The sequence below is a fragment of the Diadema antillarum genome, unplaced genomic scaffold, assembly GCF_040938485.1.
Source record: "Diadema antillarum isolate AM-2024a unplaced genomic scaffold, OU_Dant_1.0 seq00000503_RagTag, whole genome shotgun sequence".
NCBI lineage: Eukaryota > Metazoa > Echinodermata > Echinoidea > Diadematoida > Diadematidae > Diadema > Diadema antillarum.
The window spans coordinates 1,250,626-1,373,558 of NW_027271460.1; the positions used below are offsets into that span (position 1 = coordinate 1,250,626).

Here is a 122,933-nt window from a genome sequence, read left to right on the forward strand (position 1 = left end):
TTCAAGCACCGATTTTCATCAGATAAACTTTGAATTCTTCTTAGAATGGTATGCTTTGAACTATTTCATAAGAGGTTTCATGGTATCTTGCAAAAAAAAAAAAAAAAAAAAGGTTAAAAGCCCAGTCCTCATCTCAACCAATAGAGAAGTCTTCCCGAAGTCGGCCCATCCGTCCTATCCGCACTGGCATCACAAACTTCAAGTTTTAGTTCCTGAAGTTGGATTACTAGTGCACATGCGCCGTCTGATGGCTAATGTTTGGGATGTAACACTGCACAAATTCCAAAGAGCGCGCTTCGGAGGCGCCTCCCGCAAACAGGTAATGGACTGCATGGTCACGTGAAAAATTCCGCATAAAGCTGCGAGCTTACAGACTGCCCAAACGCCGACAAGATCGAGGAGGTTGGTGGGGGTTGGGAAATTTCCCTAGTTTGAGAAGAAAGTTTCGCGTCAGTTATCGGTCACCTGGCAAAACTTCGCGAAGTTTTGTCAGTGTGACGGCGGATATTGTTTTCTAAATTGATTTTTCTGTGGTCGCCTGCCTTCTTCACGTCTCTCGTTTTTCGGCCGCATAGACAATAAAAATGTTATGAAGTCACTATAAAGCAACTTATCCTTCTGAATTGCATCACATTTTCACATCCTTGGTATTTTATGTTGTTATAATCATCTCAACAAACTGAGATCAATAACCCCAGCCTACTTTTGTATTAAGTTTTGGTCGTTTGTACTCTGCAAATGCACCTTCAGTCATTTGACCTTTACAAGGTGAGTGTTATATCATGATTTTATAGATAGTGCACGAAGTGATCATTATAAATTATAATGCCTGTATTTCCTCAGTGGCCGTGATTTATTGTTTGCAACAACCATGCACCATCCCTGAATAGATGCTGACTCAAAAGTCATTTATGTAGTTTTTCTTGCAGATGTTGCCTAATCAACAACACAGAGGATAAATGAATTTTATGTGGCTGTCCTGCATTTTTGACAGGAACTGACCCTTTAACGTAAACCTTGACATTCGAAATAACACATATTTATTCTGTTTCTAAATGCCAATATCAATCAAGAATGGTAGCTAGGAGAATCGTTTTTAAGATTATTAACATCTTCAAGTTCGACACCAAGAACGTTCCTCTTAGAACTTGAACAGCTTTGTCTATGACCGAGTAGATATGGGAGGAAATATACAGGTGATGATTCATAAACTAAGAGGGATGAATTTATAATTCATTGCCTTATGTATTCATTACCACTATTTCTCTCTCGCTTCTCCTTTCCTTCAGACATCTATTTTTTCTTCACAATCAACAAAGCGAGCAAGATCAAGTTGCAACAGAAATGATAACAAAAAAAGAAACTAAACTCGTATGGTCTCTGATATTAGTGCTTACGTTTGAAGGGAAAGTTTACAGCTGCACGAAAATGATATCTTAATCCTGAGATGGGGAGCCACTTTATCGGTTTCCAAGTATCACAACGTGTGCACTATTACATACGGTAAAACAAAAACAGCAAGAGTGAAGACATGAGTTAAAGAGACCGTGCAGTCTCCTGATTGGCAAAAAGTACACCCGGTGCGCGCGCCCCATGACTTTGATTGGCTGGTTCAGCGCGAAGAGATAAAAGGTGGAAAAGTTTGAAGCAGTTGTGGGAGGGGCTTGTACCTGGTCGGTACCGGCAACTTTCGAGGTCACCTGTCACGGTCTGACGTACGATAATCGAACTCCAGTTTCAGATGTTTGTTGACATGTCACACACACACACACTTTTTTTTCAATGATACTTTATTGATTTCATTCAATTCAAATCATTTATAAATCAACCCATTCTGGGTGTAACATGAACATAAAACAGTACACACACACACACACACTACACACAAACACACACACACACACACACACACACACACACACACACACACACACACACAGAGGCCTTTTGTCCTCTTTTGGGTGGTATTCCCATTCAAATGTTGAATGTACATATCATTATACATTTTTTAAACTGCAACAATCCAATGACATGAGAGACCGTGTCAATTTCCTGTGTAGACAAAGATGACAAATATAATGTGAACAGCAGAAATGTTAGCAAGTGACAGGCGTTTCCGACTTTTATATAGGTAATGTAAATATTGATAGAATACCAAAGTGATTACACACATTGGAGTTATTGTAGCATCATTGTGATATTTCCGACAAGCCAGTAATCAATCATTCGTCCTCGATTCAAATTGTAACTGTTTCTCAAGAGCGTCAATGAAATGACCAATGAAGAGGAAAAAGTAATGATTTTAGTGACTCATATCCTCTGGTTTTGTCCTCTATCTTTACTGATTTCTTTTACAGGATTTACTTTTTTTCGGTCACATCCGGAGCGGTGTTCCACGAGTTTGCCATTGCAACAAGATTGTCAAAAGGTGGCGTACTTCGACAAACTTGGACTTTGCAGCCGCGTGGCACCGTAGCAGTGCAGTGCAGCAGACACAGCGCCCATCCCAATTTGCCAGCTGGGTTTGTTTACATTGGTCCTTTTTTCCACTGCCAGTGCAGTGCTGATCGCTACACTACATACAACGAACGAACGGATAGGCGCAAGCTAGCATAGAGGTCTGAGTTGCCGAGGCCGCGCAGGACCCGTTCACTACATACACGTTACAACACTGCACACGTCGATTTTTGACTGCATTGTCTAGTGATATCGCGTAACCGCCGAACGCATCGTCGCGACAGCGGCTGGTTGTAGAGAGAGAGGATAACCATGGAGGCTACAAGTATACGGAAACCGAACAAAAATCTTCACTTTGTCCTGTACTATCTATTGGTCGTATCTTTCAGTGGAATTATACTCCTAACGGAACAGTGCTCAGGTAAGCGATTCTTGTCAATCAGTGCTACTTTCGTTCTTATCCCATGCAGTTTTTTTCGCCAGCCGCACGAGCACACCAGCGTACAATGAGTCACGCTAGCGGGGAAGGTCGGCACTGGCCACCCTTCCATGACCCGGGCGATGCGATGTGGGTGGTGTATGTAGGGTAGCGGACCAGCGGGAGGATTTCTCAGAATACGAGTGTGTCGTACCATGATGTGGTAGGCATCATAGGCATCCCTATCAATTGGAATGGAGGGTAAATCGTGTGCTTTTTGTAAAAAAATATGATTGTGCCAGTCATGTTTAGGTATAGGTACATAAGTATTACTACATTTATGAATATAAATGATAGCAATTGTTGATATGAATAGCACATACACACATAAATTTACACAAGTAAATTTTCGTATTGTGTGCTTTAAATGGGAGAAGTAAGTAAACATTTAGAGGAAGTAGTATAAACTGGTAAATGCTGCTGCTGAGTGAGCTGGTGAGTTGATGTGCCAACAAGCTTATTATACCCATGTGCAGGTTTCAGGGAATTTGTTATGTAACATCCTGGTAAGACTTAAAGAGGCCATTGTTACCGTGTTAAGTGTGGTGTAAATTGGTTCTGATTGATTGACACAAAAGAAGTTACTGTATCATCTAACTCAATGGAGCTTGAGGAGGAGGATATCTCAGTGTGTGCTGATGGTGGCTGTTGTTGTTGTAGTTAAGAGGTACATCATTCAGATTTGCATATTTGTCCTTTAATCTTCATCAATTTAGATACTTGCATCAAAACAATAAACCAAAAAACAGAACTTTGACAATTGATTTTCATGTGGGGAGCAGTTTGCTGTCATATAGTTGACTCAGATAGAAGCCCAGGGCATGATTAAAGGCAAAATCCAATAGCAACAGCCAATCAGGAAGCTGGATTCTTGTTGTTACCATGACAATTGACATTCCAGCAAGAGTTGCTATCATATCAACTCTTAATGAAATGGGGCCCAGGTAAACCCAGCTCATGTGTGTTTGATGAGGCTTCTCTTGTGCTGTCAGTCTTTGTACCAATAGTCAGTACTGCAGTCGTTAAAAAAAAAAAGAATAAATAAATAAAAAAATCAACCATGGACAAGTTGACTACTCTTTGCTTTGACTCGAATGAGGAAGGGGAACAAAAAAATCCTCTTTTCAGCTTTGTATGAAAACCTTAAATTCACTACTTCAAATAACAATTGATCTACTTAAAAAAAAAAAACCTATACGGTGCTGAATCATACAGGATTATTTCAATATGTTACCCGAGGACATACCATTATAGTTTGTCCTGCTTACATGTATACTGGATAAGTGGATTACATCTAAAATGAGGGTATATTGCAAGGTGAATTGAGTGTTTTTACAGAGACACTTCATCTGTTTGAAAATCCCTAATTAGTATAGAAATGAAATTTAACTTAATCTCTCAAATAAAATACTTTTGATGCCGAAACTACTTAAAGAAAATCTGTAATATTTACATTAATATGTGTACAACATAATTACACTAAAAGTGCATTTATATCAGAGCTTTGATCATCAACATGGGTAGTACATGTAAGTGCATACATGTACCTAAGTCAGTAGATGATATCTCTGGCTACCAGTATCCAATTAAAGGACAGAGTTTAAAATTCTGCTCCATACATGGAAAGCAGTATATTCTTCAGCTCCAAAATATTTGCAAAACCCTTTTTCAGAATATGTCCCTGACAGAAATCTCTGTTCATGTAATAGTAAACAATTAACAATTAAAAGAGCAATCTCGACTCTCGGAGAAAAAGCTTTTATTTCCCATCTCTCTGGAATGCTCTACCACTGAAGATCCCATCAGCAGAAACCACTGAATCATTAAAAAGCAGATGAAGTCATATGTTCACATCTTGCTTTGATTGGACATTTGTTGAATTGCTTACTGGGTATCTTCTATCTCTTGTTTTCAACTTTCATATTTTCATATATACAATGTACATTGTATGTTATTTTCTTTATACATTGTATGTCCCTCTGCGTCTCAGAATAGGCCACTAGATTGATGGCGCATTTCAAATGCTGGTCTTGTTATTATTATCTCATGTTTTTTGCATCATCATAATATTAATGTTCATGTTGTATGATATCCATTAAATTTTCCAACTGCGTTTCAGGAATCCCAAAATATATTGTAGTGTAAGAACACCAGTTTTTTTTTTTTTTGTTTTTGTTTTTGTTTTTGTTTTTGTTTTTTTTAATGGGTACACATTTGGATCAGAGTACCTCCATATTTCTTGTAATTTGATATTTACTGAAAATACAGAAATGAAACCAATTTATTACCTTATGATGCCAAAGAGTAGATTGTTTATAAGAACCTGGAAGAATATATTCAAAGTGATTGAATATGAATATGTCATAGGACGAGGGTCAAGATCATGTGAATAGCCATGCCAAGGCAACTCTGAAATGATATGGGATCATAAAAGAGTCTAAACTGAAGACAAGCATGCTACAAAACTCTACTACAGAAATGGATATTACATATGTAAGACTGATTATTTCCAACATGTGCAAAAACTTGTGATTCTGTATATAAGCAGGGAGGTGGGAAGAGACCTTCCTGATATAAGAGCCGAGATTATTCAAAGCATTTATAATTTCATGAGATTTCTTCCCCTATATAAAGAGCGTGATATACACTGTAATGGTTTCTCTTTAGTCTCAAAACATACTTTTGTTTTGTACAAACTTCAATATTGTTGGTCTCTATATTTAATAGTCTACTCAGGGAACAGAGTTAGCCCAGAAACCAGGTCACATGTGATGTTGTATGTGTCACTGACGTGGGTTGTGCCAGGTAGTTTTTTGTGTTGTAACTCTTAGCTAATATCACGCATGGCTGCCTGATGAGAATTGGCTGTTGATAACAATAGGGAAGTCCTTCAAATGGGTGACTATGGTTGGAGCCATAGCACAATCTGCTACAAGAGCATTTGTACTCTCACAATGCATGTGTGTTCGATGGGGATAAAAAGGATTGCTATAATGTGGATTATGGCAAAGAATGAATGAACAGTATGATTAAAGGACTGATTTAAATGCAAAATTACTCCGGTATAGTTTACAAATGTGTGCACACTTTAGTCATCAAAAAGAAACTTTTTCAACCCCACTTGTTGTTTTTTTTTAATGATCGAATTGATAACTCATACAGTAGAGTAATGAAAACCTTCATACAGGAGGGGATTCTGTTTGTTAAGATATCAAACTAAACATCTAATATTGCAACGATGTGGCAGTGATGTAGCCTTTCTCAAATATTTGTAAAATATCTGCATTGAACACTGACTCCTTTGAAATAGAGGTGGCAAGAGAACAGAATGGGGAAAATTTATTGTATCATACCTTATTCCTTCCCTTTTAGAAAGATAAGTGTCGAATAAATGAAATGGGAATGATATGAAATTCACTGTATATTTTAGGAATCAAACTTCCTTCATTGATACTGCAAAGTATAGAAAAGTCAGCCGATATACAGTGACTGAATGAGTAGAGTGGTGAGTGTGTCATTTTATTTAATGCTAGTATACTGTAAAAGTGGATATTTTTGTGCAAGTAATTTTTCACGCTCGGCTAGGTAAGATGGATTTCACGTGTTTTTAATTCCGTAGGTTTTTAATTCCGCAGAATCAAGACATAACTACTGGAACATATGGCAAGCAAAAATATTTGCGTGCTTTTATTTTTTGCACTAGTCTCCGGTTGTGCAAAATGTGTGAGAATTTCAGCACCATGAAAACTTCCACTTACTATGAGTCAATATGTTCCATTTTGATGGTCTTTTAAGTGTGGCTGAAGGCTCAAACTGCTAAATTTACTGCATCTAGACATGCATATATACAATGTATCTACAACGTAGTACCAGAAAATCATGTTTTTATGAAAGCTATATTGATGCAGTAGTCCATAATACTTCCAAGTAAATTGACACTGCACCAAAGAGGATTCAATATTACCAGGGAGGTTGTAGAGAGTATAGGGCTTTTTACACTTGCAAATTTTTGCTTAGTCCCGTACCAACGGTGGGGCTAAGGGGGGGCCTTAGCCCCACCGTTGGTACCGGACTTTCCTTAGCCCACTTTCTGTTTACACTTGTTTTTGCCAAAGTGGGCTAGCCCCTCCGATAGTCCCGTACTATCTGGCCCCGCAAAATAGCAGGGTTAGCACCGCAATTGCGGTGCTAACCCCGCAATTGCAGTGCCAAGCAAGCGAGTGTAAACAGAACGAAAAAATAATCCGGGGCTAAGCGACGGAGAAGAAGTCCAACCCCCACTGACCAATCAGAATCAAGTGCTGCCGGTGCGTGCGTGTACGTGTACAGTGCACAGCGTAATCATGAATATTCATGTGGTTTGGAAAGTATGGGACTAAGAAATACGAGTGTAAAAAGGTCAATTTTCTCCTTAGCCCTGAACAATAGCTTAGTACGGGACTTATTGGCGAGTGTAAAAAGCTGAAAAAATTGGTACGGGACTAACGATAGTCCTGGGTCAGAGAAAGTACGGGGTTAAGAAACACAAGTGTAAAAAGGGCTTAAGATTATTTGATTCGTCAGTGATACATCATATCAGCAAGTGCCAGTATGTACGGTTCTGATGTGCTTCACAACCCCAGCATCACTGATACAGACATTGTGCTTTGTTCCTTTATAAATTATACACTAAGTCTGGCATTGTGGTATAGACACTGGGTACTAACAACCCATCTGGATTACTTTGTTTGTAAAACATAATTTCCTTTATATTTATTTCAGATCATGCAGCACAGTGGTTCTTTCCATGGGAGGGGGTGTTTTCACAGTTCCATAGTGTATGTAATGTTATTTTCAGTTTTGTCAACGTAGTGTGTTTTCATGGTTTGGACTCACATTTTACCAGTAACAATTTAGTTTTGATGTCCATGAGTCTTCCATCATAAAAATAACAACAAAAACAACAAAAACAAAACAAAAATGTAGCAGAAAAGCTGTACAATGCTCAAACATGACTGTAGCTGTATCTTTTCAATAATGTGTGAAATTATGTATATTGCGGGCTGCCTGAGCCAAGCAAATTTGTATGCAATGAATGACAATTAACTGCAGTTGATTATGAGAATAATGAGAATATATCAATGCTAACTGACTCAGTCTTGTACTTATGATCATCATCATTCCATTGTATCATGCATTACATGTACAGTAAGCTGCCATTAAAAAGCAGGTTACAATGACAAGGGGATGTGAATGGAATGTTAACATATCACATTTTTTGGGGACATGTGTAGCATTTTTTTTTTCTCTGAAACTTAGCCACAGATGTAGCTTTACCAGACTAATACCACATTGATAATCACCACTCTGTTGTAACAGTGTACATCAGTCATACACAAAGCACAGAAAACGTATACATATTGGTCTTGTCATGTCTTTAACATTTGGTACTGTTAGCGATTTCTTCCTTTCTAGTCTGGATATGATACGAGTGGAGAGGTAGGCCCTGTATTAAAGGGATCGTATAGTTTTGGTTGAGACCTAATTTCAGGTTTCTGACATCTTTTGGTGAGATAATGAGAAACCTCTTATGAAATATGAAAGAGCATGTAATTCCATCAGGAATTCAATGTTTATTTGATGAAAATTGGTTTTGAAATGGCTGAGATATTGAAAACAGAGCGATTCTAATAAAATGTGGGACCCACACTTTTATTACAATCGCTTTGTTTTACTTTGTTTTTGGATGTTTCAGTCATTCCAAACCCGATTTTCAACACATAAACTTTGAATTCCTCTTAAAATGGTATGCTCTGTACGATTTCATAAGTGTTTCCTTGGTAGACATTGTATCTCGCAAAAAGTTAAAAGCCCAATTCTCATCTCCACTAATACTGTACCATCCCTTTAAGGTCCTCATCTATACATTGCAGAGAGATCTCTGTGAATTATTGACAAAGGACAATATCAAAATGTTATGTGAAGAGCATCTACAGTACCATTTCAGGGTATCCGGGGAGAGCAGAATTAAGAAAGGACAATCAGTAAATTGCCCTTGTCTTCTTTATGTGAATCTATACTGTGTTGTTTCTTTCTTAAAGAGGAAATCCAGTCCAAAAATAAGTTAGTCTGATAAAAAGAGTAAAATGGTAAGAGTTAAACAGTAAAAATTTGACTGAAATCGGATGAAGAATAAGGAAGCTATGACATTTTGAAGTTTTGCTAATTTCTGCAAAACAGTTCTTGTACAGTGGATATGAATAGGCAAATAAGTGAGCTAACCATACTAATTAATAACCTTACAATTTTCCATCGATTAGTAGAAAAAAAAATGACGAAAATTCAATGCTTCTGTTGTTGAAGTCTGAAATGAAATGTTTTTCCTGGTTGAATAACTTCAGAATAGTGATCTGTTAGATATATCAGGATTTGAGCCTTGGGCATACATGTAATTGCATTTGAATAAAAAAACAAACAAACAGAAATTTCAAAATTTTATACAAACTAAATGGCAACTTGTGAGGGGATGACATGCTCACTTTGACATTTGCAGTCATATTAGCCATTCAAGAAGTTCTGTTTTCTCATAAAATTAGCAAAACTTCAAAATGTCATAACTTCCTTATTTTTTACCCAATTTCGATCAAAATTGTACCGTTAAACTCATAATGTTTTACTCTTTCTTATCAGACTATTACTTGTATTTGGACTGGATTTCCCCTCTAATATCAATCATATTTGGGCCCCTCCCTTGAAGTGACTTGATCAACTTCCTTGACGTGCAATATTAGAATATGTTTGAAGGTATGATGTAGAATTATCTGGAGTTGTGAATCAGAGAACCACATTATACCCTTGAAAACTAGTCTCAGCATACTTGGGCAGGTGTCTAGTATGGGATACATACATGTACAATTGTACATATTGTATAGCAGAATCAACTCATCCTCAACAGTTTAAGAACTACGAATGCATGGAGACTTCTGCAGCACAGTGTAAGTAGGTTTGTAAGATTACCAACGCAGCTCCATGGTCCAGTGTAGACATGCGTACAGTATGCTTGGTACCTCTATCTCACGGCTAGATGATATGACTCCTCAATGGATTTTACAGATGTTTCCCCTAGGTGATTTTCAAACCCAAATCTTGATGAAGGGGCCCCTATTCAATCATTTTTCTCAAAACCTGGAAATAATGCATGAGAGGTCCTCTGGAAACTCTGTTTCATGTTCCAGATAATTCTGACTATTACAGAAAAAACAAACAAAAAGAAGAGTATTTTATTAGAAATGGTGGGGGAAAAGAAAAATACCATTGAATTTTAATTTTAACATGTTTTGCCAAGCAGTGATAGCTGTCACTATCATATTCAAACTATATTCGGGTGATAATTCTATAGAAGTTCTCAATCAACCTTCAAACAGGTCTAAACAGAATGTCCTCCTTCTTAATAAAAAAGAAGATTTGAAAGGAAAAAAATTATATTATATTGTATTATATTATGTTATATTATATTATTATATTATATTTTATTATATCATATCATATCATATTATATTATATTATATTATATTATATTATATTATATTATCCATATTATATTATATCATATCATATCATATTACATTATATTATATTATATTGTAACGGATTAACATCACTGACTGTTACGTGAGAGTTTTACTTGCCAGATTATACTGTAGAAAAAAGGGAATGGATTGATAGTGAGGATGTTAATGTTTGCTCAACTATTTACTGTAAAACCAGAAACAATTGTGGCATGATACGTGTGTACTTTCACGAATTTAATGGCCATTTTGACGGCATGAAACTTTTGTGAATTGCCACTGGCATTCAATGCATTTTGCAGATAAAACTTTCTTTTTGTCTTGACTCATCGTAAAATTCATGAAAGTTTCATGCACACAAAAAATGTCTGACTTTACAGTGTTGGTGATATATCTGCGATTCTAGATTACTTCTTTAGAAAGATACATCAGATTAAAGAAGATTAGTACAGGGCACTCAGGGTAAACCTGCTGAAAAATCAGTGTCTGAAAGGAGATGGAAGAGGGATGTGTGGCAAGGCAAGGGATTCATTCTCCTGAAGATATGACAGGGTTTGAATAAGTTTGGCCAGCAAAATTGTTCACCATTATTTGAGATGTTTACATTATTTAAAAAAAAAAGGGGGAAATAAGGTGAACGACCACACCCCTGTAGTCTCTTTTTTCAAAAAAAAAAAAAAAAATTCCTGTATGGATGTTTTTGTTGTATCTAGCTGAGGAGAATGAGAGGTTGACTGGAGAAAAATGATCTCTACTGCTGTTTTGGCAGGGTAAAATAAATGTAAGACAGCCTCAACCATGATGCTGAAGTTGCTTGGCTGCCTGAATGATGGCATTGGTCAGATTATCTGCTGATGACTGATTGGGTATGAGACACGTGGCAAGGTTTTTAATCACCCCCAACCATTATCCAATGACACTTCGAGGAGGGGTAGGTACAATAGTAGGGAGGGGGTAACAAATATCCCCTTCTTTAGGAGTGATGAATGCTGGAGGGGAATATTAACAGAGAAGACTGGGGAAGATAGCATGATGGATTGGAAAATCAGATAATTGAACAAATTTGGAGGGGCAGGAAAATGAATTACAGAGAACATTAACTGCATGAATCATCTTGAGGCTTGAAGAATGAAGTTCCCTGATTGTAATTGAGAATGAGAGGTAACGACTTTTACTGTATAGAGTGGAAAAAGAATATAACAATCACTATAAAGAGAGGAGAAAGGGGCTTTGAAGACTAATAAATTGAGGTTCAGTACCAGGTCATTTGCTGCTAAGATGAGGAAAGTAGTTGAGTAGCAAGCACTTCTACTTGTCGTTTTACTGTATAAGTACCAATCCTTGTTTTCCATTTTAGTGTCAGTTCAAGGAAAAGTGAAGAGCTCAACCAATCATACGTTGATTTAAATGCCAGATATCGAGTACGTTCTATGAAATTCAGAGTATGAAAATGATATGGCCAATGCAATAGCATTTTTTTTTTCATTTTCATCAGTATTTTGCTATCCAGTGCAACATACAAATGATTGTCACTTTGTTGATGATTTCTGTCAGTTTCAATATTACATCGGTAATGTTACTATGATAATCATTCTTTCAGCAGTTTCATTTCATGCATACTTTTGTGAAATAGAAATGATATATTGAGGTATTCCACATTCTATTGGAATAAGCATTTATCTTTATATCATGCATGATTTTTCTATCAATTTGTATGTGACACTGTGGGTATACATCAGCTCTTAAAGGACAAGTTCACCTTCATAAACATAAGGATTGAGAAAATGCAACAATATTAGTAGAACACATCAGTGAAAGTTTGAGGAAAATTGGACAATCGATGCAAAAGTTATGAATTTTTTAAATTTTTGTGTTGGAACCGCTGGATGAGGAGACTACTACAGCTTGTGAGTCATATGCGTACAACAGTATATAGAAAATATAAAAGAAAATTCAACATATTTTCACTTTTTTCGCATAATAAAAGACCAATTGACTTGCCTCTTTCTAAAGGCAGGGGGAATAATATTACCCATAACATTTATCGGTAACGAGTCAGGGGAATGTGTACTTTTTTCAAAAGATGGAATTTTGTGAAATTCTCTTTATATTTTCCTTATATTGTTGTACGCATGTGACATCTAAGTTATTCATACACTGCAGTAGTCTTCTCATCCAGCGGGTACTGCACAAAAACTTCAAAAATTCTTAACTTTTGAACGGATTGTCTGATTTTCCTCAAACTTTCAATGATGTGTTCTACTAATATTGCTACATTCTCTCTATCCTTATGTTTGTGAAGGTGAACTTGTCCTTTAACTGTCAGTAGAGTGTGGAGCAAGGATTTGTTGGTTGTCAAATGTCATATTCCTACAAATCCACCATTGTGCATTACAGTAAAACTAGTGAGAGTTGTAGAGACGTGAAATGTACAATGCACATTCATCTTTTTAACAAAATGGTGTCAAAATTTGATATTTTAGTCAATGAAATACTGCCTACAATGTTTACCAGTCATATCTTTGACTACATATTTGATCTGTAGGCATGTTAAAAAGCACTGTAGACCATTCATTCTATTTGTGCTGTTGCTTTTAAGTGGTATATATACATAGTATATCCAGGTCATGTTAAGGTCATGGTCTGTCAGGTTGCGTTACACAGAATCACTGTTTAGCCATACAACTGTACAATTATATTTTATCATTTTTAAAATGGTATATGATAAACCAAAGCAGGGGAATTTGTTTGTCTGAGTTTATGCCAAAAAAAAAAAAAAAAATTACTGTGAAAGGTACAATGTTAGGGTCAAAGTCTTAATATGTGTTTGTTGTCCTAATCCATAATACAGTATACCTGATGGAGGGAGTGTCATGAAATGAAATTAGTGTAAGTACAGTGCAATGGTGATGTTTTAATTGTAGAGTAAGATGCAGTAAAGGTCAGAGGTCACTAGTCGTGATCAAATTCTAACCTTGCAATATACATGAGATAGAACCAGGTGTTGGCATTTGATCATTTATTGGTCTTTAAACAAGGATAAACTATCATAAATTGATCAATACTGCTCCCTATCTCATGATGATGATCATGATAATTGATGTGGAAGGATAACATTGTGTTGTAGTATCAGTTCTGTTTCAGGTTATATGTAATTTGTGCCTCTTGTTGTTTGAAGTGTCAATTCAAGAAGAGTTGTTAAGAGTTGACAGTGGTCCTCTGGATGAAGATGGATAAAAACCAAGGAGAACGGAAGACGGAGTAAGGTGAATCAAGAAACTTAAGTCATTCTCCATCATGGCTTCATATCAAAAGCAAATTATGCCATGAGTGACCCAGATTTATACCCCTTTCTTCCCATGAGAGAGAAAGAGCAATCAAGTCAACTACATGTACCACCCCAAATAATGGAGTTGGTTATAAGAATTCCAGTCTTAGAATGTTCACCAGCAGTGAAAAAAGCATGACTGGAAGTACCTTTGTAGTATGCAGGCTACCCAAATCTCCGAAACCAGCAATCTCTCATCACCTTCAAAAAACATCTAAAAACTCACCTGTTTGTTGATAATCCACTGGTAAAGCGCATTTTAACATGTACGTTTATGGAAAATGCGCTATATAATTGCACTATTATCATTATTATTATTATAGGTTACTGTGCTAACTTCATCTCGACGTTGTAGAAACAGAAACAAAGTCTACAGAGTCTGTTTATGTTGTTTCTATGCCTCCTTCCCGTCCCTTTCTGTTGATTAGTTTCATATCCATATTTCTTTTCTGTAATTCTACAATGAGAACAGGAAACCTCATAGGAAGAGGATCTTGCTCGCGTGGTTTCCTTTAAGCCCTGTATACTTTTATGTTGTTATCCTGTGATAGCAATCTTTCATTCTATTAAAACACTTAACAAGCAGAGAAATACATGTAGCATACCCTTCTTGTGTGCCTCAACAGCTTCATTCCTCGACAGAATTTGCACTTGAGATAAACACTTTAGTAATGAGAAGTGGCACTGCTGTAGATCTGCACTGCTAGTTGACCTTGTAGCTATATTACAGTTTCTACACCCACTACTCAAAGCAAGATTCAACTCAGAGGGGTTGTTACCCACTACTTTCTCCAAATGCTGAACAGATTGTAACAAATTGACTAAACTAAATGAAATCTCTGCAGTTTGACTGAAGGCGACTTTAAGGTAATTTCTCTCTCTTTTTTTCTCTTCTTTTTTTGAGAGCTTCAGTAAATAGCCTTGAGCTAGGAATGTTGAATAGGGAAATCCTCTTCAGGTATAATTTTGCCAAAAAATCATGAAGGTTGGAATATTTTTGATATGTATACTCAAATCATCCTAGTATTATACTGTATTGAGATAACAAAGTTGTAATGATGGAAAACTATTCTGAAATTTCCCATCAGTATTTACTAAAAGAGGTATAATGCACAGATGAGCATGTATGCCCTAATCCCTCTAAACTCTGATTTCTTTGAATTCTTGCTCTAAATGGGGTTATGCTCCCTGTCCTGTGTTCTAATCTCAAGTTTCGTACCAGTACATCCACCATAGATCATATTGAAACTGAAATACATATTGTAAAACCAGAAAAAATTAGCGGCATGCAATTTTCTTGAATTGGAGCCAACAGCCTTTTTCATGGCATGTATTGTGAATTGCCACTGGCATTCAATACATTGTGTAGGCAAGAACTTTCATGTGCTATATCGCGAATCTCTTGAATCCTTGCAAAATTCATGAAAATTTAATGCACATGAACATTTCTGGTTTTAGTATACTGTTTCATTGTAAGTCTGTATGCTGCATGAAACCAGTAGTGTAGGAAAGAGAAGAGTTATGGGTTGGTATCTTGAGGGGAAAAAAAATAGAATCAAAACTTCCAAACTTGACCTTTCCTAGGCTTAGAGGACAATTACAGTATAGTTATGGACATCTGGATATCGTTAAGATCAGGCTATGCACAAGGAATGACAGGCCAAAGTGACAACAAAAAGAAATAGTAACTGCAGATTTTTTATGACATTGTTCTGAACATCAAGCATTCTGCATATTGTCAATAAAAGCATTTGTGTATTTCAGGTGAGCCCCCCCCCCCCCAAACGCATACACACACGCCAAGCTGCATGAGTCTGCCTGGTTGTAGCTTAGCATTATGTTTCTGCTGGAAGTTGTACGAAGATATGGTTGAAGATATATTCATGTTATTAATTTTTAATGTATGTCATGATGTATTCAAAAACAATGAAAGAAGCATGGATTTTTTTTTTTTTTTTTTTTTTGGGGGGGGGGGGGGGGTCCAGGGGGATGGAGTCAACAAATCATTCTAAATGCATAAATCTTTTTTTAACTTTGATGTGTTATGCATGGACTAATTCTGTCTGAGAAAATGTCACAGAATGAATAATCTCTGGACATGCTCTTTTTCCAGTTACTGAAACATTTACTTGCTTTTCACTCATAAATGCATAGACATACGTATAGCTTGTACAGGAGTATGAAAATCTACTTTATACCTCGTCTGCCTCAACTGCTAATGATCCACCGAACCATGCCAATATTAGTTTCACTCAGTGTTGTTAATGTGGGTCTATTTGAGTTCATTTTCAGTATGAGTTTTGTGCTCACAGTGGCAACATGCTGAGTAACTCAATATTGTTTCATTCTGTTGAACAACCATGCGCTGGCAGAACTTAGCACAAACAGACGCTGTCTTGAGCTTTGGTCATCCGATTCCCAATGCCAAATATTTGAAAGCGTTCTCAGATTTCAGGACATCAAGACTCGCCTCTTTGCTGCAAATGATAAAATGGGATTTCTGTGGATTTAAGACTCTTCAGCGAAGGATATCCGTAGATTCTTTTGTCTGTCTCCATTTTCTATTTCCAGCACTCTATGACCTTTGCATGATTTTTTTTTTAAATATTGAGATCTACATTGTGTGCTTGTTGGCAAGGTTTACATTATGTCTCTTGCTTGTGCTTTAATACAGTCATGTAAACCCGTTGAGGACCAGTCCTGAGTATACCGGGCCAAGTGTTTATGGGAAATGTGTGTTGTAGCAAAACAAGCCCGTCCTCAATGGGTTAAGTGTACACTGTCTGGGATTTAGGCCTAAGCAATGCTTTTTATAGATCTTCTATATGGTATACACCAGTTGCAGGGTTCTACCAACCCACTTGCCATGCAAGAAATCCTTTGTATGCTTTTGAGTGCCGATTGGCACAGTAAGCACTCTAGCATGTCACACATTGTCAAAGTCCCTGGCAGAGAAGGGGTTAAATCTCTCTGGGTGCATTTATCGACTCACTTCTGGTAGGCATTTTAGGTGATTTTTCAAAATGATATAAGGCCAGGAAAAATTAATGTAGAATGAAAGCCCTACTCTTCCCATTCACAAATCTTTTTGAATTTTTCAAATCGGTCAAGCGGTTGCAAAGATATAGGCGTTTTAATGTCACAAGACATGCCCATTTTTCAACCCGGGGTCAAAGGTCAATCTTTTGTTTTACTTTGTTTTAACAATGGCACCGCCTGAGCATGTACACAGACAACTAAATTGCCTATAATTCCTTTACTGTTTGAAGTATGACAATGAAACTTGCAGGATATGATGATGATAGATTGTGGCACAATTTTGCACTGTTTTTAAAGAAATATGATTCATATTTTGAAAAATATGAATATTAATATTTATAAAAATGCATATAAATACTTGTAACAGAGTGATGAATCACAATAACTCAACAAAATTTGCAGGATAGATTTGTAGAATATTTTCCCACAAGTCTACAATAATTTTTTCATGAACATTACATTAAAAATATTAATATCAATATTAAAAAGTAAAATATAATGTATGTTAATTGGTAATGGTTAACAATACCAGGAAAAAAATGCAGATTTGCTAAATGACATGTTTTGCCAGAATCCTGTCAGAAGGCCACATTAATATTATTCATACAAATATGAATACTGATATTCAGATGAAGATATGAATATTAATATTCATATTGGTCCATATATTTCTGGCCATAAATGTTCGCAATATCTGGGTGGAAGTTGCCTTTCATCTTCATATCACTTTCTGCCACAACTCTGCAATAGTATCAAATTCATATTTTTCATTTTTTGACAAATATGAATATCAATACTATACACACACACACACACACACACACACAATCACACAATTCATGGCACACATACATCTTTTGCAGTTCGCAGGTATAGAAACAAAGCACTACAAAACGCAAGTTCAATAAATCGTTGAGAAATGTATAGATGTATTCTGCCATGTGATTTCAAATTCACTTTATGTTCACTCTACTGGAGTTGCCTTCAAAGAAATACAGAGCAAAAACCTATATCAAGTCTCGGTCAGGTTTTAAATTTTGGGTTTGAAAAATGCATACTGATGCAGTACTGGGAACACATGGATAATCAGCACTATATCCAAACATTATAACAGTTCCACTTACATAACACATGTGGAAGCACACATTAAGTGTGAAGAACATGTGTGACTTATATATGTTATATATGACATCAAACACCAATGATCGGCCTCTATCAGGGAGCTGAATGTGAGTGGGGCAGCGATGAGCCTGCAGAGGATTCTTCTAGCAGCTGACTTGGCTGGACGGCAGAAAGGTTTGTTGGGCCTGTTACATGTCGTTGAGAGGATCCACTTCCAGCTTGGCCAGAGGGAAACACAGAGTCATGTTCTGTTATAAAGAAGTATAATCAATATTTGATTACTTTACATTGATTTTATTAGATTAAAAAAATAGTTCAGAGTCCTGGCTACATGTACAGTAATCACAGATTAACAATCTGTTTTGCAAAACGTTATCCAGATTATGAATTTATAAAGCCTGTGAAAATCTTGAGGCAAAATTTTAACAAATTTCTTAAACAAAAAACAACAACAACATATATAGAATTGCAGTCTGTAAAGTTCAAGTTTGAAGTGTCACAATTTTAGGATAAGACCTTGCTTATTTGTCTCGCCCTCACTGGCCTCAGATTGTGTGTGCATGCATGTACGTACATGTTCACATGAAAAACCAGAAATCTAAAAATAATAATAAAAATAAAATAAAATAAATGAGTCACAATTTTGGGGGTTAAAGATGGATATATATAACATAAGGAATGAACTTAAATTTTTCTAACCTGAACTTGGATTTTGTTTGCTGGCTACACCACTGCAGCCACCTTCAACATCCATGACAATAAGAAGGCACACATACCCGCCCAGTCACCTGAAAATAAAGTCGTAATCAAACTGACATGAATTACTCTAAGAATACGAAGATTGAAGGCTTCAGGCTACTCTGTAGGAAATACTAATGAATTGACAGTCAAGCGCTTAGTGTCTCATATAATCATCATCACTAGTCTGATCAATCTTGGTTCTTCTTCAAGCACACTGTCTAAATATCGAGCCAAGACTCATGAATGTTTCTGCTCAAAACTTGAGTTGAAACAAAACACGAAATATCAATTTATCAGTCACAGAAAATTATAAAAATGTAAATGGTGTAATTTCTGCTTTTTATATTTACGTAGGTTGACGTTAGTGACATAGCTAGGCCTATAGTGCCCTCTTTATTAGCACGAGCAGCACTAAGTGCTGATATTTGTCATACACTTAAAAAATTACGGTAATTTCCCCTTCCTCCCAGCTCAGTGGTGTTCAGTACGAAGAATCAGAGAATGAATTCTGTAATTACGTAAAATACTTCACAGTAATTTTACTCCTGTAATTTCACAAAATATAACTATACTTGGAATACCAGGTTACAAGTAAACTATTGTACTGAAATTTGAATTGTAGAAACTGAAGAAATTTTCCAAAAATTCTTGCAAGTTGCAAAGAAGTCTTTTCAAGTTGCTACTGTCTGTAAGTAACTCTAGCCCGACCAGACGCTAAAAAAAAAAAATCACCGGTGTTACTCCGGCCTCCAATCTGACTTGTATACTAGTACTGTAACTCAATCTGTCAAATGTTCATAGTTTTTAGGTCGTCCAGAGGGGATATTTGAGAGAGACACTTCATAACAACTAGGGATTTTGAAAGTTGCTGTCAAAATAATCCGATCGAATTTCGATCGAAGTACGAAGTGGAACAAAGCCTGCTCTGCTCTGCAGGTCAGGTGTACACAGTACAGTAGCTCACATACATAACGTGTATTATATCCCTCACAAAATGCATCTCGTCCTCTGATTGGTCGAGAGCACTGTAAACAACAAAACATAATTCTACCATACAAGTGCGCGAAAAAGACTATACTCCCTAGGGAAATGGTAAAAACTATACCACGCTGGTGATTTTCGCGCCTTTTTTGCTTCGCGTCGCGACGCGAAATATTTCACGTGTAAATGAATGGGTATCGCAGCACCTTCGCTTCGCGAGAGATTTCATGTACAAATGAATGGGTATCGCGGCGCCTTAGATCACTGCACTTCGCGAGAACCACTAAGGCACGCATACACTCAATGCGACACGGGTTACGTTAGAGAGACTCAGACTCAGACTCTTATAAAGCCCTCATTCTACGTTACAACAGAGTAGGCGATATCGTAGATCTATAATTAGACAACAATAAGCAAGCTAGGGTTCTTCGACGTACCGTAGGCCTTTAGGGAGTTCATGCTTCGCCGTTTGAAAGTTGGTCTCGCAGTTCACTATAAACTCGAGCGACCCACCCAAAAGATGTTGACAAACGAAACTGCAGTAGATAGTAGGCCTGCTCTAACGTTAGCGCTAGTTAAGCCTATACGTTAGTTCTACCTGTCTAACAGTAGGCCCTATTTCCCGTAATCTCATTCCTAATAATTATTTTTTAGAGTGTCTAACGAGTAAGTTAGAGTCTAACTTGTTCACTGTTTACGTTAGAACACCGTACAAACCACACAAATTTACAGTGGCACTCGATGCTTTAATTGCTAGAATTTTTCCAGTGCCTAATCTAACCTTATACGCTGTTACTGAATGCTACCCAAATTTACAATGTATACTTGCATTTTAACAGGAAATGATAGTCCGTATTCATGTACAGACAGCTAGGTAGAAAGACGACAGAAAACACAATCAACTGCAGCTCACAGTCACATCGTTGATCAGCTTGAGCACGCACATCACCGCACTGGCAACCGAACGTACTTGTTGACAGGTCGGATAGGCGTATTGCATGTATGAAGCGCGTAGTGAGTTTGCAGTTTGCGCATGTTTACCAGTACGTCACGTTGTACAGCAATGCACGTACCGAGTACACTTCAGCGGCTGAGCGCGCAGTTGTCTCTTCATAGTACGCGTACGCGCTGCCCTCGATCCTGCTGAGCTGCTTTTCCGAGCGTGAATGACTAGTCAATCTTCTTGAAAAGTAAAGCAAGATGCCCTTAAAAAAGAGGTAAATTACAGAATACCAGCAGTCGAATACTCTTAAATTCACTGGGAGGGATATAAAACAAATATACCAGGCCAATTTTTCGAGGCACCTGTTGAAACTATGTGCCTTCGGTGACTTCAGTAGCACTATTTTCTTCGGGGCTGCGCCCCTCAGAAAATAGTGCTACTGAAGTCACCTCATGCGCATAGTTTCAACCAGAGCCTCTCGGGCCTGGTATATTTGTATACTGTAGTATTGGCAAGTCAGTGTGCACGATCGTGACCACTACATTGATCAAAACATACGGTCGGTAACAAAAACCTGATCATAAATCTGACATTCAAACCCGAAATTTTCGTGAAGGATAGTATAAACTAAATATGGAAACAAATTAAGTCACTCTTGGGGGGTCGTGCCACGAGGGATTTTGATTAAAACATCGTCGATTCCTTCGTACCAACAGCAAGGGTTATCACACATCGCATTTGTTGTTTACCGTACTTGTTTACAACACATACCAAACGGAACGATCCATTCGCCATGCAGGTAAATGAACAGAATGAGGTAACTGAAAATGCAAACTTTGCCACAATGATGACCGCATATTTAATCGATTGGCATTAAGATTACTCTTCACTATTAATAAAAATGATCAGCAGGCCAGCATCGTCTTTTACAAAGCTATAAAAAGACCACACACACAAACATCGCAACACTACGATACCTGTCTGTAATGGATCGTTCACGTAAACAAATCACTGCTCGACATGCTCTCAGCTGTCGACAGCTGCGTGATTGCAGTAAAAACTCGCTTGGAAATTGAACGGACAGTGCTGCCTAAAAATCACTCTAGCATCAAAATGAAATCATTTTTCACCATTAAACTTCACATAAAGTTTTTTGAAACATGATATTATCTACTTACGTGTGAAATGGACGTATCTTGGCGCATCTGGATAATAAAATCTTCGAGCAAACTTTTCTTTTAGCTCAGACGTCATGAAGCTTCACAATAGGTAATCCATTTAACATATCATCGGAATTGTCAATGTTTACTCTGTCTGTTCGGATACTTTTGGAAATTCATCAACCAATCACATTGATGCTACGACCCTCGGAAGTTAGCGAGGTATTCCGAGCAATTTCGGAGAGTTTCTGAAAAGACGGTGCCGTCGACCCAAAACTCTTCTCGGCAGCGCTGCACACGCAAACCCTATGGAGTGACCTTCACGCCCCATAGACTCAGTGTGGGGCAGCGGAGCGGTTGAAAAAAAGTGTCACGTGACTGAAAGGCCTACTTCTGGCATAGAATTAAGGTTTCCTAACAACACTTTGAGGGAGATTTTGGCGTATGATAAATGCCAAGGTGTTTTGATTAAATGCCAGAAAAAGTGTGATCGCAAACATGTTTCTGTGGAGATGATAAACTCAAAGCTGTTTTGAAATGCATTTATAACTCATGCAACTTGCCTAAGCCAACCACTGCAAAGTACACATCTCTGCTCCCGCTCCAGTGGTGTGCTGTGGAGTCATTTGGCACAAGAAGGCTGCGGGCAATATTGCTGAATTCATCCCCACAATTTCAACCAATCAGAATTGAGGATTCATCAAATAAGTTATATTAGGAAATATCTTTTGCACTTAGAGTAATGCCCTGATTACTGTTGGATTGGAATGCTAGTGTGGAATGTAATTAGCAATTTGTGTTTTTGTAAGTAGTATACCATCTTAAATTATTTGTTCAGGTTTGTGCAAAGATTTATTCTTTGCAAACAAAGGATCATGATAGTATTTGATGATGTAAAAATTTACTTTTCCTGTATTATTCCAGACTAGGAGGTTATGGCCTCAGAGTGAAAAAAACAAAAAAACAAATTGGTTTTTTCCTCAACTTGAGCAAAGTTGTGCCAAAGGCTTTGTGGATGAGAATAGCCTTGTTCAGGGTTAGAATTAATAAGATGTAGATTCTGTTGAATACTTCAACAAGCACAAGAATAGACATGAAACAAGGTAGCAGTGCACTAAGTATTACGGTTCTTACCGCCAGCGAACACAGTTTATGTTGTGTTCTAACACCAACAGTGATTAGAGTTTTACAACGAAGGAAAAAAGGAAAAAGAAAGAGAGCAGTGTTGGCTACAGTACATGCACAAAAGGTACTTAATATTCAATTCTGAAATGGATAGTACTGCAATTCACCTCCACTTTTTGATACTTGATCTTTCAAGGGAAGTTGGGACCATGTCATTTAAGAATATAACCATATCAGAGTATTTGCAAAGAAAGTAGTACACCTTTAATAATACAGCAATTACAACCATTATTTTGAAAGTCTCATTTACAAGAAGAAGCAATTCAAACAAAAAATCCATGTTGACCCTAAAAGGGAATAAAAGTAGAGGTCGTAGTATATTCTGATTCCAGCCTGGTAGGTCTGCAAGACATATGTCGCAGTTCAGTAGCGTTCAGATCAGACATTGATATGTGATTTATTGAGATGAAATCTTTGTAAATCTCAAGAATCTGACTGTACGCTTGTCAGATAGAATGGGAATATCATCAGCAATGTGCAGTCACAATGAGAGTGGAAATGACTCATCTTTTCTTCATTTTAATTAGGAAGGAAGTTTACAGAATCTTTTGTCTGAAATGTTGTATCCTCTTGTTACTGCAATATGGTCAGTAAAAGGGAAATGATATAGGTAATTCATTTCAACTAGGAAGGAAGTTAACTGAATCTGTTGTCAAAAATGTTGTCTTCTCTTGTTACTGTAATATTGTCAGTGAAAGGGAAATTATGCGGATAATCTTTCTGAGAAGACCGTTCAGTAAAATAAACTGCATTGGGGCAATATTAGTAGTAGCAGGCTGTGTGATGCAGTATGTACCATCTGCCTCCCTTTCTGGGAAAGCAATTTACACTTTAACCCATTAAGGATGAACTAATTGTTGCTACAACAAGCATTTCCCATAAACCCCCGCCCGAGTATACACGGGACTTCGTCCTCAACGGTTGAGATTGAGTCCTGCTCTGAATATGTTGTATTCATGTTTTTAAAGGCGCATAGTCCCAGTAGTGTAGAGGGCGCTGTTGATGATACTATCAATCACCGTTAGCATTGATACGAAGAATGCCGAAGTTGAACTGTCATCAAGAGTAAAGCGCTTAGGTGTTGCTGGGTAACGTTGCCTTCGTTGTCTTCTCTGCGCATCACGCAGTCTGTAGTAATGCCAGGGTGCGTGCATATGTGCTTCTTATTATGACATCACAAAAGAAGTTTGCTATAGCTGTCATCCCCCTCAGCCGAATCATGAGCCAAACTGTAATCGGACCACTGACTACAGTGGATCGGACTTCTTCGGACTCGGGGAAATGGGTCACAGCGTAAGCGCTAAAGAGGAATTAATAGCGTAGGTCTCTGTAGGAAATTTGTGCTGTGCGCCCGCGTACGCATTCGACTACATGTAAACCACTGGGACCATGTGCCTTTAAGTCACTGGCTTAGAATAGTAAAGTAACAAACATGCAATCAGATAAACAAAGAACAGAACAAGTTCAGATTTCAGGAGAAGAAATACTCTGGGAAGTTGAATTTATGCCAGTTCTAGGACAGTAATTATCTATTTTTTCATTTTAAATATTTTTTATTTTCACTTTTAAAAAAAAAATTTGATATAAACACAGCAGCCATCTTATGCACAGGTGCCAATGCAGATTGTCAAGTTAAAATGTGGAATATTTAGTATATGCTTGGCAGGGAAAAAAGATTCTATGTATACAATGTAACAACATCCTGTAGTACACAAGTTTCAAATAACATCTCTACATTGTCTTTGTTTCATGTAATTTCCCTTCTGGTGTATATAAACCAAAAACATTGAAGGCTCTTTGCAATTTCACCAAATCTAGCCAAAATTTTGAGAGTCTTTGTTAAAATAGAAAAGAATTTCAACAAACTCTGTTTGGACTACAACAGCTATACCTTGTAGACTGCTAGTTAGGCTGTGTATAATGAACCGGGCATCTACATTAATTTTGTACATCAGTAAAAAGTTCAGCTGCCCGCTGGCCATGCCAAATCCTCTTCCTGTCCGAGTGGGTTTCCTGAAACTGGAGACGGAGTATTGATTTCTGCTAATTGCTATGTATGCTGGCCCCCCCTGTACCTGTCGATGCCGACATTTTAAAATGGGATAGAATCCCACTTGCCTCTCGCCTCACCTCAATCACTCACTTTCGGCGTGACTGTTTAAAGGGAACGCAAACCCAAAGAGCAATGTGGATTGAGTGAAAGCAGTAACGTTAGTAGAACACATTAGTGAAAGTTTGAGGAAAATCGGGCAATCGATGCAAAAGTTATGAATTTTTAAAGTTTTGGTGTTGGAACTGCTTTGTAAGGAGACTACTAGAGGTTTTGACGTATCAGTGGACTACAATATATAGAAAATATAAAATGAATTTAATAAAAATTCATTTTTCATGAAAATTACACATTCCATCAACTTGATACTGACATATGTTAGGGGTAGCACTTATTCCCCCTGCTTTCTGAAAGTGGTTAGTCAAGTACTCTTTCATTTTGCTAGAAAAGTGAATTTTTGTGGAATTCCTTTTATATTCTTTTTATATTGTTGTCCACTCATACGTCGTAACCTCTAGTAGTCTTCTCATCCAGCGGTTCCAACAGCAAACTTTAAAAATTCATAACTTTTGCATTGATTGTCCAATTTCCCTTAAACTTTCACTGGTGTGTTCTACTAATGTTTATGCTTTTACTCAATCCACATTGCTCTTTGGGTTTGGTTCCCTTTAAGGTGATAGCATGGCATTTTGATTTTTTTTTTTCTAAGGTGGACTATAATAGCCAGGGAGCAAGATAATGAGTGTAGCATTCTCTGTACGGTACTATGAAAATTTGAAAATCAGAGGAGAGATATGTAACACTTCTGCTCTAAGCAACTAAAATTAACGAGACATGAAAACTCGTCACATTGAGGACGAGTTAGGTGATACGCTTGTGGTCATGAGATGACAGTCATCTGTGATCGACAAAGAAAAGAATGTGATATAGGCACCTTGAAGTTATATTGAGCGTGCATGCGAAACCGTATCTGTAACCACTCGACCACGGGTCATCCACGGAAATGGTAAGACAAAAAAACAACAACAATGTATAGATATAACGGGGGGAAAGTCAATGCCCACTCAACTAACGTGGCCGTGTGAACATCTATTGCATTGCTAGACGGAAAAGCGGCCTTGTAACGACTGAGGTCGCTATGCCATTTCTGGCAACTTGGGAAAAATACGTCCCGCAGACATAAAACCTATAATCGGCTGGTTTTGATACCTTGCCTTTAATCACAATTTTCAGTGTAATGACGTCATCAAATTACAAAACAATGACATGGTCTTGAAAGAAAATTGTTCAAAGTACAACACCTCAGTCGTCGTCATTACATACTATGATCGGTTTGACAAAGTCAACCTGCAAAATGTTGCTGCAGTCGAAGCAATGTGGTCTCCAACACACAAAAAAGAGGGATATGGCGTGTGTGTGTGTCTGTGTGTGTGTATAGGTGCGTTTATATACGAACGTGATTTCTACATGGACGAATATGTAATACAAAATTGAAGAAAAAAAAACAGTAAAGTAGCTAATTATTTTGTTTCGTGATCTTGTGGGGTTCGAACCCGCAACCTCACGTCTCTGAGACGTCGCCTTTAACCACTCGGCGACACGTCTCGATGGGAAAATATGGGGAACGTTATGGACTTGAAAGACAGTTGTTCAATATATAACACATTCATCGTACGTTGTCAGTTTGCTATTGACATGACGATCTATCATTTGAATATGAGGCAGGCATTAGTACCTGTATGAAATTATTATAGGCATGGTTATCAAATTGCCCTAAAATATCCTTATAATTGCCTTATTTTTACACACAGTTACGCTATCCCTTTAAACTCGTCACAGTTTAATCAGAATCATTAACATCATACATTAGTACCATATTCAGTTCCATAGCTGATCACGTTTGCTAATCAATTAAGAGTAATTGTCTAGCATGTGTCATATGGCCAACCTGTATACACACGTATATACACACACACAATGCTAAATGTATGTATCAAACATCTGTAACACAGCTTTGAACTAACTATAGGAATTATCGCTGCACTTATCATCCATACTTTTTATCACTATCTGAAACTCCACAAAAACCACTAATTGACAAATAATCATCAATACAGAAGACTGAATACCTTTTTTACAATGTATAGCTTGTTACATGTATAAATCAGCACAAAGTAACCACGACTACATTGTGTTACTGAATTAATATGAACAAATTTCATATTGTGACAGTATACTATATCAGTTTGAAAAGCCCAACCTGCAAAACTATAATTTTGCAGCAGTCGAAGTAATGCAGTCTCCAACGCAAAACAAAGGTATACTGTGTGAGTGTGTGCGTATAGGTGTGTTTACATGCAAACGTGATTTCTACATGGACGAAGGTGTAGTACTCTATTGAAGAAAAAAAGTAAAAAAAATATATTATTTTCTTTCGTGCTCTTGTGAGGATCGAACCCGTACGTGTGCAACCTCACGTTTCTAAGACGACGCCTCTAACCACTCGACCATACGTCTCGACGAGAAAATTAGAGGAACGTAAGCTTATGTACGTGAAAGATGAATCAGGAATCGTTTGGTCCGCATTCCATTCTCATTTTCAGTTTTAAATTGCAAAATTGTCAACCTCATGAGGAGATTTCAAAGAATAAAATGCATGATTACTGCAGCTTATTGTCACAGCTACAACATAAATAAGTTTCAGAGGAAATGAAGCAAAATCAGCTGAGATAAAGGTGCTTAAACGTTGTCAAGTCAATGCATGGTTTCTAAAAAAATCACCTCCCATAGACATAACACGTAAACTTGTCCGATTTTGCGTCTTTACCTTTAAACACAATTTAAAGCATGATGACGTCATCAAATTTCAAAACCATGACATGGACTTGAAAGGCAAATGTTCAAAGTACAACATATCTGAATTTGGGATAATATTGAGCTTAAACAACAGAGATACGAGCAAATGAATGTCAGAAACAGTACCTCAAAAAAATTAATTCCACTTTTTTGATTTCAGATGACGATATGATGACGTCATAATGTAATTATGGAAATAATGATACTTGAAACGTCATGTCCAATTTATATGCTTTTGTAATATGCAATAAAAACATAGGGTCACCTGACGTTTTAAAGAGCTATGGCGAAATAAACAAAGACATGTTTTTTCACTATATTTGCACATAGACGCGCACGCGAAATTTGAACTTTGACGCAAGTGCATTGCTTTGTTATTTGTAGGAATCGATTAGAAATCAATGGATATTGTTGCTCAAAGTATCAGGAATCCAAATCTGTCAAAAAAAGTGTATTTTCATGTTGCTGACGCGCTGTGCGCGCGAAAATGCGCGGACGGACGCGCACGCGCAAAATTGTTTGAAAAGCATAAAATTGTCTGAAACTTCGAGATTTCCCATTGGAAAGTTGTTTTGAGCCTTTTAAAATTTTGACGCGCGCTTACGCGCACTTAATGATGTCCTAGGTAATTAGCATCAAAAGAAGTAAGATAGAACGTGACCTGAACTTTATGTCCACAAAAAATGATACAGAAATGACCTTTAGTTATGAAGTTATGATCGATCATGTAACATGGTCCAAAAATCACAAAATGGCGCCTAGACGACGTCATAGATATGTTACTGTCATGAAAACCTTATTGTGGCTAGATATTGTCATGAGACATGTTCCCTGAAAATGTCATGTTATTCCGTAATGTCATTCTTGAGATATTGATGACACAAAATTGTCCAGAAAGAAAGAAGAATAAAAAGAAATAAAGAGAGATTTTGACAATCACAATAGGTGATACGCTGATAGCGTATCACCTAATTATGCATATTTATTGCAAAGCATTTTGAGTGATATTTATGCAACCTTTGTAGATCAAGAGCCAAGTTTCAGTTATAACTTGGGTGTACACTTCTTGTATTTCCTACATTGAGTAACACTTTTAAGGATTGTATTTATTCCTTAAGGGAGGGGGGGGGGGGTGGGGGGATGGGGACATCTTGTATGTAACTGCCAAAGAGGACATTTTATAAACAAAATTGTGTTAAAAAGGAATGATGACAAGGCAGGTTTCTAGACATTTGATATGTATTGTAAGACAGTATACACGTGTAACCTCTGTGTTCATGGTGCCAACATGCCGGGTGCAATGTTTACTCCTAATATGGACCTTGGCCTCGACTTTGTTGTATCCTGTGATGACGTAATGATGGCACCAGAGCTCTTGGCTTGTTAGGCTTACACTCACAGGCATTTGGCACCAGATGTCAGGGGTGACTCAACACTCAGGTTACAGTAGCCCACGTTTTGAGAGAAATTAGAATTTGGTTTGGATTGTATCACTGCAATTTTCAACTAACATCTTTTACATCACTGCAATTTATATCCAAGTGGTAAATGATTCAGGGTAACTTGAGAAATCTCTTTACTATATTTGAGTTTTGTCATTGAATTCTAATTGCACCTTAATAGGATTTGTAGGGCTTTCGATACAAATGAGTAGGTGGTCTGACCAGTCCCCACTTCCCTGGTCTGACTAATGTTGAGGGGGTGTCGTGGCTGGGTGGTAAGACCACATAGATATGATTGCAGGCTTCCATGCACGTATACTTACATGTGGTTTGAGTCCCAGCCATTCAGTAGTACCCTTTGAGTATGGCAAGACATTTCATCTGTGTTGCCAAGTGTTTTGGAGATGACTTTAAAGGGATCATAGAGTTTGGTTGAGACCTATCTTAGGGTTTCTAACATTTTTTTGTGATATAATGAGAAACCTTTTATAAAATGTGAAAGAACATGTGATTTCAAGAGGAATTCAATGTTAATTTGTTTATTTGTTATATCCAAAACAGAACAGTCCTAATAAAAGGAGGGACCGGCCTTTAATTATGATCACTTTGTTTTACTTTGTTTTTAGATGTTTTTCCTATGAGTTGAAGGTGTGTGATACATTGTCAAAAACAAACAATCCAAACAAACAAACAGACAAAGAAACAAAAAGAAAAGAAGGGAAGACTTCATTGCCATGAGTATGATTATCATATATGGCAGAAATATATGCTACAATGCAGGATCTTATTTCTCTCTTAGTAATGAGAGTGATCATTTTATTGTGTTCGACACAATGAAGCCATCCAACACGATTCTTATCACAGCTCAAAGGATGTCATTCTCTAAGAATTACATCCAATTATTTACAGCTCAGCAAGCAAACTCATTAACCACTTGACATTAGTGAGGTAATCATGCATGTGCTGTGTTGTATTAAAAGTGCATTGGTTAGCATTGCTTAAATTATTTGGTGGCTTTGCACAGTTTACACGCAACCCTGTGAGATTCCTTCTGTTGCCATGGAGATTCCCACTAACAGCTGAGCAGCAGACATCTTGCACTGATCAATTACTTTGCACATATGCACTTAGAGGCCCAAAATATGCCTAAAATGTGGTGCTCAATTAGTATAATTGTGTATGAGGAAAATGTCATGGTTGATACACCGCAGATTGGACATAACCTGGTGTAGAATGCTGACACACTGAAGATACAAAACACATTTGTATAAATGGTATTTTATTGCTGAAATGTGTGATACACTATAATGTAGATTTGTGTAGTATCCCTTCTTGCATACCATTGGATTAGGTAGTTTTAAGTTCTGGACCCTTTTTATCGATTTTTTTTTCGCAAATTATACGCGTTAATCCGAGTGAGGGCGCGATCCCGAGAACTGCGCGACCGAGAAAACAGGTCGCACAGTTCTCTGGATCGCGCCCTCACTCGGATTAACGCGTATAATCGTCGAAAAAAGAATCGATAATAAGGGTCCAAAACTAGACTAGTGATTAGGTAGAACTGGTGTATCGACATTGGAATACTGAAGAGAAGTGATGATTTATTCATGAACATTTGAATGGGGTAGATATATGTGTATGATAGCAAGACATTATCTTCTTTGCCATGTTTTGTATCACTGTCACTACTGTATTTAAAACTATTCCATCTTCATTGCACTTTTTTTGATAGTTTGAAGCTGATTGATGCAATTTAAGGACCCTTGAATGTCTGAAAGCAAATTCTATGTACATATTTTTATGTAACAAGAAATTATCTTGAATCTTGAATGTTGAATTTCTCATTAGGAGATGATTTTTGATGCTATCCTGTTGATGACAGGCTAATTTTGCTTCAATGCGCAATTCCCACAGACAACTGTCCGAGTATGCTCAAGACCCATCTTCAACAGATTAAGAATGAATATTTCCACAAGCATTTTGCCAGTTCTGAGACTTGACATATTGATTCATTTATCAGTGTAAAGCAAATGTACATGTATTTGCAGAGTGGGACAAGTGACAAGCAATGGTCAATTCTTGTGCAGTGTCAAGACAAATAATTGTAATAAAAGTGTCCAATATTCCTCAAGTTGCCATCAAACACTGATATGTACATGTAGTGACAAAGGCAAGCACAGCAACGTGACTGCAATGCACCGATGCAGTCCTGGTAGTTGGGTATAGCGTGGATGGCCCCCTGGATCCATCATGCATTGTGATTTCACCTTGGTTTGATGGAGGCTGCATCATGGGTATTGATGAGCTCTAGTTTTTATTTGTAGGGCATGTAAAGTTCATCATTTTCTATGTGATGTGGTAGAGATTGAGAGAGATACAGTAAGATAGAGGTGGATGGAAAGATAGGTAGAGAAAGAGATGCATATATATAGAGAGATATATAGAAAGAAATACTGTATACGCCGAATATTTCGCGAGGTTTTTATTTTCGCGAATTTCGCGAGTCAGCTGCTATTCGCAAAATTAAAGACACGCGAAAATATTTACTCCAGAGCTACCAAGTCTCACGCATTGTGAGTGAGACTCAAGCATTTAGGGTCTGTCTCATGATCTTACGCATGGCACCCATTTTTCTCACGCATCGGGAGCATAGCTTAAAGGGTTAAAGTGAAAGTTGCAATTGAAGGCATATTTCCCTTATGTCTGTCAAAATAAGTAAAAAATGGTTACTTAAGTATGCACCAGCTTGCACCATTAAGAGCTAACAATTGAAAAAGCTCCCTACCGTGGGAGGGGGGACACCCCCCCCCACACACTCCCCTCGCTCAGTCGCTTCGCCCCCTCGCTCATGCACATGCGCGCTCGCCGAGACGCCGAGTCATGAAAATCTCACTCATAAATTTTTTTTGAACTTGGCATCTATGTGACTCTAATGCCGATATGAATGTGACGTATGCGTATACATTAATTTTCCATTCAGTGCATGACTCCATGATCGCAAATTTAACCACACACGAAATCGTCAGGAAGTCCCAATTCGCAAAAATTTAGACTCGCGAAATATATGGCGTACACAGTATATATAGATAGATAGAGAGAGATAGAGGTAGATAGGGAGATAAAGAAGTAGATAGGGAGATAAAGAAAAAGATAGGTAGAGAGAAAGATACATTTACAAAGAGGTAGATAGAGAGAGTTTAAGACCCCATTGTGGATGAGAGGAATATCCCTCATGAGATCTCATTATATTGTCATTCAAGCTCATTTCCAGTCCCAAATAGCCTGATAAAGGGATTTCACTCTGACTGCGACACTCACTTTTTTTCAGTGCAAATGCAGAGTATCTGGAGATGTGATGTAAATGTATTTTTATCCCGGGAGGTGGGAAGAGAGCCCATTCTCTTCCCACCTCCCTGGTCTATCATTGCGCTGGGCTCTCTGGATTGATGAATTTTTTACACTGAAGTAGTGGGAGATATGCAAGCATGTAAAACTTGCATTGATGCCAAGCTTGGCGAGACATAAGTTACATTCAGATGGCAGGCCCTAACCTCGAGGTTAGGAAACCTCGAGGTTTAGCTCTTGCCCCATAACTACGACGTGTGGACGTGTGTCCAGAATCTTAACCTCGAGGTTACGAAACCTCGAGGTTAACCTTCTGCCCCCCCCGTAATTACGAGTTGGTCCCACTCGATGTTAAAACCACAAAACCGGAAGTTTCAGCCCACACTGCTAACAAGGCGTCTATTTATTCTTTAGTCCAATCCTGTCGGACTCGCTTACAGGTACTCTTTTTCTCTGTCATGGTATGCAGAGATAGCATTGCACTGATGAGTTTATGCCTTTATGAAGATATTCGTCGAAAACATTTTATAGATGGGACAAGTCAATATCAGAGTAGCAGTTTACTCATGTCTTGACTAATGACTTTAAAGAACTAGATAAGTATCTGGAGGAAAATATGTGAATGGAACTGTATGGAACACAAATAGAATCACACAGTCAGATGAAGAAGGAAAAAATGTAAAAACAAAAAAAAAGAGAAAAAAATCAACAACAAATGAACTCTGTTTTCTGTGACGAGTAAACTGCCAGTGACGGAAGTACAATTGTATGGGTGTCACATATTTTATGTTTGGGGATGAAACATAACTTTGCCCTGAACTATGCTTAGCCATGGACCTGTTTATTCTCAGGGCAGACATTATTTCTGAGTCATTGACTACCGTCATTTTGTAACATCTGGCTGAGTTATCATGGGGGCCATTTTGGTGTCACGCCAGGTGAATAGATCAATATATAGTCTCAAAGTGACCATCAACACCGCAGGGGGGATTAGCATTTAACTGTCTTTTTTGAGATCTCTTACACATGGAAGACCTAGAAACCAACGAACCATTTTTATCTTCTAGTGTGAGTAACCTTCAATAGACGTGCAACCAGAATTTTCCGAGCCTTTTTCAAGACCCTTTCCCTGTTGTTTGTGCCAACAATCCGAGTGTAGAATGCCAAGTCCAAGTACATCACCTCAGGGCCTTTTTGAGATCCATGGATATGACCATTATTTGTGACATGGAGAAAGATAAACAGTCACACCACTCTTTATGAATGATTCAGCTGTTTCTTTGCTAGCTTTACCAGTTGCCCATCAGTGCAAAATGCATTCAATTTTTGAAACAGAACTTTGGTAATGTATTGTGATTTACACAATTTAAACTGTAGTAGCAAATTTAGTAATCCAAAGGTGTAAGCTAAAAATTTTGAATAGGCTTCCCAAAGGCAGTACTGTTGGCTTGACTCTTGTCGTTTGCTGTACTCTTCGTAATGGTGGATTCACACCAGTGGTTTGACTCTCACCCTTTACTTCACTCTTGCTGTTTACTTGACTCTTACTGTTTGCTTGACTCTCGCTGGTGGCTTGACTCTCACCCTTTGCTTGACTCTTGCCAGTGGCTTGACTCTCACCTGTGGCTTGACTCTAACCCATTGCTGACTCTCACCATTTACTTGACTCTTGCCAGTGGCGTGACTCTCATCTGTGGCTTGACTCTAACCCATTGCTTGACTCTTACCCTTTACTTGAGTCTTACAATTTGCTTGACTCTCACACGTTGCTTGATTCTCACCATTTGCTTGACTTTCACCAGTGGCTTGACTCTAACCCATTGCTTGACTCTCACAGGTGGCTTGACTCTAACCCATTGCTTGACTCTCACAGGTGGTTTGACTCTTGCTGTTAGCTTGACTCTCACTGGTGGCTTGTCTCTTGCTTGGGGCTTGACTCTTACCCTTTACTTGACTCTTGCCAGTGGCTTGACTCTTACCCATTGCTGACTCTCATCATTTACTTGACTCTTGCCAGTGGCTTGACTCTCACCTGTGGCTTGACTCTAACCCATTGCTTGAATCTCACCCTTTATTTGACTCTTGCCAGTGGCTTGACTCTCACCTGTGGCTTGACTCTAACCCATTGCTTGACTCTCACAAGTGGCTTGACTCAGTCTCTCGTGGTGACCCTCTTCTCACTTCTTGTGCAATTAAATATGTAGAGCAAGGGGGCTTTTACAAAGGCTAGACTTTTCCATGCTTGGGCATCCCCAAGGTAGTGGGTATCCATGGCAATGGAGGTTGTCTCTGTGTGTTTTCTATGTAGAGCAGCCAATTAGATTTTTTTTAAATTGACTTCATAAACTGTATAACGACCTCAACATCACCAACTTGTAAAGTAGTTTCTTTAAGGAAATCTCGCAAGGAATGTTACTGAACAGCACAAAGAACATCTTTGAAAATCGTTATTTCTAGTTCATCATTGAAAGAGTATCAAGTCTATTCTTTTATCTTCCTTTGTAGCCCCTTGAGAAATAAATAGCTAAAGAAATTAGCTGGACACCAAAAAATCATTGCCTTCTTTGAAAATGTCATGCATGACAAAGGCTCTTTGTTTTTTTTTTATATTGGTACAGATTACTATGTTTTCATCATAAAGAAGGGAAACATTATGTGGAATAGATGGCAACTAAAATATAATGTTCACTGAGATTGATAGGGTTAAATGAAACATTAAAATGTCCATAAAGAAAGGTCTCCTCATTTAAAGTATATCAATTGGGAATAGTGGTAGAGTGGTTTTAGTCATGTGATCAGTCAGCGTTTGAAAGGGCAAAAGGTTGAAAGATAATGCCTGCTCATCCACATGGGAGGCCTGATGTGAGGGGAGGAACAGAACTGAGCAAAAGGAAGGTGATGTATTTCATTTTCTCTGAAAAGGATGAGAAAATATGGCTCCTCACAAAATGTGTAGAACAAAGCCCCCCCCCCCCCCCCACCTTAGCCTACTGTAAAGCAAGTGTGATTTTTTTTTTGTGTGTGATTTAGAGCCAATGACTTTGTCTGCGGCATGAAATTTGTGCGGATTGCCACTGGCGTTCAATGCATACAGTGGAGACAAGAACTTTTTGAGTACATTTTAATCTCAAGTATCTTGGCTCTCATGAAATATGCTAAATTAAACTGCACACGAACATTTCTTGTTTTACAGTAACTAGATTCCTCAACGTGCTGAAAACTAGTCTGGCGTATACTTAGACCCCGTTTACAGTGCGAGGCTTGGCCGCGGCTCGGCCGCGGCCGTGCCCAGCCCCGCTTCAGTGTAAACGCGCAAAAGGCCAAATGCGAGGCCAAAATTGGCCTCGCATTTGGCCTCGCTCTGGAGGTGGTCTCGGCGGCGGCCGAGCCGCGGCCGAGCCCGGCCTTTTCTTGGTGTAAACGCAAACTGGACCAAATGCGCAGCCAATTGCGCGGCCAATTTTAGTCTGGCTTCCAAACCCTCTGCCTGTATCTTTTGCTATTCAGGATATTAACCCCCTCAACGTCGAAAACTAGTATAGTTTAAGGTGGTTTTGTCCTGCAAAGGATTTGTTCCTTCGGCAAAGGCCTTTGCCCGAACGGCGACTTCGTCGCCACGGAATTCATTTGGCAAAGGGTCTGAAAACCAGACAATACCAAATTGCGTTTGTTTACAAGTAGAGCGCCACTACGACAAAATATTTAGAGGTTTGAATCAAAAGCGCGGCCGAGCCCGGCAGTGTAAACGGACAAAATTGCGGGGCCCGGCCTCGCAATTGAGGCTGGGCTGGGCCGCGGCTGGGCCGCGGCTCGGCCCAGCCCCGCACTGTAAACGGGGTCTTAGGCATGTGTTTATGTGAAATGTGTGTTAAATCAAGATCAGCATGTCCTCAATGGTTCAAGAATTTTGTTCGTGTTTCAGGAGAAGATGGATTGCTTTAAATTCACATTTTCCAAACTTTTTATTATCTCTTGTGTCACTGCAAGAGCGCTTGCCATCTTCTTACTGTACATGTCACTGACATTCAGACTGATGCTTTATTATCCTTCTGCATATATACCTTGATGTAGCAAGATTGTCATGTTTGATATTATAATGTCGTTGAGATGTGAAGAATCATATGCCAAGGGATGTACAAGTTTTCTGAGTGCTATGCCAACATGGCTGATGAAACACATTGAAGATGAAATGGTGTTTGCTTGTTAGAAAATACTTGATAAGTACGTTCCATGTTGTTCCTGCTGCATCATGTTTCATTGTTCCTCAGCCTGGAAGCACAGTCATCACCAATAGGCGATAGGTTGTGGAGTGTTGTGCCAACATGGCCAGTTGATGTACCTCTAGAGGTGCCTCAGAGATTGAAGACTTTGTGATAAAAACACTTGATATGTCAAATGAAGTGATGCGTAATTAGGTGGTGATATTGCGATCGATAATTGCCATGGATCTACAGTGGACTTCCCCAATTCACATGTCAGATTCAAGAGGTACATTTGTAGATGTATTTGATGAGGCATTCTTGTTTTAACCCTGCGACTACCATGGTAATCTGTTTGCACACGTTCACTATCGAATTTCAAAATTGTGGTTCTGAGAGGATTAATTCTCTTCTAGTACAGGTGTGTGCCACTTGGGTCTCCTTTTTGTTGTGTTACCCTTTCTCCTTTCTTATGTACTTCTCTCTCTCTCTCTCTCTCTCTTCTTTAGGTGATCCGAGTATCCTCTCGGATCACCTTCTGTATCTGTACGGATTCTTTGTTCTTCTTCTTCTTCTTCTTTCTTTATTTCTGGACAAAAGTTGTGTATCTACGTACTCAGAAAGTACTCAGAGTATCAACTTCAAACTCATACCATATATGTATCATGTCCCAAAGACGACAAATCTAATGTATCATTTTGATTGGTCGATCGTGACGTCACTATGACGTCATTATATGAAAACACATTCTCAATCATATCTCATTAATGGAATAGAGTCTTTCAATGAAATTTACGTCACATATATTTCAACTGATGCGCATTCTACTCATGTTCTCAAAATTCAAATTTTCTCTTGAAACGTGCGCGTACGTGCGCGTTGAAATATTTGTATGCTCAAATCGAGCTCAAAAATTTTTTGCACACGTTTCAGACCATTTGGAGCATTTTTGGAAAAATTGAAAAAATCGGACGGACGCGTACGCGCGCGCACGTATACGCACGCACAGCTCATATGCAATAGAAATTTCCCGGTTTTTTACTTTGATCGGATACCTGAAATGTCAAGGAATATTTCTACCAAGTTTCAAGTCAATCCGACTCTACATGACGTCATACGGACCCGTCAAAGTTGAAAATCCGCGCGCGCGTCAATGGCGATATACAGTGCAACTATGCCAAAAAAACCGCCAATTTTAAATCCGATTTTACTCGTCAGGATGGACGGTGACCCCCCATTTTCTTTACACATTTTGAAAGCTGATGAGCTGTACATGTCATTTCATGGGGTGGCAATGCTGTCAAAGTGATCAAAAGATATCAAATTTCTTAATAAAGTAAAAAAAGTAAATTTTCAAAATGACGTCATCAAATTTCAAGTTTATTCAAGCGTATCTCACTAATCCTTTGTCAATTTTCACTTAGATTTCAGTATGTTGTAGCTTATTTAATGTTCTTTCAAACATAAAATAACAAAATTTTGATTAGATGACGGTATCACCTCGTAAAAATGGATTGAATGTAAACGTATCAAATTTGACCAGTTTACGTGTTATCTCTATGGGAGTGCAGTCTTTCTGGAAATGAAAATTGACACGACTATCTTTCTCGAGCACTAGCTCACTAACCCTTCGGTAAATTTCTCCCAGATTTTAATGTGTTATAGCTGAGACTTTACGCTACCGTAAGTGTGCCCTTTATTTTATCATACGATGTCGGGATTAGGTCAAAAATTTTGTTGGAAATTCAAGCTTATTTTAGATGTATTGAGATATTTCTTTCTTTCTGCAACTTTCTTTGCAATAACTCAAGAAAAACAGCCTTTATCACCCCCATATTTTGCACATGTTTAGTTCATGTCATGTACATTATTTCAGAAAATAACAACTACTTGATCAGACACCATCTTGGGTATGTAAATTAGGGTCAAAGGTCATAAATGTTTCATCCTGTATCTTGGTGAATATATGTCCTATCTTTTCCATATTTTACACACGTAAAGAACATGTTACAAGAATAATTTCACAAAATAACCACTATTTGTTCAGATGCCATCTTGTCTGTGCAAATTGGGATCAAAGGTCATATGTACATCTTTCTGTGTCTTCGCTATGACGTGTTATCTCTATGGGAGAGAATTTTTCTAGATGTGAAAATTGACGTGATATGTTTTTACCGAGCCCTAGCTCACTTAACCTTCGGTGAATTTCTCCCAGATTTTAATATGTTGTAGTTTAGACTTTGGGCTATCGTTAATGTGCCCTCCAGTTTTTTGATACGACGTCGGCATTACGTCAAAAAACTTGGTGGAAATGAAAGCTTATCTTCGATGTATTTTCATACTTCTTTCCTTTTTCAACTTTCTTTGCAATAACTCAAGAAAAACAGGTTTTATCACCCCCATCTTTGGCACATGTTTAGTTCATGTCACGTACATTATTTCATAAAATGACAACTACTTGATTTGACAACATCTTGGGTATGTAAATTAGGGTCAAAGTTCATAAATTTTTCATCTAGTATCTTGGTGAATACCTCTCCTATCTTTCCCATATTTTGCACACGTATAGACGATGTCGTAAGAATTATTTCACAAAATAACCACTTTTTCCTCAGATGCCATCTTGGGAGTGTAAAAGTGGGTCAAAGGTCATATGTATTTGTTGCTGTATCTTCGTTATCTAGTGTATACAGAATTTGGCACCAAAGATGGCAGATATGACTTCCTTTTCTAAATGAGAATCCAAACATCACACGGCCAATGTCTCTAAACACAGATGAAACCTGTATGGTCATCAGGATTCGAATCATTGATTTAAAAAAAAAAATCGGATCACCTTAATTTGTCAGTAATGACAAATTACAATCTCTAGTCTTCTTCTTCCTTTTCTTTAGTCACTGTATCTTTTATATCTTCTTTAATATTTTGATCAACATTTACTTCAAAAGGATTTTCCATCTAGTCAAATATGTATCCTTTCAACAAGTACTGTATACGCCATATATTTAGCGAGTCTAAATTTTCACGAATGGAAACTTCCAGACGATTTTGCGAGTGGTTAAATTCGAGATCGTGGAGTCCTGTACCGAAAAATGTATATGCGTACGTCACATTCATATAGTAGCTTGATCAGAGTCAACATTTTTGTGTGTCTTTAATTTCGCGAATAGCACCTGACTGACGAAATTCGTGAAAATAAAAAGCTTGCGAAATATCGGGCGTATACAGTATGACACTGTATTCCATTCTCTGTGTAGCTCTTTGTGCAGTCTGTCAGTTGTGCTGGGTATTGATCTTCAGTGAAACCAGTCCTCTTGAGGGGCCTCCATCAATACAAAATTCAGAATTTATCACAAACACCTAGCTGGCAGTGGCTAGTAGAACCGCTGAAGAGTGATGAAAGAATAGTTGAAACGTGGACTGACAAGTTTAGTCAATATTTGATCCACCAGGCCAGAAAAGAATTCAAGTGCCACTCCGGACAATGGTGGTATAGAAGAAGATTTCTCCATAAACCTGCTGACAACCGAAACTCAAATTCTACCTGTGATTCAATCTATGGTGCTTTATTTATCCAAGTGTTTCCAGTGAATAAAAGGCACTTGTCAACCTGTTGTCCTTAGTCTATTGTCAGGTGTATTGACTCACCTCTGAGAATCCCTGACTGACATTTTGCGCCTTTGTCTTCTCCAGGATGCGGAACTGTTGTGACAAGTTTCACTGTTTGTCTCCAAAATCAACTTTTAGGAAAAGCAGAGCATAGAGAAAGAATGGAAGGCATCTTGACTTGTTTTTGGACTGATTCTCTTTTTTATTTTACCCTTGATCTTGTTCTTTTTTGTGAGAGACGGGGGTAACAGGCAATAGATGCGAGATCAATGCAGACAGGTGAAGCGATGAGGTGGAGGAGTTGAAGGGGAAAAGATGAACCAATGGATCGATGAAGTGGGGAGCCTCTTTTACCACATGACTTGTTTACATGACATCCCCATCGGGGAAGATGTGCAGAAGACAGCAGAGCGACAGTAACAAGTGGCAAACTTAAAAGGCTTTCCTTACTTCAGGGAGATAAATGAGAAAATCTGCCTGTTAGTGTAAAGCTAGGCTCCCATTGGTGAGAAATGCAAAGGTAGTTGTTACCTTGAAGGCATGTAATGTATACAAGGGTTTACATGCAGTGCTCAATCCTTTGTTGTAAAACATTTGAATAAGATGCTTATCATTGACTGTAAGATCTGAACCTTGAATACTGATGAGAAACAGCAGTCGATATCAAGGCCTTGTGTTAACCCATTGAGGAAGAGTCCCAAGTATACTCGAGCAGGTGTCTATGGGAAATGCGTGTTGAAGCGAAATCAGTCCGTCCTCAATGGGTTAATGAGATCCAAACAGACTCGTCACAACTGACAGTGCTCATGTATCTCAAAGCATGTGACATCATTATTCCTGACTAAAATCATGACTTTTATGGGACATTAGTATGCAAATAATGACTGCTATGAGGGGCACAGTTAAAATTATGGGCCCAAGGTGATCATCACCGAGGGCCTACATAATTTTAACTGTGCCCTGAGTATCAAGCTGTCATTATTTGTTTTATATACCGAAAATATAGATTCCGAAAAATAGATACTGAAAATATAGATTCTAGTCTCTTTTACAGCACTCATAATCAACGCTGATCGACAGCACGGCGGTCGTATCATTGGTGCGTACATATGAGTGATCTATGTGTACGGGGTTGTGACTGTCTCCAAACCTATTTACAGGGCACAGTTGATTCTATGCCCCGGGCACAGTAAATCATGACGTCATTTTGAGCAAAAATGGGGCACAGCTATTTTCATGACTCCACTTTTAACCAATCAGATGAGAGGAATCTATATATGAGGTATATAATAGCCATTGAAACATGAAGTGTTGGAATATACACATAATTGATGAATTATTCTCAGCTAAAATCAAGAAAACCAAATCAAGTAAAATGTTTGATGTCTTGTTTGCAAAAATATCATTCTGTAGAGGAAGTTTGAAAGGATAAGGATCTTGTGGGGATAGAGAACCTTTAATATTTTCCCATTTCAAAGAATTTGAATGCTTTGGTTAAATGACATACATGTTACCATGGTGATGAGGACTACTAACTAAATGCAGTCTTGTGGTTTTTGTGTACTTTGAGGCAAAGAGATGTGATACCGCCAAAATGGCACCTAACATGGGATGCACCATCCAGTATCGACGCAAACTTACAACTTAATTCTGTCCTCCCTAATAGAAGCATGCTTCAATGCGCATCCTTTTTACTGTTGACATTTACAGCAGCACGAACACAATTTCTATTCAAACAGCTGCTTGTTTACCATTACTGTGGAGTGCCAGGTATATTAACCCAGTGGAGACAAGCTGGTTTGATAGAACATGTATTTCCCATTTCACCTAGCTGCCTGAGTATACTCCGGACTAGTTGTCAAAGGGTTAACCCCTTTCTTACTGTAGCAAGGTAACAAAGACCGGGGGCAATTTCACTATCAGAGGCAACAGGTGGATTCATTTTTCTCAAAGCCCATGTACATGCTTGCTTAAAAAACACTACCATTATAAAAACAGAAAATACCATTGAACTTCACTCATATTTTACAGTGTTAGAAAGGAAGTAAGGACAACTGCATTAATAATTACTATTGAGGAAAAAATGCTCATTAGGGGGTTTCCCACCGTCACAGAACTCATCTGTAAAAAATGAGAAACCTGTCTTATGCTCATTAGCTTTTTTATATATATTAAAGTGTGATAGCAAATTAGTATCACCGTTCCTTTAAATGCACGTGTTGTAAGCATATTGAGTTTTGTGTTTGATTTATAGGCCATGGAGTAAAGCATGCAACGTAATGGAATGGTGAAAAAACTCATCTCAAGTCTGAATAGCTCATAACTCTTTACATTATCACAAATATCTTTCACGGATGGTATTATGAACAAGTTCTTTGGACAGTTTTGAACTTCTTCTTCTTCTTCTTCTTCTTCTTCTTCTTCTTCTTCTTCTTCTTCTTCTTCTTGGGTCACTCCACTCCATCCACCCAGTACTCCACACACGTTCTGGCCTGGTTGTCATTTTGGTAACTTTAATAATATCTGAGTGCCATGGCCAAACTTTTGTAGTAAAATATTCCAAGAGGAAATGCATTTACTTTTATGTCATGTTGAACATTTATTTCTTTTTGTTTTTTCCATCTTAGGATATCGTGTACCAAGCGGGCGAGAGGAGCAGCTTGGGAGATTGACAAACTATGACATCATCACGCCACATCGCCTGGAAGGCAGGGAACGGAGGCAGGCTCAAACTCTGACCGAGGTGAGAAAAATCCCAGCACTGTAAAAGTCATTATTTTCACGTGTACACAGATATTTTTCGCAAATGAGGAGGTCACAGACATTTTAGTAAGATATTGTTTTCGCGATTTGATTCTGATGCTATTGTTCACTCCACCACTTCATTTTACAAAGCAATATTTTTGTGTGTTATCAAATTTGAGGCCCAACAGTGATTCGCAAAATTCATAAAAATTAAACCCTCGCTAATATAAAAACTTTTCCAGTAACTCATCCATCAGAATATCCTCAGGGACACTCTTGGATGTTTCTGAGAAATTTTGAGGTATTGTTAGAGCAAAAAAAAAAATCCATCATAAGATTGTTTCCTTTTGTCCTCACCCTTCTTTACCTTGGAAAGATTTTATCTTCAGGCACCAGTGATGTAGCTGTGTTATCCCCTTCTCATATTCTCACTTCATAATCCTTCATTGATATCAAATTCAGTCTAACACTTCACAATGTTGGTTTGTTTTTGTTTTTTTTCTCGTAAAATGGAAAAGTGATGATGGAACGAGAGCAAATTGAAGAAATCTGACATGAAGGAGGCTTAGAGAAATTGTTTTCGGGAATATTGATTTCGTGTCCCAAAGGCTGCATTGCCCTGGTTAGGGAACAAATGTCGGTAAACAAATTTGTGCAGTTGTATCATGCACAACCCAAGTACGCAAATGCGCAACAGGGCATTAGTTTCTATGGTGATTATTCTGTCTGTTAGCTCGCATCCCAGTGGTGACTAGGGGAATATTTCACACCCAACTACGGAATCACTCCTTTGAGCAAACTGTGTGTAGATTATCAATTTCATTCGGGTCTTGTCCTAATTTTTGTGGTGCCGCTCAATATCAAACTAGATTAGAGTGACCCTATTGACTCAAATCTCTTGGACAAGCAAAAAGAGAGTATGCACTGATATAGAATTTTTTTTTTGAATGGGATTTTGTAGGAATAGCATTAGATTTAAGGGCACTTCAATGATGACATTTACATGTAGATCCAAAAGAAAATGAAAAATAAAAAATAAAGAAAAATGGAAAAAAGATTATATTAACCAAAGAAAGGAATTCAAAGCATATTCGTAACTTTTGATTTTGTATATCATTATGATGGATACAGACAGACACATCGCTGTGGTTACTACAGTAAATCAAGATCTATATCAAGTTGGATTTCATAAAATTTTCACAAATTGGAGGCGACAGCCTTATTTTATGTATTTTTTTTTTTTTGCGGCATGAAAATTTCATGAATTGCCTCTGATATTCGATTCATGTAATGTAGACAAGAACTTTTGCATGCAGTTAATTTTTCAAATCTTGGCTCTCACAAAATTCATGAAATTACAATGGAAGGGAACATTTGTGGTTTTACAGTATGCAAGGAGCGCACGATGAATATTGTTTGGGTAGTCTGGCATTTCTCTTTGAACCTTTAGTGCTTGGGTTGGATTTCAGGAAGCATAATCAATTAATGGATTATGCAAACCTTTCTAGAGAATTCAGAAGTTTCTCATTGGGCAAATGGGGCTTGCTGTGGAGAACTGTTTACAGGCTGTTTGCTTAGGGTTTTCTTCCACTCTCTACGCACACTGACCAGCAAGCTTCCACCCATGGGATGTTTGCTTCCACTGATCCCATCGATGTTAGTGGTTTGCCGGAGGATAAAGAATTGATGTTCTACGCCTTCAGTGCGTCATGTGTGGATACCAGGCTCTTAAAGTCCCTTCTTTGGTTTGCGTGTCACTCAGTTATAAAACCTTAGAGGGATGGTACAGTATTGGTGGAGATGAGAATTGGGCTTTTAACTTTTTGTGAGATACCAAGAAAACACTTATGAAATAGTACAGAGCTAACCATTTTAAGAGGAATTCAAAGTTTAGTTGATGAAAATCGGGTTTAGAAGGACTGAAACACCAAAAAACAAAGTGAAACAAAGTGATCGTAATAAAGTGTGGGTCCAACACTTATTAGAAATTATAGAATTGCTCTGTTTTGGATATCTCAGCCATTTCAAAACCAATTTTCATCAAATAAATGTTGAATTCCTTGTGGAATTACATGCTCTTTCATATTTCATAAGAGGTTTCTCATTATCTCACCAAAAAATGTTAGAAACTTGAAATTAGGTCTCAACCAAAACTATATGATTCCTTTAATTTGGACAAATTGTGTCTGGTGGCAATTCTAATGTATCTGTCACATATAACTGTAAAAACGCAAACTGTAGCAGTGTATCATTCCCGTAACAATGTGTTGGCGACACTGTGCCATTTCACAGCGTGAATTCTATTTGATCATACACAAAAAAAAACCATGAAGTACTATCTCTATCTTCGAAATACCAAATTTATCAAAAATGTAGATTTTCTCAGCAGTTGTTATGTGTTGGTAAAAGACATAACATGTTGTAAACTGGGAAAATGCATTCAATCTATTGGAAGTGACACTATGTTTCAGTCATGATGAAAAGGGAAAAACTGGATAGAAATACTGAATCATGCTCTGTCCATGCCTGCTGCATAGTAACTCAGCATTACTAAAAGTGCACAAGTGAACACCAAAAGTGTGACCCCACTCAACCTATGTGTGTTGCGTGTATATGGGTAAGATCACCTCATTCATTTGCACATAGTGTAATGCCAGTGCATGGACCCAACAGCTAGCGATGAAATGTTTACATTTATAGGGAGAAATGCATTCACTGACACTTGCAATCAAGACCTCTTTCAGTAGAACCAATAGAGAAAAAGAAAAATCATGTTGGTAATGCTAGTATTTTGCCTTCTCTGGCATTTGATGCAGGAAGTGAAAGTTTGCTCTGTTAATATTTTGACACTCATTGTGCAAAGTTGAGAGAGAAAATAAATGAATTATCTGTACTATTTTACCCTTGAATATAATCCGATCTACGAAGCAGACAGCCATAGTGTCTCGACAGCTCTAATTTCAATGTAACAAATATCCTTAACCCGTTGAGGACAGACTGATTTTGCTATAATACACATTTTCCATAGACACCTGCCCGAGTATACTCGGGACTTATCCTCAATGGGTTAATACTATGGCATCATCACAAAGCTCATATCATCTAAAAGGAAAATGAACCCGGCTTAGCTGCTTTCTAAAACAAAAGTTCTGTCTCGGGTTTTGTTTTGTAACAATATCTCTGTATTCTTATAGAAACTGCACATTCATTGTAAAAGATGCAGTCAGTCATTGTGTAGAAATGTGTTTAGATGTAACATTTGTGAACGATCTGATTACATTGCACACAGATAGTTTCCTGGATGAGGGGATATGAGGCATTGTAAGTGATGACAGCTGGTAAACTTGAGCTCTGTTTTGTCTGGTTCATGTCTGTGTTACAGCATCAAACTCTTTTGTTTTCTTTTTGTCTGGTACTCAGCAGTTTTTCTGTTGTTAATCATCTGGGTTTGATAATGGATCAAATGCCCTAGATTTGGTGAGCTTCAACATTATCCCTGTGAGCTCTTTTGTGCCACAGTGTAAATTCCCTGTGTGCCACGCTATTCAAAGATCTCATTGCATGAGCACTCTTGGAAAACATATATATTTTTTTCTATAAGCCATGTACCTTTTTATAATAAGCATTTATGTCTGAATTGCATTACAACATGACAAAGCTATGGTTACGATCCGTTTAAAGGTAGGGGATACCTTTTACAGACCTCCCAAAATGCAGCAAAACATTAAATATGAACCTCAGGGGACTTGTTTAGGCCACTGCTGAGAAATTTGGAAGTCAACAGTTATCTACAATTTGAATAATGCACAAAACTCAACTACTCAGTAGTTCTGTGTGTCAGCCACACTTAAGCCTTTTTGTAGCAGTCTTCTGTATTTTTTATCTATAAACACAAATCTAAAAGTATAAGAGCTGATGTAATAACATATAGAGTGTGTGGCAAGAATGTATATAGAAATGTTTGTAAGTTTTGATGAACTTTCTTCACAAAATATACATGATGGACACACATGCAGTACATGGGTCTGCTAAGGTAGCCTAGTAATGTACTGGAATTTACGGTGAGCCCCGAAAAAAATTCAGTTCAAAATCTAACGGTCAATAAAAATGTACTAAAAGTTACCTTCCTCTTTCAATACTTTATGGGAGTTTCTAAAATGATACTCTCTTCAACATACCACTGTATTTATACAACTCTTCATTTAAGGCATGCAAATGGGATTCCCTACCTTTAAGGTACAGCAGCATATAGCGATTTATCAATTGGTTTGTGCAGGATTGTGCGTTTGAGCAAAACATGTGAAGTTGGCAAGCCGTCTACTGAGTAAAGCACACGAACGTGATACGCAAAGAGTTAATTGCAGCACTTTGTGTGATTAGTGTGTTTGTATGTGAGGGTGTACTGTATACGCCATATATTTTGTGAGTATAATTGTTCATGAATTGGGACTTCCAGATAATTTCTCAAGTGGTTATATGCAAGATTGTGGTGTACAGAAATGAAGGGAGAAATGTGTGCTTGCACGTCGCATTCATGTCAAGGTCAGACTTAATAATTTCTTGAGAGTAGTTAAATTTGCCAACAGCACCTGATTTGTCAATTTCGTGATAATTAAAACCTCATATGCTGTATACGGCCCATTCTCAGTAAAAGTGTGCAAATACGGAATTTTGGTGTCGCCGACATTCCATGACCGTTTGCGGTTCCCTGAAACCTATTAGATACTATTTAAATGTTTATAATATATCACGAGGACATTATTTGTTAAAAATAAACACGATCAAATGCGGTTGTCTGCCTTTTTGTATAAAATTTTGCTGTTAAACTTCGTTAAAACCCCCAAAACGCAGTGTCGCCGGCTATTTTAGAATTATGTTTTATTGCTCCTCTCCGTCCACAAACACACTTTCCAAATATCATTTGCATGGACGATAAGCAAATCATATGTGCTAATCACAATACTCGAAAAGTTCCAAAATTTTTATTGACTTCTTTTTTATAGCCTTTTGAAACCTGTCGCCAAATTCACCGCCAGATACGTTACCAGTTTCTTTAGTGTTACAGCATTGCGAAAATAAAAAGACTATGCACTGACTCTGAGTATATGAAACCCTGAGGATATACTTCATACATTGCAAGTACTTAGATTTTTTGTGCAACAGCTTTTTATTGAGAATACGGTACATTGTTTGAAATATTGGTTTTCTACATTTTTATTTGGACAGATACGTTACATACATTTCACGCCACCCACTGCGACAGATATTGCAATGTCAGACAAATTGTATATTATACAATACTCCTCGGAATGACGCATCGATTCAACATTAAAGTTTAGTACAAGTGAGAAATATTCGGTGATATCGCTCTCATAATATCATGATCGACCATATACGTTACCACAGATACGTTACCGCAGATACGTGACCGAATTTTGTTCATTGGTCTTGTGCTTCCAGGGGATCAAATCTGGTCAAAATTCATCCCTTCACATTACATGCTTCGTTTTGTTGGACCTCAGGATTATATTCTTACACCAAAAGGACAGGAAGTTGAAAAAGAGCAACACTTCCACATGATTTTTCTGTCTGCGTCAGTGTCTCACAACTTAATGCCAAGTTTTGTGACAGATACGTTACCACATAATCAAAATGCTGAAAAAAAATTGTACTTGTTTTGACAAACAAATCTTTGTGTGTTCACAAATTCCAAAGTTCCAATCTATAAAACCCAGCCACTTTCATATTCTATGCAACAACTTTTAACGTTTATTTTACAAGACGAAGCTATGATTCAGCATATCAGTTTTTTGCTTTTCAGATTTAGCAGATACGTTACGTATTATTCAGGGCACCCACGGTGACAAATAATGTTATGTAAAACAAAGTGTTCATAAAACAATTCTGCATAGAATGACGCTTCTATAAAAAATTAAAGTTATGTTCAAATGAAGAATATTCAGTAGATATTGCTCTGTAACTTCACCGACGGATTCATTTACGGTACGCCAGATACGTTACCTTACTTTGAAAGAGTAAAAACTAGTTTAAGAAAAGCTTCCGAGAAAAGTTTAGTGTTCTGTTGCATATTTATTCTAGTGTTTTTCAACATATGAAGAACTACTCAAGATTCATTGATAAGTTGAACAATTATTTATTCATTTTCATTAAAAGGGGTGAGCCAAATACGTTACCATAGATAAAACAACTTTTTAGTATATCGAGTTCATAGAGACTGTACCTACTTCCTTCTAAGTGCCTGCAAAAATATATTTTTTAAACCTTGTTTGCATTATCCATCAAAACTTAATGAATATTTATAGTCAGATGGATAAATACATTCAAACGTAAGATGAGAATATTCTGTGAATGAAGAACTCAGCTCTCATATTTAGGGCTCTTTTCCACTACGTTTCATAGTTTAAATATTACGTACAATGTTTACAATTGTTAATTTGGGCTTACATCATTCATTTTTACATCAATTCATAAAGCAAATTACTTAAAACAGGTGATATTTATTAATTCATACACAACTAAAATTATTAGTTATATTTTACCAGATACGTTACCGAAGGCAATTCGATGTTTTTCAATAGTTATTTCCCCAGGAAAGCAATTCATATTTGTTTCCTGTGCAAATTCCAGATCGGATCGTTCCCTTTGCATGATTTTTGGCATTCAAAACTTTATTTTAAGCGAAATTTGTTAAAAATACAAAGTGAATCTTAAGGTTATATTTTATTTCAGCAAAAAACATATTTCAACCTACCACACAGAAATAATTTCTACCAACTAGCAAGGGATGACAACGTCTTTACCTCTTGAAAAATCCCAATATCTTTAGGGGGGACAGATGTCTTTTCCTGAACAGAAATTGGATCAAAACAGTAAATTTAATTCAAAGTTAGGAGTCCATTACAACATGTAAATTTGCGGTAACGTATCTGATTGGTGATCAAAAATCATATATGATGCTCTATTTCAATTCATTTTTACTCAATGAATGGCCATCATGTAGAATGTTCCACTTTTTGTTTCGTATTTGACCGGTTTTGAAGTTACCAAAAACACATCTTTGAATGTATTACTTTGTGGTTGATTTTTCGGTTTTACTCACGTGGAATTGAACACTTAATCTGAGAATGGCCCATACAGTATATCTGATTGTGTGTGTAGGTGTACGCGTGTGTACACATGTATGAGGGTGTGTGGATAATGGTGTATGAGTGTGTATGCTCGGTGTGTGTGTGTACATGTAGGTGTATGTCTGTCGGTGAGGGTGTGTGTGTGTGTGTGTGTGTAGGTGTATGTCTGTCTACAAGGATGTGTGTATAATGGAGTGTATGTGTGTGTAAAGGGGAATAGTGTAAGGGACGGAGATGAGGGTGTAGAAAAAGGATTGGAGGAGGGGCATCCTCTATCGTCACTGCTATGATCATATTGCTGAGCCCACAGTTTTGAGGAGAAGTCTCCCTAATTTATTGCATCCTCACAGTCTAAAAACTGGATATTGCTGTGGAAAGATGTGATGGCAGTTCAGATTCTGAGATTGGGTGTGTGTGAGCATGCAGTGCTGTCGTGGGGCTGCTGGGAATTGAAAGTCTTAAAAGCCAAAAGTTGGATTCGTGGCATTTTTTTACTAGTTTGGAAACAGGTCATAAAATAATTTTGATATGAAACTTGAACAGAATAACTTTGGCCTATTCTTAGAAGTACATCATCCAATGCAATGCAATTCTTACTTGTAATCATTCAGACATTGAAAGTGATATAATGATGATGATGATGATGATGATAATGATGATGATAATAATATTAATAATAATAATGATGATGATGATGATGATGAAAATAATGATGATGACGATGATGATGATGATGATGATAATAATGATGTAAACACTTTTGATTATTCATAGATGGTCATGGTGCAGAGAAAGACAGATAGAAAATATGAAGAGAGATATGAAAAAAGGGATGAAGAAAATATTGATATAATGCTTGCCTAAATAACCAGATTTTTGAGAGGACTGATTAGGAATGAATGAGTTCAGTAAAAATCAGAGCGAATCTAAATATCTGGTTTCTCATAAGATTAATTGAACCATTAATTAATTTGTACGAAGGGGAAAATATACTGTCATGAATGATGAGAGGTTAAACAAAAGAACTTGGGCAGTTTGTATTTAAATGAAATAAGAGTACAGGACAGTTTTATCATGCATGTTATCTCAAAATAGAAGTATTTATGCCATCCATAATGCTAACCTAATAACATAAACTGGAATTTATCAATATCTACCTCTGGCAAGGATTTTGTTGCCCTTTCACAGTCTGGCAGAGAAAAGAAAATGCCTAGTTATAAAAGATGAGATACTGGATCATCCCCAAGGATCCAAATTACCACATATCTTCTGCCAAAATCTCACTCCAGTTTTTTAAACCTCCTAATTTTTACCTCACTCTCACTGCCATGGAAATCACACATCCACTTTGAAGGTTTCAATTCAATTCAGTTATTTATTTCCATCCAACAAAGGGGTGAAACAAAATTCAAAGCATACATTGCACAAATCATAATTGTTTTATCGATTTGTCAAAAGGAAAGGCATATACAATGTAGTGGATCATAGAGTATATCATGAAAACATATTGTATGTGCAATGAAGTAGAATTTTGAATTAAAAAAACAAAAACAATGCGTACTCTGTAAAAAAAGAAGAATGAAAGTCTTCATTCTTGAAGGAGTGAATAACAGAAAAGAGTGAGTTTCAAGTGAAATTGGAGTGAAAATGTTCATTTTCACTAATTTTGGAGTGACCTCAGGGATCACTCGAAGATTTTTTCGAGTGATCCCTGAGGTCACTCCAAAATTAGTGAAAATGTTCATTTTCACTCCAAATTTACTCCAATTTCACTCGAAACTCACTCTTTTCTGTTATTCACTCCTTCAAGAGTAAAAATTTTCACTCTTCTTTTTTTAGAGAGTACATACATGTAGTAAGGTTGACAGAAAAGTGCACAGTAAGTATGGCAATGGAAAAGAGTGGTCCACTGCTTGAGTGTGTTGATACTGAGTACAGTGTGAAAGGAGTAGAAATGAAATGAAAACAGGAGACAGACTGGGCTGAATCATGAATTGCCAATCCCTCAATACCAGACACTAATCTCTGAAATCAAGATTTTGTTTTCATTTGTTTTTTCCTTTTCCATGTTCTCCCCTTTGTGATGAAAGAAGAGGTCTGGTCAAAGAAAAGTGACAGAAATGCAGATAAATCCCCCCCCCCCCTTTGAAGTCAGATGAGAATGAGATAAAAGGTAAAATGTCATGCCTGAAGGCAAGTCATGTTTTTAGATGAAAACTAAGTAAGATCTCTCTCCAGAGGGCTTACTCCATTTGACCTGTCACACACCCACATCTAAAGAAAGCATTGTCCGAAGAGGATCTGTTTTTAGACATACAGTGTTCTCGCCATTTTCCCTGAAAAGGGGGTGTTATCTTTCTTTGTGTCACCATTTAGGGTCCAATTTCACAAAAATAGATGTTTGACGTTGATGACTACCATATGTAGTGTTGCGGATGACATGGAATCTGACATGATCTGTTTTGCATAATTTCTGTTATTGCATTCCTTTTTTAACTGATTCCTTGTATTCATTTTTTCACTGAGGTGTTAGGGAATATCATATTTCACTGAAGTGCAATGTTTTCCAACTAGTATATGAAGCAAAACTATTCAAAATGCGATTTGGGGTTATGTATTTTTGGTAACATAACACAATTCCCCATTTAGGATGAAGATGTTCCTGGTGATGCCTTGTTTGATATGCTTTGTAAAATGTGATGTTTTTTAAGGCTGCCAATGTCATGTGCTGTAATACACCATTTAGGGTCCATTCCTGGGGTGTTTGGATGGGACGAGGGAGCACATTTGTCTGACAGCAACCCCCCCCCCCCCCCCCCATCACCCACTTTCCTCATTGCTGAGCTGAAAAGGATTCTTATAGCACTCTTCGGATGTCTATGTGTTGGAAACGTGCTGAAAGTTACCGTACTGTAGAGGTGCTGTGATTTTCAGCCACAGCTGTCGATACAATGTAGGAATGGGTATTTGAATCCCTCACTGATTCTCAGGGTCATTATTGTTTAAAGGTCTGGGAAATGATCTACTTCCTTTCGTGTGATTGAGAGTAAAGAGCATAAAAGAAATTTGATCTTGGGAACATTGGCAAATGATATATTTTGGCCCAATTTGGCAGAATGTCTAATGACTCATCTATGAAAAACATTTTTTTTTTCCATCACCCTCTGAGACTATGAATATTTAGTATACTAAACTATCTAGTCAATATCTTTCTCACTATTCCTATGAACAAATTGTCTTGCTTTTGTAAGAGTTTATTCCCCTCAAATCATAATCATTGTGACTGTTATAAAATCACAGTAAACTTTTAACCGAGGTGTAATCCATACCGGAGGGAAGGGAGGGGGATGAGTTAGTGACTTGTGTGATGTGAAGAGATGACAATGTGCCTTGCTTAATCCTTTGGATGCTTTGAGTGGCAATTGGAACAGAAAACCCCATAGCATTATACACACTGTCCAAAGGCCCTGGCATGGAAAGGGTTAAACCATATACACATTTGGTATATCTTTGCTCCATTCACCTTCCCATGCATGTTCATTCTTCTTTGTCTCATTAGAGGATGATGGACTTGGGTTTGGTATTTCTAGGAAACACAGTCAGGACAAACATGTATCATATGAACATGGCTCCTGTTATCAATCCTTTCATTACTAAGGTTGATTTTTGGCTGCTATGAGCAAGGAGGTACTAGGCGACTCGCCTAGTACCTCCTTGCTATGAGCAGCGCGGGGGAAATAAACAAGGTGTAGGATAACAATGATGTATCATCATGTGTTGGAAAGAATCACTTTGAAGGCGACATGCTTCTACATTACAGTGGATGCATTCACACTTGAAGTACCATGGCATTAAATACCGTGGTAAATTCTTGGCATAGTTCTCATCGGCAAAATAACACAGTAATAGATATTGCGGTTATTCACTTTCTACCACTCTTGTTAACGAAATGTCGTGGTATTTCAGGTTATCATTGGGCATGTGCATATATCTCTACCAGGAAAAGACACAAAGTGTGCCAGGTCACTTAACCCGTTCCATACGGGAACCTGGTGTATTAAGTCTATGGAGATTTCAGAATTGAGAATGGAACAGACTAAGAAGTACACCAGTGTACAATCAGAGGTTTTTCGTGACACTTATTCATACTCAAATCTTGCATGCATATTTCATGTGAAGTTTAGATATTACCACCTGTAATACCATTTTGCTGTGTATTTTGTGATGTGTTTGTTTTAACATGACAAGATACTGTAAAAAAAAGGAATGTTCGTGTGCATTTTAATTTCACAAGAGCCAAGTTTCGCGAAATTAAAATGCACGCTGAAGATCTTGTGTGCACACTATATACATTGAATGTTAGAGGCAACTTGCCAAAATTTCATGCTGCGAATAAGGCTGTCGGCTCCCATTGTCATGCCGCGAAAATAACGTGTTTTACTGTACTGCTCAGAATACCATAGTATTTTGCCACCAATGTGAATGCGCTTTGTGATAACCTTTCACTGTCCAGTAGATATTGATCTGTGCATTCTCATCAACTCAGGCTGGTCAATGGTACTAAATTAGAAATACTGTACAGTGCATGTTGCATGAAGAGGTCCACTAAAAGTGAGTGTTGATAATTGAAGCAATTTAATTTACATCGATTAAATCCCAGCCTTTAGTCTCTCTTTGAGAAATTTACATCATTTGTGTAAAGTATGCATTTTGATAAGTGTTTAATGATGAACATTTTAAAACAATTAGTGATGTGATGCATATATGTAGGCCTAGTGCATACTTCTTTTTTTAGAGAGATACTGTAAACCCAGAAAATCAGAGTATTTAATTTCCTTCCATTTTTCCACCTCTTCCTTGTGAATTGAATCACTAGTATATTTGAATGTGAGCACTTTTTTTTTTCATTAAACCTGGGTATGAAGTAACAACTTTCCCTTTAACTCTTTATCTACCAACCACCCCCCCCCCCCATCTACACTAAATAAAAAGAAATAACTTTAATGTCATATTCTGTTTCTAAACACTCTTAAACACACAGTGAGACACAGGAATTGATGTCACGTAATATCAACACTGGTGTGTATAATGATAACTACATGTAGATGTTGTGCTGTTCAAACAGCCATGTTTGTGCAAAGTTACATCTAACCACACAGATAAGAAAGTTAAACTCTCACTCACTCTCCTATCGCAGCATTTTAATTGCCAGTCGAAAGCATGGTATGGCTGTCAGTACAGTCATATGGGCAAGACATGTTGTTATACAAGAGTAAATCATGTCAATTGAATACCTGATGGTGTCCCTCTGGTCATAACACACCTTCACTTTTCTCCCTTTCGCTGTGCATAGTACAGTGGACCCATATTATAACGAAGTCCTCGGGATTGGCATTTTTCTTTCGTATATTGAAATTTCGATATAACCAAACAAATAGATAATAAAAGTACATAAAGTGGATAAACTTGTGGCCTGAATTTTTACTTCGTTGTAAGCTGAATTTTGTTATAACTGTGTTCGTTATAACGGGAGTGCACTATAGTGATTATCTTTCTTTCCAAGGATTGTGAAACATTTTCCTCTGAAATGCCAAATCACCACGTCTAACATTTCTTCTAATGTTTCCAGTCCTCTCATGTGCACACTACCCTACAATGTGTCAGCCATATCATTTTAATGACTGTTTTATAATAATTTATAATAATTGGCAGGCCTTTCTCCCAACAAACTCTCCATTACACAGGGTGTTCAGATACAAAAAAAAAAAAATTATACTAGAACGGTAAAGCTGTACCAAAATGGTATAGCTATACTTTATTTTATACTTGTCATTATATACTTAATTTATACATCTGAATGCTGACTAACGAAACAACATATAATGAATCAAAGGTCAGAGTATTGTTTCAAAAGCGGGATTTTTGACGTGCATGAGTTGTGACTCTCTCACACACGGGACCTCCATTTTATATCCTATCCGAGGGACAGAGTGTTTTGCCTCTTGCCAGAGGGGACGGTATGATTACACACAACATTGCTCAGTCCAGGTTCGAACCCGGGTCCTTAGGATCGTGAGGCAGACGCGCTACTGACTGAGCGAACTCACCGCCCGAAATGATTCTTTATACATCGTTTCTTTATCTAAGTTTTGGTATAAACTGGCTTGCACGTGAACAGGAGGAAAGTGGCCTTCCAGTGGTACACGTAGTTGGTGATTTTGATAGTTTGTGGTTTGTTCATAAGGCTGGTGGAAACACCAGGCCTCATCCATTTCCTGCCATCAGCAGAGTTTGTCCTTAACCCTTTAGCTCTGAACGAGTTCCGGACACCATCATTAGTGGGATGATGTTTTCCGGTGTTCATCATCTCTGGGTTTGTGGGACTCAATGGAAATTATTGAAATTTGTGAGCAGCTTTCAGTGTGTGTGTATGTGTATGTGTGTGTATCTCTTTCTCTATGAAGTATGTGAGATTACATGTGCTTGTGTATTAGTGTCTGCATGCATTGTACATTGTAGCTTCATCCATGCAGAAATAATGATCTCATCACAGTAATGTCCAGTGGGATATTCGATTTAATGCTTTTATAAAATTTCTAATGACACATGGTTGTGATTAGGGAAGAATATTATGTTCTCGAATCATTATTGTTTTCCAAAGAAACTTTGCATGATACCAGATACTATAATTCTGGACTATTCAGACCCAAAGTTTTATATAGCCTACCATTTTATTGTGCCTTTGTCACTGTTAGTATTTACATATTTCAGTGATCCCTTTTCTGCGGGTTAAGTTTGGGCTATATGTAAACACTGTACATTTGTGCCTAGAGTAAAAAAATATCTGTATGCCCTAAATAACTGTGAGCATGGACACAAACTGGAAATACCAATTATGGATTTGGGGTATCTGTGGTCTTGGACTGTGCTGGAGATATTTGTGTAATAGGGTTTGATCTTTTGCCAATTTTGAATTGACATCAGAAGCGTCCTGGCAAAAATGGCATATTTATACCTATTTCCCCATCATTTGGCTTGAAGATGTGTTTTTTAGTGAATACCATCAGAATCCATTACCCCCTGCATGTTAATGTACACAGGAAAGGCAACATTAAACAGTAGTCCTATTTGGCATGATCACTTTCTAGAAGTAAACAAACAAACAGTTTTGACTAAACTGAAGAGCCAGAAATATTCACGGCATGAAATTTTGGTGAATTGCTACTGACATTCAGTGCATATAGTATAGACAAGAATTTTCGAGTGCATTTTGATTTTGCTGATCTTGGCTCCTGGCAAAATTCACAAAATTTCATGCACCCAGAAATTTGTGGTTTTACAGTATTTTCCACAAATTACTTGTATTTAACCAACTATTTGTTGTTTACAGGTGCAACATAATCTTTGCTCAAATTCATTAAAAGAAAAAGTTTTATCAGAGATGATGACTTTTCTGCAAAAGCTCTCACTGTGGTAGAATGCCGTCACATGATGCATAGTAACCAAGGGGTTAGAAATGTGAGGAATTTGGATTTTCAGTGATTTGGTTTGGTTTCTGTACCTCACCGCCTACTTGTGGCTTCCTGTCAAGAGAGATACTGGTTCGTTTGACCTGCATTGACCAGAGCCTAATCTTTGGCAGGAAAAAGACCTGGTGAATTCCTTGAGATACCTTTCTTAGGGGCCCTGTGTGTTACACTTTTGTTTGTGGAGTCCTTCACCTCACAAATGTGGTAAAAAAATGAGTCAGAGAGATGCTTTCACATTACAAAATGATTCCTGTGACCTCCAATGTCAGCCATAATTTGTAGCACTGAGTGGATAGTGTTGTGGGGCCCCCTCTGCTCTCGAGCCGTCTGTCTCTACCTGAGATGTGCTTTATGCTCTGACCGAGAGAACAAGACGAACAGTGCTACATTTGTTACATCAATTCGAGTTTGTGGTAGTGAATATTTTTGAGGTGTCATTCCCCTTTTTCTTCAGTTTATACTCTTCACAGTGTAAGAAAAGACACACTTGGCATTCCATAAAACAGAGCTATCAGTCATGAAATATCATTATCATTACTGCATGAAATATTATGTTGACTGTTTTTGAAGAGAAATCATAGCCATAGTTTACTAGTTTTATTTTGAGAACGGAAGAAATCAGTTTGAATGGCCTCCTTGGATCTCTTACTATGATTGTTGATAGTAGGATATATTGAGATAGAGCAAAAGGTTTTCATTCCCGATCCAATCAACTCTTGATTAATGAGTTAATGAATCAGTGATGAATGAGATATTTGATGTGGTATATATCTCTCTACATGTACCTGTTAATATGACGTTTATTGCTGAGGCAATAACCTAAGCCTCCTCCAAAAGCAATCATGCTTGAAAGTGTTTTGAAGAGGGCGTATTGGTTTTGATGTGATTGGTCTGTGTGGGACAGAAATAGACAAGACAGTAGCAATCGGCTGTAGACACCAAATTTACATTATAAAGAGAGAGATTTGCATTTTCTTCATCATCATTTTGTTTAGACAAAGCCATAACAGGCCAAGAGAAAACAAAAACATAGACATCAATAAAAGAAAAAAACCTAAACCAACAGATGTGAGGGAAAAGAATAAAATTTATACAATCCTTACCGGAGACTAGTTGAGTGTGCCCTGGTACATTCTGGCTGTGTGGATTGTTTATCTTGCTTTGACGTCAGTATTGCATAAATATGTATCCAGGACAAATAATTGAAATCTAATGCTAATGTCGCTTCATCGTGATATTGTTAGGGCACTTTATTGATTGATGCTCAGCCATTTGTCATCTCTTCCTTTCTTTCTTTTTCCCATGAGAAAATTGGCTCTGTGCTTGTATGAAGTTAGATGTCAGAAAAAGTTCACTTAGGCTTTTCACTGCTGTTGGTCCTTCATTTTTTTTTAAAAATTTGCCCACAGTAGATATCTTTCTGTGAAGCAGATCATATCATGAAAAGAGTTTCAGTTATTCAATTTTTGAACTTTTAGTTTGTAAGTATTTTTTAAGCCTTGCCCTCACTTGAAGATGTAAGTGTGATAATCTTAAAAATTATTGTGAGGAAAAAATACCCTTCAATAGTTTTGTGAAGCTATGATAGACTTTCAGTTAAGTGTGAGACTTTAAAGGACAAGTTCACCTTCATAGGCATGTGGGTTGAGTGAATGCAGCAATAGTAGTAGAACACATCAGTGAGAGTTTGAGCAAAATCGGACAATCCGTTAAAAAGTTATGAATTTTTGAAGTTTCTGCTCAGTCACGGCTGGATGAAAAGACTACTATAGCTTGTGATGTCACATGAGTACAACGATATAAAGAAAGAATAAAGAAAATTCAACATGTTTCCATTTTTCTCGCATAACAAAAGAACACTCGACTTCTCTCTTTCAGAAGGCAGGGGGAATAATATTACCCTTAACATACGTCAGTAGCATGTCGAAGAAATGTGCACATTATTCAAAAAGTAAAGTTTTGTGAAATTCTCTTTTTAGTTTCCTTATATAGTTGTACGCATGTGACATCATACACTCTAGTAGTCTTCTCTTCCAGCAGTGACTGCGCAGATACTTAAAATATTCGTAACTTTTGAACGGATTGTCCAATTTTCCTCAAACTTTCACTGATGTATTCTACTAATACTGCTGCATTCTCTCAATCCTTATGTATTTAAAGGTGGACTTGTCCTTTAAGAACAACAAGTGAGTATAACATAAAACAGATTAAACATTTCTGAGCTATGATTTTATTGAATGTCATATAAAAAGGGAAAACAGGGCAGACACAGAATGAATTATGTGAGACCAATAAGTCAAGTCGTTGTGGTCATACTTTGATTTTTTTTAACCTCAACACTATAACTGATTCACACTTCTAAGAAGAAAGGAAAAGAGAAATCTTGATGGCAGTTATTGTTTCTCCAACACTTTGTCCCCCATCCTGCAATCAGGGCCTACCAGAACCTGATAAGGAACCCCCAAAAATGTATTTTCTTGTCCAGGGTAATCAGACGATATTTCCTGCTCCGATAACTTGATTTTCAGCAGCATCCTGTCAAACCACCCCTCCTCCTCAAGCAGGGAAGAGATTTGATTGTCATACAGGTGGAAACTTTTGGGGGGAAAATGAATCAGGACCGACTTACACTCCAGGAGAGGGAAAGTGTTTGGAGTGTTTGACCATGTAGTTGAATGCTTTGGTACATACAGTGTACTGTATACGCCATATTTCTTATGAGGTCTTTATTTCATGAATTTTGCAAGTCAGGTGCTCTTTGCAAATTTAACAACATACTTGATTATCAACTCCGATCTAAATATGAATGCGACATGCACATGTTCATGTTTTGTACATTCCTGTACTCCACGATCACAAATTTTAGCACTAGAAATGGCATATACAGTTTGGCAGTACCGTACATACTGAACCAACAAAAAACAGTTATTTTTAGATTTATAATGTTTATGCTTTGAAAGGAATCCATGTAGCTATGACCTAGGCCTAAATGTCTGCTGTACTTCAAGTATTTCAGAGATTTCCAGGGGATAAAATCAGCTGCCACAGTCTGAGCATGAGATTAACTGACCTCGTGGAATGCACTCTTAGTCCCTCCCTTAAGTTTTGTTGTTAGCATGGCAAGACTGAAGTGCATTGGGAGCATTCATATGCAGCAGTTCACACAACCTTCTTTTATCAGCCAGACCAGATGTGGAAACTGCTTGTCCTTTCCATGAACCATAGCATAGAGCAGGTTACAACTCACTGTCTTCCCACTAGTGCAAGGTTGGTCCAGAGATGACATTACCAGAAACCTGGAAGTTTGTTCAGAATGTCAGCCATGAGTGAAAGGAAGATGATGAGTCTATGGAGGTCTAGACAGACTTGGCCTTGTCCTTTTACTCACTCTCCCTCGCTCTCTCGTTTTCTTCATGTCTTCCTCTGGACATTGATTGCTTTCCCAGTCCTTGGGGGTCACAATAATAGTGACCTCTAGATTTTGGCCCAGTGCCCTTTGCAGTGGACCAGTGAAGCTTGACAGGTGGAACCCATATTTCCATATAAATGAGTGCACACACATGACTGGCTTGGCACATTGGAGCTACCAGTGTCTTATGCCCTTTTGATCCATGTACTTTTTGTTTATGATCTAAGAATGTCAGACTTTGAATGTCATTGGTAAGACCAGCAATCATCAAGACATGGTTCTATGATGTATCCATACTCCATGTACAAATACTATCAACATGTAATTATTTCAAAATTTTTCTCTTTTGGGAGGAATTTTGAGCATGTAATTAGGTAAATTAATACTTAATCATGCTTATAATGCATAAGAATATAGACCTAATGTTATTATGGAATTGCACATTTTGACTCGGATATGCATGTATATGCAAGTCATATAAAGTATAATGGAAATATGAAAATAGTTTGCAACTGATGTGTTGGAATTTTTGCTCATGGGATATGGTTTTTGAAATGAGAAAAAGATATGAATGGAATTACAACAGGCCAAATACCCCCCCCCCCCCTCCCCCCCCCCCCAAAAAAAAAAAAAAAAAAAATGAGCTAAGCTTTTTTTTTTTCCACCCGGAAAGAGAATACTGTAGAAGCAGTGTACTGTTGACATGGTTTGATTGAGCAGAATCTCATGGGTGAGGAGCTGCCTCAGGGAAAAAAACAAATCACCGAAGAGTTACCATAAAAATTTGTCAGTCGTGAGATATGAACCTCACAGCTCAGAGCTATTAATCATGAACGAGGCAGATTTAGAGGTTGATATTTCATAGTTGTCACAGATAGTCATTGAAAGAAAACCTGCATTTTTCCTATGATTTTGTGTGTGTGTGTGTGTGTGTGTCTAAAGTTGCCAGTGAACAATATTAGAAGAGTGACTTCTCAGAATGACAAAATGCATTCTGCAATTTGTCCACTTTCACTTTGAAGTTTTCATTTCCAAGAAGCAGTTGGCTCGTGATTGTTTGAAATCATTATGAGAGCGTCAGAAATAATTTCAGAGGAAGTAAGCTTTTGCAATTTCCTTTTATTTTAACACACCAACATCTGTAATCAAAGATGTGTTTGAAATGAATATGAAAGTGAAGGAAATATTGCAGAGGATGTAAGCTTTGCACATTTCTGTTGGTATCCATCAATAACTTCTGTAATCAAGGATAGTTTCTTCCATCAAATGTAGTGGGCTTGTTTTTCATCTTCACTGGTTTGGGGATGTTCGCTTTCATGGGAGGTAAAACTTGGTACTTTTAACCTTTATCAACCATTCTTGGGTTACCTTGAGCTAGCCTAATGGCATGATAGCAATAACCAAGTACTTAATTACCAGCAGTGTCCCTCTTCAGGGCTGGTATTGTTTAAAAAATGCCATGTGAATTCATATCTGATTATCAATTCTCCTTGCTACATTATATCTTCATGTATTGTACATTATCTGTTGATGTGTGTAACCACTTCTCTTAGTCATTTCTTTTGCCAGTCTGTGAACACAACTCTAAATCTCACCACTGAATCAACCTCAGCCTTAAAAGTAGTAGTGAATAATATTTATTTAGGATGTATCCAGTTGAGTGATATAGCCTGGAAATAAGGCTTTGAGTTGATTCAACATCAAACATATGCTGTAAACCAGAAGTGTAAGCAGATATGTGTAGCAAAGAGAGCTATTCACTCGTCACAAATATGTTCATCAAGCTAGATTTGATTCTGCAAACACAGCACACGCTTTGCCAAGAAATCACTGACAGCAGAGAGAAAACAGCTTGTTCACTCACTTGGAAATGCCAAGCTATTTCTAGATGTGGAAGTGTAGGCCAGAGTGTTATCATGGGGTAGATGTTTCCTGTAGAAATATGATTTTTGACTCCCCTGGCACAGCAGTTTCCATGTTTTGTTAGTGGCAGGCAGTGAATATTTGCATGTACACCAAAAAGGTCCAGTGTGAGGACTTGAAGGGGGGGGGGGGGGGGGGGGGCTGTGATTCGTCATATCCGGAAGGTTCTAAGGCCATCGGTAGTGGCTTCTCCAAGACAGGCAGCCATTGTTGTCTCCAGGAAAGGTTACCGGAGGTCAAACTCCTCCTCCAGAGGATTTTTTTTTCCCTCCCTTGGAAGTTTGTTTCGTTTCTCAAAAGTCAACCCTTTGAACCACTTTGTGATGGTGAATTTAGTCCTGAAACGATGACACACAAATGATGAGAGGCAAATGTCTTCCACAGTCAGAAAAAGCGAGTTCTTGGGGTTAAGGTTATTCGTTGCAGCAAGGCTTAGTTCTGAAAGGTCTTAAAGGACAAGTTCACCTTCATATACATGTGGATTGGGTGAAGGCAACAATGTTAGTAGAACACATCAGTGAAAGTTTGGGGAAAATCCGACAATCCGTTCAAAAGTTATGAATTTTTAAAACGTCTATGCAATCACTGCTGGAGGAGAAGACTACTACAGTGTATGATGTCACATGCGTACAACGATATAAGGAAAATAAAAAGAGAATTTCACAAAACTTGACTTTTTGAATGAAGTGCACATTCCCTCGACTTGTTACTGACTTATGTTAGGGGTAATATTATTCCCCCTGACTTCTGAAAGAGAGAAGTCGAGTGTTCTTTTATTATGTGAGAAAAGTGAGAATATCTTGAATTTTCTTTATACTTTCTTTATATAGTTGTACTCATATGACATCACAAGCTATGGTAGTCTTCTCATCCAGCCATGACTGAGCAGAAACTTCAAAATGTCATAACTTTTGAACGGATTGTCCGATTTTCCTCAAACTCTCATTGATGTGTTCTACTAATATTGCTGCATTCACTCAACCCACATGTCTGTGAAGGTGAACTTGTCCTTTAAGTAGATACAGGAACAGCTCACATCATGCCAGTGTGAACAAAGCCATGCTTCTCACCATGGATACATGTAGGCCCTATTTCACTGACATCACTCTATGAGAGTACCCAGCTAGCTGGTACTTAAAGGACAAGTTCACCTTCATAAACATAAGGATTGAGAAAATGCAACAATATTAGTAGAACACATCAGTGAAAGTTTGAGGAAAATTGGACAATCGATGCAAAAGTTATGAATTTTTTTAATTTTTGTGTTGAAACCGCTGGATGAGGAGACTACTACAGCTTGTGAGTCATATGCGTACAACAGTATAAAGAAAATATAAAAGAAAATTCAACATATTTTCACTTTTTTCGCATTATAAAAGAGCAATTGACTTGCCTCTTTCTAAAGGCAGGGGGAATAATATTACCCATAACATTTATCGGTAACGAGTCAGGGGAATGTGTACTTTTTTCAAAAGATGGAATTTTGTGAAATTCTCTTTATATTTTCCTTATATTGTTGTACGCATGTGACATCTAAGTTATTCATACACTGCAGTAGTCTTCTCATCCAGCGGGTACTGCAAAAAAACTTCAAAAATTCATAACTTTTGAACTGATTGTCTGATTTTCCTCAAACTTTCAATGATGTGTTCTACTAATATTGCTACATTCTCTCAATCCTTATGTTTATGAAGGTGAACTTGTCCTTTAAACAGAAACCGCAGAAAATTGAATTGAGTATTGGGGAAAACCCAATTGTGTGCAACAAAAGTGAGGGAGGATGAATGCCTTATGTCAATAGGGAAATCACTGTAGGAGACTCCTTGGTCTCTAGAATGGTAGGAAGTCGTTTTCCAATTAATCCTGATGTTGTGCATGTGGGACTAAGGCACAAACAGGTGTTTGCAGATACATACTGCCACCATTGAGGGTGGAGGAAGGTTTGTATGTGACTTTGAATGATGATAGAGTCTGCCCCCTTTTTTTTCTTTTTCTTTTTTCTTTTTTGCTGTCCCGATCATGATTGGGAAGAGAGATCTGGGACACAACAGATAGCTAACTTCAAAGTTTCGGTCTCCAAATAGAAAGAGAAGTTGTCTCACAAAAAAAGAAGGGAAAATGTTCTGAATTAAAAAAGAAAAAAACCTACAGATCTTTGGTTCCTACATTTTTCAATAAATTGAAAGAATGAATGATTGAATGAATTTGATGAATGAATGGATGATTGATTGATTGATTGATTGATTGATTGATTGATTGATTGATGGAATGAATGAATGAATGAATGAATGAATGAATGAAAACCATTCCAACAGTAGGCTAGTCAACTATAGCCATTTTGCCACTAGGCACACAGAGTCTTGCAAGATATATTGATGTCATATCCCGGCACCATGTACTACCTCCGGCCAAGGTATTCCAGGGTTGTTAAAAACTCTCAAATAATGGCTCATCCATCTTTTTACAAGCATCTCTTTGACACTGGCTACGTGCAAAGTTGGTCCTTGGTAATGGTATGTGGCCATGGATTGGTTGAATAATGCCTAGCTGGGGAGCTAGTAACAAACTTGGTTCGATAGTGTTGGTGTTGGATTAGTGGGACTTTTTCACGTAAGTGTTGGGAAGTAAAGATGGCTTCAAAACTTTTTGCTTGCCCAATTAGGGCAAGCATTTTTATGCCTCCACAACGAAGTGGCCAGAGGCATTATGTTTTCGGGTCGTCCGTCCGTCCGTCCGTCCGTCCGTCCGTCCGTCCGTCCGTCCGTGCTAACGAGAGTATGCTTGTGTGGCTAGGAGAACAATAGTGCACAATAGATGGCCTTTATTCCGTCAGGCTTGTGTGGCTAAAATTTTTGCTTGTGTGTCTATTTTAACAAAAGGGAGAACAAAGGGGTAGACACACAAGTATATCACCGTGAGGTGTAGCGTCCGTACGTCCGTCCGTACGTCTGTCCGTCTCGTTTTGTTTTTGTCGATATCTCAAGAACTGTGTGGTGGTTTTACATCAAACTTGGTATGAGGGTATATCCTCAGGGGAAAATACTTTGTGTGGATTTTAGGGTCACAGGGTCAAAGGTCAAAGGTCACAGGTTATTTTGTGAAAAAAAAATTGAAATTTCATGTTTTTCTCCATATCTCGCAAATGGTTCAAGGTATCTTCATGGAACTTAGTATATATGCTTGTACCGATGGGCAGTGATTATCTAGGGAAGTTGGGGGTCATGGGTCAAAGGTCAGGGGGTCAAAGGTCAAGGTCAACTCCTCAAAATATCACTACTTTCCTTAAAATGCAATATGCCTGAAGGTTTTTTTTTTTAAACTTGATGTATGGCATGTATTACCCAATATATATTTTTGGGGAAGTTTCTTGCCAAAAGGTCAAAGGTCAAATGGTAAAAGGTCAAGTGAAAGTGCTAAATTGCACTTTTTCCTCCATATCTCGAAAGTAACTCAAGGTATCATCATGAAACTTACATATTTATGCATGGCCAACCTAACAGTGATTCTCTTTGGAACTGTGAGGTCAAAAGTCAAAGGCCAGGTTTAGATAATGCTATTTTCCCATTTGATACTGAAATTATACTTTTTCTCAATACCTTGAAAATTACTCAATGCATGAACTTATAAAAGGGTCAAAAGTCAAGTAAAAATCATCAGTTCCCCAAATACCTGCACTCTGACATTTTAATCATTCATCCAATTGAACCTAGTTCTAGAAAAGTGAACATTCAGCACATTTGTGTCAAACCTGTCATTTTATTATTTTGCCAATTGTGTGAAACTGTCATCACACATTGTCAAGACATTGTACTATAGACCTATTAGGAGAACCATGCATTATGGCGGAGGCATATCAGTAGCCGTAGCGATATATCTAGTTTTTCATTGTTCCAAAACACTTGCCGGACTTTGATTGTTATTTGCCCCGGGCAATCGGGCAAGTGCTAATGCTTATGCAGCAATCTGTTCATGTACATCTATGTCTGAATGTCTTGTTTAGCTCTACCTTATCGTAACATGATTTATTTTTTTTGTTAACATTTTACTTTCAGTTTCCCACTGATTTTATTTCTGCCTTTTTCTCTGAAAGTCATGCATTTACTAACAATACAATACATGTATCTGAACAAAGTGCAGGAATAAATTTGCAGTATAATAATCACAATTAATTTTAACTTATTCGAACAAATACAATGAAAACAAAGAAGTTAGTGATAATTATTTCAATTTTAAGAGGGAAAAATATGCAGGAGTACTTGATAGGTCATGGCAGCCTTAAAAAAAATTATATGATTTATGAAGATTGATATCACAAATATGATGTCATCTAGCCAAGGACCTTATACTTGCTGTACAGTTTTTGTTAATCCTTTCTGTACAGTGTGGAAGATCAAATATTGTTGATTTCTACGAACGATGTGATTTATTGTTTCCTTTTGGTGGAGGAGCTTCCTCTGGGTGATAGTTAAGGAGAGCATTGACCCAAGTTTGAGTCTTTCTGGATTTCTGGATGATACCACTGATGCCATCATCTCCCACCACAGAATGGAGTTGACTTCCACTTCCTGTCTCCACAGCCCCACCCCTTTTATGATTCAGGGATGTGTTGTAGCCTCATTAAAGGGATGGAGTAGTATTGATTGAGATGAGGATTCAGCTTTAAACTTTTGCAAGATACTTAGAAACCACTTCATGAAATATTAAAAAGCATGCAATTCTAAGAGGAATTCAAAGTTAATTTGATGAAAATCGGTTTTGAAATGGCTGAAATGTCCAAAAACAAAGAAAAACAAAGCAATCCTTATAAAAGGTGGGTCCCACCTTTTATTAGGATTGCTTTGTTTTGGATATCTCAGCCATTTCAAAACCAATTTTTATCAAATAAACATTGAATTCATCTTGAAATGATATACTATTTCATATGTTGTAAGAGGTTTCTCACTAGCTCATCTAAAAAAGTGAGAATCCTGAAGCCAGGTTTGAAACGAAACAATGCCATCCATTTAAGGTCTTTCTGCCGCTTAAAATGACAATATAAGAGTTTTATCGCAAAATGGGTTAAACATCATTCTAAAACATTTTACAGCAAGTTCATTATTAGACAGAGCAAAATTAAACCTTTTCAGTGATAGCTCTTGTGTTGCTTAATGATGAATATTTTTGAAGTTATCATTGAAAATATCCCATATTTTCTTACCATTTTCTCTGTTTTTTAAGCTGGTTTAATCACAAACAAAATGAACAAAAATGAAGTTGACTTGTTTTGCAATCAAATTATTCATATAAAGCTCTTGGGGGGAAAATGGTATATATCATGGATAGCTGTGAACTTGCCAACAGTGATGATAGTAGTGAAAATCATGATTTTGATCATGGTGATAGAAGTATTCTTGCCTCTGTATCAAAAATATGTGCATTTTCCAGAATTAATGAGAATTAATCAATTTCAAGTGCGGGACATTCAATCTCCACTGAAAAAAAAAGTGAGTCAAATTGAATATTACTGTACCATGCAAACATGAGAATCAACAGTCACACAAACATTCATCTTAGATGCTGGATAGACTAGATATCCAATGCCTACTTGTCATTCATGACAATTATTCGATTTGGCACAATTTCAAATCTCTTCCCCTCTGAAGATTAATGCTGCCCCCCGTGATGTGGGCTTGTAAAGGATATAGTTCTGTTTCTGATCATAAAACACCAACCACCCTGGCGTCAATGGCCAAACCTCATAGGCATTAACCCGTGCTGTAACCATGGCAACCTGGCAGGGCACTTTCTGTCGGATGATCTGTGGCTGAAACAGTTGTATGTCAAATGCACTTAGCCAACCTACACTTCATATCCCTGATCTATCATGGTCTGCTGAGTCTACTAGGAAATCATATTAGAACTATCAGTGGGAGTGACAGAAAGTTTAGCATCAATAATATTTATACTTTATAGCTCTTATCTATCAGAATTTGTGTTGTCTTTACTAGAAATCCTCATTTTATAAAATGTCAAGTTGAATGATAAAAGGGTACGCATTAATCCATCAAAGGAATTCCGATTGCTTTGAGTAATACAGGATACATCAGTTTTAGGTACCCGGTAAGATAAAGTTATGTTTCTGTGTAAAACTTACAATTTATGTGTATTTTTTTATTTAATGGCAATTCAATCACTTTAGCCAGTGCAGATATAATCTCTCTGGGAGTAGAGGATGTGTAATAATGTTCAGAATTACCAGGTGTATGAGGACAAGCTAATAATATCTGCAGCATCATATTAAAATTACCTCAATACTTATGGGAACGTCATTGAGCTGACTTGAGCTTCACGCAGTGATTTTTTTTTCTCAATAACATGAATGGCAGTAGGTGGGACTAGCCTATGAGCATAGTGCAGCACTGTGCATTAGTGAGTGGACTGACAGGGGGATGCTTGAGTGAAAAGGGCTCTTGAGTAGAGCACATGGCAGGAAGAGGACCACTCCAGTAAGCGCTGGCATAGCATCGTTAGCCATCACCCGTAAAAACCCAGGAGGCCTAGAACGATGCTAGATTCCCAGCTTGTAAGAAGAAAATGCGATGCCTGTAAAGGCATGTCGCTAATTGGTCTGATTATGCCTGATCAAAGTGCTAAGCAAACTAAAACAAAACAGAAAAAAAAAATTGATGCACGCACTGTACAGTGCAAGTCACATACACTGGTGTAGAGTTTCTTTGAAAGTTATGATCAGGGCCCTGTTTTGTGAAGAGTTAAAATTGATTATATAGTTGATTTCAACTCTAAGTCTATGGCAGCCTGTGTGGTAAGGAAATTTAAAATTGATTTTATCTTTTGATCAAACAGGGCCCAGGTGTGTTCTCAGTTAAAATAAGGGAATGTATTCCCATATTCTATAGCCTTTTTTTTTTCTTGTGGTACATATTCATGCTTTTATCATAGTTATCAATGTGAACAATCCATTCTTCATTTGTAATATCAAGTTTTCTGACAATAAAGTGTGACATGTCATGTTCATTTCTTTGCTCATGCACATCAATCACATACAGTAACAACCTGTGATCTTGTTTGAAGGAAATCTGTTTCATGTATCTCACATACATAAATTGGGACAAAACTAAACTTTGTGATATGTTTTGTTCTTTCCTATTTCTTCAGGATGGACATATACGAGAAACTAGCATCATTGTTCCAGTGTCTGGACAGGAACTAATTATAGATTTAGAGTTGAATGAGTAAGTATCCATCACTTATCTTTCGAAGTACAATTTGCATTTACTGCATATTGTTTCTAGTATCATCATATTGGTATTCGTGAGTGGACAAATTTACCAATTTGACACTTGTTCTGAGAAACTTTTTTTCTTCCTAGTATGAGGCATTAACGACACATAATGCATTCAAGAAATAGTGACTATTATGATTTATTCTATGAATTTTTGATATCAGTAACTCCATAAAGAAAAGATTAGGGTGGGTAGTGATTTCAAGTATAGTGTGGATATATCCAGCAGATGTTTGTTTCTGCACTGTACAGTGATCTTACTAAGATGTGGACATGTTCCACGCAGTGCAATGTTTTCTTTTCCTGAAAAATGTCTTTCCATCTCATCTGTGGAAGATTGTATGTTTGCAACATTCCATTCAGAATGCAATGCAGATTGGAATCAGTTTGAGTGAATAGCATTCTGCATGAGATTTTTTTTTTTTTTTTTTGGGGGGGGGGGGGGGGAGGGGAGGGAGGGGAAGGAACTTTGGAGACAAGTTTGTATTAATCATCATTGTGTATACCCATTCTCCTTCTATGAAAAAACAAAGATCAAAAATTGACTGAGTGAAAAATATGATGAAATGATTTTATATTGCTGTTTTTTTTAGTACTATATTGTTGAGTGAAAAAAATAATTGCTAAGATAAGATGAAGATGTTAACCTAAATGGAAACAATAAAATAAGTTTATCTCCTTACATATATAACAGGGTATACAGAAGAGACAGGGATGTACGAGCTTGTATCATGTAATGAACAGGAATAATGTATAAAGCAAATCACATGATGCCTGGAAGACCTGTAGTGGGATACATATTGCTCTAATGCTCCATTGATGAATATAACTCAGTTACCTTAATGTGATGATATATTAATTTGTGTTCCATGATGGAAATTAGGCATAAATTGACCTTTAAAACTGCATGCTAATGAATTCTGAGGTGTAGACGTGCACTAAAATGAGTCGTTGGAAGCTTGGCTTTCTAGGTGCAGTTATTTGGAGCCGCTAGGATGAAGTGTGGGCACTTTTGGGTATATTTGTAGTATAACATCATAAAAAGACATCACATTGAGATTCCCTTGCCGATAGGAGTAAAAAATTTGATAATACAGTATATCTAAAAACATGATTTCAAAAGATTCTGAACAACTGAACATGTCCACGATGTTTTGCATATTTTGCAAGGGTCATGTTTATGTCAAAATAAGTATGAATATATCAAAGTGAGACTGGATATAACCTTATACAAGAAAAAAAAAATACTTATAATGCATTTTATTGCAATGCATAGTTGTATATGTTCCCCATTATAAGTATGATTCATTCCAATACCAAAAGGGTTGATAAAAGATTCATTGTAATGCACATTTGTCTATATCCCCCATTATGAATTTATTTCATTTCAGTACCAAAATGGTTAATAAAAGATTCATTCCCTCTATGGCATTCCCCATGAAAGAAACATACAAATTGATACAGTGACCTTTTGTAAAGAATCATGTCAAATCATCCATAGCAAGCCATTGCAGAATATTTGTAGAGTCCGCATCATCCATAGCAAGCCATTGCAGAGTGTTTATGGAGACCGCATATTATGAAGTCCTCCTTTATGAGCGCCTCTCCAAAACATTGCAAGGTCTTAGTGACGGACAACTTGAAGAGGGGCAGTCTGGAGAATTGGTTTCAGAAGCTTTGTTCTGGGTTCCAAGAGATTTAGATATAAACTACATATCTGCAAACATAGTCTTTCTGGGTGGCACTTGAAATAGCAATTGATACTACTATGAAAAATGACTTGTGTGTAGACTAGAACTCTTTGTGGACAAGTGAATCTTAGTTTCTACACCTAAACACCAGAGAAAAGAATAGATAGATTTAAAGGAAAGCTCTTTGTGTGTAAGTACTCACAAGATATTTTGAGAAGGGCTAAATCTTCATGGGACATACATTGATATCATATAATATCAATAAACTGCAAGTGACACAAATTCTGGGGTAGCTTGCTGTGCGAGTTCTTCATGTATGAGTGGAATCATGTTTGCACTATTCATTTTTTCTGGTGAAAGGTAATGTCCATAAGATGTATGCAATCATTGCATCAATAGGGTCGGCATCAGTGTGTAATCACAATAAAACCTTATTGGTTGTGATGCAAAAGGGAATAACTCCATAAACAGTGTTCATGTTTTTTGTATCTTTTCTCTGTTTCATGGCAGAAAGTAGTAGACAAAATCGTAGAACTCCAGTTTTCTGTGGTTGGTGCAGTAATCCTGCATGTTGGTTTCTTATATAAGGGAAAGAAGCTGTTATCTGTCTGATTTTTCAAATGATCAGTGTTTCTGATTTTTTTTTCTCTTCTTTCAATTTCCTCCAGAAATCTCTTCCCTGCTAGATTTGTGACGCGATCCTATGCCCAGGATGGTGGACCAATCACACGCAAGCCACACCCCCACGTAAGTCACATGACACATTTGAGGGAAAGAGTGGAGTGGTGACATCATACAGGGGGAAACCCCTTCGTCATATGGGAAGAGGGGACATCCAGACAGCCTTGTCTGTCTCATTCGTATTGTGATGTTCTGATTCCTTGTCCCGGAAATGACCCAAAGTAGGATTAGATCTTGAGGATAATTTTAGCTGTAATGGGAAAGACAAGTTCAGTCGTTTTCTTCTTATGTGCTTTTAAACTTTATAGCAGGAAATTACAGAGACAAAAGTGCATGAGTAATGTATCTTGCATGTAAGTCTTTTACTTCCTGTAAGTGGTAGCTGATGTGGTATGAAGAAACAAATTCACTTGATGGTGTCATTCAAAGAACATTACAGTGAAGGCTTTTCTTATATGTATCCATATTTGGTAACACTGCTGTACTTAGTGTAACATTAAATCTATATATTGAGGACATGATTATGTCATAGATTTGTTGTGAATATGATGAACTCATCGTCTTTTTCCGAAGATCAGTGAAGATTTTGCTACATGATAGAACTTATCTTTGTTCTTGGTGTGTTAATCATCAGTCTTACTGTGATTTTTGTTATTAGCATTGTAATCAATCATCATGAATTATTTTTTAGTTATGAAAAATCTCTACCATCACTTTGTTGTTGAGGTTAATTTAAAGTCACTATTTATCATTTTCAGATGAAAAAAAAAAACCCAGCATCAGTGCTTCAAAATAGTTCTGAAATGTGAGTTAGGGATAGAAATAACCAGTGTAAAAAAATGTTAATATAATAAATGTCAAGTATTGTTAAATATACAAAATGTTAACAAAAACTTTGTTAAAATTGTTTCTAGAACAAACCATCTGCAGGCATGGTTTATTGAGAAAATTAGTGATATATCCGTTTTATTTGTGGCTTTATTGCAAAATTTGTATATGGTAGGATGTTTTGTGATTTGACTGAACTGCACATACAGTCTATGCATCAAATGTGATAACTTGGAACATTTTTTAAATCAGTACTCCCAACGGTAAACAGCGGCTTTTACAGCTCAAATAGTATTGACTCTTTTGGATAAAAGGTCAGCAAGAACATTAGAAATCCTCAGACATCATGAACATTATTTCAGCCTGTAGACCTTTGGTATGTATTCTTTTGAAATAAATGCATTTGAGACATGTAAGGGATGCATTTATAGGTCAGAGTTTAGGAATACTTTTTTGCTTTGACTGAGATGTTTGGGATATGTCTTCTGAATATGTTTTGTACATTCTATTGGCAATAGTAGCTTTCATGTTCATGTTTTCCATGCTAGGCTGACCTATAGTAGATTCAAATTCTCTAAGATCACTCCTCTTTTGAGAAATCTGCTCTGGCTTCCACTTCACCAATGAATATCATTTTAGGCTGATTGCATACAAGGCACTTATTGGTCAAACCCATAGTTATATTACAAAACCATTATTACTAAAATCTCACAAACACATTCATCAAGATACATTCTTCCACAAATCCCAACATGTAAAGCAACAATAACATCAGGAGACCGAGCTTTTGCCTGTGCAGCCTTCAAACTTCGGAATAACTTGCCATTAGAAATCAGGAACTCTGCCGCTGTAGCATCATTCAAATAAAGACTTTAAATACATCTCTTCATTTTACTGTTCGCTATTGTTTGAGCTTAGGTATCAGGAGCTCTAGCAGCAGCACAGAAGAGTATATCATGTACATAGGTTCTGCATTTTATAAATTGATATTTTGATATGATTTATTATCATTTTGTTTCTCCTCTTTTCTGTTGTCATGACAGCATCATTGTTACTACCATGGTAAGGTGAGAGGATCCATCAAGTCTTCTGTAGCAGTCAGTACTTGCAATGGAATCAGGTAAAGCTTGCCATTTTTTTTTCTATCAACCCTCAAATAACTTTCAACCTTGTTATTAATGAAATATCTCTTCTCTGTAGGAATGACATTCAACAGGAGGAAGGCACTTTTTAATGCATTCTTGAATAAATGCAAGCGTCATACTTTGATTTCTTGATAAGTACCAGCAATGTGGACTTCTGACAAAAAAAAAAGTATAATTGAAAGTAAGAAAGAGATATTTATTCTGTGACAGTAATCACTTTGAGTACAGAAAATAATCTTAAATCAACAAGAAATACTGAAATTGAATAATCTTATGAGAGTTTTAACAATTTGAATGTTACTTATCATGCAGGATGATGATATATTACAAGAATGCCAAAGTAGCTGTCTTTTTATATAAGATCTTGTTGTTTCTTGAGTAGTATACACCTTTGGTACTTTTGACCTAAAAAAAAAAAAAAAAAAAAAAATCGCTTTGCCCACTGGAAACGGTCCTACGTTACAGTGGATGTGTAAGGGCGTATTCTCCTTGACATTAGATACAGTTTGGAATTAATGAATGTGTAAAGCATCTATAGGAAATGTGTGTAATAGCAAAGTTACTATTCCTTAACAGTTTAAGGCCAAAATGCAAGGAAGTTTGCTGTAAAAATCTGATGGTAATCATAGAATCACTGACTTGACTGATGACTATGAGTGTCATGGCTAGATTGCACTCTTATAGTCATCCTATGTATATGAGTGTCATTGCTGACAAGTTTAATACACAGTATTATTCGTGACAGAATGCATTTTATGTAAAACCAGGAGTCACTGTACTTATCATTTGTGGTAAGGTGTGGTTTAAATTGTTGAAGGTTATACCAGTGGGTATGGAAATTGAGGTTCATGAATAATGCATTAGGTTTTCTAGAATGATAACTTTGGGTCATGCAGAGGTGATGATAAAATTGCCCATAGCTTCAGGCTGTAATATCTGCAAAGTGCATGGCTTTCTGTCCTGTAGGCATTGTCCATGATGTATGGATACATCCCAGTGGAGACTATGGGGAGATGATCTTGTTTAAGGGGGTGCAATTGGGGGGGAAAAAAAAGGTCAGGGAGGATGAAGTGCGGATGGTTGGTGTAGATATCGGCCACCGGTCTCTTGGGTTCACTTGCATCCCATGTAATCCAATCCATCACAACCTGTGCATTGAGATGGGCTGAGGTTTCCTTTCTTCTTTTTTCATCATTAGTCTGGTGTCAGTGGAAAGCATAATCCAGACTATATGTCTTTTGTGTCTTGTTGGCTGAGAAAGGGATGTAGTGATATGTGTTTTTAAGTTTACAGAATATATGGTATATACACACATATGTAGATATATATTGTTGTTGTTGTTTGTTTGTTTGTTTGTTTGGGGGGGGGGGGGGAAGGATGGAGATGGGAGAGATTAGGCTAAAATAGCATCCAGTACATAATGAATACTAACAAATTTTATGCTCGTACCAGAGCAGTGCTTTTTGATGGTGGTGATCATTACTTCTTCACAATGTGTATACATGTAGTTTGTGTGTGCATTTTTCCACCAATATCTAATTTGTAAAATATGCTATATTTCATTCTGGGCATATCCTTAGTTCTTGTATGGTCTCTTGACATTCTCTGTTGACATACATTATATATTCTCTCTTCTTTTTCGGTCTTGTCTTAAATATATTAGGAATATATATGTAGAATTATATACTGTATATATCTGATATATAAATTCATATATCTCATGTATTTTGATGTGTGTTTTGATCATGAACTATATCAGTAAATTTGGTCAACTGGACTTATACATATGTGTATATATTTGTGCTTGTATATATATATATATACCCATATATTCATATATTTATATATCATATATATAATTATACGTTATGTTAATTATCTGTGATGTATTTTTCTGTCCATCTTTCCTCACATTGTTTCTACCTCTCTTTTGGCCATGACAGTGGTGTGGTGAATGTGGATGGAGAGACCTACTTCATAGAGCCTCTCAAAGAATCAGACGAGGAACATCTAGTCTACAGACTTCAGGACCGCAAAGACAAAAAGACAGTCGGTGAGTTTTTATACATCACATAGGGCCTACCCATTTGCTTCGCTATTTGGAATGAAATCATATAGATAGAACAAAAAACATGTCTCTGAAATTGGAATCAGAATGAGAAAGCTGTGAAATATTATTGTGTCTCATGTTTGCATTGAGCCATGACATTTTTCAAACTTAAATGATCAACTTACGTAGGATGATGTCACCACCTAACAATTCTCGCATTTCTGTATCTATGTCAGGGTATAGAAATTAGGATTTAGGGTTGTCCACAAATACAGCAGACTTTGGGGATGCGTAAAGGAACAAGGTTGAAAGATAGACAGATGAATGTGATCAGATAGGCAGATTCAAAGATATATACATGATTGATGAACTGAGCAGAAATACAGACATATGCACTCATATGTGTTTATTCAGTGATAGAATAAATTGTGATAGAGAAAGGGGAAGAGAGACCTATAATGATCAGAAACATGTCAACAGCAAACTCTAAAATTACTTTTTTTGTCAATGACATGGTCATGCTGTAGCGTATTGTGAATCACAATATTAAATTTTCAATCTAAAACTTTCAGTAGAAATATCAGCAAGGGAGAAAGAATGAGTGAATTAGGATGACAAACAAGGTTGAACCCCCCCCCCCCAAAAAAAAAAAAACACACACAAAAAAAAAACCACACACACACACAAAAAAAAAACCCAGCTATGTAGAAAGAGAAAGTCTTCTGAAGAATGGTCATGAAAATAAAGAAATGTATGCAAGAAAGTTTTTGCCTTTAGCACAGACTTAAAAAACAGGCATTATAGAAATTATTAGAAAAACAAGTAGATTATTTCATGACATCAAAGATATGACTGTGTAGTGAATGAGAATAGATCATAAAGCCAGAGAATGACAAGCTGTTGACTTGGAAGAGGTGCAATGAGAGAATAATCAAGGCAGGGAATGGAGAGAATCGCTGGTAAAATTTGTCATTCCCAAACGGGTTCTTCCCTTCTCTGGCCCATCCTCACCCAGCCACTGATTGTAGCCCCGAGATGAATGCCTCACACCAATGAAGGAAATTGTCTCTGACATCAATAAACACGGGGGTCACAGTGCGTGGAACTATCTGTTGATCCCACATTACTGGTTGCCATGGCGATGAGAGGGGGGATGACTGCCAGCGAGATGAACGACCCTGGTATACCGGAGGGATGAGAGTGGTCTGGACAGGTTTAGATATTAAAAAAAAGCACCTTATGGGAAATGATTTCTGACGCTGGAGTAGAAGATGACAGATCGTACACATGTCTTCTGTAGTCACATGAGCTATTTCATCCAGTTCTTGCACTAAGTCAAATCAGAATTCTGACAGTGACAGCGTCGTTCAACTTTGTGCAATTTCCTCCAAAGTCTCGTGAAATAATCATCTAAAGTAGGCCATGATGCCAACAGGTGTATGTATCAGAGTCATAGGCTAAAGGAAGAATAAAGCCAGCTTGTGTTTTGCACTATCAAGTTAAAGTGTGTATTGTCCTAGATATGTGACCGTGCACCTCAAAACGAACATAAAGTCGCACACACTGATTTTGCGTGAGGATTGAAAATGAGTGAAATGGGTCAACCTAGCCGAACTTGAGTTTTTCATATTTTCTGAAAGGGCAGGTCTTCTTTTACATTATGCTAAAATTTGGTATCATAAAACGGGCAGGAAAGTGTGGTTTTTTAGCAGTTTATCTCGAACATTTTTGGTAGAATAGTGTGACTAGGTGTGTCTTTAGAATCCCTTTTTCGTTTCTGAAAAACCTTGTCCACACTCTTCACTTTCAACTCTAATAACTTTTGAAAGGATAGTGTTACTGCTTTGAAAGTTGGCATCAATTATGGACAGAATGTGTTAATGAGGCATGCTTAATTTCAGTTCAATCTAATAATCCCTTCATTGTGGTTACTCTGGTGGTTTATTTCCTGTTTTTTGTCCCATTCATCGCACAGCCAGCACGGTTTGGTAAAGATTAAGCGCTTGAATAGACACTGTACTTCAGAGCCTCTTTTCTCAGTTCACATTTTTCCTGAGTTTGTGCTTTCTTTCCAATATTTAGATAGGTTAGGAGAGTCCATTTGATTTGAGTTATACATCGTTTTAAAGCTTAGAGTCTGCTCTTTCAGAATATGGTCTAAACTAAGAATTCATGTCTGGCGACTTTTTGTGTGTTTTGAGGTGCAGTGTCACATATATTATTTATCCTAGTAATTAATTAAAATTAACTAGAGTAATTAACTATCAAAAGAAAGTGAAGGATCTGCTGTGTCACAGTAATTTTAGAAATTCGATAAGGATGTATTTGAATTCCTGTCACAATCTGAATCATATGATCAAGTCACATACTATTGAAACCAATGTTCAATGGTTAACTGGAATCAAAATAACATGATATGATACAGTGGGTAGTGATGGTATGATTCACTATGAATTGCATATGTTGATATGCTTCATGATAGTATTATATCGTTGTAATACACTTACATAATTATTACATCATGTTACATTTGTTATTAGGCCACATCAGTGTCACTCTGAAAGAAACAAAATAAATTTTTGATGAGGGAAATGAGGTAATGATTGCACATATTTCTTTGCAGATTAATTTTAAGAAAATAATCATGACATTTGGAGTTATGTGTGTGATTCATTATTCAGATTTCTTCTCTTGAATAAGTTCATGATGGCAAATACAAAGTTATCCAGAATCTAAAGAATATTTAATCCCCTGTAGTCCATCTATGATGTTCATATTTATTGTGACATAGCTTCTCAACAATTGGATGAAATAGGTAGAGAGGAAAAGGCTGAGCAGGACACAGTGTGAGGAGAAGACAAACTTCATCAGTTTAATTATGTTGGAATGTTGTGACAGCTTACCAGGAGATCCTTGACCCACTAGCAATTAGATATCAGCTTACAAAGTGACACTTTGTGAGATTCTTGGAATTGCCCAAGGAGTTCTTGTTCCTTATTAAATGTGAAATCAATAGGATATTGCAGTGCAGTGTGTTCATGACCGTGAGGAAAATTTATTGATTTATTGAATTATTAGAAATAGGTAAAACTCAATCATATCAGATGAATGTAGAATGCTGCAAGACTTTGCAAGTAACCAGGTCATTGCTAGTTGCTGTTTTTGCGTTTCTACACAAAAAAACTTTGTGAGGTTGAATCAGTTCACAGCCATTTAGTTTTCCATCAAAAAATACAGTTTGTGTTGTCCCACTTCTTTAGTGTCCTACTTTTTTTATATTTTGCTGTCAGAAAGTTAAATACTGAAATTTTAGACATGTTAGTTTTTCAGATGTTTCTTCCTTTCAGAAAGAGAGTGCTTATCTTTCATCAAATTGGCTCAATTTACTCCAATTGTGCTAGCTCAATTCACCCCAATATTTTCATCATCTTTTACATCATTTCTTCATACAGCCTTTCACTTTCCCTCCTCAGGCAATGTAAAATCATCTCTTCGTAGATGTTTCCGTTTGGAGTATAGAGTAGAGAACGTCAGCCTGGGGCTGTATTTGGCGATGAAAAAAAAGACGCTTCTCTCAATTTTGCTCGAGTTGATGTTTTATTAGAGCATTCAAGTGTATGTCAGAGTTATTGAATGAATGCTGTTGGCTAGGAACGAACACTGAGTCAGAAAATTTGGTTTTGAATTTTCTCTGGAGGAAAGCTCCTCGGCTGATATTAAACTTTGGTGTTTTTTGGTTTGTTTTTGATATCATACAAAGAAGAAGCAGGTTGTCGACCCTAACCCACTCTTTTTCTCATTTCATTGCATTCACTTTGTTCATTTCATTTCCAACAGAATGCAATTACTGATACAGTATACCGTTTACATATACATAGTTGTGCAACATCAATACATTATGATAAAGGAAAATACTAACAGTAGAAATACAATCATATACTGTGACTTACTGTACCAAAACAAAGTTTCTAGGAGTGTATCTATACAGTAATGTTTATTGATTAATGAATGAGTTGTTGTTCCTTTCATGCCAACTTGAATTCACCCACATTTGGTTTTACAAATCAGTAACATCTAGATTTATCATATTTTATTTCTGGTATGATGTAAAATTTCAAGTTTGATGTGACAAAGGCAAGGAATGGAAGGAGTTTCAGAAAATGTCGTGTTGTGTGAATAGCCACACTTATGACTTCGATGAATTTTTTTTTTTCCTTTTTTTGCACCAGGGTCTAAATGAAAGGGTCTCAGACAAGAGGCAGTGGCCTTGCTGTTTATCTCTTTACCAATATTTCTGCATGTCAGGAGCGATGAGATAAATTTAAGTTTATTGAAGCGGAGGGAAATATTGGATGAGATACCTTGCCTCCGGAAGGAGGTTGTGTTATCGCCCTCTGGGGGTGAGCGAGGAGCCAAATTTCTCCTGGGAGGTTGTCTGGATGTACCGTGGTGGAGGGTAAAATCTTATTAAAGTGTCACCAAGACCATGAGGTCCTTGTCAAGCATCAAAAGGGGGAGGGGGATTGGATTAGTCTGAACATGAAGAGGGTTCCTTAATGGAACTGGAAAAAAAAAACCTCATAAAATGACGACTTCTCACAGTGCTCATGATCAACATCTTCTAGCAACATCAAACATTGTGAGGTTTATTTTTATCTTTCAATGAGTGAGAGATGCCTTAGGTGCATAATGGAAACAATTTGAAGAAGTCAGACTTTTAGGAATGTTTTCTCATTTTTCTTACTAGTATCTTAGGGGGAGTTTTAATGAAGTTTTCAATGATATTCCATCCCCAAGTACCATCTTCTCAAGATATTAGCCTGTATAGACATAAAAATCCTACTGAGTCGTGCGATCAACATTGCCATCTAAATCCCAAGAAATCTCGCCATTATTTCTGAATTAGTGCTATAATTTGAGAAATAGTGCAATAATTCGCTTGCCCGGTGAGTGTGTGAACGCACTGGAGCAAAAGATCTGGAGATCTTTTATCGTGTCATTCTAAACACATGATAGTACCGCACACAAACACAAGGGTAAAGTTCACCATTTCAGTGGATTTCTGGCATGCACAATTTTGTCGTAAAATGACGGTGATGAGCAATTAGCAGGATATTTCTGTCCATCTGAGTGGATGCAAAAAAACCTTTGTATTTATAGATCTTGCATTTAGACTACAGGATATTTTCGCAAGTTTTGTTCTCATCATAGCTTTTCTCTTCTTGTTATATATTATCTGTGCATCCTCTGTTTATCTTCCATCACAAGCATTCGACCTGGACACGTCACACGATGAAGAAGAGAAAGAGGAGTCCTCCGATGGGCATCACAGACAACGCCGTGACATCCACACGGAAACCAAATTCATCGAATTGGTCATTGTCAATGACTACCAGGAGGTAAGTGTTGAGTTTCTGGATTTGGTTTTGGCTTGTTCTTCTGTTTTTCCAGAGGATGCCTCCCTGAGTAGAGCCAATCTATCAGAGACGATTTCCTATGCAGGGGGAAAAAACAAAGATGAGAGAAGAGAAGTTTGCCCTGTAATGTACAAGCTTCTCGCTCAGGTATTCACTACTATTGTAAAGGCAGAAATTTCCACACGAGTAATTTTTGTGAATGGCCAAGTAAGATGAATTTTGTGTGTTTTTGATTCCGCAGAATCAACATATAAAATTGTATTACACCTAACAAGCATCGCGTTACTGGAATTGTTGTGTTTATCAACTCTGTCATGAGTTGACTGGGAGGCCTTGTCACTGTGCAATTCCCTTGCGCAGTTTGACCTGAGGAGCAGAGATGCGTATTTAGCAGTGGTTGGCGTGGGCAGGTCAGAGTAATAAACACATTTCAAAGCGACTTCGCGTTTATCATCTCTACAGAAACGTGTTTCTGGTCCAAATGCATTTGCAACTGCACTCTCAGTAATGCATTTCTAACCCCACAATCAAAACAGCTTTGCATTTATCAGCTGCCCAAAACTCCCTGAAAGTTGTTAATTTGGAAAACCTTAATTCTGTGCCAGAAGTGAGTTGTTAAAAGCACCCCAAGTTACAGAAGTTTTAGAAGCCTCATAATTTTATACTGATTCCTGCAAGTTTTATTTTGCTCTTGAATTGGCAAATACTTGTAAATTGATTTGTGATTTTTATGCAGAATTTATGATTTTGGCCAATTCCATCTATGACACTGTTTTCAAATACCCTGTATAAGATAAGGGCCTAACCCTGGATGTGCCATTATGGTTAGAAGTGGGGCCAGGCCAATTGCAAAGCAAATTTGATAGAAATGAAATGATATCCACACCTCGTGATGGTTGCTTTTAAATGAAGCTTTGTAATATTTATTTTTTGCTCCAGCACTCTGTCGCACAAGGCATATGTACCATGATTGTAGTTTTCATAAGAGCAATGACTGTAGTGTCAGCTATTCAATTGTAAGGAGTTTAAACTGTTGTCGTGGACACTGTAATTATGTGGTGAACAGTGGATACAACAGTTTTGCGATGAGCAATCTTTCTTCTTCGTAACTTTTTTTAATGCTCTTCTTCTTCTTTTTCTTCTTGTTCTTGTTCTTCTAGTTCTTCTTCTTTTTCATCTACTACTACTTCTATTTTAGATTGCAATTATAGGTATAGATAGGGCATTTTAATGTATATTAAAGTTCAATCAGAAGATATTCATTTCAAATTATACTAAGAGACGGTAATCCAATGCACTGGAGACATACAGTGCTCAAGCTCCTATAATGCCTGATAATATCAAGATGGTAATGATGTATGAGGATAAAAAAAGTGGGCAAGCTTTTGATGCGGCAACAATGTTTTTTTGTTGAATAGTGGAGGAAATATGAGCTGCTAGTAGTGTAAGCTTACACATTTTCATATGGTTGGTCGTATGGTTGGTTGGATTTTGTTTATGCCAAATGGTCACATATGTGACCCACACTTTACTTTCCTTTAAATTTGTGGATGGATTTTCGCTATCAGTCACAGAACAAGATTAAGTGAATAGATTTTATGCAGAGAGCCTTAAAACATACGTAACATGCACACATGTATATACATACAATGTGGTCATACATTTGGTCATACTATGTTTGGTTTGGTTTTCAATAAATTGAATTGAATTGATACATAGGCCTACAATGTAACATACAAATGTACACACATATACACAAACATGTATGATATAATTTACACACATACCCCGTGTACATACACATGCACACACACACACACACACACACACACACACACACACACATGCACATATTCACCTTCAATAGCAAGAGAGATGTACTATAGTATACAGATACACGATACGTGTATATGTGTGCATACATGTTGTTACGTGCATGTACAGTATGTATATCAAAATGTCTACTGGTATACATAGTTTCCACACTAGATAGAGAGGAAAGCTGTAGTAAAGGCACACACACAAACAGACCGAACTCTTCCTACAATTAGAAATACAGACATGTAGGGTCATATAGACATACATGACATTCCTGAGAGTTAGACAGTTCACGTCACCCAGTCTGCTATGTTCATTACTACAGTCCTAGTGCTCTACCTAGTGAACCACAGTCTTAAAGGAACACATTCTCTTCTATCTGACTTTGTTCCATTTTCTTCTCCAGTCTCCTTCTTTGTTATCATTTTTCTGAAAATAACTTCTTTAGTTGGGTTTTATCCCCGTCAGATAAAGGCTCAGCTTTTACACTATTTGCAGGTACTCAAAAGTAGAGGAGATATGAATTAAAGCAGGATCGAGAGCTTTATCTTACAGGCCCGCATTTTCCTGCCACATCTTCTTTTGGATGAAAGTTCCTTTCAACTGAGACGGGGACGTGATCTGAATGTCAGAGAGTTCAATGTTCAAGTGGTGCAGGGGAGGAATATTTCCCCTGAACTCTATTTTGGCTTTATTTTATGTTTGTTCCAAGGGAGGAGGAGAATGTGTATCCCTAATGTCTGTTTGGAGAGGAAAGATTTAGGAGGAATGGAAACCACTTAAGAAATACAGCCATACTCTGAGAGCTCCTTCAAGCATGCCTACCTGTGTGTTCTGGAGAATTCAACAAAGTTATCTTCAAAGCGATCATTTGAGAAGGATTAGAGGGAAAAGCTCCTCTTGTGTTTTATCTCCTCCCTATCACCTATTCCTATTTTCAAGCACTGCACAGACTATGGTTTACCATCGGTGTGAAATGCTGCATTTTGATGTCCAAAGGTGCATTAGTGTCCTACAGGCCTTCCCCCATCAGAGAGGAGCTCTTTTGAGAGACAGCCACAGTGCATTAGTATGCCCATTCTGCAGGGGAGAGTGCTAATATAAAATGTCACTGCACTCAGATACATTTGCCTGCTACGTGACTCTGCAGCCCCCCTCTTCACACTCGAAAAACTAGACAGAACAGAAACCCTGTTCACACCTATTCTGTGCTGAGGGGTATAGCCGACATATAGGGGTCTTGTGAGCTTTATTGGCTGTCTTTCCATGACAGTTACCTTGTGACTCGTTAACGTTTGGTGTATGAGTGTTATGGTCATACTATTCAGAGGATGATCAAAGTTGATTGACAATTGCTTCCCATATCCTTGGATTATAACATGTTTAGCCCACCAAATTCAAATTCGACATGATAAAAGAGAGTTATTTGATATCAAATGCTCCTTTTTCCTCACCCCCAAAACACAATTGTCATCAAATAGTGACAGATTGTTATGTGAATGGATTCTTAGGGTTAGAACTCAAAGCTTATGTTTCAAACAGCAAATTATAACTATGATGAAACGGTACATTAATGTGCGTCACAGAGATTGATGCTCTGAAGGGTCTTTCTGGTGCATACCTGAGATCAAACTGGAATGACCCCTTGAAGGCTCAGCGCCACCGAAGTTTAATCAGTGAAATAGAAGAGTCGGGCAAGTCTGTGATTAATCATTGACTCATGCTCCAATTTTTAGCGGAAGAAGGGAAGCGATGAGAGAGATTCACCGTCACGCAGGTCATGTGACTCCCCGCGGTGAGCAATTCTCGTAAACGACACAAAATGACACGAAATAAAGACCAGGTTAGAAGTTGTTCCAGGATTACAGCTTTCTGCTTTTACCAACCAGTTTTTCTGATGTAGTTGGAACAACAAAAAATGTTTTCTCTTTTCACATGATTTTGTGGTTCCTACAGCATGAGAAAACAGTCGTGTGAGAGGTTTTCTGCGAAACTTAAGTTTGCCAGGAAACCGTAACTCCCACTGAATGTGAATGAACTCTCCCCACATAGATGAACTTTGCTGGAATGGGAGAAATTTTTCTTATTTTGGACACTGATCATGAATAATTGCTGTTGTAGCGAGCTGTTTGAGAATGTGCCCCCTTAAAAGAGAATGTGACATTTCCCCCCCCCCCCAGCAAATGGTAGTAACATGATACCATTAGTTCAGTGAATGTGCGCTATATTTAGTACACGTCAGACAGTCTCGCTGCTTCAGAGCTGCAATATCCACGCTTTCCAACCTCTATTCATTAGGCTGCCTGGGAATATCAATCAAAAGGGCTTTTTTAGCAGGTAGAAGGGGAATGAATGTTCATCATTCCTGTCATTCCACTTGTTCTCTTCCTGATAAATAACTCCACAAAGAGAGAGAGAGATGGGAAAGCCCATCTCATCATGACAGGAGATAAATGCAGCTCCCGCGTCAAGTTTCATGTTTTCACTGAGAATAAAAAAAATGATCATGCCAAGGAATTTAGCCTGTTCAAGATGAAGTAGTTCATTTCTGCACTGATAAAAGAGTCACATATAAAATATGTTTGTTGGCTTTTCATTGCCTGCACATTTCAGCTCCTATATGTATCATGAATGTTACACTCTCCCCACTCTTCAGCTTATAAATTGTGCTCTACCTTTGATGATATACAAATCTAAATGCCATGTATAAAAACTGCAGCTGGTGAGCAGAGTTTGTCATTTTATGGACCATCAGCAAGGAATATCATGTCAAAGGAACTATGCTTATTACACTCAGTGTCAATTTTCAAAAAGATTTTTTTTTTTGACCTTGTCAATGAAATTATTTTATCATGTGAGGCACATTGATCAGTTTGACTGGAAATGTGCATTGCAAAAGATTGGTCATTATTTTCATTGTTATTATTGTTATTATTATTATTATTATTATTATCATTATTATTATTATTATTAGTAGTAGTAGTAGTAGTAGTAGTAGTAGTAGTAGTAGTAGTAGTTAGTAGTAGTAGCAGTAGTAGTAGTAGTAGTAGTAGTAGCAGTAGTAGTAGTAGTAGTAGTAATTAGTAGTGGTAGTAGTAGTAGTAGTAGTAGTAGTAATTAGTAGTGGTAGTAGTAGTAGTAGTAGTAGTAGTAGTAGCAGCAGCAGTAGTAGTAGTAGTAGTAGTAGTAAGCATTGTCTCTGTTCTTGCTTCAGCTAGATTTCATGTGCCCAGAATATTACCTATTTATGTGAAATTCCTTGATATTCTTGATATTAAGTGAGGTTGTAGAGCACAAAATATCCGGTCTGTACTTTATCAGAATGGGCTTGCTTGCCTGGAAGTAAATTATGTCAAGCGTGTGCTGAGCATTCCCACGAGCAACTCTCCAAAGTGATCAAATCTTGTGATATGCAATTAGGTTTATGAATAAAGTATTTTGTGCCGAGGCAGGGTTTGGCATTTGCTTTCCGAGCACATTCTAGATCGTGGGTGGATAAAGGTGGAGGAGTGGGTTGGCACGTGTGCAAAACTTAATTATTTTGTGTTCAGTGTTGAAAAATATATCATCAATGAGAACAAGAAGGTCAGTAATACATTATGGAGTAATACCCTTTTATGCTCTGATAACACAGCAAGTTTTTTGATAAATTTGCAATTGATTGTCATGACAGGTCATTATCAAACCTGTTTTGCTGGATTATCCCAAGGGCATTGTTGAAATCACTATGAGGAAAAACAGTAGGGCAGAGGATGTGAAAGTTTCACTTCTTACGAGTTTTTAAATCCAATAAGGGTAGAGCTCCTTACATGGCCCTATGTATGAATGAGATATTAGCACAGTGGTGTGAGGTTGTCCAGGAGGTTTAATGAGAGTTTTGATTGGTTGGTCTATGAAAGGGGGGGGGGGGTCTTGATAGCATCATGGGTATCATGACGCACCCCCTGCGTGCTGATGCCTTCTTCAGGAGCCCTGCAGGTGGTTGCCCGTCTGTGGGATTTCTTCCTCGCCAGCGAGTCTTATGATACATCGGTTCACATGTCTGTGACTCATTCCAGCCTTAAAGGTAGAATCCACCCATCCTAGGTTACCAACCAACCAACCCATTTCCATTTTCTACAATATTTTTTTCTTCTGTTTTCTTTGTTTCCAAACTTACATTTCTCATTTTTCATCTGTAAGGAGAGTGCCACCTAGCAGTGGAGTAACCAAAGGCAAGTTCATTGAAAGTCATGTTGATGGTTTTGAATGTAACAGCTTTAAAACTACTCTACAGGAAGGGCTGTGATGTTTCTTCATGTGAAATCTTGAGTCTCCATCCTCCTTGGTAGAATCCTATTAGAAAGTCATTTGATATTGCCCTGCACTTTGAAGGATGTACTGAAAGAAAGAGATCTCTCTCGTGTAGCAAGGTAGCCAGTTTAGTGAAGTCGGTCGTGGTCTTTTACCGATGGCAGAGTATATATTCAGAGTTTCCCAACCAATGTGGAGCAGTAACCTACTAAGTCAGGTCACTGCTATTTCTCATATTGTTCCAACTCATAAAGGTTGAGTCTATTTTTGTGAGCAATTTACTCAAGATTCATTTTATTGAGATGGCCCTTATAAAGTAGCCCACATAACCTCATTTTCCTAATTCACACTATAACCTCAGTAGATCTAGGCATTATTGGAGAGAGCCAGTGAGTGTGGAAGTTATTGGATGTGATCGCTGAATTATGGAGCTGGATACTTTCACTAAATTATGAAGCATAAGATATCAAAATGATATAGTAGACCGTCGTCAATCAGAATGTCTGAAAGGATTGAACTGGCTCAGAGGATGGTGTGTTTGCTTCGCACACCAGAAGGTTCCTGTTTCAATCCCCTGATGAACACTTTGGTACTAAATGCTGGTCAAATGTTTTCCATGGTGCTAAGAGGTGAAAATACTGGTTATAATCAGTCTTTGGCTGTTAATTATGGGATGTTTGTCAATGAGAGATGATGTGGGAGATCACATGACCTGTCAGTGAGGAGCGTGATGCCATCCTTGGGATGCCATTCTTGGGATGTCGTTGGCAAATCATACTCGCATGAAATGGGAAAGTTAATAATAGAAAAATATCTGTGCTCATGATTGCATTTGAAATGACTTCTCATTATGAGATAGTAATTCTTAAATAGGCATCCCAAGGTCTCAGTTTGCATCCAGCTACACTTTAATACAAATAATGAGGTTTTCAGGTATGATGGAATATTAGTCTTGTTTCAGACAGAGATTTTTCATTTTCATCACAGGGTCGAAGCATTTGGTATTCAATGCAGCAGGATGTTGGGGCTCTGTTGTCATACTAACATATCTTCCGACAAATAGTGTCATGTTGGTGTCACTGTAGGATAGCAATACTGCATCATTGGCCCGTAGCATTAGTGTTATTGTGATTTTTATCTCTTTAAAAGTTTCTTTATCACTGCTGAGTTCCCTCAGCCAAGGAATTATGATATTGAGGCTCTCTTCAGAAGGAATGCCTTTCCTCGCTGTGTGTGTGTCAGTGGCGGATCCAAGGGGGGGGGGGGGGGGGGGGGGGGGGGCACCGGGCGCACGCCCCCTTTTTATTTTTTGCTAAAACAAAATAAATACAAAAAATGGGGGGCGTGCACCCCCCTTTAATTTTGTAAAAGCGCCTCCCCTTTACGGAATTCCTGGATCCGCCCCTGTGTGTGTTCCAAGAGAGGGAAATGAGCGTACCCCTGTCCATTTGGCCCTGCATTAGGGCATTGGACAGTGCCTTCAAAGAAGTAGAAAAAGAAATCCAGCAGGAACCCTTTGTTAACACTATTTCTTTAATTCATCATTCACGATGTGATGTAACTTGTAAATGAAGAGCAGAATTAAGAGCATGACAACATGAACATAAATGCCAAAAATGATGGAGGATGTTTGTTCCAGATGTGTATCCCTGTGTGGATTTAAGAATCAATTGTCCCATTTGTTGTGAAATAATTGAACAGAAGTCGTATTTGGAGGCAACAAGTGGTCCCATTTGAAGTCATTGAATGTATATAAATTTGTCACATGGGTTCTGGATGTTGAAATCTATAAGATGAATGGCTTCCAATGCAGGTGTGAGGTAGAACAGCTTGAAGCGTTCAAGGGATGCCACATTAATGTCTTGCACTCGTGACAGATTAGTCAGCGAAACATTTTGCATGATGACAGCATTGCCTTCCACCTCCCATTGGGCTGTAGATTGATTGACAACATGTAAAGACCAAGTCACACCCCACCATACTGGTACCACCCCCTGTAGGTGGTTTCAGAACCTGATCTGATCAGATCTCGTTTTCCGTATTCTGTCTGTTTATACTGAGCTAAAAAGGCTACCTCAAGCTGCTGGAGGAGGCTTCAGAGCCCTCTTTATGATTAGTAAAAATGGGGTAAGAGAGAGAGAGAGCATAGAGACTCTCAGGGCATTCAGACGCAAAAAATTTATACTAGAACAGTATAGCTATACCAAAACGGTATAGCTATATGATGAATTTATACGTCTGAATGCTGACTAACGAAACGACTTATAGCGAAACGATGGTCAGAGCATCGACGAATCAGCATTCCGTGTGCGTCTGAACGTAGGGCGACCATAGAACGGTATAACTGGGCGGGGCTTAATGGGAGCGCGCACGAAAGGTGACCCCACAGCTGTCACTCATGACTACAATGTATAACAGCATGCGCAGTGGAAAACTGCACATCTATACGACGTTTCCCAGAACTGTCAAAATTAGTGTCTGAACGGTCTGTCGGCTATACGATGATTCTTTATACGTCGTTTTGTTATCGAGTTTTGGTATAAAATGGCATGCGTCTGAATAGGGGGTCTATGTTCACACATGAGTCAAATCTTGGGAACAGTCCATGTAGGGATGTTGTAAAGGTATATTAATCTCACAGGGGATTGTTCACACTTGTACCAAACTGCTGTGGACGGTTTACAGGTGACTGTCTCACCAGTCACTATTAGGTGGTCAACTTACATGTGAACAAACCATGCATCTAACCTGCAATGCATTAGTTCCTGCCTCCATATTGTTGCCACGTGCGCCACATGTGATATACCGGTAGACAGCTGTTTGCATCACTCAGTCTTCACATTTTTCCCAGAACATTTCATGTCATCAGAGAAAAGGAAGTTTTCCCACCAGGATTCATATTTACAGCAAAATGAGAGGAGAAATCCCTCATCACCGGGGTTTCCTCCTCAACTCTGAGACCAGTTTGAACCCAGCAAACGGTGGTATGTAGAATGGGTTTGAGGAGATAGCCCTGGCTGCAATTAGCTCCCGTCTCGACAGCCCATTGTGCCTGCCAGGATAATTAGCTGTCACGTGTCATTAGTGCCCACACTAGCTGCAGGGGGTCATACTGTGAGACCACAGGAGGGCGAGAGAAAAAGAAACAGCTTCTGAAAATGGAGGGGGGGGGGGGTAGGGAATCATCATAGCTTGTAGTACATTTCAGCCAACCTGTCTATGCATTAAACTGGACAAGTTTCTCTTAATAAAGCATGATAGATATTTCCTGGATATTACACTTTAATCAGGCAATCATTTCTCTCATAGAATGAGGGTTAGTTTGAATGAGGGATAGTTTGAATGAGGGTTAGTTTGAGAGTGTGGAATTTTGTATGAACAAGAGAAAGTGTCTTGTAAACCAACAGAGGACCTTGTTTAGATCTGTCATGTAGACCTCAGGTCAATTCACATCCTGTTCGATACGTCTATTGTGTATTCAGATCACACTGAAGTAAAATTTAGAGTGACGAGATGACGCAAGTCATCCAAAGTTCTTGCGCATCGAGTGTGTATCACCCCCATGAGGATTCGAGATGCGTGATGCTGATATTCCAGATGCAGTCAGCGACTGGAGGATGCTGCGTGTAGATGTCATGGCATGATGAATGTCTTGTCTTTAGGTTACCGTACCCAATGCTGCTGGCCATGAGGGTGCAGGTTTTCATGGAGCTGAGGTTGTTTGCGTGTGTAACAGGGCCAGAGGAGGAGAGGTAGGGAATATTCATGAGACGGTGACCATCATGGGTGGCTCCAGGTACCGGTACTCATGGGTGGAGGAGATAGACAAGAGGGGGTGGGGTAGAAGACAGGAGTTCAGGAGTGCACCATGGTGGCACTGGTCCTTTGCTGCAAAGCATTGTTTGATCCCTCGTATGCTCTACCCAAAGCTGCCCCACCCTCCCCCCCCCCAGAAAAAAATAGATAAAGAGAGAAAAATGTGACCTTATAGCCAAGACTCATCAATTACACAGGCCTCTAGCACTCATGCCGTGACATTTTCAAAGAGCTTTTAATGATAGGGAGCTTTAGATTATTGGGACGCGGACATTAGAGGCGAGAAACCTGTTCTGCGCATGTGCAAAATTGTTAATGAAAATTGATCTCGCATCTCTTAGTTTTCATGGTTGGTTCTGGGCCATTCAGTGTCCGCTCGATTCACGACATAGAGAGCTACTCGATGCAATGATGTTATGGGGGCACCATTTTAATTTGTGGAGGCTGAGTCCTCATATAATGTAAACCTTCTCTACAACACAACAAACAGAGAGAGAGAGAAGAACAGCCAATGCAATCATCGTCTATTTAAAGCATCCATGTAGCAAATCTATAGCTCCGTAATGATAAGGCAGAAAGAATGTACACAGTGGGTGTATGAAATAAATGTGAGTGTTTTAGTTCTTTTCTTGGCTGCATTTTTTTAAAGTGGTCATAGTCATGTAGGCCTAACTGGTCAAAACATGTGAAGAATGATGGTTGTGAAGGGTAATCATAGAATAAGTCTTCCATGTAGAAAGCACTGTTAAGTTTTAGAAAAATGCTGAAAAAATAAAATTTATTTTAGAAAATCACTTTACATTTAATATTAGTATTTTATCTGTAGTATTTTACTAACATGACTTGACAAGCACAGTATTGGTGCCTCAAATTTGTCAAAACATCAACTGTGTCCTGCAATGTTTGAATTTGACCGTATTAAAACCCTCAATTCTACTGTCTTCTTATGACCTATCTCTGGAAACAAAATAATTTCATATTCCCTCATAACAAACTAAAAATTGAATTGAATTAAATGCATACAAATGAGGAAGGAAACTATACCACAAATTAATATCGTGTTGATATATTCTGTCATTTTCAGCTGTGAGATATTAAATGTATTACATCATAGTTTCAGCCTCGCCATCTAGACGGTAAAATGAGTACAAATTTGTTTATGGCAAGCTGGCCCTGCAAGCAGTGAAGTGACATTGATGTATCGGTTTCGCTGTCATCGAATGGACGCTGATGTAACAAGATACTACTGAGATGGTTCCTTTAGTGCAGCTGCATTCGCACACAGGAAAAAAAATCGCTTTTTTTTTTGTGCCGCGATGTGAAAATTGACTTTATTTTCCAACATTCATGCACAGCAAAATAAATGATAATAATAATAAAGAAAAGAATGATAAATCAATAGGCTTCAAATGAAACACTTGAATCTTCAAGACTGTGCATGTGAATGACTGCAGTGTGACACGGGACTCCCAAGGGTGTGAACATACATGTAGTGTGGTGAGGTACATTGTGGGATTATAAATACATATTTTCCTCTTATGTGTTGTTCATCTACCACACAGGGCAAATTATCCCAAAAGTGCATATCAGGAGAGTAAAAAGTTTATTTGTGTCCACACATACAAATGAGCAGTTTTCACCTTGCGTTGCAAAAATCAATTAAAAAGATATACAGTCAAACCTGCCTTAGTGGCCACCTGTCTATAGTGGCCACTGCAAAATCCCCCCGAGAGAAAAGCCCTGTTAAAGACCCTGTGTATAGCGGCCACCTGTCTAACGCGGCCAGCGGCCACAAATTTTGTTTCCCGCGGGAGATATTAACCTGTCTATAGCAGCCTAAAACCCAATGGAGCCGTAGCCAAGCCGATAATTCAGCGTATTTTTCTGTTTAGCCGTGCGAGCAACGTTCAGTGATCACCACCGCTGCATTCATCCCTCATTCAGTCATAATAATGCACGATTCTTCACGACAATAAACATGCTACTGTGCAACAATTTCATATACACCGGCATAGTTAAATGCATGAAACGAACGGTGTATGTATACGTACACACATACACTGTACATTATGTAAGGATACAATGATGATACATGTACATGTAAGCAATGCACACAAAGTTGGATTACCTGTCTATAGCGGCCACCTTTCTATAACGGCCACTTTTTCCCTCTCCCTTGGGTGGCCGCTATAGACAGGTTTGACTGTATATATATTCATTTTGTGTATATGTTAATGCAGCTACAGCTTACTTGTGAAGGGCTGTATTCCACCAAATACAACAAGTGACAATTTCTACCAATTTCATTATTATATAATTTACCGGCACCAGAAATACAACAGAGTTACAAGCATGTGATTCAAATCAAAGTGATATACACTCTTCCTTATAATCACTTCATATGTTTGTGCATAATTCTGAGATGATTCTGGATGTGACTTACGTCCTTCTGCCAGATTGCAACATCAGTGCAAGATGACATGAATCTCTTACACAATGGCTGATTGATAATGTGGCATGCAATGATATCAAGGGTCATGTGATTTTATAATGAACTGTCTGGTGACATTGTTGCATGTAGGGAGGAAGATTTGCAGTAGTTTCAATGTGGACTTTCTCCTGCCAGACAATTGTATTGGCCCATTACAACAACAAACAAAAAAAGGGAAAAAATTAGAAAACAGTCTGGCTGGCACCAAATAGTGTAGAACCTGTTGGAAAATATTGTGATAATAAATGAACTTTCAAGTGTTTGTTAGTCTCATCTCCTCTGTAAGACAGTCATAACAACAGTGCCCATGTCAACAATACCAGCACATGTACTACTCTACTTCTGTTCCTTAAGTAGTTTCGTTCGTTGGTGTTGTTTTTTAATGCAATAAAAAAAGTCATCAATACATGAGTCATTTTTGTAACTCAACTTTCATGGGAGGTCGGATAAGTGATGGAAAATAATGTAACCATTTTTTTAAACACAATCACTTTAGTATCCTTGAGTTGTTTGTTTTAAATCTTTGCTGTTAAATTACACAGAGAGATGAATAACTTGGTGATTAGATTTATCAAAGAAACAAGACTAAGCCAAACACAAAATATTACTGTGTCTGCATAACCGGATATGAACGTAGTGTACTTTTCTACAGAGTACCAACTCTTATAATGTAGCAAACTGTTGGTTTATTTTAGTATACAAATAGTGAATGGTCACGAGTGCAGTGGTACAAGATTTCTCATGAGGTTAAAGATAGAGGCACTCTGTTCATCTCGGCAAGATAAATAGTGCACCTCATCTTTTACCGAGTGCGAAATCTTGTTCCATTGCACGAGTAACGACAATACACTATTTGTTTTATACAACACTTCAGATGTCCATAGATGTGGTCCACACAGATTCTTGAATTTAGCACAGAAATGGCGACCATTTTGCATGAAAGCCAAATTAGTAGCACAGTCACAGTCAGTCTAGTCATACGTGTAGGAAACCAGTCGGTTGAAGTTGTTTATAATTATAGTAAAAAGAATAAGAAAATGCATGCTTGTGACTGTTGAGTGCACATGGCAAAGGTTTGTTTATTGTGACATCAGAGCCGTACAAAGGAACAAATACTTCAAGTCAATCATTAAACACAAAAGTCAATGGAAATTGGGGACATCAGCTTTGCGATATCCATTTTAGCTCAAACATAATTGCATGGCTGACAGCGACTGCATGCAATGGAACTTTTATCTGCATGTAATGTGAAGAACAATTGACCAATCGGATAGCTTTATTCTTTTTTAGTGTCGTATAATTGTTACTTGTAATTGATTAAGTTCGCCTGTGTTAGTGCTCCTTTGATGAACATTGTGATTTATACATCCTGTTATGTTTGAGATAACTTCTGCTCTAAGAGCTTTCCTCCAACTTCACCTGTTTTGTGCTTGTCTTTGTACTAAAAAAAAAAAGAATAGAAGATTGTGTTTTTGATTATCATCATCATTATCACTGCCGTCATTGTCATTTCATCCACTTTCATATGTTGCTTCATCTGTTCATTTGTACTATGCATTCTCATTAAATATTGAATATCTGAATCAGTATGAGTCAATGCTTTATTATTTGTTCTGCTTTAAAGTTCCCAAATAGTTCAAATTTTCCTTCATTATTGTGTTGTGATATGAGTCCTTGAGCACTAACACATTTTTTCTTTCTTTCTTTGATTTCATTTGTTGCAGTTTTTGAGACATGAGGAGAATGTGGAGATTGTGGAGGATAGAAGCAAGGAGATGGCCAATATGATGGATATGGTGAGATATACCGCATCCTCTTGACCACACCCATTCTGGGCTCCACAGTTAAACCATCAAACCACCTCAGGGAGTTGATGTGCTGGTTACCTGCGCCGCCAGGTGGATGGGTGTGGGATTCAAACCTCCTGTGGTTTTGACAACAATCGGCAGGCAGGAGATGTGCTTGCTTAAAATCTAATCTCATGTCATCAACTAATCACTCAATTGAACAATGACACTGAATTTGATTGTCAGATTTGGATTTCAAGTTTATGATTTATAGACAATGTGTATCACAACATTTTTTGTTCTAAGTGTAATAGATTTTGCTGTGGATCTTTGGAAAGCTCAACAATTACCACTTACATTGAATGAAAAGAGAAAGACATTGTTTTTCTTTTGTTTGTTTGTTTTGTTTACTAATATGATATCTTTGTCATGTACAAAGGACAGGATGATTAGTGTAAGCTGATGTGTAATCTAGAATATTTATCATTGGCACACTGGGAAGTACACTCATCATGATAAGATAAGCCTGTTTGATTTCTGAACTCTTTGAAGGGCTGGTTTTCAAGTTAACCTTCATGATCCTATCAGGGGAAAGATCAAAACTCTCACCTAATGAGCCACAGCTATTTCTTGTCTAATCGAGTCCTGTTTTATTGATGGTAATGTTTTAATTATTGCACATGAGATAACCTGCTTTGCTGGAATTCCAGTTTAATGAGCCTCTCTGTGGTGTGAAGTCAGTGAATGTACGGTGTGAGTATGTCTCTCATCAAATGAGTAGGACGAATGAAAGAGGGCCTCATTCGTGTTGAGTCATTGGTAAAAAGTCAGTGAGGGCTCACTTTTGGGGCAGTCAAGGAATCATTTGTGTCCATGTCAGCCTGAGTGGTTGCCATTCCAAGCACCTTGTGGATGTAGTGTGAGGGGAAAATGGCAAGGTTCCTATTTCAATTGAGCCGATCATTACTGAGCTCTGGTGTTAATGAGAGATCCTAGAAGTCAAGTTATGTGTTGGGGGTTAATTTGGTTTTCACGTCTGCAAAAAATACCTCCCTCCTTCTCTCTCTCTCTCTAAATGATTACAGTCTGTAGATTATCATGTAACATGAGACTGTGTGAATTCGGTTCTTTGCAGAGTGAATCTATATACATACGTATATCTATCTGTCTATCTATGTGTCTTTCTATCTGCCTGTCTTTATCTAGTTATCATTCTATCTGTTTATTTTTCTATCTTTCTATTATCTATCTGTATATTTATCTATCTATAAATCCGTTTTCATTTTTTCTTTTTACTTGAATTCATTTGTGCCATTTTTGTGTCAGTACAACTATACCTTTTTTTCTTACTTTTTTTTAATCCTGTATTGCTCCATTCACTTTCATGACATAACTTCTTCAGTATTGCTATACTTTGTCAAGTTATTCTGTTACCCATTTTTCTAGAGCTTGTCAGTGACTGTAATTCGTGGCTGTAAAATCTAATCCATCTACATCGTGCTCTTGTGACTCCTGTCTCCCCTAGATCTATCGTCCAATGAATGTACGAGTTGCCTTGGTGGGTGTGGTCACCTGGTCTCAGGGTGATGCCTTCCAAGTCAACGCCAACCCCAGCACCACCATGGCTGAGTTCCAGAGATGGCGTAAAGATGTCCTCCTGCCAGACATTAAGAATGACAATGCACAGTTTATCACGTAAGATTACAATGTTCACACCAACCCTTCTTCTTCTTCTTCTTCTTCTTCTTCTTCTTTTTAATCATTCCAATATATGCAAGAGAAGAATACAAAACATTGCCCATCAAAGACAAGTTCGATAGGTGCCTGGAGATTTGTATATCTTGACAATAAAGTAGTATTGGTCTTTTATGTCTATTTTGAAACTGCCAGACTTAATGTTGAAAGGCCACTAGGGGAAATACAGACTGCAATGGATGTCTTCACAGTAGTAGATTCCCTCAAGTCAGTCTTCACTCTCAGAATGTTAAAGAATATGTTAGTTTTACCACTTGTGTGCTGTATGACAGGCATAAAAATTTTACCAAGAAGAAATTAATTAATATATTCAGTCTTAATCAGTGATGATGATGATTGTGAAGTTGGTAACCATGACAACTTCTGCAGTACAGTGTCATACAGACTGCTCCTAATTTCCCCTGGGATAAATCTGACATTTATGCGTGTTCATTTTTACCTCACCAACATGGTTTAGAGTAATCATGAGAGTGCATTTTATAGTTTTAATGAGCATGACAGTTTTTGCTAGAGTTGGAAGCCCAATAGTCAGAGCAGTGAGTGAAATCTTATGGTGTCATTCTCGGCCAATAACATTCAGTAGGAAGAATCCAGCCATATCTGTAGATCAGACATGTACAGTTATGTGTTGGTAATGGCTGACAAAATTCTGTTTGGGAGGGTGACACGACATTTGCTCCAGCAACGATTGCTTCAGTCATATTTTCTCCAAGGACTTTGGGTTATGGTTGTGATAGGGTTTTAGGTTTAGTTTAATGTGAGGATTAGGATTAGGGTGAGGGTTATGTTTGTGGGTAGAATTTATGTCTGGATTAGGGTGCAGATATTTCAAGGGAACAATTGTTGCAGGAGCAAATGTCATGGAACCATTTGGGAGGCTGATCTTTGCTGTCTACATGGCCAAATTTCAGTCATTAACAATATTAGTGTGTCTGCAGCATCTAAAAATGGGGGGGGGGTGGACTGGGAGGGGAATAACCTTTTGTATGCAGTTTGGGAACCATAACAATCCCCACCCCATGTTGGTAGGGTGTGCTGAGTCAAATTTGCAACTTGCTGATAACCTGTGAGCAAAATTCATCTTGGGGTATGAATTTTCTTCGATTTGTTCTCCCTCTGTACAAATGAAATTTGTAAGACCTCAACTGCTGATCTGCATTTTTAACAATTCATCTTCTTATTATATTTTGTGGATGCCCTTTAAAACTTATCTATGTCACATGCTGATGAATTCCACTTTGAGAAGATCCAGCCATCCACAGACAAACTTGAGTGAAGGATGTCGTTACTCTGCAAGGCTGAAAATTCTTTCTCGGTGTGTGGGAGCACGAGGCATATTTATTTGCGAGAAGTGCAAACTCATATTGCCTCCAGCAAGGAAACAGTCAATGCAGGAAGACACACACTTGACACGTAGACCTTTTAACCCCGTTCTGAGCTACACTTCTTGACGTACCCAGGGGGGAACCCCTACTCTTAAAATGCTCTTGAACCATATCTTCAGGGCATGTTAAGTGGCGGGTCTTCTATCATCCTTGCATAACTGTGGGGGAAAAGGTCTGGCTGTATTCAGGGAGGAACAAGTCTGGCTGTATTCATGGAGGAACTTTGTATTAATCGGCAATTAATAGATTGACAGGGGGAAGTGTCTTCTTGAGAAAGCATCAGTGATGCATTCACTCTCTTACTTTTATGTTTAAGATAATGAATAACTTAACCCCTTCTTATATAAGAAATGAATTTGAATTCGTAACTCATTTTTACCCCTCTCATTTTGGACAAAGATTAAGACTACCCAAACCTAGAACTGAATATTTGAAGAAATCATTTAGATATAGATATGCTAATGATTATAATGACCTTCCCATGGATATAGAGATTTTTTTCCCTTACTGTCTTCATGTTTTCAATGTATGAATTTCATGATTTCATATTGTATTTGCAATTTTCATGTTGTGGACCCCATGGAAGAACAGCCATGTTGTCATCGCTGAATTTAGGCCATCTAGCCAATGTTGTTGTTTTTTGGAGGGAAAATAAAATCAATCGATCAATCACCTCATTTTCTTTCTCATCTTGTTCTTGTTTGTAGATGAGGAGCAAGTAATGAGAAAGTTTACTGCAGTTCTTACCACTTTTCACAAGATACTGTCATGGTTTGTGCACCATTATGAGGTGTCTGGATGTGAAAGTCTGCCTACCCGTGATTTCTGCTTTACCCCTTTTCTGGAATTGATACGGCAACACATGCTACGCTTTGAACTTTTCCTTCACTTTGATGAGGTTTATATTCACGAATAACTCTGATGCTAATTTTGCTGAAGCTTAAAGAAGATTTTCCTTCTCTTGTACATTCTTCCAGGGGTGTAAACTTTGACGGTAGCACCGTTGGGATGGCATCTCTTGGGACGATGTGTTCGGATGAGAGATCAGGAGGAGTCAGCCAGGTGAGGACTTGAACCACAAACCCAGCTCAGTAGATCCTGGCTTTGTCTCCTATATACCGCGGTCAAGGGTCATTGCTCACCCATCAACTTCTATTTATTTCTTACATGTATCAGACTATCTAAATAAGATGTTTTTCGGTGAAAGATCAATCAAAAACATATCATATGAATGTATTTGCTTCAATTAGATAAAGGATGTGAGATTGCTGATTGTTATTTCATATATATATATTTTTTTTTTTTTTGTGGCAAGAGTCTAAGGAATGTCATATAGGCCACTCTTTCACTTTGATGTCTATGCTATGGAGGAATTACCGTAGATAACAGCATATGATATCAGTACAAATGGAAACATGCATCATATTTAAAACTGTAAATCAAAGAGGAGATTTTATCGAAAAACCCTAAAAGGAATAGATACTTTTGATTAATAGAAATGTTATGATTCTCTTAACTCTGTTAATTCTCTGTTGTTTCCATCTTTGTGCAGGATCATGACAGCAATGTTGCCGTGGTAGCCAGTACCTTGGCTCATGAGATGGGACACAACTTGGGTTTCATCCATGATACCTCTGATAGGAACTGTATCTGTGATGCTCCTTCCAATGTGGGATGTGTGATGGAGCCATCCAGTGGGTATGTCTCTAGTTAGTACTTCTTCTTCTTCTTCTTCTTCTTCTTCTTCTTCTTCTTCTTCTTCTTTGTGGGTGCTCCGTCTCCTTTGTTTCTTTGAAGATTATTGCGGATATCAGCTGGTTTTGTAAGTGGTTGACCACATCATCAGGATTTCACCCTGCTCTTTTCGAGAGGAGTAAAGTGGGTAGTTTGAAGTGTATAGGGCATAGGGAATAGTGCTCTTACACACAGGACCAATGGCTTATTCAAGTCTCCTCTGAAAGACGTAGGACTTGAACCTCATAACATACCTTGAAATCTGTGATCTTTCTCCATACATATGGTCTCAACCACTCAGTCATGGCAGCTCCATGGGTTATAGAGCAACTTTGAACATGTCGTATCTATTGTGTGGAATATTTTCCTGTGGTGCAGCAGAATGAGATGTATTAATTTTCTTGATGAAAAAAAAGACTTCTTGAAAGCTGGTCAGTGGAATATGATGAAGATGAGGTCAGAGCCATTATAGCTGAATGTTTAACAGTGTGGTGAGTGTGAAGAAGCTATTTCAGTATTTTATGTAATTATCACTGAGAAGAGATATTGGACATGAAAGAATATGTTGACAATCATATGAGGCAACATTGTATTGTTTGATACAGAGTAAGATAGTGAGAGATTGCACCACATGGACAATTGTTATTGGTCTTCCCAATGTGCTCAGTCTTGATTTGTATGTTTAGTTTGTGAATTTCTGAATGATTTGTTGGTAAAATGACCATCCACTTCTATCCCGGAATCTCTCTACAGTCCCATCCCACCCACAAATTTCTCCACGTGTTCCTATGATGACCTGAACGCATCCCTGGAGAAGGGTCTAGGGGCGTGTCTCTTTGATTACCCCGACATGATCTTTGATGGACCAATCTGTGGCAATGGATTCCTGGAGAATGGGGAAGAGTGCGACTGTGGATCACCAGAGGTTGGTGACCTTTGAATAATAATAATAATAATGATGATAATAATAATAATAATAATAATAATAATAATAATAATAATAATAATAATAATAATAATAATAATAATAATAATAATAATAATAATAATAATAATAATAATAATGATAATAATAATGATAATAATAATAATAATAATAATAATAATGATAATGATAATAATAATAATGATAATGATAATGATAATAATAATAATAATAATAATAAGACTAATAACAACAATAATAACAATAATGATTGTAGTAATAACAATAATAATAATAAGAAGAAGAACAACAATAATAATAATGACAATAATAATAATGATGATAATAATAATGATAATAATAATAATAATAATAATGATAATGACAACAATAATAATAATAATGATGATGATAATTGCATTCATATGGAGCTTTATTCTGGTGTTGAACCATCAATATCACCTCCAGTATGGCAAGCTGATGTGGATGAAATCAAAGGCCAAACTTGTGTTCTTTGAGATTGTCTGAGATTTGACAAGCAGTATTTACAAATGCAACATTGAAGCAGTTACATAATTGTTGTGAAGAGTAAAGATACCCACTGCTGTGTATTGCAGCTCTGCAAACGTACCTCTCCAATTCATTTCATGTAGCAAAGTTTGTCAGACTGGAATATATGATTTCAATTATATTATGTGATATCACGACTTCAGGATGTTGAGGGATGATGGTACAGTCACACAGTTTTCATTATGTGTGTTTAGTAAAGTTTTGGCTCGTGGATACTTTACTTTTAAAAGCATGTACTATCGATGGAAATATACCACGTCTTTGTATCAGGAAAGTAGACGCTCAGTGATAGATATACATTCCTAGCTTTCAAATGATATTCTATCCAAGGAGCTTTGTCACATTGAGAAGTTAGTGAATGACGTAGAAAAAGAGTTAATGCCTTTGATGTAATTCGAGTCATTTTCCATTCACAGGAATGCAAGAATGACTGCTGTATTGCGTCCACGTGTCGTCTGCACGAGAATGCAACATGTGCCAACGGTGAGTGCTGCGAAGACTGCCAGCTGAAGAAAGCGGGTGAAGTTTGTCGCGACATTGGTACCCAATGTGACCTCCCGGAGTATTGCACCGGTCTCTCTGCAAAGGTGGGTCTGATGCACCAGACTAGCAATATCCAAAGGGCCCAGTTTGGATAGATGTAACGAAGTTCCATGTAAACTTCAGATTTTAAGATTCGTAGTGGCCATTGAACCATGTCATGGGTTTTTTGGCTTTTTTTTATACCCCCGCCAAACGAAGTTTGAAGGGGGTATATAGGAATCAGCGGACGGTCGGTCGGGCGGTCGGTCGGTCAGGCGGTCGGTCGGGCGGTCGGTCGGGCGGTCGGGCGGTCGGTCCGTTGCAAATCTTGCGTCGCGAACTACTTCCTCAGTTTTCAACCGATTCCCATGAAACTTGGCACAGATGTGTGCCTTGGGTTGTAGATGTGCAAGACGTATTTTTTGACAGTACCCAAAAGTACGTTGCCATGGTAACGGCATATTATGGGCAAAAATGGGTACAAATCTTGCGTCGCGAACTCCTCCCACAGTTTTTGATCAATTTTTATGAAATTAGGTACAGATGTTCATCTGAATATGTTAATGTGCAAGACACATATTTCCGCAGTGGCAAAAAAATGCGTTGCCATGGTAACGGCATGTTATTGGTAAAATATAGGGCAAAATGCTTCATGGCAAAACTGCTTCATCAGTGTTCTTCCAATTCTCATGGAATTCATATTGAATGTTTGTCTTAGGATATAGGTCAGCATGACACATTTCTTGACAGTGACAAAAAGTATGTTGCCATGGTAACAGCTCACATATTATGAGCCAAAATGATGGAAAATTTTGTGTTGCAAACTACTTCCTCAGTTTTTGCTCAATTTCCATGAAACTTGGTACAGATGTGTGCCTTTGGTTGTAGATGTGCAAGACGCATTTTTCGACAGTACCCGATAGTACGTTGCCATGGTAACGGCATATTAATGGCAGAAGATCAAGGAAAGATCTTGCGGATTTAACTACTTCCTCAGTTTTTTGACCAAAGCTTATGAAATGTTGTTTTGACCAAAGCTTATGAAATGTTGTTTGGCGGGGGTATAACCAGTCGCTGTAGCGACATTTCTAGTTTTTCATGTAACTCATCATTACAGTCATTGCATTTAGCTCTTATGTCTTTTCATAACTGTTGAGTTAACATATTTGACTTTCACATCATGAAAGAATCTGTGCATAGTTTAATACAAACCTAATTGTGTAAAATAGACTGGCACATGCTAGCCTGAAATAAAAACAAAAATGATGAAATCATGATTTTACAAAGTAGCCATAAACTTGCAATAGTCTACAGTGTATTGTAAGAATACAAAGGTTTGTACATTTTTGGACCTACAGTATGTCCCCCCCAACAAATAATTACAACGGATTTCCGCATTGATAACTTTTATTGTGATTAAACTTTATGAATGCTATTGCAGGGTCTAAAAATATAACATCTTACCTAGATTTTTCAGAAAACCCCATTCTATTTAGTAAAGTGGTCACAGAGAAATGTGGATTGTTGTAAAACATGTCATGAGTCTGATTCTTCCAAGTTTAGCACTTGGATGCTCTTGGAACTGCACATTAATGTGTGAACACAATGGACAGAACTTGGATGAAAGGGATTCCTGACATGCTCTACAAAGATCCTCATTTCTCTTGGACCACTAGAGCAAATCGAATTTGGTTTTCTGTAAGAAATTGTATTTTGATTGTTTTACTATTTTTAAAGTTATCGTTGCAGAGGGTACTGTTGTAATTTTTTTTTTTTACATATGGTATGTTGATATCATGCGATGTCTGACAGTACCTTATAGATATTAACTTTATTGGGTTCTTGCAAATATTATTTCTTTGACAGCTGTTTTGATTTGAGTTTTTTGTTGTCATACAAATAGATCATGTAATATTTTACTGTATGTGAGATGTGTTACACAATATGCCATTGACTTCTGTGTGTGAATTCCCTCCAGTGTCCAGCCAATGTATACAGGCAAAATGGAGAGCCATGTAAAGACACAGTGGACGCCACCTGCTATGACGGTCAGTGCTTGACGCTTGACCACCAGTGTGAGAGTGTCTGGGGAGGAGGTAAGAGTGGTAATGGAATGTTTGATAGTTTCGATGTCAATGTTTCTCTGTAGATGATGACAATCAGTTGTTTCATCACCTCAACATTGTAAATCCCAACTTCACGTCAGAAATCTTTTTTTTTTTAATGTATTCTCTGTTGAACTGTAAATAATGGAACATTGTGAAATTTATAGTAAATTCTTCAGGTTTTTATTTCTTAAGAAATATATTCCTCTTTAGGAGATACTGTAGTAGATCTAGAGTCAAGCATATATTCCTTCTATTCTTAGATGATTACATATCTTTGTCAAGTATCACATGATAAAGTCATCTGTTTTTAATGTCTTTTCACATATACTCTCAACTCATTTTATTTGTTTATATTACAGATGCCAAAGCTGCTCATGAAAAGTGTTTTACTTTCAACACTCAAGGAAGTTCATTTGGGAACTGTGGAGGAAGCAGAACAGCATTTGAACCTTGCCTGCCCCAGTAAGTATAAAAAATTCTTACTCAGGAAAGAAAAACAATCAATGAGAAAAAGTGTGCTACCAAAATCAAAACGTTAGTTTGTAGTGACAGAATTGTGTTAGTGGTAGATTTCAGGTCTCATATTAAATATTTCAGGACATGAAATCATTTATTCAAATTATGAATTCTTGTGTCGAGCTGGTAATTGCAATTGCAATTTGCCAGTCAGCTGCAAGATATCATTTACAAATGGAAATAGAAATCGTTGATGCCAGCACTGAGCTGTTTTCAGTGTTGCTTTTCCAGAAATGGAAGTTACTGTGACAAGTAATGAAAGCTTGTTTATTTGTTGTTGGGTGACTGTGTTCAATTGAAATCATTTTTTTAGATTAATTTTCCTTGGGCTTGCTTATTGATGCTGTATCACCGCTGCTTTTCTCTCCGCTATATGTGTATGTATGGTTAAGTCATGTATTTAATTGTTTCAGCTCCTTGCTTTATGTTATCTTTCCTATGACTTGTATTGCCACTACATTTTATCCAATGTACCCTACCCACCTGTTACCCAATATGCCTGGCCCACCCGTCTCCCAATGTGCTGTACCCACCTGTCACCTAACACGTTCCATCCACCTGTCATGCAATACGCCCCACCAATCTGTTCTTCCAATGTGCCCCACCCACCTGTCTCCCAATGTGCCCCAACCCGTGTCACCCAATGTGCCCCACCCACCCATCTTTCAATGTGCCCCACCCACCTGTTCTCTCAATGTGCTCCACCCGCTTGTCGCTTGTTCCATCCTCGGCACCACCTGCCACCAAAACTGCCCCACCAACCTATTCTCCCATTGTGCCCCACCCACCTATTTTGAAATATGCCCCACATATTCCCAGTATGCTCACCCACCCATCACCCAATTTGCCCCACCCACCTGTTCTCCCAATGTGCCCCACCCATCTGTTCTCCCAATGTGCCTTACCCACCTGTCACATAATGTGCCCCACCCACCTGTTCTTCTAATGTGCCCCACCCTCCTGTGTTCCCACCAATCCATCTCTCATGTGACTCATCACTCAATAATCCTCCTGGCAACCTTCCTCCTTCTCTTACCCCAGGCATGTCAAGTGTGGAAAGCTCATGTGTCAGGGAGGCAGTAGCTACCCTGTCCTCAGCTCCCTGGCCAAGGCCAGCCAAGGGTACATCTGGGATGAGAACAACGTCCAGCATACCTGCAAGTCAGCTTCTATAGACCTGGGCCAGGATGTGCCAGATCCAGGCTATGTGGCCACTGGGTCTCTGTGTGCTCCGGGATTTGTAAGTTTTGTAACTTTCTTTCACATTTTCCTCTATGTCTAAGATGATGCTGGGTAAATGGTAATGGGTTATGGGTATATAATGGATGAATGTAAGTATAATGGTTTGCTAAATTTATCAATTACCAGATTGATTTCAAAGTAAAAATCATCGTAGCAGTCAAGATTTTGACATCTTCCCTGTAATATCAAGAATTAGGTTGATTGTCATCCTTTCCATGTTTCTGTGTGACAACCAACTGATATTTCTCATATATTTGTGCTATTCAAGTTGTTGTTTCAAGATAAACTTCTTTCTTATTTACCACTTCTAATACTGTTTCACCAATAAGAACAGATACTAATAATGTATGAAGCAGTGGTTTTGGTAGACCAATACTTCATTTGATGTACAATTGTTCTTTTGTCCCATATTTCCTCAGGTTTGCAGCAATTTCCAATGTCGAAATCTGAGCACACTCAACATCAGGGCATGTCCCTTCAACTGCCACAACAATGGAGTGAGTCCTGCACAGAATTTGGTATCCCTCTTGAGAGAGCTTTATTAGAGCCAGTCTTTTCTCTTGGGGTCCTTTATTTCTTTTCTTTTTTCTTTCTTTCTTTCTTTCTTTAGACCAGCCTCTTGATCCCCACAAGATACCCAAAAGATATTCTGAGTAATATCACATGACAGCATTAGATAGTGCTGGATGAGGGAAGCAAAACTTGTAATTGCTTGTCATAACGACATTTCCTAGGCAATTGTCTTGCATAATGTTGAATATGATTGCGATAGTTATGATCATGTTAGATTCATTGTAACTAAGGAAATGACTATCTGGTCAAATACAATTGGTAGGTTGTTGTGTTACATAGAGTAAACAAGTTCACAAGTACTATGAATTGTAAGTGTCCATATACTTCTACAAGGGAATAGATAGGTGAGCGAAATCCAAGGTCATCAGATTTTAGCAGCATATTTCTGGGATGCTTGAGGCATTGGTGACTTACTCTGGGAGACTACCGGTACATGCCGGGTGGAAAAGAAGTTAAAAGAAATTAATAACTGCAGGATGGGTACAGGCAAGGTCTATGAAAGTGATATATTCTTGTGATATATATGATATATTTCATTCAATATATAATTCAATCTTTACTTACCAAAGTATGACTGTCAAATTCCTCTTGAGGGATGTTGTGTTCTGTGGCTAAATTACGGCAGTATTAAATGTAAGTTGACATTACATGCTGAAATTGTGAGAAGCGAAGACTGTGTGCGTTAAGCTAACTTGACTGGTTTATTGCTATGGTTACCACTTTACAGGTGTGTAACAGCAAGAATCACTGCCACTGTGACCCTCAGTGGAACCCACCTCTCTGTAACACCCCTGGCTATGGGGGCAGCATCGATAGTGGTCCAGCTAGGCCGACTGACCAGCCAGGTGAGTCTAAAATTTGTGTGACTTGGGAAGGACTCAAACACTCATCTTTTGTCTTAAATATATCACCCAAGGCAAAAAGTACACAAAACCCCAAGTCGACTTTGCTGCAGTTTTCCAAAGTCAAGTTTAGTGAGAGGATGACTTTTTTCTCCTTCCCTTTAATAGATCACCACTACGTTCCTAAAATGTTTATGTTACTTTCAACCATTTCTGAACATTGTTACTGCATGTGACTGTTACCTGTATTGCCTGTTGTTTGTTGTCTATATTTTTCTTCATGTTATGAGTTTATGTCAATCCCATAAAGTTTCACTCACAGACAGACATAAAGTGCTACTTTACGTCCATTTGTCATTCATGGTTATGTAATTTTGTCACCTATGACCCGCCCCCCCCCCCCCCACCATCCTGTTCCTTCTCATTATCCCTCTCTGTCTCTTTATCCTTTTTAAATTTCTCCTCTTCTGTTCAATTCTTCTTCATTTTCTTCTGTTTTTCAGTTTTTCTTCTCTTCTTTTTCCTTCATCTTTTCATTTTTACAATCATAACATACCATGTCAATAATCATACAAGTGCTGCTTATTGCAAAGTATACTAATAAAACTCATCCACCAGCTAGTAACTGTAGAACAGTCTGAAACACACAAAGTGAAGCCAAGTATATTTTTGATTGTTACAGAAATTACAGAGGGTGAATAATGTAACAAAGCCAGACTTAGTATTAGGCATTATAAGTTTCATAAAATCTTGACATGATTTTAAATCCATGGCAGCCTATTTTTGCAAGATTCCCAGGGATAGCACCAGCTCCAAGTTTACTGAAGTGAGATGCAAACCATCGCAATGCATAAATACACAGGCAATGCATCCGAGCGCAGACGGTCATTTTTTCGTACCAGTAATACTTATACCTCGTGAACAGAAAATGTGGGCAAAATAAAAGACTGAGCAACTGATGCTATAAAATGAGGAATATTTGCATGCATTTTAATTTCGCAAATTTCGCATAGCCAAGATTCGCAAAATTAAAATGCACGTAAAAGTTCCTGTCTACACTGTACGCATTGAATGTCAGATGCAACTCGCGAAAATTTCATGCCACGAACAAGGCTGTTGGCTCCAATTTGCAAAAATTTCATGCTGCAAAAATATCGTGTTTTACAGTAGTTCTCAGCCAATCAGTTGATTAGGATCTATATCACAATCAGTAATCACAATCACACTTGGGTCACTTTCTATCTGTTTTCTACTTTTCCTTACTTTGTTTCAGACATTTTGTTTCCTAATCTTCTATTTCTTCTCTTCTTCATGGCAAATCTCAGTCTTTTCAGCCTGTATTCTGTTTCTCTGTTATCTCTGTCTCTGTCTGATATCAGTACATCCTATGTTGTCCCTTACCAAGTGTAGAAATTTTTAGAGCTCTTTTGTTTTAAATTAAATGTTGTTGCCTTTTGTTACCTCAACCAAGTACTGGTGTTGTTGGTTTTTTGTTTGTTTGTTTGTTCTTTAGTTATACCATGCCAAGCATTTTTGTTTGATCTATCTTCATCCTCACTTAGTTTTCTTTTCCTCATATATATTCCTCATGTGTCTTTGTAAGATATGAATATTTTTCTCATCCACAATGTCCATCCCTTTTGGTTTTATTGTCACTGCATTGAGCTAGCTGACTGAATATACATCATTTCATGCTGTCAGTGCTGCAATATAGCAGATATTGGCATGTGTGATTGTGTTTTTTTTATTGTAGATGTATTTTGTTTTGAAATTGCTACATATATAAACTCATGCAAAGCACTCTCAATGATTGTGTATTTTAGCTTGTGTACATGTGGGTGTTTTTTCATATAAAGGATTATTTTGGTGCAGCTAACAGATATATATCAACAGATATGTTATGGCAGTGGTCTGATATGTATACCATTGATCGTAGATCTCATTTATGGTTTGTGGAGTCATAAGGACTAATAACTTAAGGTGCCATTGTTTTAACCCGTTGAAAACTGGTCCCAAGTATGCTCGGGCAGGTGTCTATGAGAAATGTGTGTTATAACAAAATCAGCTGGACCTCAATGGGTTAACAACACTGAACACACTTAACGTTAAGTGTTTAGCTAACAAGCTGTGCACATCACATGTGGTAAACTCACCTCTGCTCAAGAGAATAATATTAACTTCTTTGGTCTGAATACTCTTTGTTTAACATACTCTTCACAAATAAACAAGAAAATCTCACTTTCTTTAAGTGCTTATAATTGTGGTGTATATTCATAATGTCTATCTAGTTTGGATATAGCAACTTATGTACTCATCTCCTATATATTCATGAGCCTTCAGAATGAGATAGATTGTAGAACTTCAAGAAGAAAACTGCTAAAAGAGATTAAAAAGAAAATTAGTGTCAATTCACTTGATAGAATGTTGCCATGCATGATGCAAATATTCATCAAAATTCTTCTCTAGAAATACTTCCTCATAAGCAGCAACTTTGACAGTAGACCACCATCACAAATACTTTCAATTCAGACTTTGTGCAATATTTTAATGTCATTTATAGTTTTCATAAGAATTTGTCCTTTCTATATGACAAAATCATCCTCCTGCATGTATCTAGTCAAAATAGAGTTGTTGGGTTTTTTTTCTGTGAAGAAATAAAAAATGTAAATAAATGAAAAATAAATAGTAAATATATTCCTTTTTCATTGACTGGGTTAATTTCATATAAGTAAGAAAGTCTACTGGCTTCTCTCTCTAATATCTTCTTAAATCTTATTGCAGGGCACTAATTTGATGGTAATGAGCACCACTGATAATTGTGTTACAATAATTTTTGGAAGCTAGGACATAAATTCATGATTACATACTTTACATCTACTACAGAAAAGGTACTGTGAACTTTAAAGGAAAAGAAGGAGAGAGAGAGAGAGAGAGAGAGAGAGATGCGATATCTCATGATTAGATTTGAAAGTAGAATTTTGCTCCTTTCAGACACTAGGGTTACAGAATACCTATGGGATTTCATCCCATGCGAGATGTAGCTGGGAAGGTCCATTGTATGTAGCTTTGATGTTAGTGTGCAATGTTTATTGAATGTTTATAATAGCATTGTTAGAGAATAGTACTTTTCATGCATTGTAAGCATGGTACAGACAGAGCTCTGTCAGCAGCAAAGCTAGTGAGGGCGCTATTGACAAAACAGTCCCACACAGGGTAGTAACAATGACCTACACAAAGTATGTGCTTCAATTACCACTGTGGAATGATATGGCTGTGGATAGAATTATATTACAAAGAGATTTCACTTTGTGTTAATACAAGGTAATTGGGGATAAAAATACAGGGTGTAGATTTAGCTCAAGCTTGTACTGTAGATTTTTGTTATTTGTGCTATGTGAGTATTCTTCACTGAAAATTTCAAGTTCAAAATTTATACTTTCCAAATGCCTTTTGAAATTGTAGGTTTTCAGTCATATGGATATATCATGATGATTACAAATAGTAAAATTTCACTGCGAAGTATTAGTATTCACAGTCAGTGCTAGGAAATATCAAGTACGGGTTTCTAGGGGCTGAAAATGTGTCTGATCTTATCTTTTGATTATATAGTGAGAGTGAAAGGATGCTATCTTGTGTAATGTTTGCTGTATATGTCTCTAGTTAGGATTACTGATTAGAAAAGACATATCTGCCACGTAGCAAAAACGTGGACAGCTAATAATGTACAAGTATAAAGGGATTAGTAAGTTTCTAGGTCTTTACTGAAATAAGAGGAAGTCATCATCAGAGTTCCTGCCTATGAAACTCAGTACTGTGTGCAGTGCTTCGTGTGCTTTGACCTGCCTCATGTCAATATGTTTTGTTCTGTCTTATTGGTTTAATACCTGTCATATGTAAGGCATAAAACTTCAAGTTTCACTCATATGTTTACTTTGTCTCTTTTGCCTCTGAAACTTGCTTCGCAAGGATTGTTATATATAGAAAATGCAATTTTAATTTTTCTCAACACTGATAACAAGACCTATTTAAACATCTCCCCTTTTGTCACTGTTCTTTTATTTTTGCCTCCTGCAGTAACCCTATATCCTAAAAGTACCTCGCTAATCGACAATCCCCAGGTCACTAGAAGAATAATTGTCCGAGGTAACTATGGAAACAGAATTATCACTTGGTGTTCATTACCCTCGTCTGCCTGCCAAGAAGAAACCTAGAGAGAGATGTTGGCAAGAAGAGAGAAGAAGGAACATTGCCATCTGCTCCCAAATCATGGCTCTCTTCATTTCCACTCTAACTCCTCTGCCTCCTTTACCTGCTCTCATTGCTTTCCATTTCTTTTGATTTTTGAGCCTTAAGTCTCTCTAATCATCGCCAGCAATCATGACTTACTAACACCTCCAAATAATAGCAACATAGCTGACTAACCCCTGTATCAAACTTTGTAACTGCTGTCATCAAAATATGCATCACATCACTAACACTGCATATTTTTGTGTGTGGCTACATTTGAGCAGATAACCACTGAATTGAAAGATATCATCATGCATCTTTCTGTTTTGCAATTTGCTGGATATCTTGATGATGATGTGATGTTTGTGTGTTATGTGAGTGTTTGTAATTTGTGTATGTGTTTTGTTTTTGTTTTTTTGTTTTTTTTTAATAGAAAGACAACTGAAGGAGATTTGTGAATTTATTAGTATCTATTGTGGTCCTGGTATGGGATAGATTAGGTGATTTGTACATCACACTAGCTTTAATACAGTCAGATATAAAATGAATGCATTTTAACAATTTTCTGGTATATTATGATGCAAAATACAACGGAATGAAGTGAATTGTCAAGTGTTGCCAATAGCAAAAATCTTCTTATTTTATTGCATTTTTGCGTTTACTTTGCGTCCAATCTACTTCATAGAAAGTACATAAAAGGAGTGTTGGTTTCCTCTTATTTTATATAGGATATGTCATACAAGAGGTGACTGTTTGTGGTGTTTGCAGCTTGCAATTAAGGGATTGGCTTATTTTGTTGGTTACTTGACATGGTTTTAACATGGAAACATTGCCAGATCAAATGCCAAGTTGCTGATATCACTTTGTTGTCTGGTCTGTAGATTCCAGAACAAAACAAAAGTGAAGATTTTATGTAGTTGCAGATAATATTTTGATAAAAGATTACAAAGTTTGCCAGTCAAGAGTGTTTTGAAAAGATTGTAATATCGATAATATTCGGGTGAAGAACTTGTCTAATTTGATATAGGCATAGAATAGAAAACATTGATATCAAAAGCCTTTATGTTCTTCTGTGAGAATTTCAAAGACTGTATATCTTCAATGTCTAGAATTGCCATGTTCTTTCTTTTCATCTAAATATCATCCATTTCAGGAGTGAAGTTTGGAGAGAGTGCCCACTCATTGTGATCTGTCCAATTCTCACTCTTAGCCATGCTCAGTCAAGAATATAGATTTGTCTCATGATTCCATATATGTTTACATAGAGCAAGAATTTCAATGTTAACAAGCCTTCATTTTATGTATTCATATATGACCCCGTTTACAGTGCGAGGCTCGGCCGCGGCTCGGCCGCGGCCGTGCCCAGCCCCGCTTCAGTGTAAACGCGCAAAAGGCCAAATGCGAGGCCAAAATTGGCCTCGCATTTGGCCTCGCTCTGGAGGTGGTCTCGGCCGTGGCCGAGCCGCGGCCGAGCCCGGCCTTTTCTTGGTGTAAACGCAAACTGGGCCAAATGCCAATTCTAGTCTGGCTTCCAAACCCTCTGCCTGTATCTTTCACTATTCAGGATATTAACCCCCTCAACGTCGGAAACTAGTATAGTTTAAGGTGGTTTTGTCCTGCAAAGGATTCTTTCCTTCGGCAAAGGCCTTTGCCCGAACGGGGACTTCGTCGCCACGGAATTCATTTGGCAAAGGGTCTGAAAACCAGACAATACCAAATTGCATTTGTTTACAAGCAGAGCGCCACTACGACAAAATATTGAAAGGTTTGAATCAAAAGCGCGGCCGAGCCCGGCAGTGTAAACGGACAAAATTGCGCGGCCCGGCCTCGCAATTGAGGCTGGGCTCGGCCGCGGCTCGGCCCAGCCCCGCACTGTAAACGGGGTCTATGTCTATCATACTGAATATTGGTATGATGACAAGAATATATTCTCTTCATTATTACTGCACTTTGGAATATGCCACATCTAATCTGGATCTCAATGATCTGCCTACTAACAGTATTACCAGGTATTCCTTACATTCTTTCAGATCTATTATGATTCATGAAATCTTTACTTATTTTTTCATTCTTAAGAATTTTCTTTCCATTTCAATTCATGTATTCATTTATTTGTTGGACACTGCTGCATTTTACCACATTTTGCATAGCGTAGTAATTTTCACCATTTCAAAGGTCATATTTGTTGCATTTTGTTAGATTTTCCTCTCAAATTTTGAGACAAATTTAAAAGTGATGACAGCTGTCTGAAAAATAAATATCAATGTTCAGATTCATGAAATTCTTCCGTCGAGATGCTTTCATTGCAACTGATTGACAAATTGCCCTGCATCGACGTAAATAAGCACTGAATTGATCATGGCTACTTCTAAAACACTGATCAATTCAGTGCTTATTTACGTCGATGCAGGGCAATTTGTCAATCAGTTGAAATATCAATGTTCAAATTCATGAATTTCTTCCGTCGAGATGTTTTCATTGCAACTGATTGACAAATTGCCCTACATCGACGTAAATAAGCACTGAATTGATCAGTGTTTTAGTACATAGTGTACATACTAAGTTTTAGTGTACATACTAAAACACTGATCAATTCAGTGCTTATTTACGTCGATGTAGGGCAATTTGTCAATCAGTTGCAAATATCAATGTGTTTTGAAATATTCCAACACAATTCTGATCTGTTTTATTTCTGAGAAATGTGAGCAATTATGCTGTAATAATAACAGGAAAATATCATCAGAATATCTTGATAGAATTGTTAATACCAAAAAGTCCTTCAAACAACTGCAAAAAGGAGTGAAATATATAGGAAAATATCATTCAATATTGTTTTTTTATTCATTTTACAGTCAGATGATTTTCTAAGATCATTGGAGTTTCATGACATTTACACTTCTCTGAATTTCTCTACTCTTTAAGTCGAGGTCCTTTCCTTTCTATCATTTTTTTCTGCCATTTTTACTGCTACCTCTCTTGTAAAAGAGTTACATCCATGAAGAGCATTGTTCCAATAGCAGAGACTCCAACCCAAAGCACCTTCTGATCTGGAGATTCTCCCTCCTGAAACCCCTAGCAAACGGGAGACTCCAATGAGTCCAAGTTGATGTGTCAACAGTGTGCGAAGCGCGAAGTTCCTATAGGGTTCTACATGTTCCCTGGTGCTGTCTAAGGCTTATTTTTTCAACATACAATAGCAATAAGTAAGAAATCCTTTCCAACGGGAGACACAGAGCCAGGGCGGGAGAAATTAAATCTCAAGCGGGAGAACGGGAGATTTTGCAAAAATGGGTTTTCGACGGGAGATCTCCCATCGAAAACGGGAGAGTTGGAGTCTCTGCAATAGATGTTGATCAAACAGAAAGTGTTTCCGTCACAGTCAGACAGCTGTGTACATGTGTCGACACTGTGTGTTTACACACTGTAGGCCTGCAACTAGTGTGTATAAATGTGAGTGTACACATCACAGGTGTACAGTGTGTGTAAAAGTGTGTTTCCTTACTGCAGGTCCATTGGGTGTTTCAGCATGCCTTTTCACACTGTGGGTCTGTAGTGTGTATAAGTGAGCACTTATACACACAGTAGACCCACAGTGTGAAAAAGTGTGTGTTGACATTTGAAAGAAAAACATAGGTCCACAGTGTGTAAAAGTGTTTTCCTACACACCGTAACTCTGCAGCATGTAAAACCATATTAACAAACTGTAAATCCCCCATGTGTACAAAAGCTGAGATATTTTATGACCAAAATATGACTTGGACAGCTATTAATTGTGGGAACAAAGATATAAACTTTTTACACAGTTTAACAATCCTTTGGAACAGGACTTTCCTGTTTTTACCTCTGCCATCAGGTATTACCATCTACTGTTGATAACTCATTCCACTTTCATATCTACCACCCCTGTATTACTGTGTAGGTACTAGAAATACTCTATTGGTTGTGTCATTGCCAAGAATGTTGCATTCATGATTGTGCCCTGTACTCCTTTTAGTTACTATATTGGGAGCAGTAGTAGAAGTAGTATTGTGGTTTCAGTGGTAATGATGATAATAGTGATGATATAATGGTGATAATCATTATTATTGTTATTAGTGTTACTATCATTATTATTATTATTATTATTATTATTATTATTATTATTATTATTATTATTATTATTATTATTGTTATTATTATTATTATTGTTATTATTATTATTATTATTATCATTATTATCATCATCATCATCACCATCATCATCATCTTTATTATCACAATTATTATTGCTATCATTAAATTATTCAATCATATCATTGATTCCATTGGTACAAATCCGTAACAAAAAATAAGAGTAATGCCAAAGATTACAGTGGGGATGATACTGTCCAGCAGCCTCAGCACTTACAAGGTACCTCATCCATACGTTTGAACCCCTCCATTTGAAGACCATTTATGGAAGTTTATAGGTTTATAGATGCCATGAGGATGGTGGATATAGGCCTGTATTTTTCTATAAATTTATAAAGTTAGCATTGAACATTTTAATATTAGGACTTATTTTGATATCATAGGCCTTGTGATGATATCATAGGCCTTGTGATGATATCATAGGCCTTGTGATATTTATTTTTCTCATTGTAAAGGGATTAAATGTGATTTTGAAAGGTTTTCTCCCATCCAGGTAAAATGTACGAAGGAAAAGAAGTTTTATCATTTCACAGCCTTTAGGGATACACCATTAAAATGTGTTTTGAAGATATATTGTGTAGGTAAATACTGTGTAGGGGAAAGTGTCGTGTGGTTTGTAGAATAGGATGTAATGTCAGACAGGTACCAGTGAGCTGTCAGACCAGCCAAAACTTGGTTGATGTTGTCAGTATCAGATTACCTACATCTGTTGCCCTGTGAACTGTTGCTGGGCTGCCAACTTCAGCAGATTAAAAAACAACAACAACAACATACCAATGCAATGTAAAAAAAAAAATACCAAAGAAAAAGTAATGACAAAAAACAGGTTTACAAATTTGAAAAATGATTGCACATGCGAAGCAAAGTCAATGAAATGTCAAAGAAAAAAATAACATTTTAATATTGATGAAGATCAAAAGAATACTATTTATTGTAAAGGCATCCTAGTTGGCAGCTCTGCTAGTGTACACTTCAGGTGTTCCTCCTTTAAATTAGTGGAAAAGTAACAGATGACGGTATCCCTGTTATTGTATGCTGCTGAGGTGATTGCATTTTGAGCCAGTAATGTAATGTTCATTTATGCATTCATTTAGCAGGAATTTTGTCCCCAAGTAAACCAGGGACTTCAATCACTTTTTTACAGTGGAAGAAGTAGCAAAGAGGTTGCCATGGTGATTGACTGTTTCTTTCATTGTTTATTCTCCTGTCTTTCTATGGCTACAGGTGGTCCAGGCTCCAACACGGTGATCGTACTCCTCGTCATGTTCCTCTGTGTTCTTCCCGGTCTGACCCTCCTCGGCATCGTTCTCTACTGCAAGCGGGACACACTCTCCAAGATGGTGTCGAAGGGGGCCCCCAGGCAGAAGTATGTAGTCTAACCTATACTGCAGTACACTCTTCCTTACATCATTCATGTGACTTTTATTATAAGCATGCATTTCAATGTGTATTTCATTCTTGTGAAAATTTAAAGTAAACACAGTACTTCCACACTCAAGTTTAGTCAAGAAAAGTTGTCCTTGAGTAGAAATGAATGTTAACATGACAGAGTGAAACACTGCATAGCTCCAATCTGAAACTGTTACATAAGTTTCAAGGTTAAGACCAAAATGACAAAGATGGTTTAATTGAAAAATGATTAGAAAACTGTAAATGTCACAGTGTGTTGTGAGTGACATTACACCCTTTTCCTTCTCCCAGTATTACCTGTTTGAATAAAATCTTAATGTGTATTTTTTTATCTGATGTGCAGATACTCTCAATCCAGATATGGTGGCAAAGATACCAAAGCATCTAGTGCCACACCATCATCCAGTTCTGTTCCAAGCCGTCCAGCACCGGTCAAACCCACAATACAACACACCCACTTACAGGAGATGAAAGCAACATCTAACCCAAGCAGACCATCAAGACCATCAGCAGTACCACCGGTCACCATCAGACCGGCACCAAGGCCACCAGCAAGCTCCAACCGACAACCAGCCACAGCGGAGAGGCCACCATTCCAAGCACCAGGTGCTTCATCTGCTCCCAAACCCAAGGTACCACCGGCGCCGAGACCAGTGCGGCCATCCCCGGTGCCTCCAGTACCATCAACCAAGCCGCCAAGTCCAGCCAAAAGTCCCCCTGCACCAGCAGTGCCAGCTTTTCCCAAACCATCTGCAATACATTCCAGCAACAAGCCACAGTTTAGGTTGCCTCCACCAATAGACTCAGGAGACAATAAGGTGTCTGGCGGTGCCACGCCACCGCATCCACCGACTAAACCAGCACTCAGGCCTCCATCCTCTTCCAACAAGGCCCCGGGAATGCCAAGCATTCCAACAAGACCAAAACCAAATGTGAACAGAAACAACTCAAAAGCGCAAGATGAGGAATCAAAGGTTATGGAATTGAAATCCAAGTTGACCAGAGGAGAGTCGGCACCAGGTACCGACACTGTGGGAGAGGCACCAAGTAAACCCTCAGTTCCCAAAAAGCCAGTACCGCCAAAGAGACCAGCGGTACCGAACAAACCAAGAATGCCCTCATGGCCACCAGCGCCTGTCAAACAGGACCCAGTTGTATGACGACAAACTTGATATGTGAATCTTTTTTGCAAAAACTTTTAACTAAACTCTTGATCGGTACTGAACTCTAGTATGTAATTTAGTTCATAAGTCATTTATTGTGATTTTGATCATGTCTCTAATGTCATTGGTTTTAATGTACATCAGTGACTGCCGTGTGTGTGTATGAGGGAAGGGGGGCTATGTTCTTTCATGAATGTGTAATTACATTGTACTGGTTGGCCTACCTGCTATTCGATGATTATACCAGTGAAATCAATGAGAAATACGGTGTGTTTTTAAATTTAACCACATACAATGAGTTGGGGGTTTTCTTTGTCATGGTTTGCAAACGACAACAAAACAAGAAGTTGCAGTCCTACTTCCCTCTATGAAATGTTTCCCGTAAAGTAGATCTTTAAATCTAAAAGCAGTTACCAGAACTGCCTGTAATGTTCTATTGAAGTGGTGAGATCTGAAATACTCTGTGAGAAGAAGCAAACCTCTTCTCAAGGTCAAAACGGATTTTCTGAGATGCAAGGTATCAAAATCCTCCCTTATTTTTAGTGACTTCGAGACCAAGAGACAATCTTTGGCTTGAAGTACAATTTGCCATATTTTAGATAAACTAAGGCCTGAAAATGTGATGATAACTTGCAGAAGCTGCTTTTTTGCCCTTTTCAGCAAGGGAAAATTAGTATTTTTATTGTCTATCTGGCGTCATTACATACAAGGACAATAATATGTAGGCAGGCAGAGAGAAATTTACAGAAATTTCTTTCATAGTTGTATGTAAACTGCATAAGTTACATTCTCCATACCTTCATGGCTGATTTATTTTCTTGACTTTGATTTGTCTCACTAAAGTAAAACCTTGCATAGATAGAGACAATTTGACCTTCACTCATCCTGACCAAATAATATAAATTTGTGATGCGTGCATAATATATGTTTCAGCTTCCCTTTATATGGATGACATGGACAATGCTTGGATGCTAAATGCTTGCAGATACATTGTTCCAAATTGTTGATATTGTTTGTTTGATACCAAAAGTGCAAAACTTTGTTGCTGTGTTCTGTTGTTATAAAGTTTCCGTAAGTACTGTATATGCCATATATTTAGTGAGTCTAAATTTTCATGAATCAGGACTTCCCAACAGATTCATGAGTTGTTAAATTTGCATTTGTGGAGCACAGTAATAAACAAAGAAATGTATGCATACACATCACATTCATGTCAGGGTCAATGTTGTCACATGTTAAAAAAAAACAAACCACAAAATATATGGCATATACAGTATAATGTACAAAATTTAGCCTACTCTCCTGTCTTGTCAAGTGTAATGCACAAACTTTAGCCTTTTCTCCAGTCTTCTAAAGTGTAATGTACAAATATGAGCCTTTTATCCTAAGCTTTGTGAAGACTTTCCTTGCTGGTCAGGGTATTACAGTTATGTTTTGTTGCTTTTGTCTCTGTTTGTTTGCTTATTAAGCCGTGCCATCTCTGTGTGATAGTATTTGTTGTGGATGGAGAAATAGGTCACAGGAACTCTTGCTGCTTAGCTTTTCATTTTTTATTGTTTCATGAACTTAAGTAGCAAAAGGGACCCATTCCATGAGGTAAGAGAGCCAGTTATTTCTGAACAGCTGACACAAATTCTCTGCCACATTGTTGTAATATTGCATTTTGCTGGTTACTCTCTTCTAAGGTTGGGTTTGCGAGAATATAAGGCTTTCATAATCCTCTGATATAAGCTCTCTCTTTTTTTTTAGACAATTAAGAATTAATGATCCACTTTAAATAATGAAAATGTCTATCTTGAAGATGAAACCACATGAACTTGTTGGATTTATCATGTGTTCAGTTGTCAAATAGTCAATCTTAAAAGTTTGATGGCTTAAGTGCATCAGGAGTATACTGGAGTTGCCATCAATCTATTAAGATAAGTCTGTTGATATGTTCCTTTAATTTGAAGAAATTTATAGTAGGTCCACATGGACAATATTTTTTTTTTGTCTATTGAAATAGATTTGTGTATCTATACACAATGGCTACTGATCTCAAAATCACTATTATTATTAGTGACCATTTTACCTTCTCAGGGCAAACATTAACCATCCACTTTACATACACACACACCCAGACTTATCTTCTTCTTGCAAAAGAGAAAAAAAAATAAATGCTACTGCTGTAACAGTAGTTGATGCATTTAATGGGTAATGTTTTCTTTAACCTGTTGATGACTAGTCCCAAATATACTTGGGCAGATGTCTATGGGAAATGTGTGTTATAGTGAAATCAGCCCTTCCTCAATGGGTTAAGGCAGTGGCATGAAAATATGATAATATAGAAAACCAAACTGCTGCCCTATAATATTTTGTAAGATAAGAATGTGATAGAAAAAATTAGGTTTGATGCTGCAAAAAAAAAAAAAAAGTTTGCCAAGGGGAGATACTTTGCTTTTTAAGTCCTTCAAGGTCTTTTTTCCTCACTACTGAGGAAGACCAAGTTCAGTTATATAAATTTTACTTTGAAAAAATATGTATATAATTATCATTTTCTTATTTATATCTCCATATCATTACTATTTTAAAAGAAAGAAAGAAGAAGAAGAATGTTTCGAGTTTTCATTTTTGTGGTCCATCATCTCCTCACAGTTGAAAATGTGTACAGTGATATAATAGTGTATCTCTGTCACTAGTTATCTATAAATGAAACATGTCTCTATGACTTCCAGAATGAGACTAGAGCCTGGGACAAGACTATCTCACTTGGTAGAATGATACCCCCTGCTGCTGATGAAGAAGTCTTTCTTTTGAAGAATTTATAGAATTTACCATTTACAGACTCTGGAAACAATCTGTACAAATTGGTAAATCATTGGTTGATGTCACTAGTTTTCAATTCTGTCTTTCGATATGTTGTATAACATTATTGATTTACCAAAAATAGCCCAGCAGATCGGCATTTATGGGTGCAGGAGATGGCCTCAGTCCCACGTGCTGATTATGATGTATGTAATGAGATATTGACTGCTCTAACATCATGTATTTGGTAGGTGTGGACTGTATCTGCAGAGTGTCTCAATCTGTATTTCTGGCTGATTGATTTAACCCATTTTCTACATGGAGCTGATGTACATTATGTAAAGCCTTTAGGGATTTGAGAATCTGACAGGGAACAGCTTAAGGAAATGATATCACGTTTCTATACATAGGACAGCAAATGTGTGTGTCAATCAAATATAGCTTTCAGTGGATAGTCTATGGTTCTTAAACC

General features: G+C 37.6%; 1 protein-coding gene across 1 annotated transcript; it reads left to right on the top strand.

Annotated features, from left to right (window-relative positions):
• Positions 1 to 2,639: 2,639 nt before the first annotated feature.
• Positions 2,640 to 121,636, top strand: LOC139733917 (zinc metalloproteinase-disintegrin-like MTP8). The gene is made up of 21 exons (XM_071644731.1): positions 2,640 to 2,878; positions 43,110 to 43,225; positions 70,392 to 70,468; positions 72,878 to 72,956; positions 74,762 to 74,838; positions 76,807 to 76,916; positions 82,182 to 82,312; positions 96,473 to 96,544; positions 98,061 to 98,230; positions 100,653 to 100,737; positions 101,228 to 101,373; positions 102,163 to 102,334; positions 103,321 to 103,491; positions 105,405 to 105,522; positions 105,894 to 105,996; positions 107,092 to 107,290; positions 107,712 to 107,789; positions 108,593 to 108,710; positions 112,782 to 112,850; positions 118,329 to 118,470; positions 118,858 to 121,636. Exons 1-21 carry the CDS (start codon positions 2,770 to 2,772, stop codon positions 119,672 to 119,674), a joined length of 3,159 nt encoding a protein of 1,052 aa, XP_071500832.1. The 5' UTR covers positions 2,640 to 2,769; the 3' UTR covers positions 119,675 to 121,636.
• The last annotated feature ends 1,297 nt before the right edge of the window (positions 121,637 to 122,933 follow it).

Coding starts and splice junctions, on each gene's coding strand:
- LOC139733917 (XM_071644731.1), top strand. CDS start 2,770: ATGGAGGCTACAAGTATACGGAAACCGAACAAAAATCTTCACTTTGTC. Junction 102,335..103,320: donor GCGACTGTGGATCACCAGAG/GTTGGTGACCTT, acceptor TTCCATTCACAG/GAATGCAAGAATGACTGCTG. Junction 108,711..112,781: donor TAGGCCGACTGACCAGCCAG/GTGAGTCTAAAA, acceptor TGCCTCCTGCAG/TAACCCTATATCCTAAAAGT.